General features: G+C 43.5%; 3 protein-coding genes across 8 annotated transcripts in view; 2 read left to right on the plus strand and 1 right to left on the minus strand.

Annotated features, from left to right (window-relative positions):
- The first annotated feature begins 4,102 nt into the window (after window positions 1–4,102).
- Window positions 4,103–97,162, plus strand: AVPR2 (arginine vasopressin receptor 2). 4 transcript variants are annotated; one of them, XR_011364768.1, is made up of 4 exons: window positions 4,103–4,317; window positions 85,272–86,154; window positions 92,963–93,811; window positions 95,739–97,162. XR_011364768.1 is itself a non-coding variant. In XM_069985821.1 (3 exons), exons 2-3 carry the CDS (start codon window positions 85,272–85,274, stop codon window positions 93,166–93,168), a joined length of 1,089 nt encoding a protein of 362 aa, XP_069841922.1. In that variant the 5' UTR covers window positions 4,103–4,317; the 3' UTR covers window positions 93,169–93,863. The 4 variants fall into 4 exon arrangements, 2 of the variants coding, with proteins under 2 accessions (XP_069841922.1, XP_069841923.1); XR_011364769.1 differs by having other exon boundaries at window positions 92,963–93,750; XM_069985821.1 differs by lacking the exon at window positions 95,739–97,162 and having other exon boundaries at window positions 92,963–93,863.
- Window positions 97,163–114,154: 16,992 nt separating this feature from the next.
- On the minus strand, window positions 114,155–120,818 carry ZNF628 (zinc finger protein 628). 3 transcript variants are annotated; one of them, XM_069986591.1, is made up of 2 exons: window positions 120,599–120,818; window positions 114,155–117,821 (listed from the first exon to the last, which is right to left on the minus strand). In XM_069986591.1, the coding sequence occupies exon 2, from the start codon at window positions 117,804–117,806 to the stop codon at window positions 114,486–114,488; it is 3,321 nt and encodes a 1,106-aa protein (XP_069842692.1). In that variant the 5' UTR covers window positions 117,807–117,821; window positions 120,599–120,818; the 3' UTR covers window positions 114,155–114,485. The 3 variants fall into 3 exon arrangements, with proteins under 3 accessions (XP_069842692.1, XP_069842691.1, XP_069842690.1); XM_069986590.1 differs by having other exon boundaries at window positions 120,557–120,818; XM_069986589.1 differs by lacking the exon at window positions 120,599–120,818 and adding an exon at window positions 120,375–120,543.
- A 20,388-nt stretch (window positions 120,819–141,206) lies between these two features.
- LOC138802780 (caveolin-2-like) overlaps window positions 141,207–144,179 on the plus strand; it is an 8,122-nt gene continuing 5,149 nt past the window's right edge. The window contains exons 1-2 of the mRNA XM_069986419.1: window positions 141,207–141,574; window positions 143,165–143,352. Of these exons, the coding sequence (XP_069842520.1) occupies window positions 141,425–141,574; window positions 143,165–143,352 (338 nt within the window). The 5' untranslated portion in view covers window positions 141,207–141,424. The remainder of the gene's footprint in view (window positions 141,575–143,164; window positions 143,353–144,179) is intronic.

Consider the following 144,179-nt stretch of genomic DNA (forward strand, 5'->3'; position numbering starts at 1 on the left):
GGATTTTGGCTATGACTAGAAGTTGGACACTGGAATTTTTAGTCTTAGCTGAAAAAATCCTGTCTCAGAAAAAAAAATAAAAACATAGCAAAATAGATAAAAAATGTTAATGAAAACTCTTCCTCTGTTGAAAGGAGAGAAACAAATACAGGGCTGTGAATAAATCAACCACACTGACCCAAGAATACATTTATTAAGTTATCTATACTCCATAGTAACATAGTAAACAAGATTGAAATTGAAATAAAAAATTTTAAAAAAAGGAATAGCAAAACCGTTGGTTAAAAAATTCTATTTATGCCAAGATAGTGCCAACTTGTCCCACAAAAAACAATCTCCCATGAGGTTATGTCAAGGGGATAAAGAAAAATGGTATGGTCTTTGGAATACAACAATAAAAAATGTAAAAAAAAAACTTTCTTAAAAAGGCCAACATAAGCCAGTTACTTATGGGTTAAGCAGTCAGGGTCAGAAGGTTAATGCATTACCCCCCCCCCAATACTCTTTATAATTGATTGTGAACAGCTCCATCCACTCTTTGCTGACATTGGGATCTCTTTCACATCGCAGACCATCAAACACTCCAAGTGGCCTACGCTGCGAGTTAAAGGAAGACAAGGGTTATAGGGTCACAGATTGTGTCCTTAGGGACATCTTGGCTACTGAGACATGTTATTTAAAGTTTGCCAGGAGCAGGCCACAAGAACATGACGTTATCTGGCAGCGGCTTTGCTCCCAGATATTAGATACAGCCTATGATATGATGAACATTTTAGGCACATGTTTATTTTTCTATCTTAATTTTTTATTTTTTTTGTTAAATAGAATTACTTGGACGGATTGAGGCTAGTGGTTGGGGACATGTGACCATATGAGTGCAAAGTGCAGTGAAATGATAAATATTGACTTCTAAAATTCTAATCAGCTTGAATAGACGCCAATTGAAGATTTTTGTATCTCTATTTCTGCAAACACTCATTGGTCTCCATAGTAAAATATAAATAAGCATATGTTACAAGGATGGTTCTTATTACTCCTTCATAAATGATCATTTAGAGGGGTTTTATATTTCCATCATTCCAAATCTGGTTTACATTACAATACATGACAATACGTGGTTTTCAGTGCAGTCATTACGATGAGGATGACAGGGGCAGTTGTATGGAAGTGTCAATGATTCAGTCATCACAGTAGCAAGAATGGCTCCACTGGTGATGATGATGGTGATGATGGTGATCTCTCCCCTGGGACACACCCTATGATGTGATATGTCCAGTAGCAGAATGATCAGTAGCAGAGTGATGAAAAAGAACTCAATGGACAGTGGCAAACAATCTTCTTAAATAGATGGAGGTAGAGTCTCGTAAGATGGTGTAATAATACAATAGCAAGAATGATATGGAGAAAAGGATCAGAGTGCATGTGGGGTCTTAGGAATACCATAGGATCAAATCGACCAGTATGAGAATCATTCTTATATGGCTGCTCTGCAGACGTGTCCTGTGTAGCGCATGGACAGGGGTCCTCATTGTGTGACATGTATTGGGCAAACACTTCTCTGACTGATCAAGGATCAGCTAGTCATTGTAGGTCTAGGAAGAGTTGCAGTGAGCAGCCATATGTCGTATTGAGCTGCCAGGTAATGTGCTGCAGTATTTCATGGCTCTCGGCTCTGGCTAGGTGGCCATGCTTCTTAGTCCTGCAAAATGGACTGTATGTAGTCCCTTTTAGACTATGTTAGGTCTATTGAAATCAATAGATAAAGGTACATGGTAGGCTATGTCAGCATACTGTGTGGCCACTTTTCTGATGCATCACAACCGTATTGTCAAAATACCGTAGATGTCAATGGGCCCTTAAAGAGAACAACTCTGCTAATGCTGGAAGACGTCTGCTCTGAAGAATGGAGAGTTGTTACTGCAGGTCTGGCTGGTATACAGGATATAAGGGCACATTTACACAGTAAATCTGTGTGTACAAACCTATATAAAAGGTGAGTGGTCCTAAGACTCTGATGCACCACTGTGTGAGGAGAATAATCCTGTAATACAGCAAGCAGCGAAACATACCACATGTTGTTTTTCTATGACTCACATAATCCATTAAGAAAGAGCTATGTCTTCTCCGTCTGAGGTGACCAGAACTAAGCTAGAAAGATAATGGAGGGATATATAACTACAATAGATAATGACAAGAGACGATAGATAATATAATAGATAGAGAACAAGATAGATAGAGAGCGAACTATAGACAGACAGATAGATAGATAGATAGATAGATAGATAGATAGATAGATAGATAGATAGATAGAGACAGACAGAAAGATAGTTAGATAGATAGATAGATAGATAGATAGATAGATAGATAGATAGATAGATAGGAGATAGATAGATAGATAGATAGATAGATAGATAGATAGATAGATAGATAGGAGATAGATAGATAGATAGATAGATAGGAGATAGATAGATAGATAGATAGATAGATAGATAGATAGGAGATAGATAGATAGATAGATAGATAGATAGATAGATAGATAGATAGGAGATAGATAGATAGATAGGAGATAGATAGATAGATCGATAGATAGGAGATAGATAGATAGATAGATAGATAGATAGATAGATAGATAATAGGAGATGGATAATTGATAGATAGATAGATAGATAGATAGATAGATAGATAGATAGATAGATAGGAGATAGATAGATAGATAGATAGATAGATAGGAGATCGATAGATAGATAGATAGATAGATAGATAGATAGATAGATAGACAGACAGATAGATAGATAGATAGATAGGAGATAGAAAGATAGATAGGAGATAGATAGATAGGAGATAGATAGATAGATCGATAGATAGATAGATAGATAGATAGATAGATAGATAGATAGATAGATAGGAGATAGATAGATATGAGATAGATAGATAGATAGATAGATAGATAGATAGATAGATAGATAATAGGAGATGGATAATTGATAGATAGATAGATAGATAGATAGATAGATAGATAGATAGATAGATAGGAGATAGATAGATAGATAGATAGATAGATAGGAGATCGATAGATAGATAGATAGATAGATAGATAGATAGACAGATAGATAGATAGATAGGAGATAGAAAGATAGATAGGAGATAGATAGATATGAGATAGATATGAGATAGATAGATAGATCGATAGATAGATATGAGCAAATATGTCCGTAAATGTTTGTGTTCGCTGATCACGAACAATTTGTTCCATGATCGGAAAAGGTATAACAATTATTTTCAAACATATTCAACCATGTTTATCTTGCGATGTACACAACGGCGTAATTTACGCTTTGCACCTGATAATCTGTACACATGTGTGTAGACCAAATTATACGCTTTTACTGTATGTTTGTTATTTGTTCGTGAATGTTCAGCGAACATGAACATGAACCGATCACAATAACATTTTTTTATGTTCATGTTCGGGATCCGAACCGAACATCGGGATGTTTGCTCATCGCTAATAGTAGATAGCAGAAATATAATAGATGGATAGCAAAAATATAACAAATAGGTAGCAGAAATATAATACATAAATGGGGAACAATATATATAGAGAGAGAGCAACCAAGGATAGCTAGACAGACAGATATGATAGATAGATAGATAGATACATAGATAGATAGATGGATAAAATAATAATTTGCCAGATCTGACTGGTAACAAGCGCTTAATATAATAAGTTAAGCGCTTACTATCAGTTCTTATTAACTGGAATCCATTTAGTTATCCTATCTGGTAAACAACAATTACTAGTCACTAGTCATGCTCATAGGATAGTAGTCAGACCTCAGAAGTCCACTGTCAATGCTACTTGGCTCCTGTGCATTATCCACCTGTAAAACAAAGGGTTAATCTGGAAAGAAGGGGCCAATAGTCTGTTTGATTAAAATAAAAATTTTGACATTTTTGTTGCCAAAAATCAGTATAAGCTTGGGGAAAGCAAGTGCTAAGATTTAGTGATGCATGTGCCAGCCCCTGTGTGTGATCCACCCTGCCCTCCTCCTCCTCCTCCTCCTCCCTGCAGTTCCCAGTGCACAAGTAACAGCTCCAGCTCCTGTCAGGCACACAAGTACACCAGTCCTGCTGCCTGCAGCTCGCACACTCCAGCCTTCTCTTTACCAATTTCCCTGCAGCTGTGGATATAGGCATCTGCAGAGTTCCTCTTTAGGATTTCAAGGTCTCAGGACAGGTGTTGTCCTCTTCTTGGACTAATATAGTATCTGACAGATGCCAGGATAGAAGAGTTACCCTACCAGTACCCATCCCAAGGTAAGGGCACCTTACAGTCTCCTGAGAATCAGCACAGGGAATCCTCATGTGCCAGCTGTGGAATAAATTAAAGAGATGTTAAAAAGCTTCTGTGGTATCCTAGAGAGGGGGGGAGGGGCAAAATAATTTATATTTTTGTGCCTGAGTTCAGAGATTCTCAGTTGTATGATTATTATTGTTATTATTATTATTTATTTAATTATTATTGAAAACATTATTTTGATTTCTATTAATATATATATATATATATATATATATACAGTAATAATTCGGTTTTCGAACGCTTTGGAACTCAAACTGCTTGGTATTCAAATGAAAATTTACCCAGAAGTAGTGTTTGGAATTCGAACGTTGCTCGGTTTTCGAACATTTTTGCGAGCGTGGATGGTGGGTTGTACCTGGCGAGTTAAGCAGTGGGGAGGCTTCACATACAGTACAGTGCTGTATTAGACTGCTGGAGTGCATATACAGTGCAGTAGTAGTACAGGCAGTGCACCACCATCTCCCATACATTACAGTGCTTGGATAGGGGGGGACGCTATACAGTAAAGGATGGGTGAGGAGTTGGTGACTACTGTACTATAATTGCTGGTTCTGATGAACATTTCTTATGTTTAATGTCCTGTACAGTATAGTGCTGCTCTGTACTGTACTGTAGTGATTATACTGAGCACTTATCAGTGTAATAAATGAGTATTGTAGGTAATTATTGGTGGCTGCTGGAACCAATTAATCACATTTACATTATTTCCTATGGGAAGACACTGCTCGGTTTTCAAACTGCTTGGTTCTCAAACTGCCTTCCGGAACCAATTAAGTTCGAGAACCGAGGTACCACTGTATATATATTTATATATATATATATATATATATATATATATATATATATATATATATATAAATATATATATATATAAATTTTATTTATTATTATTTATATACAAAAAGCATCACTTTTCATGATACTGTACAAGACTCTGTTCACACTCAAAGTTTCTATTAGGATTACAGATAGCAAGGCTAGAACTGTCTGTAACATGTCAAATGTCTTGTACGTCCAAAACATCAGAACCCGCTGGTGCCAACAAATGGCTAAACCCTTTGATACTGTCTTGCTGAAAGGAGAATTGAGACAGGGCTGCCCCTCTGCCTACTCTTATTTGCCCTGGATATCAAACTTGGAGCTTTAATAAGAGCATCCCTAAATGTTGTAGGAATCATATATATAGCAATCAGAAGGACAAGGAGGCGCTTTACGCCAAAGATGTAAAGTTATTCTGGAAAGTCACAAGGAGGTCCGTAGTGTCAGGTGTAACCGTTATCCAGGACTTTGGAAATGACTCTATCCCTAGCATTCAATGGGGGAAATCAACTAAAAGCGAATACTAGGGAGGGAATAGAGGTGTTATTTGTGTATCCTCCTTATGTTCCTTATGTGACTGCGAGATTTTACTAAGGTAAATCTCACCCAGAAAAAACTGCAAAGCAGCAATGTCCAAGCTCCCTCCATCAGTCCTTGGCTGAGCAGTAAAACTTATGTCTTAATTGTTCAATCTACTCTACAGTACTTGGTTATGTTCACACGCACTATTTCCGTCAGTCTTTTGGTCAGTCTTTTTTCAACCAAAATCAGGAGTAGAACTGACCAGGCAAAATTCAAATGAAAAGAGTTACACAGCTTTTGCGTAAAGACAGACCAAAAAATTGACGGAAATACTATGTGTGAACAGAGCCCTTTTCCGACAGCTAGTTTGGAAGGATGGGTCGCCCAAAATGTGTTTCCAATAATGCCTGGCTGTTTTATTTAGCACTTTATTATCTATCCCAGAGACAGGTTTTCCATATATCAGGGGCAGCGATACTCACATTGAGGGTGCGTTCACACCTACAGGATCTGCAGCTGATTTTCTGCAGCAGATTTCAGTTAAATAACTGAACACAGCATCAAATCTGATGCTGTGTTCAGTTATTTAACTGAAATCTGCTGCAGAAAATCAGCTGCAGATCCTGTAGGTGTGAACGCACCATAAAATAATACATAAGGCACCAACATGCTAAGACATTTATAGAAAAAAAGACAAATTTGGTCAGTTCTCCTAGAGTAATTTATATAATAATAAAGAATTTAAAGCTTTCTTCCTCACGTATGAAGACTTCTGTCTAGATCATTGCTTCTTCTGTCAGTATTTACAAGGCACGCCGTCCAAGTGAAAACTGAGGAATGCTTCTTGACACTTGAGACTAATATAGTATGCGATGAAGTGTCCAGGGTAGACTCCACTAGAGGTCTTATATCTGTTGTATATGTCTACCTAACACAAAATAACTTTCTGGAGAACTTTGAAGAACCTAAAAACACCTAAAAACAGATGTAGGACCCATCTCTGGTGAGACATGGAGCATATGAACGGATCATTAAACTAAGGCTTCATCTAAGGCTAGGTTCACACTACGTTTTTGTAATTCATTTTTGCAAAAATTGGATGGAAAAATATATGCATTTGTCTGCATCTGTTTTTTTTAATGCACACAAAAACATAGTGGACCTCATTTTTGATCCGTTTTTTTTTATAATGGAAGTCAATGGAAAAACAGATCAAAACGGATGCACACAAATGCATACATTTCTCCATCAGTGTTTTCATCCGTTTTTTGCAAAAACGGATTGCAAAAACGTAGTGTGAACCCAGCCTAATACACAGGATTTATACCTACCTGGAGTTAATATTACAGGTCTTACTTTAAGGTTATGTTCATTCAACATTTGATATCCGACGCATTTTTGGGCGGTCGTCATTTTGAGGCTAAAATACGCCAGTATTCCAATAATTTCTAAAATATGACCGCATTTCAGCCTCAAAATGATGCCAATCCTAAAACAAATGCTGTGAGAACATGGCCTGAACATTTACGTCAGGTAAAATAGGCGTAGAGTAGTTACTGTCCCAAGATCTTATGCCCCGGTGAGTAATGATGGGGCCATGTTCACCAGTTGGTCAGTATTTTAGACCAAAAGCAGGAGTGGAACCAACAGAGGAAAACTATAATGGAAAGATCTGCGTCATTCCTGTGTTTTCGACTCATTGTTGGTTTTGGCTAAACATATTGACTAAAATACTGACCGTGTGAACATAGCCTAAAAGTGCTATACATAGTATAAGGCTATGTTCACACAACGTTGTTTTGTGTCCGTCTTTTGATAATTACAAATGGAAATAATGATCATGATTTTATTAACAAAAGACACCGACAAAACCACATAGTGTGAACATAGCCCAAACATGAATACAATCCACATATAGGCTTGGTCCACACAATGGGGGAGATTTATCAATCTGGTGTAAAGTAGAATTGTCTTAGTTGCCCCTAGAACCAACCAGATTCCACCTTTCATTTTTCTTAAGAATCTTTTAGGAATGAAAAGGTGGAATCTGATAGGGGCAAGTAAGACAATTTTACTTAAAATAGTGCGGCGCTAAGAAATTATTCACAAAATAACAAACATTACAAAGTTATACAACTCTGTAATGTATGTTATGTATGTGAATGGCCCCCTTCCCCATGTTCCCCGCCCCCCGTCCGTGGACCCGGAAGTGTAGTGCATTATACATACCTGATACGTGTCGACTTCCGTCCGCCGTCTTCTGACAGTGATGCCGTGTCATAACTGCTCAGCCATAGCTGCTCAGCCAATCGCGGCTGAGCATAGTTATGACGTGGCAGAGGGGGGGCCGGCATGAGGGACAGCAGGAGCGGGTCGGCCGGCCTCCCGAAGATTACATCACTGTTAGAAGACGGCGGACGGGGGTCGACACGTATCAGGTATGTATAATATATGTATAATGCACCACACTTCCGGGGCGGGGAACACAGGGAAGGGGGCCATTCATATACATAACATACATTACAAAGTTGTATAACTTTGTAATGTGTGTTATTTTGTGAATAATTTCTTAGCGCCGCACTACCTCTTTAACACCAATTTAATAAATCTCCCCCAGTATCTTTTTCCAGCCATATTTTTGGACGGCTGTCACTTTGGGGTAAGAACATGACCATATTTTCGCCTTAAAATGACGGCCGTCCAAAAATACAGCGGAAAAATGACATTGTGTAATCATAGCCATAATGTGCAGAAATGACTGTGTATGTACAAAAAAACAAGTTATGCATAAATACAAAACCATTAATACAATATTAATTCATCTCCAGAGGAGTAAAGGATAATTCAAGGATACTAAAACTGCATATTAAATTATGAATAATAATGAAAAAAGTACCACACAGAATGTATTATAAACCTGCACTTTCATCTTTTTTGGAATTGGAATATTTGACTATTCTCAGCAGCTCCCATAGACAATGAATCAAGCAGAAGTCATGATCGCATTCTGTTCTGATGAGAGACTTCGGACCCCGTGGACCCCCTGTGATCATATACTTATGTTCTATCCTGTGTACAGGGGATAACTCTAAATGGCTGGACAACCTCATAACTTATTATACTAGGATATGTAAATGATATACCCTTGAGTAATCTTGGAAAAAAAATTGTATACCAAGCTAGGAAATAAATTTCTTTCTATTGGCTAAACCCCACTGCACTCTATCTTACTGAGATAAAACAAAAAATCGATTACTTAATACGGATAAAAAAAACTTCAATAAAAGATATCTGATTAAGAAAATATCAAACCCAGAGGGACCCCATTAAAGGAGTTATCCAGAATAGACCTTCAATACTAGATTGCCCCCCCTGCCGATCAGCTCTTTGAAGGGGCCGCAGCTTTTACTTGTTTTACTGTACTTGCAATCATTTCAGTTTTAATAGTAACAATGTAAGTTACTGAAGCATTGCACCTTTTAACATGAATGGGGCATTGCTTCCATCAAGCACTTGCACCACCGCTACTATGGTATACCGACTCATTGCCGCTACTATGGTAAACCTTATGTAAGGTGACGGCTTCAATGAAATAGAGTCAGACCCCACGCCAATCTGATATTAATATATAGGCCATCAGGTTTATAAGGCTGGATTATTCCTAAAAAGAGAGGGGCGATTAGCATGCACCAAAACAGATCCAGCATAGCTGTTGTACAAACCTTATCCAAGACAGTGTGAACAGAACCTATAATACACTATATATAATATAACATTGCAAAAGATTACTATGTAAAAATAAATACATATTTTAATACATTTATATAAACTGAACCTATTTTTGGAAGTTAAGGGAAAGTGCAAATCCCTTCTAAATGCTGGTAACACCCTTCAAGTTTTTTTTCCCGTAAAGTTGTTTTAAGGCTCCAACCATAGTTTCTCAGATTACAGGATGGTAAATAGTTATACAGTGATAAACTATCTGCTATTCTGTTATAGTCAATAGAGAATCTGCTCAGGGGTCTCAGAAATGTAGACGACAACCCTATGAAGGCGGATGTGTTTACCACATAACATGCACTAATATTCCATCTTCCTCTGACAGATCTGCTCTGCCGGAGAGAGTTTTCCGTCCCATGCTGTTCCAGCTTGTATATGCAGATACTCCATGCTGATCCCAGGAGGGGACATATCTGCCTTTTTAACTGTATGACTCTGTCATATAATCTTCCTATGTATTTTGTTGCATTTTAGCTTTACAAATATTATGATGTAGTTTGAAACCTTTCAGAAAAATTTTTAGAGACGAAAAGAGAAATGTTCCAGTCTTATATTGTAGCCTATGTCAATGGTGTACATACTATGTCTATGTGCTATAACATAAAAGGCCATAATACAAAGTCCAAAACCATCCATAGTTATCAGATTAAAGTGGGTCAACCCTCTAATGTATGGGGGCCTCCCGACTCTACCCCAGGGGCAGATGTCAGGGGAGAAACACATCAGACATGTTGAATTTTAACATGCCCCATGCTACTGTGTTCAGGGAAAAAAGTGAACGCCAGGTGTGCCTGGCAAGGCTTACACTCCTCCCTTCAGAATACATGTCTGGCTTACACTCCCTCTTAAGAATACATGCATGCTCGGTTAGACTGAGTTTGCATGTGTATGGGGAACAGGGGAGACAGATGTTGGAAAAATACAACTCCCATCATGCCTTGATAGCTGTCAGTACATGAAGAAGTTGTAGTTCAACAACAGCTGAAAAGCGTCAGGTTGGGGAAGACTGCCTTAGAGCATGCGGATTCCATGTGTGAAATCAGAGGCACATGAAGGGACAATTCCTAATCCCCCATACATACATCCATACATATGTACACTCAGTTTTCCTGAGCATGCATGTATCCTTCTCTATAGTATGTTGCTTTAACCATACATCGGTTTCTAAAAAATATGTCTGTATTAGGGATGGTCCGAACCCGCCGAGGTTTGGCTGAACCCGAACGCTCGGCATCGGATTACCGCTGTCTGCCCGCTCCGTGCAGCGGGCGGATACAGCGGGAGGACCGCCTGGAAAACTGGGATAAAGTTGCCTATGGCTATGGCTGTATCCCAGTTTTCCAGGCGTTCCTCCCGCTGGATCCGCCCACTGCACGGAGCGGGCAGACAGCGGAAATCATTGCGGATGGTTCGGGTTCGTACGAACTCCGTACGAACTGGGTTCGGACCATCCCTAGTCTGTTTTATTGAATATGCTTGAGTGTTATTATTATGCTATTTACATGTATAAACAACTATAATACATCCATTATAAACATAGTGTTGTTGTTGTTGTTAATATTACTTCCAGTTCAGCATCATTTGGCTTATTCATACTCCAGTATCTCATGCAGTTTTTTTTTTCTGGACAAATAAGGGTATTTTCATGTGTTCATCTGTTGAAATGATTTTTGTACGTCTTCTTTTTGTATAAATCAAGCCTACAATGTATTAGCTCTAGAGCTGGAGTTTTATCAGAGCCCCTGCTGAGGGCTGTCTGGCCTGCACATGGCTCATAAACTGGCAGCTTTGGATGAGGAGGTTGTGGATTGAAGCAAGTATTTAGCATCAGTAAAAATGTAGTGAAGATTCTTTGAGATGGAATGAAATTGGTCTTCTAGGGGGAGGCCTTCTTTAGAGCCCTATTACACGGAAGGATAATGGGCCAAATCGGGCCGATTCGGCTGATTATCGATCCATGTAATAGAGACAACGATCATCGGTTGATCGTTGGTTTAGGCGTGGACCTAAAATCGTTGGGCACTGACCGCCCATCACTACCTGTAATAGCGATGCGCGGCCAATGGCTGACGATTACCCAAACATCTGATATCTTACCTCTTCCCACTCCACGTTTTCCCCCCTGTGCTCCGCAACGTCAGCTCCGCTCAGACGATGCTACCGCCAGGACCAGGAAGCTGCGGAGCACAGGAGGGAAGACCAGGAGGGGGGAGATGTTTCAGCTGTTTGAGCAAGGGCTGCATGGACATCTCTAACCATGTCCATGCAGCCCTTACTGCCCAATTATCAGGCCGTTAAATAGGTCCAGAAAACTGTGCTTGCTTACTAAAATAATTGGCTCATAGTTGGCCTGTGTAATAGGACCCTAATGCTGGTTTCACAAAAAGCTGTTTTTTTGGAAACCCACCACTGCAGTTTTTGTGCCAAAACCAGAAGTGGATCCAACAGGAAAGATAAGAACAATTCCTTCCTTTATATTTTCCATGCCATTTAAATCCACTTCTGGATTTGGCTCAAAAACTGTATACAGTAGTATATGTCTTGACTTTGTATCGATGTGACAGTCCCTTTTAGTATTATAAGTGGCTGTCTGTCAGAATAGAATAAGATGAGTTATTACATAGGGATTCCCTCCGTTGTCTAGAGCTGAGGGCAACATTATGCTTAAAGTTAGGGAGTAGCAACGGCCTAAGGGTTTGGGAGGTTTGTTTGGTGCCAGGGTGATGCTAACAAGTCATTCTGCCTTGGTCATAGTCTGGGAAACCAATCCAAATCTTTGCCCCAGATAAGTAAATGGTCATCCACATCGCATTCTATATGGATGTGATACATACACATACATAATAGCTTCTATGCCAGTGAGGGTAAAAACATGAACACCCTCTTCCTTAAACTTAGTGCCCAGATATGTGTTCAGTCATCTGAGACTTGTTTACAGAAACAAAAGAACCCCTTTAATGTTGGCGGGTTATTGCAGTCATGTCAATAGGCTGAGTGTATGGGATCCTTCAAGCTGTTCAAAAGAGTTTTCCCACCAATTTATTGCTAAATATTGTCAGACTACTAAAGCCCCCACCATTCTGAAAACGGGAGCATCTGGTTACTGTATAACTGAAGGTACCTTATGAATGATCTTATCTTCCATTGACTTAAAGTGAGTGTTCATGACCATGAGCTCTGGGCAATATTGTTCTAGGAACTGTGGTCTGTCCACCCAATCCTGCTATTTGGCATATTTAGATATCTTTCTTTGGAGATTCTCTTTATCTATTAAATTAGGGAATTGTCTTATATTTTCTTCCACCACCCAGCTTGGTGCGGGTTGGTAGGTGCTTGTACTAAGTGTCTTGGGTGCATCAGCAAGTCACCCGTAGCCTTGGCCAATGTATTTTGATACTGAAGCTTTGCCCCAGGTGAAGGAAAGCTTAGCTAGGACTCTGCTTAGCAGAGCTATTTCTGTATAGTAAGCCTGCAGGGCTAGGATCAAACAAATGCTCTGCTGTTGGTTAGTAGAACAGACGCCATTTATGACAGCCCATATTAAGTGATTGATGATATTGGCAGGGCTGTTATAAGGCAACAGGTGGAATAATAATATTTTATTATATAATTGCTCACAATTTCCTTATAGTTTAGTAAAACTGGGACAGGCCTAGAGCCTCAAGATAACAGACCTCATATTTCAAATAACCATGTGACAGCATGTGTGATTCCTAACATATTTGTCAGGTACTACATTTGACCATAAATGACTCTTTACCCAGAAAAAAGTCTTGGTCACTAGGTGCTTCACTTCCCTGTAAACTGCTGTCCACTTCCTGTTGTTATAGGGATTCCATCTCTGGCAGCAGAGAGACCAAGATAGAATACAGGAAGTGGGGGCATGGCTTAGCTAGAGCTATGTGCAGGAGCGAGGATCCCTGGGCTGTGTACCTGCCATCTGTAACCCTGTCTGTCTCCAGACAGTCAGTGCTGTGCCTGAAAAGTAAATAAACGCTTTCTTCTCATCTTGAAAATCAAGGTGTCACCACTTTAAAGGGTTAATCTAACAAAACCATGCATTTAAAAAAAAATCTTTTGAAAGTACAGGTACCTTTTAAGCGAATGTACCATCAGGTACATCACTTTTTTTCCCCTACATTACCCAGTTGTGCGGTACTTTTTCAAACGTCACCTGGTTGCCGTACTCTGCGTCGTTCTCTTTTCGTGCACTGGCCTGGCTTTATGCACTGTGGAAAGGCCCGGCGCCCTATTGTGACATATCCCCGCCCCTCTGGGACACGCCTTTATTAGACTCAATGGAGACACGTCACAGAGGGGAGGGGATAATGTCACAATAGGGCGCCGGGCCTGTCCCCAGTGCATAGAGCCAGGCCAGTGTATAAAACGAGAACAACGCAGAGTGTGGAAACCAGGCGGTGTTTTAAAAACACGGGATCCCCCGTGCCGGTGCTGACTAGGTAATTTTTTTAAAAAAAGTTATGTACCTAATGATACATTTACTTTAAATGTTAACCAAAAGGAACTCTTATTGTAATGCAGTCTGTCCCTCTTGTACTACCAATGCTTTATTGTAAGAAAGGAACATGGAATGTGATTTGAAAAGACAGAAATACGGTCAAAAATAACTGGGATAATAAAGATAAAGTATTTCCCAATGTCCCCTCTGTGTTGTCCTTTCTGGCTGACCTTTTGGCATGTCGTCATTTATGTAAACTCAATGAAATATTCTTTTGAAACCAATTTAGAAATAGTTGTAGTAAAATTCAGTTCCTTATTATCTTTCTATCAGCAGAGTTATAACCTAATGCTCCAGGGCCCCAATACAAACTGTACCCCATTATTTTAAATTCTGTTGTAATGGGGAAAAAGAGGCAGAGCTCAGGTGTGACTGCTACACCTCTATTCTCCATAGCTATGTCTCTGCCTACCTGAACTGGTGTCACTTTCAGTCGTCTCAATCTGATATATTATATGCCTGATCTCTATGGGCAGAAGGATCAAGTACAGTAAATAAGCAAAGACAGGATTGAAATAGCAGAGCCATGATCATGTAAGCTGAATGACTGCATGTTGTTCTGAAATTCAGGGATGCTACTGTAGCTACTGCAATTGCTGGCTCAACTTTCAGCTATCCAGTCTCTTACGCAGCCTTAAAGGGATCCTATTCATTCACAACAAGGTGAGAAACCAAAGTAAAAAAAAAAAGTATAAAGACGACTAGAACTTTTTTCCATAAATCCAGAAGAGGAAGCCACTTTGAATATAGGGATACCTGAGATACACTATGTCTGGTTGATGTACAATGTGGATGATTTATTGCGTCTCCCTGGTGGGCTTAACCTTTCATTTCAGACTCAATCATTAGGTGTCGTATTGAGCTGACTAATCCCATTTGCCAATACTATCATTGTGGCCAAACAAGACTGAATAATGATAGCATTGTGCATATGTAATGCTGGACAAACGGAAACTGAGAGGCACAAAGGTCATGTAATACGCCTATTGTGATGATCCATTATTGAAGTAGTCCTAGCGTATTATTCAGTGCTCAATGTGGAGAATAGTCCTTTATCAATGGTACTAATGCAAGTACTGAATGATCATCCTCCCAACCCTATCAGCTGTCTGTAAGGCTTTATTATATCTATAAATATAGAGATAACTTCTGTTTGTAAGCCTATGGATTCTTTTAGGAAATTACACATGGCATTAAGATTAAAAGAACCTACCTGTAGAAAATTAAAAGTAACTTTGTCATTTGGAATTCATAAGACTAAAGGTAAATACACCTTATTTTACACAATGGGACACGGACAGGCAAAGATTTTAGGGGGGGGGGGGGTTTGAAGACCCGCGTATTCATACACCGGTCCTAAATTAGGCCCTGTCCCCTTTTTCCCTACCAAATTCACTAAATGACACGCCTCCGGCCGGTCAGGCGCCCACACCTGCAACCGTAATACCAAATCTACACCTGCTTCCAGCAGATGTAGATGTGGATCATCAAGCAGGTGTAAATCATGATAAATGAGGTGCGGGAGGAGGCTACGCATCCTCTTCGCCTTGCTGCACCCCTTGGGCGATCGGGGCATATGGCAGGCATACATTAGAGAGAAGGGGCGAATCTGTGCCTTTTCCCTGGCGTACGCCCTGGGCAGGACTTTCATAAATGTGTTAAGTGCATTACAAGGCAAGAGTGTCTATTTCAGAACTGCTTGCAAACTTGATATGCCATAGGCTGTATCCATGTATTACAGTACTCTCTAGGGCCGCCGCCACCGCCTATCAGATAAGGACAGACCTGAGCATGCGCTAGTCACGCTCCTTTCTACATATAACTTGTTGTAGCGTTAACACAGGCTACGCTTTCCAGATTATATACATAAACATATTATCTACATTACAATGATACATACCAATGATTTATGAAAGGAATAATAATCCCTGACCTCCGGCCTCTGCTATTACTCACAGTTTACTCATGCGATAATATGTTTATTTTTGATGGAAGATTAGCTGGTATTACTGTAGTTATGTGAACACTTGGACCCTTCCTGGAATGGTTCACTCAAGCAATTCAAAGGTTAATTTAGAATTAATTGATGGTCAAAATAATTAAAATAGGAGAACGTTGTGTTGTAGTAATTTATCAATTTTATTACTAATGAACATTTGCATACATTAACAAACTTTTTCATCCTTCATATGTGGTGAGAACATGTTATGTGATACTTTACAGCGAAGGCTTAGAAAGCCTGGTCTCCCAATTTTGTAAAACACATGTATGTCCTCTAACACATAGCCTAATTCTGGTTCAGTCATGCCATTCAGGGGGGAAAGTGCAGTGTATTTAGGGTGAACTGGGGTCTTAAAGGGGTATTCCCGTCACCTAAACTCTTATTAGTTTGTTGATTTCTTGGCTGATGGGACAACCCTTTTAAGCCTCCTTAAAAGTGTGACTGTCATTTAAAAAAAAAAAAAAACTTATAGAGACAACATCACAAGGAATTTTCCAACAGCACGAGGTTAGGATCAATATCCATCAGGATGTTAGGATGCATGCCATAGGGTCAAGAATCCCAAAATTTGGCACTTAGTAGACTGAAATAGAGAAATGGAGATACAACAGCATCCATAGCTTTGTGGTCAAAACATTGCATACTGTATATGCTCTTAGTGATCAAGTGAACTGTTGAAGCTTTACCACTATGAATGCTGTTGTATCTCTATTTCTGAAGTCATAGAGTCAAAAGTACTCATCGAAGGGGGTCTGGGCACTCAGACACTAACCGTTCTCCAAAACGATGTGAAAAAAGTGCTCATCTAAGTACTGTGCCTCCCCTTCTCTGTCCTCACTGTAGAAGATGGAGCCCTGTGGTAGAGATATCCATAAGGTTTTTAACTTCCATTTTTAAAGAATCCATGAAGACTATGGAAGATCTATTGGAGGCTTGCTGCCCAAACTTTTTTGGGGGGGAGAGATAAGCCGCAGCCAGAGCTCTCTGGCTACCCTTTCCATAGAAAACAAAGAAATGCTCAGTCATGCCCAATATCCTTCTGTATGGGGAGGAGGGTAGGGGGTCAGGAGAGATAACTGGCGGCCGAACAAATTTTTGGTTGTATAGGGCAGTGTATGGCCATCTTAACTTCCAAGTCACCAATTGATCTTTGATATCTCTAGGGGTTCATGCACTTTACCAAGTACCGCACCCTCTTTAACTGCACTTCAAAGAATGTTACAAACCAATAACGCAGTTTACTCAATTTTCAATATAAAAATTTTTTTTTACATTTTTTGGCTACACATCAAGTTTTTCATGAGAAACCAGTTTTATGTTCATATGTAGCCAAACAGGCTGAGCTGCTCAACAAGCATAGTAAACAGATTATACATAAACAGTTATCTACAAATAACCATGAATATCTTGTTTCTACACTAGTTTTAAGATCTAGTTTTATGCAAAGCATTGGATTTTATATGGAATTTATACTGGCTGAGAGTCACTGAAAAACATTGGAGTAAAATGACCATCGCCTGCAGCAACTTGTAAAATCCCATTATATGTCATTATCTTAATCAGAGACGTTACCTAAACTTTGCACAATGTTCCACATTCTGTCGTCTGATCTGTAAAAAATCAATTTCCTCCGCCATATTATGCAAAATGATTTATAGAGCCAGAGGCATAATTTGTAGTTCCTGGGTTCCAATTTAGAATCCGTGACATCCCCTTACCCTACCGTATGCTGTTGATAATACTAGTGTGTTCTTATATGGTAAGGTATATGGCCCCCATTAAGGACTAAAGCGTGGATGTAGTTGTTACTACATATCTACCTCTACATCTATGATCCAGATGAGTGGATTTGAGCAAAGCAATACAGTAGGGAATAGATTAAGCCATGCATTGTCTAAGGCTGACCATAAACATTAGAGAAAATTCAGCCAGACCCAACTATCCCAGTGGGATCATCCAACCATGAATTCTTTATCAGCATCATTCCCTCAATGGCAGATGTCAGGGGAGAGAAGAATCATGCATGCTGGCCTTCAACTATCCAATCCAGTTTTGTTCTTTGGAAGTTCCCACCAGAGGTGCCTAGACTATTATGCCAAAAGCTATTGAAAATGTGTGGTCAGCACCAAATGTATGATCCACCACTAAATTCTATGACTACCCAGACTGTTAGAAAACTCTGAGTCTTTGCATTACTACAACTTATTTATTTCCACCAAATGACTTTATGAGCAAATGCAAGCCTTTACATCTGTATTTTCTACACTGTTGTGTTAGTCCAGAAATATGCAAATATGGTTGATGCAAATTGATATGGCTCCAGATCTTAGAATTAAGAGTTGTCGAATACTCCCAGAATACTTCTAAAATTCTTTAGAACAGATTTCTGCCCACACCCTCTCAGAATGTGGGCAGGAGCAATGACTAACTAGTTTTACTGGTGCTCAGTAGCAAGACATATACAGAGGTCTCAACTGCGGCTTCAATGATGCTCGTGAGAGGGGGCTTCCACCTCAACCTTAACCATTATCTAGACCATGGGTCAAACTCAGGCCCTCCAGCTGTTAAAAAACTACAATTCCCATCATGCTAAAGCTTTGGCTGTCCTAGCATGAAGGGAATTGTAGTTTTGTAACAGCTGGAGGGCCTGAATTTGACACCTATGAGACTCTAGATGGTGTCGCCACTGGACCAACCACAGATTAAATTGTGAGAAAACAATTAGAGCAATTGCAAGACCTTCCCTTCCAGAAAGATTATGGAGCAGTAACATGAACCAGCACACAAGGAGACATCAGTTTCATGTATTTCCCTCTCTGATCTTGTGATGGGCTTGACCTCTTTCTTCCAGCACTGGTGGCATATCTAAGTTGCTGCGTTTATCACGTAGAGATGAGGGAATTGCTCATCTAAACAATGCTAAGTGCTTCGTTTGAGTCAGCTGCCTATCAGGGCTGCTCCACTCCCTGCCACTCCACCCTGGTGCCAGGAAAAACTGGATCCAATCCTGGTAAACTGGGAGAAGTTTCCCAGGATTGGATCCAGATTTTTCCAACATCCTGGGAGGAGTGGCAGGGAGCAGAGCAGCGATGACGGCCAGCCGATTTGATAAACGGAGATCTGATGAAATACAGCAATTTGCTTCGTTTAGGTGAGCGATTCGTTCATCTCTATCAGCCGTGCTGTACATAGATGGACAGCCTCTTACAAAGTGGTGACACTGAGCCATTGAGGCTGGGCACACACTTCTAGGCTGCAACATACAGGAGGCTGCTGGCCTCAATCTCCTGTATCCTCCTCTTTCTCTGAGCCAGTACCCTGATCTTCCTGCCTCTGGACCCTGCCTTATGTTTTGACCCTGCCTCTGTAATTATATCCTGGTATTGACCCTGCACCTGACCTCTGACCTTGGTACTGTCACTATCCTTGTCTTTGACGTTGCCCCCTGGCTTTGAACCTAGCTTGCCTGTCTTTTTTTGCTTCTGATTTTGTCATTGTCTTGCCAGTCTGCTTCTCTCATGGTCTGCCTGACTACACTCCTTATCCTTTAGCTAATCCTTACACACTTACTGTAGATGGGGAAGCCACCATTGCCCAGTTGGGGCCCCTACTAAGGGCTTATACTCCAAGTAGGTAGGGACAGTGGTGCAGATGGACTTTAGGGCTAAAAAATGACCTATTGTTTAAATCTAATTTTTATGCAAAACATATTTTTAAATATTTTTGGTGTCTTTTGACATTTTCCATTTTACCATCTATATTATTTAAAAAATCCAGAAATCTTCAGGTTTTCACTAGCCACTAAACGCAATACTGTATAAGCTGACAATTCCTGTTCTGTGGATTACATTGACAGGTGTCACCAGTAGAGAGATAAAATGACAATGGATTCACAATAGATTATAATTTAGGCTCAATCTCAGCTCTTCACTACACAGGTCACAGAGCATGCCTTAAAAATTTTTCCAGAGAGGTGAATAGGGTTAGTTCCAGTCTATTGTGTCCATGTCCATGTAACATGCTCTACAGCACATTTCTAAATGCAGTTAAAAGCAGCTAAGCAAGATAGCTGCCCCTAATAATGTGAAAAAAAATTACAAAAAAGATAAAATAAAAAATAGGTATGGACACCTTAGGGGTGGTGCTTAGCTCTGTTCCAGAGCTACCTCAATGTAGGGGGTAGCTTGTTTTTATGGGCTTGGTGTTTATACCAGTATCATTACATCTTAAGATGGTTTATTGTGGTAGCACTGTAATAAGGAAAAACCTGCGGCCCCATTTTCCCATTATAAAGTCTGATTCTGTATATTCTGATAAATCGCACCTGCAGTGTGCTTCACGTATGAATACAAATGGCTGTAAAAGTGTGATGCCTTGTTTTATTTCTACCATTCATTATATTATTGGACAAAAACACAGAACCTTCTGATATAAAGAACGCAATGACGAGGTTTCTCAATAACACAAATGCAGTTCGGGAACAAGCCAAGGACGGCCATGACACCTACTTACATTATAATATAATTAATTTCAGAAGTGTTCATCTCATAATACAATGTAAACACATTATGTGAGCAGATTGTAGGAGACAGATCACTCTGACATGAAATTATTTAGGGTTTGGATGCACCTAACACATAGGGAAGATATATTCTACATATACAGTATATGTCAAGGTCAGTGTCAGGATCCTGATATAGTTGACACTGGGTTAACTATATCCAGATCATCTGGACTGTTGACATTATTTCAACTTTTCTGGATGATTTTCAACCCAGATATAGTGTGCTGAGGCTGAACATTAGCCAAACTCGCTCATATCATTGCGACAGTATTGGGCAGATTGCCAATAGATGAGTTGTGTAGTCCTAGAGTAACCCATTGATTCGTTTCAATCGAATCAGGATCATGTTGGTATGCCATTCTATTCAAATATTACATTGTCAGGTCCATGGATACTCTCAACAAAATTGTGATAAATAAGTATTAAGGTCCTGGTGATCCAGTGGTATAGTCTGTGTTAAGTCCCTCCTCATTTAGTGGCGAATGCTGTCTATGGTTTTGTTCCCACAACACACTTTTTATAAAAAGAGCGGCCAATGTTTTCAATTAAAACAATAGTGAATAGTTTTAATAGTGAAATGGGTTGCATTAAAGTCAATGCAAACAACGACGGTTGTTCACACAACGTATTGAACAACATCCGTTGTTTGATACGGCCATTGAAATAATAAGCATGTCAATTTTTTCCGGCATTGATTTCTTTGCAATTTCAATGCAAATTGATTTTAATGCAATTTTTACTGCATACAAAGGCCGTTGTTTTGAGTGCCAAATAACAGCCGTTGTTTATAGGTTGTGTGAACATAGCCTATAGATCTGAAGTTGTCATGTGCATTTATCATGGGATCCTTGGAGAAAAGGAGCCAAGCATTGGTTGGTCCCATCCCATGTATTACTGAATAGTCAGAACCCCTGCAGTTCTCCTCTCCTAGTCTACTCAATCAAAGGATGAAACAAGGACCTTCTTTCTTGAGTATGAACCCCCCCCCACACACACACACACACACAATAATGGGGGCCCATTTTAATCTACTGTGTGGGTCCTCCAATTGATAGTGTATAGGGCTGACAGTGATATGGCATTATTATTGTTATGGGCTGGTATATTTTTCCAGTAGAACCCATTATTGTCTCTTGTATAATAATCATATGCATAGTCCTGGCAATTGTCTATCCTTGGTAATTCAGCTAGAAAAAAAGCCATGACTTTATTGACCCAGTCAGAAAATAATCGTTCCAAGGTAATCTAGTAGTTGTATGTCCTTTAGCTAGTGATCTAATGGCAGACTATGCAGACCCTAGTGTGGTCAATGGTTTGTTGTTCAGGCAATCGCCTTCCCTATTCTTTATATAGTCCCTACTAGTCAGTAGGTTTTGTAGAATGGAGATCTTCAAGTGGTCTTACAGTAGTGTTGAATGAGCATGCTCAGTGGAGCATAGTGCTTGATTGAGCATCGGGGTGCTCGATGCTTGTGGTGCTCGGGTAAAGATGGGTTATCCAGTTTTATTTTAGGTCATCTGGTGTAAGAAAGTTATATAGAGTCATAATTTACTTCTATTTAAAAATCGAAAGTCTTCCCATACTCAACAGCTGCTGTATGTGCTGCAGAGAATGTTGTTTTCCTTTCCAGTCTGACACAGTGCTCTCTGCTGCCACCTCTGTCCGAGACAGGAACTGCCCAGAGCAGAAGAGGTTTTCTATGGGGATTTGCTGCTGCTCTGGACAGTTCCAGTCTCGGCCAAAGATGTCAGCAGAGAGCAGTGTCAGACTGAAAAAAAAAAAAACATTTCCTGCAGGACATACAGCAGCCGATAAATATAGGAAGACTGGAGATTTTAAAATAGAACTAAATTACAAATCTATATAACTTTCTGACACCAGTTGATTTGAAAGAAAAAGACTTTCGCTGGACAACCCCTATAATGACCTTCAACAACTGACAGCCTAAGTGAACCAGGCACTGTCCGCTCTGCAAAGCAGGGGGCACCTGGTTAAATGCTTTAGTCTCCCATTGACTTCAATGGGGTTCATAACTCGGGTTGAGCACTAAAAAAATGCTTGACGAATGTGGAGTACTCAAGCCTTTTAGTGCTTGCTCATCACTACCTTCAAATAATAAAGACCAACCAGTATACACCATAATGAAATTCACATTTGCTATAGCCAAGAGACAATGGGGTTTTGATGTCTCAGATTTCTTCTGGATCATTTCTAGAAAAATGAAAAGCTATGAAATGGAATGCATTTTTGTTATATTTTTGCCTTGGAGCATAGAAAGATCAACATTTATGACCAGGTCATTGCGGAGGCAAAAGCAGCTCTGTTTGGCCATTCATAGATGACATGTCTACCACAGCTGTTTAAGGTATTTTAGTTAACAAAAAAAAAAAAAAAAAAAAAAAGAGTAATGATGGTTCCATCCTCTGTAGACATGGAGAGTTCTCACAGTTGCTTTCCCATTGAGCCGGTTATAGTAGCGGTTGTGTTTTTCATCACCTGCTGTGCCCAGGAATAGGGTCCTGACTTCTACACAGTATGGTTTTGCTTCTGCCTATTTAAATCCTCTCTATCAGAGTCTTGAGTAGGGTGTTTGAGACGAGTTCCCTTATTTGACATTTAGGCATTCTATCAGTTATTCATAACACTTGATATACTAGCAATCAGTAATACCCAATATAGAGGAAGCGTGAATTGCATACTATTGATTTCCTATACTATCTGATCAGTTAACCTCTGCCACATGGCCCCTGACCAGGGAAGACTGTAGACCATTCCCTTCACACTGCTACATCTACATTCCTAATAGTTAATCGCATACAGCGTCTCATTACTATGCATGTACAGGAGCTTCGGAGAGGCTTGTGAATACTTAAATGCGGCTTAAAAACTTATTTGCTTAAATTAAGTTCCTAGCTCTGTAACATCGCAAGTAAATCTTTCCTCCAATAAATCCCTTCTCCAACATCAGTGTCTGTCTCAGAAGCTTTCCGTATATCCAACTCTTGACATTGCTCATTCCAATGCTAAGCACATGAGATCAGAGGGCATAATGTAAAACATGGCTGAGAATTACTTCTGATATGTGTGTAGTAATACTTACATATTTCATTACTGTAACTGGATCATGGGATCACCAGCCTGACCTACGGAAAATTACAGTGTTTAATGTGTCAGCGGAAGGGGTCTATCCTGGGTCAGCTGACTTGTGAAATACAGGATGACATCATCACCTTTCAAATCCCTTCTGGCTGCTCCCAGACTCCTCCCCTCCTTACCCAGCCATGTATACTGCTGCTGCTATGGGATCAGGATTTACAATAGATATACACTTCCCCTGACGCTGTGTTGACACATTACATTTTAGCAGCTTTTTTTTTTTCTACGTCTTTATTATGTTTTTCCCAAAATGGGGTTAATTGTTACTATTTTACTGTAATTACGCAAACCTCAGTAAAAATGCACACTTTTTATTGCGATTTGGAAAGCGCAATAAAAACACAATATGACTTATTTACCGAAATTGCCTGGTTTGTAACAACCCTACCCCTCATGGGTTTTAGTTTCCCAAACTGACAGATTTAATAATGTGTCCTATTGCCCTTCGTAAATCTGTCGGATTTTGCACATGACAAAACTAAAAGTGACCTTTCCGCCACACTAGAAGTGCCCCTAGAAGTGGAAAACCCGTCACAGACAATTTGTTTAATAACTATGTCAGTTATGGCGGGTTATAAAGGGCACGCTCAAAACACGCCCACTTTTCGGTAGTAAAATACAAAGAGACAGTTTTTAGAGATTGTAGTGGCGCACAATGTTAGTAAATGTGATGAAACAAGAAACCGATGGGTAGAAACGCCAATTTGATGATGGAAAGCCAGAGGTTTTCTTGGGAAAACGAGGATCATTAGAAAACTATTTTACTGGAGAAATATGAATCATTATGGCTAAAACCCCATGCCACATCAGCTAATGGTCATATCTAGAGATTAGCTCAACTCGAGCATGCTTGAGTCCATCTGATTCCGGAAGTCTCGTCCGAGACCTCCAGGTTTGGATGGACTTGAGCGCTTGTGTTGTGTTGTGTTTTTGTTGCACTCATCTCTAGTCATATCCACTTTCTAGACATAAACTCAACCCATCTGACATCAATTGTGCTAATTCCACGGATCATCAACAAAGCTATTGCTAGATTCTTTTAGTCATAAAAAACACAAGCGAACAAGACATTTTGGCACTGTATCCCCTTTAATATTCTGGCACTGTGTTCCCATTTTTGGCACTACCATTGCCTTCCCGAGGTCAGCATATATAATGCTCTAACACTAGAGCATTAGAGCAAGAATTATGAATAGCTTATATAAGAGAAGACCCCTGTGGCAGATTTTACTTGATGCTTGAGCTAGAACACAATTTTTCGAGGCCTCTGTCATCCTGTGGACATGGTAAATCATGTATAATCCATTATCTGTAGACTGTTGATAGTCTACACTACATGTTGACATTTTATTTTGCTTATATAATTAAATTATATTACTTAATTAAACAGTTTATTGACCTTTCTAGCATCTGAGAACATTGCCCTGCTCTGACATCTTAGGGAGCATCTGTTGTGCTTCAAAGTGTAATTCCATTGAGAATTGCTCTTTAAGGCTTTAGGCTATGTTCACACTACGTAAAACTACGGCCGTTGTTGCCGCTCGCTTTTCTGTGTGCTATGGTAAGCTCTGATGCGGGCGCGCTCATCCGGCCAGAGACCGGCCGGGTCACGGAACGGCCGGTCTCATACGTAGTGTGAACATAGCCTTAAACTGTACTCTATTGGTACAGTAGGTGCAGATCACACAACAATAGTCACACACACTTCAGCTTGTTTACTATGGCTAATCCGAGTCTAAGAACACAGGGATTAAAAAGTTACAATCTCAAATATTGCATCCAAAATAATTTTTCTTTATTTTTCCCTGTATAGAAGTCTATGGAGAAAAAAAGCTATGTCATAAAAATTCAAGCTAGGCAGTAGACAGAAGGCGTTTACTTCTGCAAAAACTGTCAATTTTAAAATTCAGCAGCTGTCATTGCCCACAAATATGGTCACTTCACTGGGGGGGGGTGCTTTGAGATGGGCATGGAGAAGGACAGGCAAGGTGGCTTTAGGGCATGTTAGGGGAGGGGGGGGGGTGCACCACCCTCTGGTGGCCTGAGCAAAGAGCTGGTCACCAAGAGCCCTCTCTCTGGTGAACATGACCAGCCCATTTTTGTGTGTTCAGCTTTTTTTGAAAACACACTGATCAGATCACCATCCTGTTCCCTGGAGAGTGAGAGTCTCCTATGGAGTTAGCCTGCCGAGGAGCGCTGCAGCTGCAGCATGAAGACCGGTCCCGGCCCATCCTGAGCACTGTGGTGATGCATTTTGTATATCATCTGTGAATAGATTTTTTGTACTTTTTGCAGTCTTTTGCAACAACAAGTTATTAAGGAGTGAAACATGTGTCTGACTGGATTTATTATTAGGCTATGTTCACACACAGTATATTTTCGTAAAACCACGGCCGGTATACAACAGCCATGATTTATATAAAATTACGTGCCATTGCTGCCTATGGGATCCTGGCAAGAGCGTATACACATAGTATACACTCCGGCCGGGATCCCTAGCGGCACCGCAAACAACTGACAAGTCATTTTTCTGCGGCTGCTTTTCATTGAATAGCGGCCGTAGAAAACCATGTCAGTGCACACTGTGGAGCGAGCGGCTCTGGCTCCATAGTGTGCTGTGGGGAGTTCTGCCCCCGCATCAGAACTCTGCAGCCCGAAAGATCATCCAGATGATCTTTTCAGAGACCGCCCGCTCCGTGACGTGGCCGGGTCACAGAACAGCCGGTGTAATACATAGTGTGCACATAGCCTAATACTGGAAGTTTGCTGAGACTGGTGACTGGCGGTTTGTGAACACTATTCACACAGTGCGGTTACTGGCACGGTTTTATTATAGATTTGTGTCTCCCCACCCATGTCTAGTCACCGCTCGGTGGAATGATTGACAGGGAGAGGCGCAAATAACAGGCCTCTCTGCCTGTCACTCATCCCTGCCAAGCACATTGACAGGGAGAGAACAGTGACTAGACACGGGCAAGGAGCCACCTAGATGACTACCTGCCACCCTTCTCCCTGCTGTGCGTCGGAGGATTGAACTTAATTTTCTCTGGTATAAAGTTGCTCCTGCAGCCACGGCCGCTATGTGCCGCAGGCTGCACAGGAGCTGTATACACTGCTGCAGGGAACCAAATCTGCTCAAGATCAGAATGGTGCTCATGAAAACATCATATTCCTCTCTGAAAATCTGGAATCTCAACTTCTGAAATCTTTCACATCTGTCCCTCCAATTGATTCCAGTCTTGACATCTTGAATTGTGGAGGTTAAACTTTTTAGATAATGCAAATCTTGCCTAGCTTACGGCTTAGGTTAAACCTGACAAGCAGAACGGATTTGTGATTTATGGTTTATTACAGCAATTCCCACCAAATGTTTTTCTCAGGCTGAAGAATCTAAGAAGGGAAAAAAAATAGACGGAGCAACTGTTTGCAACATAACTACAACACAAAGGATGGTTTTGTTATTAACATAATCGGAAGTAAATTTTTGGTGTCCATAGAAATGCTGTGTACCGGTTAGTAAGTTTTGGATGGGGAATGAATGGAAAAGAACTGATGATTATTGCACTGGTGGATGCAAGCACTGTACAGGGAATCCACATATGTCCCGCAGGTTTTGTCAGCTTTACATTTGTTTTAACTGTATGTATTCCTCATTCCATCATTTTGTAAAGGTCATATGTCGGTTAGGACCATTTGGAAAATGTACAGATCATGGCTTGATATAACAGAGAAAACAAATTGGTAATGTGTAGGAAGTTCCATGTTCAGAACCGTGACCATGTTGCACCTTCTGGACACTTGAAATAAATTATGGCTCTTGTAAAGTTTATGGCATTGGTAAGAAAACCAATGGTGCCCAAATTTATTGAATATCGATCCTTAAAGGAGTTGTGGGTTGATGACGGAAGAAATATTTAGAGGGGTTTATCTTGGAAACAGACAATTTCACCTTAGGAGACAATACATGCCAAACTTGTGAACTACCAACCAAAATATGATGCTACTGATATGGCAAGGGCAGATTAACAGATTTCTGGCCTTTTTAAATTGATGGCTGATCTTCAAGATAGGTCATCACTATTAGATAGTCTGCTTCTGTTACCCAGTCTGCTGTTTGGAAGGTCCAAGGTCCACAAAATTAGATTGGCAGGTGTCCAACTTTCGACACCTCCATCAATCTCCTATTTGGATAGGCTACTGCAATTGTCAACTGCAGTTGCTTCCAATCATTTAGTGCTTTAATGGTCAGGCTATTCCAGAAGAAGGATTGGAAGACACATACATACATTGTCTTGGCTGTGCCTCCCCCTTACATTATCTCAATGATGACGTAAAATCATTGTACTGATTTCCAGCTCAGTAGCCTAAAGACAAATAAGCTCTTCATGGAACAGTATCTGCTATTTCATTGCGCAATGAGATCTTGCAAGATAGGCACAATAATGTACAATGGCATGGTTGACCTCACTGTGGATACTACCAGGAGGATACATGACAGAACGTCAATTTACTATGAAGAAATAAAAAGGACAGCTGGAGGACGCGCTTAGGAAGCCTGAAATTCCATCACCCAAGATCTCATGGATTGGCGGAGTCTTAGGGTACTATTACATGGAATGATAATAAGCCAAATCGGCCCGATTCGGCCGATTATCGCTCCGTGTAATAAATGCAACGATCAGCCGATGACAAAGATCATCGGCTGATCGTTGATATAGGTTAGAACCTATAGTTTTTAAGCACCGAAAGCGCACCACTACGTGTAATATCGGTGCACGGCCGGCGACTGACGATAGACACTACCTATCCACACTTCAGGGTTGCTCCTGCAGTCCGCTTCACCCTGGGTGCCGCGCACTGTAGCTTTAGAGCGGCCTGTCGGCTGACAGGCTGCTCAGCCAATCACAGGCCGCAGCGGTCCCGGCCTGTGATTGGCTGGGTGGCCTGTCAGCTGACAGGCCACTCTTTAGCTAGAGCACGCAGGACCCGGGGAGAAGCGGACCGCAGGAGCAGCCCTGGAGCGTGGACAGGTAAAGTATATAGTTTAAGCAAGGGCTGCAAGGACATCGTTATCGATGTCCTTGCAGCCCTTGTTAAACGATTATTGGGCTGTGTAATAGGCCCAGTAAACGAGGGCCGATCTAGCAGATCAGCGCTCGTTTACAGGTATTATTGGGCCCCCCTCGGCCCGTGTAATACCACCCTTAGGGGTCTAGAACATTGTCTGAAGAAGAGGGACATTAAAGTGACTCCCTAGGACTCCATAAATGTAATGCTATCCCCCTTTATTGTTTTTTCCCTGTACAGTGCCCCCATGCCACTGAGATGTGCCACAACACCAACCTTGCTACCCTTTCATTTTCATGATTCATTGGGGTCCCAGAAGTCAGACTCCAAAGATCATAAAGTAATGGCTAATCCAGGCAATATGCCATTATTTTATGAGATAGGACAACTACTTTAAGTAGAAACTGTGTAGAGGAAGAGCAATTTAGTTAAAGGTTCAAGATTGTATCTGGAGAGCTCCTTGGTTCCTACAAAGCAATGACAGCAACATTTTCACATATCTTATGGAGATAGGTGAACTAAATTATGCAGATGGAGATAAGTAAACTAAAAGCTTTTGAAATACCATAATTAATGTATATAGGATGCCGCAGTACACACCAAACAAAGAAAGCCCCAAGGCAATATAAATAAATTGGTTAAAAATAACCATCATCTCAGAGCATGATATAAACTATACAACAAGTTACAAAGACAATCTAAAAATATTTTATTTGCATGATTTCCCTGTTATAGCTGCAGTGCAATAAATTCAACACATTGTGCTTCACATGGTAGAACTGAAGAGAAAATCAAGTAGGCGGCTTGCATTGCCCATGTTAACGCTGGCATCAAGACATGGCTTCAGATAAACGTTACCCTTAAGGCCCTATTACACCAAACAATTATCGGCTGTACTTGGGTGATCACCAGCCAATAGTCGTTTTGTGTAATAACACGTTAGACCATGATCATAGTCTTTCAACATTTTGAAACGGCCCAATCATGAGAGCGACGATCTGCTGCTTATCATTTCATGCAATAGGAGCAGTGGCAGCTACCTGGATAATTTAAGCCTTTTTTCACAGCTCCCAGCACAGGTAAGGGGAATGCCATGTGGGCTTTATCTTATAATTCACATAAAGCTTCTAATGTGTATATCTCAGCGCTTAGAGCGACAGATTGAAATGAGAGTTACAAATTCTGATTTAGGATAAGAAGCCCAATTGCACACTACCTTATTGTAGTCAGCAAAAAGCTGCTAAAAAATTCTCTTTAACAGATGTCCTTCCAAAGTGGAAATAGGGATCACTGCATGAATATCTCCTCCACTCTAATATCTTCACTAACATATGAAAGGAATCATATCAACTGGCACCAAAAAGTTTGAAACCCGATTAGACATCTTTTTGCGGCTTCTTGTTGACATAAAAGTTGCTGAGTTTATATAAAGACCATATGCAGCTTCCACGGCCAAGTGCAGTAAACAATTACATGATTATTTTTCACTTACTTAACAAGTAAAGTGCATTGGGAACAGAAGGTCGATTTAGCTTGATTTGAAATAAGAAATATATACTGTACAAGTTTCTAAGAAATCTGGAATAGATGGAACCCTAACACGTACGATGTCTCAGTGGACTTGTATATGTATCAGTAGTTCTCACTTCAGACCACCCCCGATGACACATTACAGTTAAAGAATGGACTGAAATAAAAATTTATTTATGAATTCATTCTACTATATTTCGGATAGATCATAGGTATAGCACATAGAAATGGTTGAACAACAGATGGGCTGAAGAAGACATTGTAAGTAACAGCTGAAAAGTGATAGAGTAAACATAGAAGTGGCACACAACCATTGTCCCCAGTTTCTGTTACTAATAGGTTAGTACATCCCATCTAATTTAAAGGGTGAAAAACATTGCCTACAGTAGTTTACCCTTCCCAAATAGTAAGAAGTTACTAAAATCCTTAAATGATCCATTATTTTTTAACATGCATTAAATCAGTAAATAGTACGTGCAAATATAACAAACATTGGAATATATCCCCCCCCCCCCCCCCAACTCCAAAAAATAGTACTCTTTCTTGAGAGACTAGATTAGCACACTGAAGGATAGGGATATGTGCTGCCCATAGAAGCCTAAGGATAGGAGGAAAGAGTAGGAGTTAGCTGCAGAGAGAGAGACAAAGGCAAATAGAGTATGTCAGAGAGGCTGCTGTAAGCTGTAGCATTATAGTTCAACATAGTTCGACTAGATTGACAGCTTAGACTGCTAAGTACTTCTCTATAGTGTCCTTTATGCTTTGGCTGCTTCTGAAGGTATACTATAGAAATATAGGGGAACATTATTTGCAGCCATCATTACTGATAGATAAAATGATTCATTTTTACGTAGTGGAAACATAGCCTAAAAATGTATTGTTTTTGTACACAGGTTCGTTTTGAATCTGATTACCGACATCATCATAGTACTTTGTGTCACTTAAGTCTCCAATTATCTTCTTCATGATTTTGATTTTGTAGATACTATTCATTAAATCCTACTTTGATGATACTAATGTTGTCTTTAGGGTTGTGAAAATCACTCAAATAACTTAAAGGGGTTTAGGTCCTACGTCTCCAGTGCTCCCCTTCCTCCCTCTGCCTATCTGTGCTAATAATTTTTGAAGATAAGAGGGAGACAAGAGCATGTTGCAGAGGCTGCAGGCATTGCGTGCAGGAGAAACCAGCTGCCCGATGCTGCCATGACATCGGTAACAACTATTGATCATTGCCCACAACTTGCTCCTGCCCCCTCTCTTGCTCCAAATGCTTTACAACTAGTAATTGATTGGTGACCAGTGAATCAAGTAGAGAGAAGTAGTGACCACAAACTGGAAAACTTTGAGCCTGATTCTTTTTTTTTCAGCCTTTTGATGGATGAAGCGACCATCTGTTTTGGACTGAACAAGTTATGTAAAACAGATTGTTTAAGAGATGGGTTGTGTAATCCATGGAAGATATGTTTCACTCACCAGAAACGGTCCCTCTTATAGGAAAGAGATGTACATTTCCATCCATCCATCGATGCCTGAAGATATTATTCAGTTTATCATGTATGGATTCAGCTTCTACCCATTCATCATGAGGGAAATGGTCTCCTCGGTCACATTTATTAAGAATATCACTTAATCATACAACAGATAAGTCTGTAATAACTGAAGTAGATAGGAACTCAACTATTTAGTCCTGATCTCAATCCCATGCTGCTGATGGATTTATAAAATATCCTGGGAATTTTGTCAAGTAACTGAAGTCATTATAAATTCCCATTGCCAATCGCTCATCCCTAAGTGAATCTACAGACTCTGGGAAGACTCTATCTTCATGTTTGCTTAGATAGTAAAAAAAAATATAGAAAGGTCATTGAATTATTGATCCATAACATTTCCGACAAATGTAAATCATAGTAGAAATCTATTCTGGGGGGAACATGCAATGCAAAACATAAGGACTCGGTGTGTAACGCTACATATATTAACATGCTAACTATGTAATGTACTAAAAGAGAAGTATACTATGACCACTGACCAAGGTGCAATGGGAACTTCCATTTTTAATACTAGACTTAACCAAGAGTACGCATCAGGCCGTGGTTTATTTTAAGGCCTGTCCATGTCATGCACAGGCTGTACGTTCAGCATATATATCGGAAAGTCTGCAAAAAGTTAGGCTACCTAACCCATAGAGTAACTTTTTCAAGCAGGAACACCAGTGGAGATGTGAGAATTTTACCCAAATCATCTGGGAAAGATTACCAAAAACGTATAAGACACTAGAAGGTATTGGACTCTAATGACAAGTATAAACCGTTCAGAGCAAATGTCATTGAGCGTATATGTGGCAATGAAAACTGTTTTAATTGGATACAATACAGTCAATATGGCTCATTACTTTGTTTTGCCAAAGTGAGGATCGGATCAATCACTGTGCAATGCGCTGACTTAATGAGCAAAATAATCAACACAGATTTCTGTTTCCCTCTGATGCAAATAGTAGGAGATGTACTGGAACACTGCGTATTTATGAGGCAATAATAGGAAAATGTGTGAATGTCATTTAGCTGAAATGGAGACAATTTTCATGTATTAACCCTAAACTTCTGCCTGGATTTATACATTTGGTTATAACATCATAGATGCACTAGATATATACAGTTGTGCTCAAAAGTTTACAGACCCCAGAAGAATTTTTGCTTTTTTTATTCAGAGATTATGGATAATACCACAAAAACATTTTTTTCCACTTATGGTTAGTGGTTGGGTGAAGCCATTTATCACATTTTAAAACCAAATGACAACCAAAAGCATCCAAATGACCCTTTTACAGTTTACATACCCCAATTCTTAATACTGTGTATTGCCTACTCTAACATCAAGTCTTGAAGTCTTTTGTGGTAGTTGTGGATAAGGCTCTTTATTTGCTCAGATGTTTAAGCTGCCCATTCTTCTTGGCAAAAAGCCTCCAGTTCCTGTGAATTCCTGTGCTGTCATGCATGAAATGTGTGCTTGAGATTTCCCCAAAGTGGTGCAATGATATTGAAGTCAGGAGACTTAGATGGCTACTCCAGAACCTTCACTTTGTTCTAATATTCAAGAAATTGATAATGCCAGTCAGCAGTGTTAAAACTGTGATTAACAAATGGAAATTCAGGGGCTCTGTAAAAACCAAACCACAGTCATGTAGAACAATAAAAATTTCAGCCACAACTGCCAGGAAAATTGTTCGGGATGCAAAGAAAACCCACATATAACATCAGCTGAAATATAGTACTATATGAAAACTAGCTGTGTGGCTGTTTCAAGATGCACAATAACGAGGCACTTAAAATGGGCTGCATGGTCGAGTCGCCAGAAAAAAGCTTTTACTGCGCAAATGCCACAAAGTATCTCACCTATAAAAACAGCACACAGACAAGCCTCAAAACTTTTGAAATAAGGTCATTTAGAGACATGAGACCAAAATCGAACTTTTTGGCCACAACCATAACGTTACATTTGGAGGAGTGTCAACAAGGTCTATGATGTAAGGAACACCCTTCCTACTGTAAAGCATGGGGGTAGATCGCTGACGTTTTGGGGATGTGTGAGCTACAAAGGCACAGGAAACTGTGTAAATTTGCCCTCATTAGCCCGGAGGCTGCGCATGGGGCATACTTGGATTTTCCAAGATGACAACAATCCAAAACACAAGGCCATGTTGACCTGTCATTGGCTACAACAGAACAAAGTGAAGGTTCTGGATCGGCCATCTAAGTTTCCTGACTTCAATATCATTGAGCCAATCTGGGGAGATCTCAAGAATGTGGTTCCTGCAGGAATTTACAGGAACTGGAGGCTTTTTGCCAAGAAGAATGGGCAGCTTTACCATCTGAGAAAATAAAGAGCCTCATCCGCAACTACCACAAGAGACTTCAAGCTGTCATTGATGTTAGAGGAGGCACTATACGGTATTAAGAACTGAGGTAAATAAACATTTGATCAGGGTCATTCGGGTATTTTTGGTTGTCATTATGATTTAAAAAGAGAAAACACCGTAGTTTAACAATAAATAGCTTCAACCAATCGCTAACCATGAGTGGAAAAAAAGTTTTTGTGTTATCATTCATATTCTCTCAAAAAGGAAAAGAAAGCAAACCATCTTCTGGGCTCTGTAAACTTTTGACTTTTGAGCACAACTGTATGGTTATTTTTATTTTTGATAAAGCAGCAGGAAGGTGCTGTAAGTGTCTATGTCTAGTTGCCAATTATATTTCTATCCTGTAGGAGCTATGGTCAGTTCTAATTTACACCTGCCAAGAGACAAAAACAGTCCACAACTTTTTTTTTTTTTTTATCTAAGGGCTTGGTATTTGTGCCCTCTGTCAAAATGTCAAAATAGGATGGTGACTAGAGATGAGCGTGACTCAAACATGCTCGAATCAGATTGTTTGGCATTTCAATAATGGTGGCTGACAAAGTTGGATGCAACAATAAGGGGTCCTAGAAAACATGGATACAGCCATAGACGTTTCCATAACATATCTGTACAAAGACAAGGTTGTGCCCTATTCAATTTAATGGAGTCATTTTGAAATAATTTTCCAACTGTTTTATCGTAGACTCAAAAGTACAGCTGACCATGCTGTTTTCTGGGAGAAAACTCATATATAATTGGAAAATTACAAAAACATTGTAAGCTGTGAACAGATAAGTCAGCATCCCATCTTGACATTTTGCCAACATATCCTTGCCACAGAGGGCACAATTGACATGAACCTAGCCTAAGACACTGCGAATGCCAGTTCTCCACACTTTCCAACAATGATGCAGCACCAAAATGTATGACCTTTGGTTGAGTGTTTTGTAGACCTACAAAGGTATAATTGTACTCAAAAAGATGATGGATATACCATAATGAAAAATGTTTATGAGGAACTAATGATAGTTGTAAAGAGTGAAAGTAAGCTGAGTTGGTACAAGGTATGATGCATCAAAAGGAGATAGAATCGGGTAGGCATAAGTTGAGTTGGTAGAACTCACCTGACACTACCACATGAACCTATTGTGAGCTAAGTGCTGAATAATAGTAACTTTGGAGACCCAGATTAACAGAACTGAACCAAAAATGATGTTGGATGGACCATCATGAGAAGAAATTTGGGAGGAAGTAAAGGTATTTGGGGTTTTAGAGTTTTTTTTTATCAGTAAACAGCCCATTTGGATTCTATAAGACTTCAAACCTGGAAGGTTTCCGCAAGTCAACAAGTTTGAAGGGATTATGCATCGAAAGTCAAAAGAAGGTAGACCTAAGCTGAGTTGGTAGAACGTCTCAACCACCACTTACAAACAAGAGTATTTTTGTGGCCAGAAATTGACAGCTGCACCTAAAATGATGCTATACGAACCATTGTCAGAAAACGTCTGGGTGGAAGTAAAAAATCCCTTTGGACAGCAGTAGACTTGGACAGTCATCACAATTCAGTGAGTTATACAAAAATTCTATGACATTTGGTGCCTAATGTAGGATGTTGGTACCATATAACCAAATATGTTACATACTGACGTTGACTGTTTCCGGTTTCTCTCCACATAGTAAGCTACGATCATATGTTTGTAATGGAAACATATGATGGCAGAACACAAGGGTGGGTTAGAAGTGCTGCTTTCTCAGCTGTGGTTAGAATATACTGTGATATAGATCTTAGCTTCTTTTTACAGCTGTTACTGGGAGGATCCTTTCTTTTCTGGTCTCATCGGGATTCCACAATATAAATTAGTGACATTAAGACAAACATTGCCTATGTCTGACATAGACTTATAACCTGCAATCCCATTAGTCAGCAATAGATTATGTCCTATAAAATCAATACATCTGGGGATCAATGAAATGGATTGAGAAGTAAATGTCATGGTATTTACAGGGCAACGTAAAGATAATATTGCTTGTAAATATATAATTGGAATCGTAGCTTTTAGGAGTTCGATTGTTCCTATAATTTACAGACAAGACTATGTGTAAAACCAAAAACTGTTTATTTGCCATGCGAAATCCTCAGCAGACTACAGGCTGAATCATAAAAGTGCTAGTGTCTGCCTGCCATGGCTGTCATTCTGAAATATAGAGGTAATGCTATCCAGTTTACATGGCCATGCGGTTAGTTTACGTGGACATGGCCATGCAGTTACGCAAACAGGGACTGTTAAAAGGTTTCGTAACATTTCTATGCTGTGTTTTTGGGATAGTCATTGTTATGATAGGGGCAGATACTTTTAACTATCTTATTAAATCCTCAACATCTGAGAATTTTTATTGGCCACATAATAGAATTAAGAATTTGGTCAGCAGAACCACTGTGCCACCTAACCAGTTTGGCTTTGTGCCACTTCCGAAAGCAGTGTCTAAGTGGTTCCATGGTTTTCATGCTTTAACCTTTTTACAGGGATCTGGACTTTACTACAGGGGCATCCAAGTCACTTCCTCTAGGAGTGGTCCTAATGTAGGTGGCAGCAGGCCTTATGGGCCAAGAGACATCGATGCTATGGTCAGGCAACAGGTCAGGGTTTACAAGTTTACAGCAGGATTACAGTATACCATAGGATTGAGCAGGCAGAGACAAGGTCAGGGAACAAGCTGGGTTAGAACAGAGTACTAGATAAACATACACTAAAATATCTTTAGTGAAACACTAGAAACTAGGAACCTTTACTAGCAGGATGGGGTTGGTGACGCTATCTGATAGTGACTGACAGTGATTGGCGGAAGAATTTTGCTCTCTATGGGCAGAGCAAATAGCAGAGGGAGCATGGAAAAGTAACCTGGCAGCCATGTCTGCAGTATAAGTAGTATGCTAGTTGGCGCAGGCCACACGTTTTATACAGTCATTGTTATTTGGACCACACGTGTGTGAAAAGTAGCTTGAAGGAAAGAAAAGCACCACCACCTACTAGAGGTAGTTTCCCTTCTAATAAACACTTAAAGGGTCCTAAAACATGACTGGGGATTATATACCAAGCCAGTGTTTCTTCCAGGATAAGTTACCCATCTTTAGACAGCTGTTGTGAGGTTCTTGCCACCTCAGTACAGGCTAGCTAGTGAGAGGCTTTAAAAGTGAGAATGAGGAGGTAGTGTATCTCCATGAGCAGACCACAAAATGTACATATAGGGGGACATTTATGAAGACCTAAATACGAGTAGGCCCCGTCCCCAAATACCCTGCCAGATTGACTAAGAGGCACACACCTCTAAGGAAACCAGACTGACCTCCTGAGCAGGTGTAGATTTTTGCCATGATTGCAGAACCCCCCGTCCATTTGGTGAGGAGGAGTTACAGCAGGCATACCCCACGGAAAAGATCTGCGTGGAGGAGGTTTCATAAATCTCCCCCACAGAGTTTTACAAGCTTTGCAATGCTCTATGGGTAAAATGAATCAAAGTTAGCTTTCTTTTGAGAACAAAAGAACATACTGGTAGCAGCTTTCCTTCAAAAATAATGTTTAAGGCCCTTTAAGACTCTGTATGCCAGTTTGGTGGTCGCTTCCAGGACACCAGTGACACACTAATCCCTCAGTCCCACAATAAAAAGCCTCTCACCTGGCCACCCATCACCCTGCTCTGTCCTGATGAGAGGCAAGAGCCCAGGGGCAGTAAGGAAAGTTTTCAGTAAATAGGATATTCCTCTCTTTGTGGAGAATATCTGCATTGCATACTGTTTACCTATACAATGGCTTGTAGGACTCCATATGCCAGTTTGGCCCATTAAGGAGACACACTACCCCCTCGACCATGCCTCAGCATTCTGAATGGGTATCCTATGCTGGCTAGTATGTGCTGAGCTTTTGTCTGTCCCTAGGAGATCCCTGTGTTATGTTATCAATATCCATTTATGTTGTACTTGAATCTTCTTTCTTGATCTGATGTTGAATTAGCACGTCACACATTTGGTATGTTCAGCAATGGCGCAGTCACTGCAGTGTTTATCTACTTTTGCCCAGTTCTGCCATCTTTGTACTTTTATTCATAGTCTATTAAGAATTCCTCCCAATTACTATTATTATGTCGTCTTCTCCTCCTCCCGGTTTCTCAAGAATCCTTTAAAATTATTTTTTTCCTGCAATTTTTTCTCTCTCTTTCTCTTAAGTAAGGACATAAACCCATGAACCCATTAGTATTATCTTTATCCCGGTGTGATGGGATATAGCTTTTAGCTCTACTGTTGTTCATTAACAGTAAAATTGGAGATGGGAAACAGCAAGATATGGCTTGTTTAATTCTTTGTCTGACATGTTTTCTACAATTTGTTTTTTCATCTCCTTATACTTGGATAGGTCACTTTGTCTCCTAACGCAAGGACCAGAAAACTAAATTTAAAATTGTATTTTAACCAGTTGGAGGTCAATAGTGAGTGTACTCTATCCAAAATAACCAAGCTGTGTGCTTCCTACTTATGCATAGCAAAGGTCAATAATCTTACAGTCAGGTTTTAAAAGATTTAAGGCCCCCATAATATTAGAATTTGCCAATTTTCTTGTGGGTGACCAAGCTTTTGAGTCCCATCATGCTTATAAATGTGCTGAACGTAGTCAATTTTAGGTTGAAATGAATGGATCTGTACATCAATAACTCAATCTTCTAGGATTCTGAGTACATACTAGCAATATAGATGTGACAGAAGCCTTAGGCTACATTCACACATTGCTGTTTTTTTTTTGCAGACCATATAAGCAGTCCGCAATTCAACCTTGCATGTGTCCGTAATTTTGTGGACCCTAGGGTCCAGGGCAGTGCAAGATGTAAAGGGGGTTGTCCAGTTACCTGACCTTCTACTTACGTAAGTATGAGATCGTGGTATGTCCGACCTCTGGGCCCCCTTGGGGATCTCTAGAACAGGGTCCAAAGCTTGAAGCTGTCTATTGGGGAACGACCTGCTGCCCCATTTATTCTCTATGGAGCCACTGGTGTTGCGAGGCACTGCCAAGCCTACATCCGCAGAAGGCCAGGTCTCCAACCACAGTTAGCCCTCCTGATGACCCCCCTGGGGTGTCCCACCCGTCCACAGCAACTGCCACAATGTCTTCACAAGTTTCCTGCTATGGTGAACGCTGGTCACTCCCCCGTGGTCTACACAGCAAAAATGAAAATTGATTGATGGGGGAACAGATCAGTAATTTGCAGACCTTATGGACACTACCTCCGTAACGTCCACAATTTACGGACACTTCCATTGATTTCTACTGGTTAATTGGTGCCAAAATTATGGCCTGTACTAGGACATGCCAGAATTATCTTGTCAGAACTTGTCGGAGTTTATTTGTTCATGACTGCGGATCCACAATTACGGACAAATTGTGTGGACATGTGAATGAGGTCTTAGTCGACATGTTTGCTGCTTTCATTGCTTGCTGACTAGAGCAATAGAAGTTTCTACTATTTTTCTTCTATTCTCAACGTAATCTTGTCCTCTAGCATTGTACATTATCAAACAAGGAATCTCTTATCGCATCCTGTAAGTACGATTAGGTATTATACAGTGTCATATGTCTTCCAGGAGTTTCCTGCCCACAACATTGAGAACAGATTAACCTTCCCAACTTCAAAGTATCCTTGAAAATTGTTTTCAAATGTTGGCAAATATGAAAGGTGAGAATGAAAAGATGAGTTTTATAGACCTTCGGCGGAGAGCTTGGCAGGCTGACAGCCCCTGGACTGAACAAAATACAAGCTGTCACTACAGGGGGTCGCACATTCACATTTAATGACATTTCCCCAAATTCAAGTTTGGATTCCACCTGGAGTAGCACAGACTCTGCGTCCTACCACTTCAAAGGAAGCTGGCAGCCAGCAGGTGTAATCTCTGATCCTGAGACACAAAGGCATAAAATCACTAAGGGGACAGCTGGCAGAGGGAGGGAGGGTGGCCAGGCTGCATAGCTAGCTATCAGATAAGGAGATTGTGCAACCGTACGAGATGGGTTATCAGAGCAAGCCTTGGCACTAGAATTAAAGAGACACATGTCTCCTCCCTCACATCGAATACCGCTTGGTTAACTCTTGGCTAACCTCCTTAATGCTTCAATAGGACGTTTCAAGTTTGTTGCTTTAAAAAACAAAAAAGTATGAAATACCCTCCTTAGTGGCTCACAAAGTGAAAACCCAATGTATTATACATTCAATAACAAAAACAAGAATGCACCAAGAAAGAGTTGTTGGGATCAAATTAAACTTTGTATGCAATTATTATATACATACAACTTAACTGTTAAGGCCCTATTACATGGGCCAATTCAAAGGAGCAAGCGAGCACCGACCTTTTCTCCCCCCCACTTGCTGCCAGCGCTATTACACGTGCCATCAGCGAGCGGGTATGTGCGGGGGCTATGGCAGCAGATTGTTGCTAGGCTAATCATTTGCGTTGAAAGGCAACAATTAGCCGACCGTGCACAAAGCAATTACTGTCCGTATCAGCTGATATCGGCTGAATATGGCCGATAATCACTTTGTGTAATAGGGCCTTTAGTGTCCCTCATATCACTACTCGAGTTGACTCAATGTTTTATGCGATGGCTTCCCAAATCATCACACTAGCAGGGGGCAGTGTGTTGCTCCACAGCAAAGGCAGGATTGAGGCGCTCACCAAGAGGCCTTCAAACTCAAATCGAACCATTGTCAGATCTAAAACAAAACCTGGATTCCTCACTACGGACAATATGATTCCAGTCCGTAACAGCCCAAGTTACCCATTCTTGACACCACTGCAAACCAAGGTAATGGTGACTGACTGTCAATGACAGAACTCAGACATAATGGTGACAACAATTGTCCTTCTGCTAAGCAACAGAAAATGATCCAAATAAAGACTGGGGTATGTAATGGCAATTTGTGTAAATGACCATCCAGCTTCTCTCAGTCCATTGATGTGCCCCCTCTCTCAAAGTCTGTCAACTAGGCAAAATGTCTTTGAGTGCATCATAGAGGCATGTCCAGCAGTCACCAATTTCTCACCAAGAGGCACACTACCCAAAGAAGCCTCTGAGAGAATTTTTTTTATAGGTCAGAAAGGGGAAGCACTTTTATGCCCTCTTGGGGCAAGACACGGTGGCCATTTATCAAGACTGGTGTACCAGTACACCAGTCTTACATAAAGCCTCGGCCCTTTTCCCCGGCCAGATTTATGAAGAGGCGCACGCTCTGAAGCAGGTGTAAATTTTTGCCTTGTTTACGCCACCCCCCTGCCCGCCGATCAGGCGCACGCCAGGGAAAATGGACAAATCTGCCCCTTTTTTGTGGCGTACACCTGGGGCACACACTGATAAGTCCCTCTCACAGTGTCTACTCAGTCCACACACCATAATGATTTAGATATCTGCCTGAGACAAAAATGCATGACAAGTTTTGCAGCAATCCGACATTTCTAGCTGTATTATTTTTGTCAGTGAGTATATATTTAGAATGAGCAAAGTGAACATAGGCAAGCTTGCCTGAGGACAGCTATCAAGAGTTAAGTAGCTACCACAAATTTTCTACAAGGAAACCAAGGTCATAGGGTAATTCTACAGAAATATTGAAATCTGAATGGGTTAAGAGTTATTTTAAGGAGCTGGGAACCATTTAAACACAATGGGGGAAATTTGGTTAGGGCTCGGCTAACATTAGGCTAAGCTCAGCGTTCATGTGTATGGAGGGCTTTAAGAGTGATCTGGACTGTATCTTCCATAAGGATATAGGCGAATCATTTAAAGGCTTATAGAGAGGGGAAGGAAATGCCTGTGGGATTTGTAAGATTCTTAATTTGCGCGGCAGATCTAAGACAATGAGAGGTAATGATCAGTCAGGCAGCTCGTGTTTGTTTCCAGACATTAAATTACCGCTACCCGAGACGTGGCGATGATGGCAGATTGTGAAGTGTATTCATCATTAGTCATTCATTTATGAGAACGACGCAAGGAATTGACATTTGTCTATTATAAGTTATAATGAAAGACACAAAACAAACATCTAATTATTGGATTTGGCTTGAACTAACAGCAAGTTGTGTGTCAGATTTCACAGGTCAAATTTAGATCCTATCCACCTCAGGGTAATCGTATAGGCCTGTGAAGGCCCTCAGGGGCCATAGTTGTTTAGATAGAGGAGCGGTGGCTCTCACCTGGTCTCAAGTCACTGCATGATCTTGCTAATTTAATACATACAGTACCTTCAGAACTTCAAAGCAGTGGGGTTAAAGAGACTCTGTCAGCAGGTTTATGTTGTCCTATCTAAGGCTAACATAAACTAGGGACAGAGAAGCTGAACAGAATGATGTATGTTCTGTGCAGCTGATTCAGAGATATCCTCCTGAATAACATGGACAATAAGTAATCCTCCCCATTATGTGCATGAGCCCAGTAGTCCTCAATATTCATGAGAAGCAGCAAACTCCGCCCACCAGCTGCTGATTGGCAGTTATCTATCCATACTTTGTATAGGCAGTCACTTGTCAAAATGGCAGACAGGACAACCATTCTTTTCCCAGCCATCTGCTAGCAGGGGACAGTCAGAAGGTCCCACTTACATATGAGTTAACTAGTGCAGAACTCCTGTAGAATAGAGCTCTTAGGAGTAGTAGTACATGGTTAACAAACCCTGATGTCAAAATCTAGAGATTACCCGAGATGATGGGATGGACGCTGATGTTCTGGTATTACTTGACCATTTAACATTACAGGCATACTTGTCAGGATTATCCCTCTTACTGATACCTCTCACATCTATCCACACTGTCAGCGTCCACAGAAGAAAATGAAGAAAGCCTGTCTGCTTTACATGTTATATGTTTGTTGAAACTTGTTGGGTAAAGGAGATCTTTATAGATTTGGATTATGCACTTGAAGACCATTGGTTAAAGGGGTAGCTGCCTCCTTTGTCTCTATGACCCTAGTTATGTATCTTACTAGGAATAGTAGTCCTCTTGTTTTGCGTACTCAGAATTTACTGTATAATAATAAGATCACCTTGCATGTATTATAGAGCATTATTGGATTTATTATAGGGCAGTTTGGATAGGGCTGAAGGTTGGCATACACATGGGTTAAAGGGTAAAGGGGTTATCTAGTGCTACACAAAAATGGCTACTTCCTTCCAGAGACAGACCCTCTCTTGTCTCCAGTTTGGGTGGGGTTTTGTAACTCATTACCATTGAAGTGAATGGAGCTTAATTGCAAACCACACCTAAACTGGAGACAAGAGTCATGCTGTCTCTGGAAGAAAGTGGCCATGTTTTTGTGGTGCTGGATAACCCCTTTAATACGTCAACTCCCCCCCCCCCCAATAATATACAAAGTCACTTCACTGTGTAGTAAAGTGTCACTGAGTGCTGCAACCCATGAGAGGACAAGGTAGCTGAGGGATTCTGTGGGCCTAGAAAACTGATCTTTTTTCATAACTAGTGCCACTCTTGTCCACAGTTTAGGTCTGATATTGCTTCCCACTGAATTGGTTTGAGTTAACTCCCTTAAAGGAATTTTCCAAGTTCTGAAAATCCAAATTTCTGTTATCCATGGGGAACCCAAGGGGCAGCAGCAGAGTTGTGCCAAACTCTTCAGTAGTACTACATCTGAAAAACCCTACTGCATCTATATCTCTATCTATATATCTAAGACATATGTCTAACCACTTCAACCTTCAACCAATGTATCCCACCCCCATGCCCTAAATGTCACCACATCCTAGCTTCTCACACTTTATTGTATTAACCAATGCAGAGACTTCTATCGCCCTCTTCTTCCAATCCACCCTCCTATTTAATAGCATTCCTTGGCATCTCTTGACAAGTTTGTCTGGTTCTCTCCATCATGTAAAAGATCACATCTATGGGTACGCCTGAGGCCGATATACATCGCTACAGAGGGAAGCATGTCCACCAAGTGCGCAGGTGTAGAGCACTTCAGTGTCTGTACGGGTGTCCCCAGACCATAAGGGATTGAGTACAGTTCCTAACTTGCTTTGTCGGATGTTGCTGCTATCTGTTGGACATCTCCAGTACTTCAAAGTGGAAATTTACAGCTAAGGCTTTTGCTGTATAATTCCACATAATCTGATAACAGATTAATTTTCCATTTTGTGCATTCCCACAGAGAATCATGTTCGTTGTTGCCTGGAATAACCCTATCTCAGATATTAGGACAATAAAACCGGTTCCTTTTTATTGCCAATATTAAAGAATAAATCTGCTACATGTTTAGTTTGCTTCTGTACTTAGTGTATCCAGTATCTGGAGGCTTAGCGGGTCAGTACTGTATTTCTGGTGACCCCGGGCATCTCAGTGGGTACTGTACATTTTCACCTAAATGGGATCAGTTCCTGGGGGAGCAAAACCTACCTTTACACACCATAATCTTTGTTGTTATCATTGCACACTTGATATACCATTATCTATTAGGTTATTTATGAATCATCCCGTAAGAAAAAGATATAAGAAAGGAGTTCCACGATTAAGAGCTTGGAAAGCTCGAAATTACTTTTTAATATTAGTATTTTTATTTTTAAGTTTTCTAAGTAAACCTAGCTTTAGCATTCATCATGCTCTGCAATAAAACTGGATGCCTGAAGACAGTATATTGGTTTATGGTGGGGAGCTGATTTTTATTTTTTTTTATTTTTTTTTGCTTTCATCTAAAAAAAAAGACCCCAATGACAAATTTTGACTTTTTGACCTTCAAATCAGGCTGTTTTTTCTGGGCCCATTATTGTGTCAGAAAGTGAGTCTATTTTGGTGTCTTTGGTTGAAAGACGTACATTTCGCTATACATGCTTCATCAGGGAACTTCATCAGGGGAGTTCCCTGATAAAGCGTGTATATCGAAACGTACGTAGGGACGGCTCTTGTGGTGGTTGGCAATATGGGTAAGTGCAATAAGGTCTGATGCTGTGATAGTAACTGATCATAGATTCCCAGAGACTAGATGATAGTCATAGGGGGCACTGTGAGACTTTAGCTGGTGGATATCCCCGTGTACAATATTGAATTAGAGGTCATGACAGAGGAGGTTAAATAACCGAAGTATCTATGATGAATTATACTTGCGGACACCATTTTTTACTATTGTTTTTAAAATTTGTGGTAATTTTTTTACTTTATTCAGATGAAATGATATTTGTATTGGTACCTTAACCTATTGGATGGTGTAGAAATAAAGAAAAAGTGCATTGAAAAATGCACCAAATGTAATATATATCATGCAACAATATGATACATTGGACAGATTTTATATCCGTATAAGGAAAAAAGTGCAAGCTTAAAAAATGGAGTGATAAATTTTTCCTCCATAGTGTTAGGATGATGTGACTTTTACATATATTCTTTATCAGCAATTCACAACCCTAAGATTAATGTGGATTGTAGTTGGGAAAAAACTGAAGATAAACATCTGACAGATGACGCTCTCTGTAGTTGTGTTCGGCAGATGTTAAAGTGAAGGACAGTGCATTGTGGTGAAATCTGTTTCTTCCCTCCGGGGTTAGAGGAATTAGTGGGTTTGAGAAACCATTAGGGACATTTACTCATTTACAGAATGCCGTCCAATGTTCTATTGTGGTGGAACATTCCACTGACATATTTTTCTCTTTGTCTTCTTCACAGAAATGTGGGAAGATCAGGCCCCATGGTATATACTTAGTATTGTGCAATGAATGTGTGAGCAGAAGCTACTGTGGTTTATTCACATTCACTTACATGTGTGGAAAGTGATGTGAACGTGGTCGTTTGTTGATGAGTGGTGGTATGGGTGGTATTACATGGGCCGATGGGGGCCCGATAATACCTGTAAACGGGCAGCGATCTGCTAGATTGTCACTCGTTTACTGGGCCTATTACATGCCCCGATAATCGTTTAACAAGGGCTGAAAGGACATTGTTACCGATCTCCTTGCAGCCCTCGTTTAAACTACATACATTACCTATCCACGCTCCAGGGCTGCTTCTGCGGTCCGCTTCTCCACAGGTCCCGCGTGCTCTAGCTTCAGAGTGGCCTGTCAGCTGACAGGCCGCTCAGCCAATCACAGGCCGGGACCGCCGTGGCCTGTGATTGGCCAGGCAGCCTGTAAGCTGACAGGCTGCTCTGAAGCTAGAGCGAGCGGGACCCAGGGAGAAGACCGCAGGAGCAGCCCTGGAACGTGGATAGGTAATGTATATTGTCAGTCGCCGGCCGCGCACCGCTATATATCGGCGCCCGATGAAAATAGGTCAGAACCTATATCAACGATCAGCCAATTTGGCCGATTATCGTTCCGTGTAATAGTACCCTATGTTTGAGCTTTTAAAGTCAATGGAGCCCATGCCTGTTCATGCTCAGAGCATTGGCATCCCATCTTGACAAGTTGCCAACCTATATGTGACACAGTCAGGCCATGTTCCCACTGTGTAAGTTTCGTAATAATCACAGCCGTTGTAACAACGGCCGTGATTAGTATGGAACTTACGTAGTGATACTTTCTGAGGAATCCCGGACGGAGTGTATACACATAGTATACACTCCAGACGGGATACCTAGCGGCGCCAAAAAGAAACTGACATGTCAGTTTTCTGCGGCCAATATTCATTGAATAGCGGCCGCAGAAAACCCTGTCAGTTCACACAATGGAGCATGCGGAATTCGGATGCAGGCGCGCACAGATGTGCCCACATCCAAATACAACAGCAGTAAAGATCATCCGGCCGGTACTGCAGGATGGCCGGGATGATCTTCTCTGACACCGGCCATTCTGTGGCTGGTGTCTTACAAAGTGGGAACATAGGGCCCTATTCCACAGTAACGATAATCGGCCGGATAGGGCCCATTTGGCCCGATTTGGCCTATTATCGTTCGGTGAAATAGAGAGAACGATCAGCCGATGATCGTGTCATCGGCTGATCGTTCATTTAGACCTAAAATCATTGTTCCCCCACCGCGCATCGCTACCGTTGAATAGCGGTGCGCGGCGGGCGACCGACGATTTGACCAGCAGCATCATACATTACCTGTCCAGGCTTCTTCTCCGCGCTGTCTTCCTCCAGGGAATATTATATTATTTATTTTATCCTCTCTCCCCTGCACTTGTGAAAAAAGAGGTCTTCCAGGACTTCTCCTTTAATTGTTAGAAAACCCCTTTACATTAATAACTTTTCACCCTATACATATTCAGGGACTGAGTGGTGGGGAGCAATTCCTACCCTTGCTTCCTGTGATCTTGCAATGACCATGAAAGCAAACAGTTGTAAAATATCCTGCATCAACTTTCCATTTTTCCATAGTCCTGGAGGACGTTATTACTTCGCACGTTGCTGAGCAGCACAGTGTCTCACTGCAAGACTGAAGTCTTATGTTCACATCATGGGAACTCAACATGAGGAATATGTCACTGCCAGGCTATGTTCACACTGTGTTAAAGGATTATTACCGATTTTTAATTGAAGTTTATGGAAAGCATTAGAGTCAATGGAATGACGGCCACCCAAGTCATAAAACAGTCTTATTTAAAGCCCCACCCCCTTTGTACTTAATAAGAGGGGTGCTTCTCTTAGTACAGCTAGCCAGCCCTGTGCCCGGTACAGGCATTGCGCATAAATCTACTCCTGCTCAGAACAGATATAGATTTTTGCCTGGTTTATGCCTGTTTCCTGGCATAAACCTTATTAAATCTGGCACAAACCTCCAACCCACCTTGCTGTGCCCCCCTGCCCATCCATGAAATCAGCGGGGAATATGACTGGCGAACACCAGGGACAAGGGGAGAATCTGCCCCTTTTCCGTGGTGTAAGCCAGGCCCACATATTAGTAAATGTCCGCCATAGTGTATTGAATATTGGACATTTTTGTATGGACATTAAATCAATGTTCATGACGATTAATCGTCATCGTTTTGCAAACACTGGACGTTATTTTTAATTGTTTACACTCTTTTTTTTTTTTTTACCGTCCTTTTTACCATCTTTACTACTAAATTCAATGGAGATTAAAAAAAAAGAACCACTAGAATAATGTACCAACATCAATGTAATGATGGGCGCCAAAAATGTGAAATGATGGACAAAAAAAAAGATGGACAGGAAAACATTTAATGTAAACATAGCCCTATACTGGAAATGTTCTTTATGCTGTTCCCTATAATATTCTTTGAAGATTCTATAAAAGTGGAGCTCCTCTTTATGTAGCTTATAAAGCATTTGGAAAAATTCATATGTACTATAACAGCACAATGTGGCTATCTTGGAATGGCCAAAAAGATACATGGTAGATATGAATGTTTCATTTGCCAAATACTGTTTTTAAGAAAATATTTAGCTTCCCATCATCAAATCAAACAGAAACATTTATTTTAAAGCTTAATCCCTCTGCAGTAAAGCGAGACTGCAGTGAATCCTATCACCCAGGGTTGTATCTATAAGCCAGGTTGTAGTCACACTTCAGCCCACATACCTGGCAGGGCCCAACAGCCCTGCTGTTATAGTACTGTAAGTGGCAATTCAGGCCTTGACACAGGGCTGCAGGGTTATGTTTCTGTTTGAAATCCTACTCCTCCATGTGTAATACTCAGTTGATCCCATTTGTCAGTTGTCACTGGGCCTCAGGGGCATAACTGGGAAGATTTTCATTTTTGAGAGATTTCTTTGAACACCATTTAGCACCCGCACTGCAGTGAAAATGGAGCTGGAAGCAGTAGATTCTGTTCCCTGTGTAGTGGTGGCACTAATGTACTGCAGCCTGGGTTTTTTTTTATTTCATTAGGATATTGGGTTGCAGTATCCTTGTGCTGCCACTACACAGGAAATGCCCCCTCTGTTCTGACTGCAGTGGGGCCGCCAAACATCTGATCGACAGGGTAGCTAGGTGTTGGCACCCTGCTGATCAATAATTGATAGCCTATCCTGTGGATAAACTGTGTTCTCCTGGATAACCCCTTTAAGGTCTAATTGATTTTGATGGGGGAAGAATAACAGGTCAAGAGTTTTCATGTCAAGTCTTGGGGCAAATGTAAAATTTCCCATTAAAATCAAGATTATTTCTTGCAAATTTCAACAGAGAATCTGCATCAAAATCCACATGGAATCCAGGTCAAAATACTAAATGTGAAGGTGCCCTTATAGCCCTTATTTTCAAAGAGCAATAAAAAAGCTTTACGTGAATCAGAAGACACTAAAGTTTATTAAAAAGCAAAAGTGTAGAATAACAGCAGAATTATTTTTGTTGCTTCTTGCCCATTTTACCAAGTATCTATCAAAGTGTAGGATTCCACAGGCCAAGATATGTGTGCTCAAAATGTCTCCAACATTTTACTGTAGCTTGTGGTAGAGTAAATACAGGGGCATAACTACCCCAGTAGCAGCCATAGCAGCTGCTATGGGGCTCGCCACATCAGGGGGCCCCATGGCCTGCTCCTGCAATACACTGGGCCCCCAAGCTGTCATCATTTGAGCAGGCCTCCCAGGTTCTGCACATGTCCCTTTAAGTAATAGCACTTCTGACGAGCCCTTGCATTTATTCAGTTGTGACTATACATGGCTGCTTAGTGGTCAGTTGGGGGGGGGGGATTAAAAGTTTGCTATGGGGCCCAGCCATTTCTAGCTACGCCACTGAGTGAATGTAAATGTTACCATATTGCAATGCAAGCTGGTGTCCCTGTGAGCAATGAAATGACTGCTGCAGCCTCGCTGTGCTGGGAGTGTGAACACTTGTCAACCAGCCCTGGCACAGCACGGTGCTAGTAAGACAGGAAGGGGCAAGCTGCTGTACTGTAATGCTCCATGGCTGTCAGTAGCTGTCGTGGTTAAAAAAAAAAAAAAAAAAAAGGTTAACCATGTGTGTGCCATTTTGCATCCGAATGTATTTAAATTTGATTTGAAAACTGAATTTTTTCAAAGAAAAAGATTTCAGGAGGTTTATTATTTCATCATACAGATACTCTTGTCTTATTTGTTGTGGTGTGGGACCATGGAATCCAAATCCATATTTAATATTGATGAAACCCAGCAAGTGTTAAATATCAATATGACAGACTACCGCTATGATAACACTGCTTTTTGTTCAGCTTCTATGTGATACAGACTGAGCATCCAGTATGATGTGTAAATGTTACCGCTATTTTAGCTTATACAGAAGATAAATTAATGTTTACATAGCGATTTACTGGGAAATGGTTTAATAAAGTGAAACATCTAATAGCGCTCCAGCACTTTTCTGTTGTGTGACAGCATACTCCTCACAGATATATAGCCTGAGATGGACAAGCTCTCCAAAGGAACTACAGTATCGGCACGCAAGGGTTCATTTTGGTCATTGCTATGGGATCACTGTAGAATACTCTCAAACACATTGTATGATCACAGGAGTATAAAATACTGATATGCATTTTGCTTCCAGCACATAGCTGTTTCAAATTTAGTTTGTTCAAAACTCTGAATAAAGAAATCAGTGGTATGGAGACTTATTTTTCAGGCTAGTATGAGAGTTCTTTCTGGTGGAGAGCACATTTGCATGCTTTCTTTCCCATATAGCATGGCCTCAGAGATATATCTCTCCAATGAGAGTCACCACCCCACCTGAGCTGCATCTAAGCCATGATGGCAAATCTAGCCAAATTCACTGACAAAGAAATATGCGGCTGTGTGTCGATCAGGACATCTGGTGCTGGGGAAGGGATGCGGACAGGGAGACTGGGGGTTTATGCTGGTAAAGGGATGGGGAGAGGGGGACTGGGAGTATATGCTGGTGAAGGGATGGGGGCAAGGGGACTGGGAGTATATGCTGGTGAAGGGATGGGGACAGAGGGACTGGGGGTGTATGCTGATGAAGGCATGGGGACAAGGGGACTGGGGGTGTATGCTGGTAAAGGGATGGGGACAAGGGGACTGGGGGTGTATGCTGGTAAAGGGATGGGGACAAGGGGACTGGGGGTGTATGCTGGTAAAGGGATGGGGACAGGGGGACTGGGGGTGTATGCTGGTGAAGGGATGGGGACAAGGGGACTGGGGGTGTATGCTGGTGAAGGGATGGGGACAGGGGGACTGGGAGTATATGCTGGTGAAGGGATGGGGACAGGGGGACTGGGGGTGTATGCTGATGAAAGGATGGGGACAGGGGGACTGGGGGTGTATGCTGGTGAAGGAATGGAGACAGGGGGACTGGGGGTGTATGCTGGTAAAGGGATGGGGACAGGAGGACTGGGGGTGTATGCTGATGAAAGGAAGGGGAAAGGGGGACTGGGGGTGTATGCTGGTGAAGGAATGGAGACAGGGGGACTGGGGGTGTATGCTGGTGAAGGAATGGAGACAGGGGGACTGGGGGTGTATGCTGGTAAAGGGATGGGGCTGGGGGAATGGGGGTGTATGCTGGTGAAGGGATGGGGACAAGGGGACTGGGGGTGTATGCTGGTGAAGGGATGGGGACAAGGGGACTGGGGGTGTATGCTGGTGAAGGGATGGGGACAGGGGGACTGGGGGTGTATGCTAATAAAGGGATGGGGACAAAGGGACTGGGGGTGTATGCTGGTGAAGGCATGGGGACAAGAGGACTGGGAGTGTATGCTGGTGAAGGGATGGGGACAAGGGGACTGGGGGTGTATGCTGGTGAAGGGATGGGGACTAGGGGGACTGGGGGTGTATGCTGGTGAAGGGATGGGGACAAGGGGACTGGGGGTGTATGCTGGTGAAGGGATGTAGACAGGAGGGCTGGGGGTGTATGCTGGTGAAGAAATGGAGACAGGGGGACTGGGGGTGTATGCTGGTAAAGGGATGGGGCAGGGGGACTGGGGGTGTATGCTGGTGAAGGGATGGGGACAAGGGGACTGTGGGTGTATGCTGGTGAAGGGATGGGGACAGGGGGACTGGGGGTGTATGCTAATAAAGGGATGGGGACAAGGGGACTGGGGTGTATGCTGGTGAAGGGATGGGGACAAAGGGACTGGGGGTGTATGCTGGTAAAGTGATGGGGACAGGGTGTATGCTGGTGAAGGGATGGGGACAGTGGGACTGGGGGTGTATGCTGGTGAAGGGATGGGGACAAGGGGACTGGGGGTGTATGCTGGTAAAGGGATAGGGACAGGGGGACTGGGGGTGTATGCTGGTGAAGGGATGGGGACAAGGGGACTGGGGGTGTATGCTGGTGAAGAGATGGGGACAAGAGGACTGGGAGTGTATGCTGGTGAAGGGATGGAGACAGGGTGTATGCTGGTGAAGGGGTGGGGACAGGGGGACTGGGGGTGTATGCTGGTGAAGGAATGGGGACAAGGGGACTGGGGGTGTATGCTGGTGAAGGGATGGGGACAAGGGGACTGGGGGTGTATGCTGGTGAAGGGATGGGGACAGGGGGACTGGGGGTGTATGCTGGTGAAGGGATGGGGACAGGAGGACTGGGGGTGTATGTTGGTGAAGAAATGGAGACAGGGGGACTGGGGGTGTATGCTGGTAAAGGGATGGGGACAGGGTGTATGCTGGTGAAGGGATGGGGACAGGGGGACTGGGGGTGTATGCTGGTGAAGGGATGGGGACAAGGGGACTGGGGGTGTATGCTGGTAAAGGGATGGGGACAGGGGGACTGGGGGTGTATGCTGGTGAAGGGATGGGGACAAGGGGACTGGGGGTGTATGCTGGTGAAGAGATGGGGACAAGAGGACTGGGAGTGTATGCTGGTGAAGGGATGGAGACAGGGTGTATGCTGGTGAAGGGGTGGGGACAGGGGGACTGGGGGTGTATGCTGGTGAAGGGATGGGGACAAGGGGACTGGGGGTGTATGCTGGTAAAGGGATGGGGACAGGGGGACTGGGGGTGTATGCTGGTGAAGGGATGGGGACAAGGGGACTGGGGGTGTATGCTGGTGAAGGGATGGAGACAGGGTGTATGCTAGTGAAGGGATGGGGACAGGGGAACTGGGGGTGTATGCTGGTGAAGGGATGAGGACAAGGGGACTGGGGGTGTATGCTGGTGAAGGGATGGGGACAATAGGACTGGGGGTGTATGCTGGTAAAGGGATGGGACAGGGGGACTGAGGGTGTATGCTGGTAAAGGGATGGGGACAGGGGGACTGGGGGTGTATGCTGGTGAAGGGATGGGGACAAGGGGACTGGGGGTGTATGCTGGTGAAGGGATGGGGACAGGGGGACAGGGGGACTGGGGGTGTATGCTGGTGAAGGGATGGGGACAAGGGGACTGGGGGTGTATGCTGGTGAAGGGATGGAGACAGGGTGTATGCTAGTGAAGGGATGGGGACAGGTGAACTGGGGGTGTATGCTGGTAAAGGGATGGGACAGGGGGACTGGGGGTGTATGCTGGTAAAGGGATGGGGACAAGGGGACTGGGGGTGTATGCTGGTGAAGGGATGGGGACAAAGGGACTGGGGGTGTATGCTGGTGAAGGGATGGAGACAGAGTGTGTATGCTGGTGAAGGAATGGGTAATGGGGTGTATGCTAGTGAAGGGATGGAGACAGAGGAACAGGGTGTGTATGCTGGTGGACGGATGGCGACTGGGGTGTGTGCTGGTGAAGGGGTGGAAGCAGGGGGACTGGGGTTTTATGCTGGGAATTGATGGGGGATGAGGCCTGGGGGGTGTGCTGGTGAAGGGATGGGGGCAGGGACTGGGGGTGTATGCTGGGGAAGGGATGGGGACTGGGTGTTTGTGCTGGTGAAGGATGGGGCCAGGGAGACTGGGGTTGTATGCTGGTGAAGGGATGGGGATTGGGGTGTATATTTTTATTTATACTATAAATATCGCAAAATTATTTTTGGGGGGTCAAAAAGACACATGCTCAGTTTTCTGCCGAATTTTGACACACCAAGCTGAAAAGGTTTCCCATCACTGATCTAAGGCATCTTTCTGGCTAACAGAGGAATACATAAGTGGTTCATCGGCTGATTGAATCTTTTGTGAGGCCATATAAATGAGCATAAATGAGCTTAAGGCAGCCCATAACAATGCAGTGAAATGGATCCCGCTATCAGCCATCTCACTGATCGGCGTTCGTTTCCTGCCTCATATTGGTTTGGTATAGTCAAAATGCAGGCACTTTGTGAAATATTACACAATGCTAATGAAAGTAGTTGATAAGCAGCACTCTGTACTAATGAGGGGCAAGAACCATGACCAGTTGTCTGCAGTTGAGTGACTCTTCCATTTGGTGGAGACTCTGGTTTGGTTAAGATAATTTTCTTCTTTGTGGGGAAGAACGAATTTGCAGAGTTCCGAATATAAAAGGCAGCACCCATTTCTCAGCTACTTTATCATGTATAACAAACTGGACCTCAAGAATGGTGACATCTTTACTGTTTGTTTGTTTTTTTTGTTTTTTTGTAACTACAGTGTTACCTCAACTTACAATGGCCTCAGGTTACAATATTTTCAACAAACAATGGTCTTTTCTGGACCTCTGTAACTTGAGACCAGACTCAACAAACAATGCTACAGAAAGTCAGGATCTGGAGCACATAACTAGATGATTTATTAACTAGATGATTGACTAATAAAAGTGGCCATTTTACTGGTAAATCCCCAGTATTAGTAAAGTGCATTCAGTTATTGGCTGTCTACTATCACCTCTCTACAGTATAGTGTGATACTACATGTCCTGTACTGCTGTGTGTCTAGTATCTCCTCTCTACAGTATAGTGTGATACTACATGTCCTGTACTGCTGTGTGTGTCTAGTATCTCCTCTCTACAGTATAGTGTGATACTACATGTCCTGTACTGCTGTGTCTAGTATCTCCTCTCTATAGTACAGTGTGATACTACATGTCCTGTACTGCTGTGTGTGTCTAGTATGTCCTCTCTACAGTATAGTGTGATACTACATGTCCTGTACTGCTGTGTCTAGTATCTCCTCTCTATAGTACAGTGTGATACTACATGTCCTGTACTGCTGTGTGTGTCTAGTATGTCCTCTCTACAGTATAGTGTGATACTACATGTCCTGTACTGCTGTGTGTGTGTCTAGTATCTCCTCTCTACAGTACAGTGTGATACTACATGTCCTGTACTGCTGTGTGTGTCTAGTATGTCCTCTCTACAGTATAGTGTGATACTACATGTCCTGTACTGCTGTGTGTGTCTAGTATGTCCTCTCTACAGTATAGTGTGATACTACATGTCCTGTACTGCTGTGTGTGTGTCTAGTATCTCCTCTCTACAGTACAGTGTGATACTACATGTCCTGTACTGCTGTGTGTGTCTAGTATGTCCTCTCTACAGTATAGTGTGATACTACATGTCCTGTACTGCTGTGTGTGTGTCTAGTATCTCCTCTCTACAGTATAGCAGGGCCGTCTTATCCATTGGGCAGGGTAGGCGGCTGCCCGGGGGCCCTTGCGTCTTAGGGGGCCCCTGCCCTCTGTGACCTGTATTTTTAGCTTTATAAGACGCACTTATAAAACTAAATGCGTCCTATAAAGCGAAGACGGCTCCCAAGCAGGGCTGAGCACCGCAAGGAAGCCGTCCCGCCCGCCCCCTCTATTGCCGCTCACTATACATATGCATAGTGAGCGGCTCTGAGCCACCTCCTCCGCCCGCCCAGCCCGCCCCTTCTATCGCTTCTCAGCTGACAGCCGATCAGAAGCCCAGGAAAGTGCAATGAGCAGCACTTTCCTGGGCTTCTGATCGACTCAGCTAAGCGGCGATAGAAGGGGCGGGCAGTCCAGGAACTCACCCGTCCGGCGGCCCCAGCAGCTGATGTCTCCCGGCAGCGTGCACTCCCGACATCCTCCGACACAGGCAGCGGGGTACAGAGACGCTGCCTGTGTCCTGGATGTGTCATGCAGCCGGACACTTCCGGCACAGGCAGTCTCTCTGTACCCCGCTGCCTGTGCCGGAGGATGTCGGGAGTGCACGCTGCCGGGAGAGGAGCTGCTGGGGCCGGCGGACAGGTGAGTAACTGGTTTGTTGTTTTGGGGGGCACTGGCTACTATGGGGGGCACTGGCTACTATGGGGGCACTGGCTACTATGGGGGCACTGGCTACTATGGGGGGCACTGGCTACTATGGGGGCACTGGCTACTATGGGGGGCACTGGCTACTATGGGGGGGACTGGCTACTATGGGGGCACTGGCTACTATGGTGGGCACTGGCTACTATGGGGGGCACTGGCTACTATGGGGGGCACTGGCTACTATGGGGGGGACTGGCTACTATGGGGGCACTGGCTACTATGAGGGGTACTGGCTACTATGGGGGGCACTGGCTACTATGGGGGGCACTGGCTACTATGGGGGCACTGGCTACTATGGGGGGCACTGGCTACTATTGGGGGCACTGGCTACTATGAGGGGCACTGACTACTATGGGGGGCACTGACTACTATGGGGGCACTGGCTACAAGGGGGCACTGGCTACTATGGGGGGCACTGGCTACTATGTGGGCACTGGCTACTATGGGGCACTGGCTACTATGAGGAGGACTGGCTACTATGGGGGCTCTGGCTACTATGGGGGGTACTGGCTACTATGGGGGGCACTGGCTACTATGGGGGCACTGGTTAATATGGGGGGGACTGGCTACTATGAGGGGCACTGACTACTATGGGGGGCACTGACTACTATGGGGGCACTGGCTACAAGGGGGGCACTGGCTACTATGGGGGGCACTGGCTACTATGTGGGCACTGGCTACTATGGGGCACTGGCTACTATGAGGGGGACTGGCTACTATGGGGGCTCTGGCTACTATGGGGGGTACTGGCTACTATGGGGGGCACTGGCTACTATGGGGGCACTGGTTAATATGGGGGGGACTGGCTACTATGAGGGGCACTGACTACTATGGGGGGCACTGACTACTATGGGGGCACTGGCTACAAGGGGGCACTGGCTACTATGGGGGGCACTGGCTACTATGTGGGCACTGGCTACTATGGGGCACTGGCTACTATGGGGGGACTGGCTACTATGGGGGCACTGGCTACTATGGGGGGTACTGGCTACTATGGGGGGCACTGGCTACTATGGGGGGCACTGGCTACTATGGGGGCACTGGTTAATATGGGGGGGACTGGCTACTATGGGGGTACTGGCTACTATGGGGGGCACTGGTACTATGGGGGGCACTGGCTACTATGGGGGACACTGGCTACTATGGGGGGCACTGGCTACTGTGGGGGGCACTGGCTACTATGGGGGGCACTGGCTACTATGAGGGGCACTGACTACTATGGGGGGCACTGACTACTATGGGGGCACTATATGGGGGATTGGCTACTATGGGGGGCACTATATGGGGAGATTGGCTACTATGGGGGGATTGGCTACTATGGGGGGCACTATATGGGGGGCACTATATGCAAAGATGTGGGGGATTTGATGGTGGCGGTTGGGGGGGGCCAATTCGCACCTCTGCCCAGGGGCCCATAATGCTGTTAAGACGGCCCTGCAGTATAGTGTGATACTACATGTCCTGTACTGCTGTGTGTGTCTAGTATCTCCTCTCTACAGTATAGTGTGATACTACATGTCCTGTACTGCTGTGTGTCTAGTATCTCCTCTCTACAGTATAGTGTGATACTATGTGTCCTGTACTGCTGTGTATCTAGTATCTTCTCTCTACAGTATAGTGTGATACTGCATGTCCTGTACTTCTGTGTGTGTCTAGTATGTCCTCTCTACAGTATAGTGTGATACTACATGTCCCCTACTGCTGTGTATCTAGTATCTCCTCTCTACAGTATAGTGTTATAATACATGTCCTGTACTGCTGTGTGTCTGGTATCTCCTCTCTATAGTACAGTGTTATACTACATGTCCTGTACTGCTGTGTGTGTCTAGTATCTCCTCTCTACAGTACAGTGTAATATAACATGTCCTGTACTGCTCTCTCCCTGTGCCAGGATGAGTTGTTCTTTGGACACCAGGTGAGGACGGCTTCATTTTATTTTTCTGGGACCCTGTGTGATCTGTACAGGACCCTAAAAATGCTCCAGCCATCTACATAGAAAGTAATTTACAGCTTCCAGTAGCTTCTTATTGTTGCATGTAAGGACTTGCCTTATCATATTAGTTTCCTGCTTATTTTCTTTAAATCATTATTTTGTCCCATTGTGGGATGATATTTTAGAGGCTTCAGATCCAAATACCAGTTTCCAATGAGTTTTGGTCCCAAGATACAATATTTTCAACATACAATGGTCGTCCCGAGACCAATTAATATTATAACTTGAGGGACGACCGTATTAACTTGTATAGAGATTACAATGTCTCTTTCAAGGAGAGAATAGCACAACTGAACAAACCATCATGGTAACTGCATGGTTAGTGTTGTAGCATTAGAGGACTGGGATCCTTGGTTCAAATCCAACCAACCACAGTATCTGCCTTTGCCAAAGCATACTGCCTGGTATGACAGTCTCCATACACTGCAGCAGAATATGTTGGTGCCATATTAGTTAACAATATCTTCCACATATGAACATACCCTTATTTTTCATGGAGTGTTTATGAGGTTTTCTTTTCAGGCCCTAAACGCTGTAGGCAACAGTGTGATCTACTGATCCATTGAGGGAAAGGGTTAATGTACCATAATAGCATTAATTTTAGTACATAAATGTAGTCCTTCAGAAAACACAATTCCCTATATGTGGGTTTCTATGGGTTTTTTTTTATAAATTGTAGAAAATGACATGTAATTTAGAGCCATGCTGTACGCTGCTTCCGAGAACGATATTGAGCTATAGATAGATGATTCTTGATGTATAGTACGCGCTACTTCTTCCATGACAACGGTTTCGTAGCGCCTGTGAAATGACCCCTTTCATATCGCTGGGGTAAATATCAAATAATGCACAACACGGTCTGCGGCAAGAGCAATTAAAGCAGTCACCCAAGCAGCCACGCAGCTGCCACTACTGTGCACACACTCTGCCAGTCTAATGGTTTCATAGTCCCCCGTCTGAGTGCTTCATGTTAAGTGCCATATCCTGTGTGTAACTTCTTGCAGAGATTTGGAAAGGAGCCATTTCCTCTGGCTGCTGCAGACTGCAGGGTGTCACCGCAGATGAGAGCTAGTGTTAATATATCCAGACAAATAAATTACACACTATAGGGTGATGTTATATAAAGAGCAGATTTATGCTGAGAGTGACATGAAGAAGGACGTTTTTCCTAGAAAACAGGGTACACTGCAATCCTGAGCACAGAACGCTCTTGGTTACTTAGCGGAGAACTAAAATCTGCTACAAAGAAAAAAGAGATTCTCAAGTTCTTCAGCCCGGTGTACAATAGCTGCTTACTGTTACTATAGTTTGCGTCACAGCAAGTGCAGGTTATTACCACCGGGTGGTATCGTGGGTGGCAAGAGAAGTGATATATTTCAGACCTATGCCTTGCTAAATGCCAGGCTGCCAATCCTCAAAATTGTGACTGCTAATCCTGAGAATAAAACATAAAAGGGACAGAACTTCACCCGAAATGTTACAGCGGCAGTGCCACTGACATGACCCCATATATTAGTGCCTGTCTGTATTAGTGGTATCTACAGTACACACTACAAGTCTCATAGAAGAGTGTCAGACAAAATGCTCCAATAAGAGTGCCAGCCAAATTATATGTACAGGAGTACCAGCCAAAGTGTACATACAGAAGTGCCAGCCCAAGTGTACATACAGGAGTACCAGCCAAAGTGTACATACAGAAGTGCCAGCCCAAGTGTACATACAGGAGTGCCAGTCAAGGTGTACATACAGGAGTGCCAGCCAAAGTGCATATGCAGGAGTGCCAGCCAAAGTGTACATACAGGAGTGCCAGCCAAGGGGGACATGCAGGAGTGCCAGCCAAGGGGGACATACAGGAGTGCCAGCCAAAGTGCACATACAGGAGTGCCAGCCAAGGGGTACATGCAGGAGTGCCAGCCAAGGGGTACATGCAGGAGTGCCAGACAAAGTGTACATAGAGGAGTGCCAGCCAAGGGGTACATGCAGGAGTGCCAGCCAAGGGGTACATGCAGGAGTGCCAGCCAAGGGGTACATGCAGAAGTGCCAGCCAAGGGGTACATGCAGGAGTGCCAGCCAAGGGGTACATGCAGGAGTGCCAGCCAAGGGGTACATGCAGGAGTGCATGCCAGAGTGCACATGCAGGAGTGCCAGCCAAGGGGTACATGCAGGAGTGCATACCAATGTGCACATGCAGGAGTGCATACCAATGTGCACATGCAGGAGTGCCAGCCAAAGTGTATGTACTGGAGTGACAGCCAAAAGGACCTCTTACACTGAGAGATTGTAATGCCAAAAAAAACTTTAAATTTGATCATTTAAATTTAAACAATAATCTTTCCGTGTATATATACAGGCAACAATCAAACGACTAACAGAAATTCATTTGTGTGTTAATCGTTCGCAGATCTTTCGGTGTATGTACACATCGTTTGTTATTTCGATTGTTTATATACTCCTATCCTCCCACTGTATACAGAAGATCTTATTAACAATCATAATAACGATTGCAATTGCATAACATTTCGTGTATTATGGTAAACAATTTTAAGTCATTTGGGATCATTTATTGTTAATCGGAGAAAACAAAAAATCGCTTTGTCTAATAGGACCCTAAGTGTGGGTACAGGAGTGGCAGCCAAGGTGCTCTTGAAAAAAAAGCAAACGTCCAAATAAGAGGATTGCAGTGGTTCCTAACAATTAGGCTATGTTCACACATCTTTATTTGGCGTTATTTTATAATGACAGATGGTATTTCGCCTAATATGACATTGTGTGAACATTGCCTTAAATTGTTTCTGTTGCCCTAGCAACCAATCACAGCAAGGCTTTCATTTTTCAAATGTAGAATTTGAAATGAAAGCTGAGCTCTGATTGGTTGCTATGGGCAGCAGAGACACTCTTTCATTTAGACAGCTTCATAAATCTCCCCTCATGTATACAAGACTTTAGGCACAGAGGTTAACTGCGCCATGTGCCCTTACATGTGTAACACTTAGCGTACTTGACATATGTGCGGTTTTGTTCTCTGACAGTCCCACTAACATATGTCTACAATCCAACAGTATTCAGTGGAGACAGAATCTCTGTGTGCAATGTAATGGTGGTTAAAGGTTACGTCAGTAATGGATGCCAGTGTAAATTCTGGCCAGGGAAGTCCATTCTTTGACCCATGGTGGAAGCCCAGCTCTTTGAGCAGACAGAATCCCTGTGCGAAGACTATTTGTGCTATTTATTGTGGGAAATGTTATTCTTACATAGACATGATATACAAAACATGAACATAGAGACAGATGATACTTTGACAGATGATACTTATGCATGCAACATATTACATTGAACACATAAAAAGCCACAAACTGACTCTCATTTCTTGTTTGGCCCTGTTATTGTATCATCACGTGGACCACCGGTCATTGCTTTGGTGGGTCAGTCTAACCTCAATGCCTTAGCTTTATTGGATAATACCAAGTGTGGAGAGCAGGGTGACCCTACACGAGGCAATCCAAACCTAAAAAGTCCCTCCATGACACCAACCAAGAGAGGGGAACCAGCTAAAGTATCACACCACCATACTCTTCTACAATAGGTGGGTTGGTCACAAGAGGGTAACTTGGCTTTTATTACATCAACCTACCTCTGTTCTCCAGTAGTTTCTCATTTCCAAAAGATCAATATAAACTGAAATTATCTAAAAAAGAACCTGCCATTTTATTCTTTGTTTCTGCTGAAACCCATTTACATGTATATATTATTTATTTTCAGATATCCGGTTGGATGTCATAAGACAGGTTCGGAGGGAATTATGAGCTGAGGTCATTATCAATCACCCAAATGAGTAAGCCCATGGTGGTCTACCTTGTATCTTGTTGAGCATGTTCCCAATTTGGTTTCAATATATTCTAACCTCAAAGCATCATCAGAAGCGAGATTATACTAAAACACAATTGAGCATTCTCAACAAGATGTTATATAGGGCATCGTGGACATTGTCATTCGGGGGATCAATGATGGTCTCGGCTCACGATTCCCTCTGATCCTGTTTCCCGGCATCCAACTGGAGCTTCATGTCTTATGAAACAATACTATGAAATAAAGAATAACAGAAATAAAGAATAGAAGGAACAGCACCTAGAAATGATGAGAAAAGAATGAGGTCAGCGGTGGTGACAGAGATGGGTGGAGAGAGAGCTAAGTATTGGTGTGGAGGTATTGCTACATAAAGCAGAGTTACATCAGGAGAGAGCAGGATTGGCAGCTTATATGATAACACCTGGGGGAAAAATGCTAAATTGACTCTAAGATAACAAAGGTGTAGCGCTGGAAGGAGAAGGAAAAAAAGAAAGAAGGGTAAGCATGTACATCGATCTTATGGCTTTTCTATAGTTGGACCAGATTGGATCTATATCCCCTGGTGCTGTTGGACTTTTTCAATTTAAGGTTATGTTATCAGACATACTGATCACACCAGGTCTCAATCCTGAGACCTGCTGTGATCCCAAGATACAGCCAAGGGAAGTGTGCATCTTTTCCTGGCTGCCATATCCAACTCCATTGCTTCTTTACAGTCTATAAAGCCAAAAACATGGATGTTCGGGCTGCCAGTGAGTGAAGCGTACTGTCGCTCTGTCTTCTAGCTGTATCTCAAAATTATGGGTCTGAGCAGTGAGACCAAGTTCAATCAGTACCTTTTGACATGTCTGATGACACGTCAAAAGTTATTCCAAATGACAGTAACACTGTAAGTTCAGTAGATGGACATATTCTCATTCTACGAGAAGACTTACCATTTGGCTATACATCTTATATGTCGTTTTTCTTGCCCCTATTATTTTTGCTATTATTATTTTAGTAAGTAAAGTGCAGTGCTTGGGGCCAATTACTTCTTAGTGGCATAGACATCCAAGGATGACCCATGGACTACATGTATGCCAACTCAGTTACCCGTGTTGTTACAAACTTATTCTGAACTGTGGAAGTTTATATTATGTAGTTTCTAATACAAGTGCAGTGAACTGACGACAGATGACATGACATAACAAATAAGGGCCTGTTCACATCAAGATTTAAATGCACCTCTATCGTATAAATGAAATGGATGCATAGAAAGTATATACATATGCAATATGCAATTTTTGAGCACACATCTACATTTGTAAATATATATTATATACATAGACATTTATAGATGAAAAAATATACATTTTGCTTGATAAGTTTTTTCTTTATGAATTAAAGAGGTTGTCTGGGAAAAATGAACTTTTCCCCTATTCATAGGATAGATAAAAAGTAGGAGATATAGGGGGTCCAACCTCCATACCGCCCAACCCCCCCCCCCCCCCCCCCCCCCATCCCGAGGATCTCCCTATTTACATATTATACATTAGAGTCAAAGGGATATGGACGAAAATGTAGTAAAGCCTAATGAGGTTGTCCAGAAAAAGTTAACTTTTTCCCTTTCCACAGCCAAGACCCTGACATCTTGAGGGAGTCAAGGATGAAGACCTGGGTGGACCTTACCAGTCTGCTTACCCTGTTATCTCTCCTTGAGATTGTCCTCAAACCCTTAAGCACTTTTCTTTGTGTTCTTATCTTGATGATTTCCAAGATATGTCCTTCATTGTCCTAACAATGACTCATCCATCTAAATGTGTTGACCGGTGGTCACTCTACCATGTACTTTCTCACAAAGTTACTCTGTAAGCAATTATATTGCTTCTTCTCTCTACATGCTTCATATAGCAATGACCCTAGAATATATGTGTGCCTTTTTGAGGTAGAAGGAATGAGATACTACACAATACAGTGAGGGAACAATCTCTAGAGATATTGTTCCTTCACTGTATGCACCATATAAACATGATACTGGACATCCCCCAATGATCATAACCTCTCTTTTACATATAGATATATGAATGTGATGAATGGTTTGTTACCCTAGAAAACATTTATTAAAGGTCTAGTGGTTTCTTATGGTCCTTAACTCACTGAACATTTCTTAGGAATGACCTGTGACCTATAATCATCTTCTATGACACTAAACCTTAAGAATCTTCCCTATAAAGTAACACACAGATGGGTTTTACGAGCCCTGAATACCAGCAAACTTTTGTTTTATACGTCTTTCCAGTGGTTTGAAGTAAGGCTTGTCAAACTGGCCATTGGGGAACGTATAAAAGTGAGACCAAGCTGGTGTGAATTTGGAGTCTCAGTAGGAACATCTTAATATTTCCCTGCAATGTGGCCACCAGAAATTATTCAGGGTTTCCAAACCTCAAACATTAGTAATCCCTGTGTTGTACATGTAAATTTTTCCCGAGTCTTCTCACGTCTATAAATGTTTACCAAGAATTCCCTTATACACATAAACATTTAAAGAATTTGCCGAAGTCTATAAAAATTTACAAAGTACTTATAAGGGTTTACAGAGTAGTCGTGCGTGTCTATTAATTACCCTGAAAGGCACAACATCCTTCCTGAGAAATTCTCACAGCCTCTATGTTCTTCAAGGGTTTCCTCCAAGTACTCTTGGTCAATCAACTAATGAGGCCTTACTGTCCAATGACATTTTCTGTTGTGGGGAAAGAAGGATGGTCAATGTGTGAAGTTTAAATTTCTTGATCCTTTGTTCTCCCAAGGGATAACCAGCTACTAGAGATGGGTAAACCTTGAGCACGTTCGGGTTTGTCAGGCTATATCCATATTTTCCAGGATTCCCTAGGGTTGCATCCAAGTTTTTCAGACACCTGTAATCAAATTCATTCGATGATGCATTGGATGGACCCGAATGTGCTTGAGGTTCGCTCATCTCTACTAGCTACAGAGAAACTGGTAGGGGTTTACTCAGCTCTTCCAATCTATAGCCAATTAGGGGCCTATTCCATGGAGCGATAATCGGCCGAATCGCCCCGATTTGGCTAATTATCGCTCGGTGGAATAGAGAAAACCATCAGTCGTGTAATTTAGGCCCAAACCTAAAGTCATCGGTCACCCACCGCACTTGGCTTCGTGGAATAGCTGTGCGCGGCGACCGACGATTTGAGAAGCACCATATATTGCCTAGCAGGGCTTCTCCTCCGCTCTGTCTTCCTCCCTGGGTCCGTGGCGCAGCATCAGCTTCGGTGCGGCCTGACTGAGCTGTCAGACCACTCAGCCAATCACTGGCTGGAACCGCCGCGGGCAGTGATTAGCTGAGCAGTCTGACAGCTCAGTCAGGCCGCTCCGGAGTTGATGCTGCGCCGCGGGACCCGGGGAGGAAGATGGAGCAGAGGAGAAGCCCTGCTAGGTAATGTATGCTGCAAGGGTTGCAAGGACATCGGTAACGATGTCCCTGCAGCCCTCGCTAAATGATCATCGGGCTGTGGAATAGGCCGCGTAAACGATCTAGCAGATCGGCGCTCGTTTACATCGTTGATCGGCCCGTGGAATAGGGCCCTTAGGGTATCCCATTATACAGACAATGCTGTCCAATCTTAAATCAGCATGTTATAGAGCAAAAAGATTGATATACATATTTGTTAGAAAATATTCAGTATAACTAATCTTTTGTAATGCCATGCCCTTGCCTAATCTGCCCGCATCAACCTTTTTTTTAATCATTCAAACCCCCCCCCACACACACACACACACACACACACACACCAGACAGCAAAATGGGCACAATCAGGCTTCCAGTCGGACAAATGGGACATAGTAGGAGAAGCCTGCAACATTGGAAATTTCTTTTTCTTTTAGGAGGGGGCATCGGAGCTCTACTTTAAGAATAAACTGGTTTAAATAAATAAATCACTGGTTATACTGAATCAACTCCCCAAAATATGTATATCGAAAGTAGAGGAACGGCCAGCTTTCTTTTACAAGTGAAAAAGAATGTAATACCACACACAGCCTGTGGACAGGTCTGGCACTGTTTCTAGAAGAAATCAGCCTTGTTTTTCTAATGCTACATAACCCACCTAAGCTAGTCTTAGCAATATAGGACTCACAACCAAATCTTTTAAGTTTGGAATGATTGCGTCTTCACGTTACCTGCTATAGACACCCTCACCTCAGATACCTAAGCTGGTTCTACAATATTTCTTCTTCTGCCATAGACCAACACATAAAATGTGAGACAGAGTTCAATATGTTGGATCCCTGCACAAAAGTAAAACATATAAAACATCTTGTTATTTGTTATAAATTGCATTATAATTCCAGACTGCAATAGTCTGCTGTCACCTAGTGGGCAAAATATGAGAAATAATATGAAAAGCTCAGCTGTTCTTTGTATCATCATAGATGTCAGATTCTTATTTCATGCAGTTACAAAGCTCTGTGGATATAATATGGCAGTGGTGGGTTATTGTACTGTGTCATTTATACCCTGTACACCATATCAGGTGCATACAACATCCCCGAAAGAACTCTTATAGAGATAGTGCACTATTGCTGTCGTAGCCTTGTCAGGACTATTGCTTTTAACCAGTGGCTGCAGAGATTCAGCCCACAGCTATCTGATCAATCACTGATACTGGTTACAATCCAGTATGATCCAGGTGGTTGCCGCTGCCAGATACACTCCCTGCGGCTTGTCACTGATAGAGAGAGTGTATTATATTAGACATGATTCCGCTCATAACTGTATTAGTTTTCAATATTCCTCAATATAATTTTCATCTTAATACAATCAACTGTACAGGGAATTGCTAATAAAGTAACTATAGGGGGCAGAGATTATGGTCGCATCCAGGTAAAGTTATTAAGGTGACATCATGTGGTTACAGCTTCAGGGCTGATACCCACAGCACTGCACATGGACAAGCTTTCTTACCTTGTGCATACCCTAAAGGTAAAGGTTTGGCTTTGGCACCTGTCTCACTGAGCCACAAGCAGGAGAGATGAACCAACTCTAAAGCCACCATTCACTTCAATAGGAGCTTTGGTGCTAAACTACCATCAAAAGAACTGAAGTCACATCTTTTTAGTGTGTTTCCCTTGCTACCATTAGAGTCAGTGGAAGCACAGTTTTATGTAATTAAAAAAAAAAGTTTGTGCTGCTGTGGAAAACTGACACATATTCTGCATCCAAAACAGCTTATTTAAAGGGAATCTGTCAGATGCAATTTAAGTTCCAAACGGCTGATGGTTAGAGAGCTGTTAGGTCAGGGAGACACTTGGTGTCCTTCATATATCCATCTGTGCCTCCATAACCATGCCTTTGTTCTTTGGTACAAAGAGGCTTTCCCGAGCCCCTGAAAGGATACAAGCTGTAAGGTCTCTTTGCTTTCCCTCCCATTCCTATGCCTGCTTGGGACAGCTTCTAGCTGTCAATAGGGATGGGAATGGGAGCGAGGAGGCAGAAGTTTTTGTACAATCCTTAATTCAGCCCCTTTTATTCTCAGTATCAGAAAGCATATCAGGAGTCAAACCTCCACAATCATAAGGTAATGGCTAATCCTTGCGATCACTTTAAATATTTCCATACCCGTGTAAGCCATTGCATCCCCAGACTACCATAGCTAATATTTTGGAGCCAGTTCCATACTTTCATTATGCAACACAAAATACAGATGTAAGAGTCATTATTCAGCAGTCCTATGGAAAACCACAGCATATTGTGTGAAATGATAAAATCAGCTCTGCTGTTTATAGTCCTGTGCATTTCCATGTGGCGGAGGGGGTTTGGCATTCCTGGCAGCAGGGCCTGGATAGGACTACTACTTGTGCACCCCTTATAGCTACTGCACTCTGTGTATAGACCCAGTAGCTGCTTGTTGCATCAGTGTGTGGATTGTGGATAGAGATGAGCGAACCAGGTTCGGGTTCAAGTCCATCCGAACCCGAATGATCGCAATTTGATTAGCTGGGGGTTGCTGAACTTGGATAAAGCTCTAAGGTTGTCAGGAAAACATGGATACAGCCAATGACTATATGTTTTCCACATAGCCTTAGGGCTTTATCCAACTTCAGCAGCCACCGCTAATCAAATGCCGAAAGTTCGGGATCGGATAGACTCGAGCATGCTCAAGGTTCGCCCATCTCTAATTGTGGAGTCACACAGCCCCCTCTATAGGCTTCTCTGGTCATTGCAAAGTGTTTGGAATGTCTTTACAACATGCATGACCCCCCAGGCAGAGAAGAAGTTTAGGATATCAAGCAATCCACGTGTCTGCTAATACAAAGAAGAAGGAACTCATTTGGCTTCTAAAATATATGACTTTGGAACTGGATCAAGCAACAGTATCTGGTGACCCTGAGAGGCCGTATATTGTATTCCCCTGAAGAACACATGGAATTACTCATAAAAACATGTAGATGCTGTGACTGTGCATGTAAGAGTAAGGGTTGTATGCAATAAATTGCTAAACTACCATCTTACCTTACCCCCCTTTTGGTTCTTCCCTTACTATATTAACTCCATGTCTGTCCATACAATATACTCTGTACTGTGTATACTTTATACATTTAGCCCATTGCATGGTTACTATAGGAAATCTATTGTCCATGAGGTATTCCCATCTGACAAAGTAATCCCCTTTCCACTTACCATTGGGGGCCCAAGCTAACAAATTGGGACCCCAGCCTACTGTTACAATGAAGTGGCAGGTAACCACACCTGTCCATGGGTTGTGTCTGGAGCTCCATTGACTTACTTCTTGTGGACAGTTCTTGGCTTTGGGAATCTTCCAACAGAGTAGGGTTAGCAAAAAGTGTCTGCTTTCTTTCCCCCAGTAACAGTAATTGTTCTACTTTTTCTTGTATTGGCGGCCATTACGGTGACTATAGAGGTTGTCATCCACCTACTTTTCCAAGGATTCTTAATATTATATAAATCTGCCATGAAGTGACTTTTTGAAACCAATGGATACTGCACTGCTTGGAATTACTAGGGGGTACAGAAAGTGGTGATCTATCCCTTGTTTGAAATGCAACATCATCGATGTGGTGGGATAAGATTTTTATGTGATTCATCATTTAAAGGGGTTGGCCACTTTATATTAAAATCAGACTCCCCCCTCCTCCAGGCTTTGCTGCCCTGCTCTGTGCTGAATCTGTCTATAAGATGGCCGACATGGAGGAGCATGTGACCATGCCCCACCCCCAGTGTCTTTCATAGGCATATACAGGCTCAGTGGTGGACACTGGAAACGGGGCATAGTCACATGCTCCTCCATGTCAACCATCTTATGGACAGATTCACCAGAGAGCAGGGCAGCACAGCCTGGAGGAGGGGAGTCTGATTTTAGCTATTTTATTATAAAGTAGCCAACCCCTTTAATATAGGGAAATATTGTGGAGAAGAAAAAAATTTGGGTCATAGTGATAGAATGTTTGAGCCTATCCGAAATTCATTATATAGCAGATGCCGCCGTACTGCTCATTTAGCTTGGTTTCTTCTAGTTACGTTAGGTACACGTACTGTAATAATTATTATATCCAGAAATAGCAATTCACTCCAGAAATTCAGCAAACATTTAATGGCTCCGATTATAACGTCCATTACTCCTGACACTGATGTGTAGAGAGTCTTATAAATAGACCCATGTAATAGGCACCTGCCGAATAGTGATCAAGCACCCAGAGGAGATGCCTGATTCCTGGGTAATTATATAGCGGCAGATGCAACCTCTCCCTCATAGGTTACAAAATATTTTGTGATGAAATGTACCCAAACAGGAACATGACAATGGGAATATTAAAATGTGTTAAACATTGAGTTGTTCCCATTGCATGGACCCATATTAAGTAAGTGCCAAGGAGAATCGTAGTAATGGAGATATTTAGTTATGATGAAGGGCGAGCCACGTGTGAGCAAACACTTAAGTATCTGTATCTAATTGGTTTGTTGTTTTTAACATTGATCTAATAGATAATTATAATAATAAAGGGATATAAAACATCCGCTGACATCAATGTTTTGCGATGTTATCAGGACTGGAGATATGTAAGATCTGGGAGGCAGAGATTATTTTGGAACTCCCTTTCATTCTATCTAAAAGAGAAGAAAGTCCATGTAAGCTGTGATGTCAAGTGCCCTCAAATAAGTTAAAAGCTGATCAGGTTATACAGAGGACTTGTGCACCATAGAGGCAGTCCCTGCTATAGTGTCCATATGTGCAGTTCCAAGCCAGGTTTATACTATATATCTTTCCATGGTGTACATAGTTTCCTTCCTAGTTAAAGAACAAGAGAGATAAGAACTGGCCTGAGGGACGCTGTACGCTGTATCTTTAATCAATACTTGGGGGACCCAGAAGACACCCACGTGGAAATGGACAGAACGCACCGGGTGGCCGGACCCCGTACTCAAGACCGCAACCGTCCCCGGGACGTCCTGTGCCGGGTTCATTACTTTCGGCAGAAGAAGGCTCTGTTGCAGCGCGCATGGGAGTTGGGCCCCCTGGACTACCACGGCGCTGAGGTCACTCTGCTGCCAGACCTATCCCGCCGTACCCTGGCAATGAGGCGCCTCCTGCGCCCTCTCTTGGAAATGATTCGAGATGAAGGGGCCTCGTACCGGTGGGGATACCCCTTCCACCTTATCGTGCGGCGTGGAGGCACCTCTTGCATTGTACGCACCCCGGGAGACCTACCGGAAGTTTTCAAGCTCCTAGACATCCCTGCCCTGCCGATACCGGACTGGACTGCTCCCATTCTCCCCCTGCCCGCGGCCAGATCAACACCCGACCGCCGGTCGCCCTCTACCGAACATCGACGATCCCGCTCCCCTCGTCGTGAGGACCCCCGTCCGTCACCTCTTCCACAACGCCTGCCGATGGTTAGGGGAAGACCGTCGGAGGACTGTGCAGGGCGCCGCTGAGAGTCCTGTTCCCGCATACTCGGCAAATCAGGCTCGACAGCGGGAGGTCCGTGACTTCCTTCTCATCGGGACTCCGGGACACGTGAGCCGCCTCCTATGGGGGCCAGATTGGATCGCATAGTGCTTATTGTGTTGCTATGTCTTGGTAACCCTTACTCTGGGACTGCTATAGGGCCTGTTGCCCCGTGAGATATGGGGGCCTCCACACCTCGCCTATTTGCTCACCTCCTCTCATGTTGGTCCCCCACCCTGGCTCTCCTACCCTACCCTCCCCCCTCCCTCCCTCCCTCCCTCCCTCCCTGGCCTTCCCTCCCTGGCCTTCCCTCCCTGGCCTTCCCTCCCTACCTCCCTGGCCTTCCCTCCCTCCCTGGCCTTCCCTCCCTGGCCTTTCCTCGCCTTCCCTCCCTGGCCTTCCCTGGCCTTCCCTCACCTCCTCCCCCCCTCCCCTCCCCCTGTCTCCTCTCACTACTGAAGGACTTGCCTCCCCCCCCCCCCCCTTCGCTTTCCTACCCCATCCCCCCCCTCACCTGCGAGACGCTTCCCCTTCCCTTTCCCTCAAGGCTTCCCCCCTACGTGGTAATACGCAGGTTCTGGGCAATACTTTGACATACCTACCAGGTGATGCTCCTACATTGTACCTGCGGCTGCACTGTGGTTCCTTCACTATGTCTTCTATACATGTGTGTGACTCTTCAGGATTCTGCTAGTGCTTCCTAGCGCTCGCTGTAACTTGAATTATTGGTACGTCCCTGGGGGCAGCTACCCTTTTGACTCTGGGGGTCCTCTTTGCCTACAGGCGGTCTGCATTATTGTCCCCTTCTTCCCTACCCGCCTTCCCTCCCCCCCCCCTTTTTTTCTCCTTTCTCTTTTTTCCCCTTCCCCCCTCCCCCCTCCCCACCCCCTCCCACCCCCTTCCCCCCCCTGCCCCTCCCTTCCCCCCCCCCTCCCACCCCCTTCCCCCCCTACCCCTCCCTTCCCCCCCCCTCCCACCCCCTTCCCCCCCTACCCCTCCCTTCCCCCCCCCCTCCCACCCCCTCCCACCCCCTTCCCCCCCTACCCCTCCCTTCCCCTCCCCCCCCCCTACCCCTCCCTTCCCCTCCCCCCCCCCTACCCCTCCCTTCCCCTCCCCCCCCCCTTCCCCCCCCTACCCCTCCCTTCCCCCCCTCCCCCTCCCCCTTCCATCTCTTTTCTCCTCTACCCTCCTCACCTCCCTCCCATCCACGCACCTGTGCAGACACTAGGCAAAACTCCGGACGGGCTGTCGGACGTCACTATCACGCCATATTCCAGTCTGTACAATGGCTCTAACATTCTACTCTATGCAACTGTGTTGGTATTCCTGAGATCTTGCCTATGTTTGTTTTGTTTTGTTTGTTTTCTCATGTTTTATTGTAACCTGTGTCTCTGTACGCCATTGCGTGGTACTGTTTAAATTGGGTTTTTCTTTGTGGTTCTTCCTACTTAACTATGGTTTGCTTATGTTGTACCGGTTGGGCCTTTGTGATAGGTCCCCCCCCTCTCTACCCCCCTTTTGTCCTCCCTGTTCTATCCTGGCACTCTTCCCCCCTTTTTTACCCCTTGTTGGGAGTCTCTACCTCTTTCTTGGGGTCCTCCCCCGCTGGCATTACCTCTCCCTCCCTCCCTCCTGTCTCCTACCCCCCCTTTTCTTTAGGGGGTCCCCTCCCCCCCCTGGTGCACTACACCCTACCCAACTTTCCTTGGTTTATTACCTGAGGGAATATGACCCCGTAGGTCCTGTCCCCTGTTCCTCCGTGCATAATGTGCCCGGATAGCTGAATTTACTGGTCCCTGTGTGTTCAAGCCGAGACCCTTGGTCTTCTATTCCACACTCCCCCGTGTGGCCTACCCCTCACAGGCTCTAGGCAGGCTGCATTAGTGGTCTCTGCCCATCCTAGTGTTTGGGTCTTTGTTACCCGACTCCCCCTCCTCCCTCTGCCTGTCCCCTAGTGTCGGTGTCCCGGTCCCTCCCCTGGTGTGTGTGTGGGTGTGTGTGCGTGTGTGTCTGTCCCCCTCCCTGAGAGATGTCGTCCGTCCTCTGTGTTTCCCTCAATGCACAGGGGCTGAACGTTCCTGAGAAGCGTTCTTCCTTGTTGCGGCTCCTGTGGGCCAAGCGTGTCGCTGTGGCCTTCCTACAGGAGACTCATTTTCGGGCCGACAGTCCGCAAAAACTCTCAGATCGTAACTTCCCTGATGCATACTACAGTTGTTCTCCCGACTCCAAAACCAAAGGTGTTGCCATCCTGATATCCCGGTCAACCTCGTGGGAGTATATGGATCACAGGGCGGACAAGGAAGGGCGCTACCTCTTCGTGAAGGGCACAATGGCGGGTGCGTTGTGTACCTTCGGTACAGTGTACCTCCCGAACAGTGGCCAGTCAACCTTTGTGGACAAATGTCTTCTGGAGGTGGAGGACTTTCTGGAGGGCCTGTTGGTCTTTGGGGGGGACCTCAATATGGCGCTGGACCCTGCTCTGGATTCTTCATCTGGACGCTCCTCTCTCCCCTTTTCTTCTCTTCGCCGTGCCAAGCAGTCTCTTTACTCCTTCCAGCTAATGGATGCCTGGCGTATCCTACATCCTCAGGACAAAGATTTCACTTTCTTTTCTCACCCTCATAACTCTTACTCTCGTATCGACTATCTCTTTGTTTCACACTCTCATCTGGACCGGGTGGTCGCGGCCTCTATAGACCCGATCTCCTTTTCAGATCACGCTCTCATCTCTCTCTCCCTCTCCTTTCCCTTACCGCAACCTAGATCGTGGCGCTGGCGCCTTAATGAGACTTTACTGAGGGACCCGGGGGTTCTCGCCGAAGTGCGATCTGAACTAACTACTTACTTCTCTACCAACGTCACCCCTGACACGTCCCCAACAGTGACCTGGGAAGCTCACAAATGCTACATCAGGGGCACCTTCATTAAGCTCGCATCCCGGCTTAAGAAGGAACGCTCGGCAAAAATAAAATCGCTGGTTTCCCAGATCGCTGTTCTGGATAATAGTCATAAACGGACTTTGGCCCCGACTGTCGCCGCGGAGCTGGCCACACTCCGCAGCAAACTCCGGGAGCTTACCTTCTCCTACGCCAGGGCCTCGCTGGCCCGTTGCCGCCGACACTACTTTGAATTCGGCAATAAGCCGGGCAAGACCCTGGCTCGGGCACTCCGAGTCCAAAGGTCTCGCTCCTTTATACCTTTTATATCCTCTCCGGCGGGCTCTAAACTTTCTCTAACCTCACACATAGCAGACGCTTTCCGTTCATACTATAGTGAACTGTATAACCTTTCACCCTCGATGTCCTCGTCGGATGCCTTACGCTCGGCGATCTCCGATTATCTTTCTAGCTCGGGTCTCCCTTCCCTTCCGGAGGAAAGCGTCTCCCTATTGGAGGCTCCCATCACACCCACGGAGTGGAATTGGGCTATCAAATCCTCCCCATCGGGGAAGGCCCCCGGCCCTGATGGGCTTACGCTTCCGTACTACAGAACCTTCGCCCCACTGCTCCGCGATCACTTTCTAGCGGCCTACAATTCCCTTACTGCCGACTCTCATCTCCCCCCCGACTCCCTGCGCGCCCACATTACAGTCATCCCTAAGGAGGGGAAGGATCCCTCCCTCTGTCAAAATTATCACCCTATTTCCCTCCTGAACCTTGACCTAAAACTCTTCTCCAAGATCCTCGCCGCCCGTCTCACTCCACTCCTACAACCCATCATTCATCTAGACCAAGCGGGCTTTATGCCCACTCGGGAGGCCAGGGATAATACCACTAGGGCCATCAATATCATACATTATGCTCACTCTGATCCCTCACCCACAATGCTCCTCTCCACCGACGCAGAGAAGGCCTTTGACAGGGTCGGCTGGCCATTCCTGACCGCCACCCTCCAGCACCTGGGGCTTGGCCCCCGCATGCTGGCCTGGATCGGGTCTCTCTATTCATGCCCCTCGGCTCAGGTCTCTGTCAACGGCCTTCTCTCGTCTTCTTTCCCGATACACAACGGTACCCGTCAGGGGTGCCCACTCTCCCCCCTAATTTTCATATTGACTCTTGAGCCCTTCCTACGCCATATCAGACAGAACGTAAATATCTCGGGAGTTCGCGTGGGGTCGGTCACCCATAAGGTGGCGGCCTACGCGGACGATCTGCTCTTTTTTCTCACCCGCCCTACGGTTTCTCTCCCCAACCTTCTCTCTGAGCTTACCAGATTCCAAACCCTATCCAACTATAAAATTAACCTTCAGAAATCCGAGGCGATGAACCTCTCTCTTTCACCCTCGTTGGCCTCCTCTCTTGCAGACTCCTTTCCTTTTCGCTGGTCGAGTTCCTCTCTATCCTATCTAGGGGTCCAGCTTACCCCCTCTGTCTCTGACCTGTTCAGGGTTAATTTCCCCCCTATGCTGAAAAAGATCGAAGCGGACCTATCTGGGTGGCACCGGGGCACCTTTACATGGTTTGGCCGTTGTTCCATCTTCAAGATGAACATCCTTCCAAGACTTTTGTATCTCTTCCAAGCCTTGCCAGTGACGGTGCCCCTGAGCTTCTTCAGACACCTTTCCTCCTTACTGACCAAGTTCATCTGGGCCCATAAACAACCTAGGGTAGCGAAGTCGGTCCTGTACCGGCCGAAGACGCGTGGCGGGTTGGGCCTTCCCAATATCCTTCTTTACTATGTAGCCAGTCACCTGGTTAGGGTGATAGATTGGCACCGACACTGTTCCTCAAAACAGTGGGTTGGCCTTGAGATGTCGCTCGTCCCCCTCTCCCTGTTGGCGGCTCCCTGGCTTCCTAACTCCAGTAGACTGGTCGGGTCTCACCCAACGGTCGCCCCAACTCTTAAACTTTGCCAGAAATATTTCTCCTCGGCCTCTCTAGCTCCTCACCCATCCCCTTTGTTCCCGGTCATAGGCTCTCCCTCATTTTCGGCGGGAGCCTCTGACCCGGTTTTTCGGGAATGGTTCCAAGCTGGCTCCTTCCGTGCACGCAGGTTTCTTCGGGGTCCCACTTGGGTGTCCCTCTCTGAGCTCCGCGACCTCTCTGACCCTTCTCCCTTAGGGTTTTGGAGGGCCCTTCAGTTGCACCATTTCCTCCTTTCTCTACCTGCTCCATCCTCTTTCTCTCGCACGCTTACTCAGTTAGAGACGTTATGCCTTGGCACGGGCCCTCTCAGACATTCTCTCTCTCTTCTATACGCCATGCTGGGCTCCCCCCCGGAACAGCCGCCTCCTCCATTCCTCTCTGCCTGGGAGCAGGACTTGAACGTATCATTTACGGGCCCACAATTGGACCGAATTTATACTTGTACTCATACCTCCTCCATCTCCTCCCGGGTACAGGAGGCGGGTTATAAGATTCTCTCTAGATGGTACCGGGTTCCGGTCCGCCTTCACAGAATCTTTCCCGAAGTGTCCCCCCTGTGCTGGAGAAATTGCGGCGAGGAAGGGACCCTCCTCCATACGTTTTGGAGCTGTCCCAAATTGGTCCCCTTTTGGAGAGAAGTGTGGCGTATTGCCTCGACCTTCACAGACTCTCCTTTGCCTTTCTCCCCGTCACTGTTTCTCCTGCACCTATCGGACATCCCGTTGAGAGGCTATCGCCGCTCCCTTGTCCGCCATTTGGTCAATGCTGCCAGGGCTTGTATCCCGGCCTCCTGGAGGCAACAAGCTCCACCCACCATCGCTATGTGGCTACGGAGGGTGGAAGACTTAAAATATATGGAGGACCTTACTGCCCAATTGCATGAGCGGAACTTCAGGTTCTTTCAGACCTGGTACTACTGGGAACAGTTCACGGACTCCGACGAATATAAGACCCTCATCTCTCAGTGAGGTGCCTCGCCTCCCCCCTACCCCCCTGCCTGGTTGCTTCTTCTGTTGGTGTGTATGCTGGTCGTCACTCCCCTCTCCCTTCGTGTGCCCCTCGGTGTTGTAGCTCCCCTCCCTTGCCCATACCCCCCCCCCCCCTCTCTCCAGTTGTTACTGTTTCTCATTCCTCTCTACTTCTGAGCGCCAGCTCTTTTCCCTTTCAACAAGATGTGACACCCCTCATTTTCACAGATGGCCTCCCCGGTGTGGGAGATACTTGCTAAATCCTCAGTTGGTAATGTTGGGCCATGTTGGCTCTTTGTCCATGTTATATTTGTAGTTTGTGCACCCAAAGGTGCTTTGTTCTTCCTTGAATTTGTACAGCTAATGGCATACATGTATCTTTTTGTAAAACTTTTGAAAATGAATAAAATTTAGAATTAAAAAAAAAAAAAAAAGAACTGGCCTGAGGATCTTGAGGTCTTCTTCTGCATGTAATGAAAGAAATAATGAAAGCCTCGTACCCTCCTTATGTCTCCTAGAAACACGTATGGGGAAATTGACATTTGCTATGAGATGAGTGTGGTAAATTGAAAGTTTTTGTGATGCCTTGTCCATGTAATAGTTGGCAGTTGACTTCCAATAGGCTGGTAACTTCTGGTCAAGAGTTGCAATTCATCATCAAAAAAGGTTGTTTACCAAACTCTCCCTTTTATCTTCTTATCTCATACTTGACATTGTGCTCTATAGTCTATCCTTGGTTTCCTTTTGTTGGCATACTGTACATACATATTGGGATAAGCCAAAGGTAGGAAACTAGTAGGTGGCGACTGTGACCTAAATAGAAGCCCAAGGACTTCAACAGTTCAACAATAAAGACATTATAGTCCAGTCTTAAACGTGAAGGTCATCACAACAGCATGGATCCCAAAGAAGTAAGAACCCCAGAGGTCTAAATCCATGGAAACTGTTATCACCTTGCCGCTATCCCTTACCTTATACCTTCCTCTACTGTATCCATAAACCAAGCATATATTCTATAACCCAGTGCTTTTCAAACTGTGAGGTGGGCATAACCAGTGAGATGCCTGCTTGTTATTGGTAAGGCTCAGCTGGGGAGGCAGTATTCACAAAAGTGACTATAAGCGGTTTGGTCCTAATAGTTCTGGTTGTAACAATCTCTGGTTAAGGGTGCGTTCACACGTACAGGATCTGCAGCAGATCTGCAGCAGATTTGATGGCGCAGATTCAATGCAAAGTAACTCTGGGCCATCAAATCTGCTGCGGATCTGCTGCAGATTCAAATCGGCGCCATCAAATCTGCAGCAGATCTGCTGCGGATCCTGTACGTGTAAACACAACCTTAGGCTATGTTCACACTACGTAAAAGTACGGCCGTTGTTGCCACCATACTTCATGCGGTGTGGAACATTACCTACATTTCTATGGGATCCCGGCCGGAGCGTTTACACATCGTATACGCTCCGGCCTGGGATCCCGTGCGGCCCCGCAATAACTGACATGTCAGTTTTCTGCGCCCGCAATTCAATGAATTGCGGCCGTAGGAAACCCTGTCAGTTCACACAATGAAGCGAGCGGCTCCGGTCGCTTGCTTCATTGTGTGCTGTGGGAGGTTCTGATGCAGGTGCGCGCTGATGCGCCCGCATCACAACACTGCGGACGGAAAGATCATTCGTCTGGTACTTAAGTATCGGCCGGGATGATCCAGGCAGAGACCGGCCGTTCCGCAAACCGGTCTCATACAAAGTCTGAACATAAAAAAATCACCGGCGTATGGGGACCACTTAGGACTAACTAATACTTAACTTTTAATAATTCATTAAAAATTGTAGCAAAAAGGTCCACACTAACAACAAAAAGACATACACTAATGTGCTCTATATACAGTGAGGTAACCTACAGGGCAAATGTAGACATAGGGGAGATATCCCACGTTCCCAAAGGGATGCTAATACTTAGGGACTAATGGCCCGGTGTCAAAACACCTAGGATACAATTAAAGAGTCAGGGAGAAAAGGAGAGGAGAGTAGTGGTGCGCCCTGCTCTCTGCCCTAATAACCTCTTGCCCTGCCTTTTGGGGAACCCACCTCCTTAACAGGGTGGCCCCAACCACGGTGACAGTCCCTTCCTTATTGCACGTGCCCAGTAGGAAACAAGAAGCACAGAAGACAGAAAAGAGTGAAAAAACGGTGTATACTCAAAACCACCTTAAAAACAACCAGCAAGAAATATCATATTATATACACAGTACCTATTATATATAAGCTGTGCTTGTTCCTACACAGCGCCTATATCAAAAGCTGTGTTCGTTCCGACGCGTTTCAGCCATCCCAATTGTGGATGGATTCATCAGGGAACACATATAGCACTCCAAAAGGATGTGCTTAAACCAATTCCTGCTGTGAGGGATATCCTTTCATCATAACAAATACATGGACCTCTTAGGAATGGTACAACACAATATAGTGGTAAATGATTCGTACTCAATATGGTGACAGCAATTAAGGAGATAACAAAGGAGAACAAAAGAATAACCCCAAATAAATAAACGGATGAATATAGCAAATAGTTGTACTTAGCTATACAGATGGACTGAAGTTGTGCTGCCTGCGAAGGTCCATGTTCACCCCACGATGAGAGGGTGACACTGAATCAGAGGCAGGCCAGGCTTATATACCAGTGATAGTGGTATTACTTCCGGGTAAAGGCTAGTGTGTTGGTGCGGTCATGTGACCTAGATGTGGTCACATGACTAGGTTGATGCGGTCAGGTGACCCATATATACCAGTGATAGTGGTATTACTTCCGGGTAAAGGCTAGTGTGTTGGTGCGGTCATGTGACCTAGATGTGGTCACATGACTAGGTTGATGCGGTCACGTGACCCAGATGCGGTCACGTGACTCCGCTACAGTCCTGACTAAATGTTAAATAGCCTCTGCTTGTATAGAGGGCGCACAAGCGCCACTTACCAGCCTACAGAAGCTTCCATAGGACGCCGAAAGTGTCAGAGATGCCACTGATGATGTGTATGAGGATATTTACCAATGCAAATACCTCATAGTATATATAAGGGCAAAGGCAAGTTATGTTAATAGCCCACAACTTACAGAAAAAAAAAAAAAAAAAAAAAAAAAAATAATATATATAAAAAAAAAAAATATATATAGTAACTAAAGTATAACTAGTAATTCATGATGAATGAAATATAAAGAGAAAACAGTCATAGCCCAACATACACCATTCACCCACATATAGAATAATGTGATGGGTAGCGAGAACATATGGTATAAATACAATTATATGGGGTTACATTCCTGGGCTGATAAAGCCACTAAAGATACATAATATGATGTCAATAACCAAAAAACAGTCACCAAGAGCACACAATAAGGGCATTTTTAACCAATGAATGATGAAAACACAAGTGCTTCATTGAGGCCCCTTGGACTCACAGTCCCAAGTCTGTAAATCCACTGGGCCTCCTTTTGGAGAAGGCGTTTATCCAGATCACCCCCCCTGGGTGAGGGTCGTAGTACCTCAATCACCTGGAACTTGACCGTCCATGGGTCAACTCGGTGGACCAATCGCATGTGTTTAGCAAGAGGTTTATCTCGACTGTGGGAGATGTCTCCCATATGTTCTAGTATACGTCTGCGTAGTTCCCGCTTCGTTTTGCCGACATACTGAAGGGGGCAAGGGCAGCTTGCCAAGTATATGACCCCAGAGGTCTTGCAATTAGCGAACTCTCGATTCGTGTAATGCTTCCCATCTGCCCCATGGAAAGAACGAACCTGCAGAATATACTTACAGGCCTTACAGGCCCCACATTTATAGGTACCCTCCATTCGGGCCTGTCTCAGCCACATGTGCGTAGATGGAGGGGAATAGTGACTATGCACCAAACGATCGCCTAAATTTCTACCCCGTCTGTAGGTGACAGCCGGTCTGTCATCCACTAGTTGGGAGACCACAGGGTCAGATTTAAGGATTGGCCAAAAGCGATTGAGTATGTCCCTGATCTCGGTCGCTGATGAGTCATAGGTCCCTATGATTCTCGTTTTAGACAGTCCCTCTGTTGGTGTGTCCCTAGGTACCAGTAACGTCCGTCTATCTCGTTGCTTGGCCTCCTTGTAGGCCGTTTTGAGTACATGGTTAGGGTAACCACGATCGCGGAAACGCTTATACAGCGTATCTGCTTCTTGTTCAAACGCAATTGGGGAGGAACAGTTACGCCGAGCCCTGAGGTATTGCCCCTTCGGGATACCTCGGCGAAGTGGTTGTGGGTGATAGCTGTCCCACCGTAACAGGCAATTACCGGCCGTGGGTTTTCGATAGATGGCCGTATTAAGCCTACCATCAGCCCCTCTCTTAAGGGTAACATCCAGGAAACACAATTCTTGTTCCTGGATTTCATAAGTAAACCTCATCCCAATGTCATTGGTATTGAGGCACTGCATGAAATCCACGAACTCGCTGCGCGTGCCTGACCAGATTACTGCCACGTCGTCAATATACCTAGCCCATAATTGTATATGCTGCTGGTATTCCAATAAGTGATCACCAAAGACCATAGCTTCCTCCCACCAGCCCAGGAACAAATTTGCGTAAGTAGGCGCCACAGGGGCGCCCATTGCAGTGCCCCTGAGCTGGTGGAAGATATGGGAAGCAAAAAGGAAATAGTTCTTGGTTAGAACAAATTCCAAGAGTTGTAAAATAAATAAGTTATGTGGTCTATCATGGGTACTCCTGCTACTTAGGAAATGACCCACCGCTTTCAGTCCTAGATCATGATGAATGGAGCTGTAAAGGGCCTCTACATCTATGGAGCAGAGCAGATGGTGTTGTTCTAGGATAACATCCTGAGTGCGCAGCAACAAGTCAGTGGTATCACGCAGGTAAGATGGTAAAGAGAGAACAAACGGCCTGAGAATTTTATCCAGGTATATCCCTACATTCTGGGTTAGATTGTCAACACCTGAGACAATGGGGCGGCACTTTAAGGGTGTCAGTCCCTTGTGGACCTTAGGAAGTCCATAGAAGGTTGCCACCTGTGGGGAGATCGGGTACATAAAATTAAACTCATTCTGATCGATGAGTTTATTGTTTTTAGCTTGGTCCAAGATATTCTTGAGCTCCTTTTGAAATACTGGGGTAGGATCAGACCGTAACAATGTGTAGTTAGACCTATCCTTGAGGACCTGTTGGCACATAGTGACATAATCATTGTGGTCCATGATCACCAAATTGCACCCTTACTGGTACCTAGGGACACACCAACAGAGGGACTGTCTAAAACGAGAATCATAGGGACCTATGACTCATCAGCGACCGAGATCAGGGACATACTCAATCGCTTTTGGCCAATCCTTAAATCTGACCCTGTGGTCTCCCAACTAGTGGATGACAGACCGGCTGTCACCTACAGACGGGGTAGAAATTTAGGCGATCGTTTGGTGCATAGTCACTATTCCCCTCCATCTACGCACATGTGGCTGAGACAGGCCCGAATGGAGGGTACCTATAAATGTGGGGCCTGTAAGGCCTGTAAGTATATTCTGCAGGTTCGTTCTTTCCATGGGGCAGATGGGAAGCATTACACGAATCGAGAGTTCGCTAATTGCAAGACCTCTGGGGTCATATACTTGGCAAGCTGCCCTTGCCCCCTTCAGTATGTCGGCAAAACGAAGCGGGAACTACGCAGACGTATACTAGAACATATGGGAGACATCTCCCACAGTCGAGATAAACCTCTTGCTAAACACATGCGATTGGTCCACCGAGTTGACCCATGGACGGTCAAGTTCCAGGTGATTGAGGTACTACGACCCTCACCCAGGGGGGGTGATCTGGATAAACGCCTTCTCCAAAAGGAGGCCCAGTGGATTTACAGACTTGGGACTGTGAGTCCAAGGGGCCTCAATGAAGCACTTGTGTTTTCATCATTCATTGGTTAAAAATGCCCTTATTGTGTGCTCTTGGTGACTGTTTTTTGGTTATTGACATCATATTATGTATCTTTAGTGGCTTTATCAGCCCAGGAATGTAACCCCATATAATTGTATTTATACCATATGTTCTCGCTACCCATCACATTATTCTATATGTGGGTGAATGGTGTATGTTGGGCTATGACTGTTTTCTCTTTATATTTCATTCATCATGAATTACTAGTTATACTTTAGTTACTATATATTTTTTTTTTATATATATATTATTATTTTTTTATTTTTTTTTTTTTTTTTTTTTTTTTTTTTTTTTTTTTTCTGTAAGTTGTGGGCTATTAACATAACTTGCCTTTGCCCTTATATATACTATGAGGTATTTGCATTGGTAAATATCCTCATACACATCATCAGTGGCATCTCTGACACTTTCGGCGTCCTATGGAAGCTTCTGTAGGCTGGTAAGTGGCGCTTGTGCGCCCTCTATACAAGCAGAGGCTATTTAACATTTAGTCAGGACTGTAGCGGAGTCACGTGACCGCATCTGGGTCACGTGACCGCATCAACCTAGTCATGTGACCACATCTAGGTCACATGACCGCACCAACACACTAGCCTTTACCCGGAAGTAATACCACTATCACTGGTATATATGGGTCACCTGACCGCATCAACCTAGTCATGTGACCACATCTAGGTCACATGACCGCACCAACACACTAGCCTTTACCCGGAAGTAATACCACTATCACTGGTATATAAGCCTGGCCTGCCTCTGATTCAGTGTCACCCTCTCATCGTGGGGTTAACATGGACCTTCGCAGGCAGCACAACTTCAGTCCATCTGTATAGCTAAGTACAACTATTTGCTATATTCATCCGTTTATTTATTTGGGGTTATTCTTTTGTTCTCCTTTGTTATCTCCTTAATTGCTGTCACCATATTGAGTACGAATCATTTACCACTATATTGTGTTGTACCATTCCTAAGAGGTCCATGTATTTGTTATGATGAAAGGATATCCCTCACAGCAGGAATTGGTTTAAGCACATCCTTTTGGAGTGCTATATGTGTTCCCTGATGAATCCATCCACAATTGGGATGGCTGAAACGCGTCGGAACGAACACAGCTTTTGATATAGGCGCTGTGTAGGAACAAGCACAGCTTATATATAATAGGTACTGTGTATATAATATGATATTTCTTGCTGGTTGTTTTTAAGGTGGTTTTGAGTATACACCGTTTTTTCACTCTTTTCTGTCTTCTGTGCTTCTTGTTTCCTACTGGGCACGTGCAATAAGGAAGGGACTGTCACCGTGGTTGGGGCCACCCTGTTAAGGAGGTGGGTTCCCCAAAAGGCAGGGCAAGAGGTTATTAGGGCAGAGAGCAGGGCGCACCACTACTCTCCTCTCCTTTTCTCCCTGACTCTTTAATTGTATCCTAGGTGTTTTGACACCGGGCCATTAGTCCCTAAGTATTAGCATCCCTTTGGGAACGTGGGATATCTCCCCTATGTCTACATTTGCCCTGTAGGTTACCTCACTGTATATAGAGCACATTAGTGTATGTCTTTTTGTTGTTAGTGTGGACCTTTTTGCTACAATTTTTAATGAATTATTAAAAGTTAAGTATTAGTTAGTCCTAAGTGGTCCCCATACGCCGGTGATTTTTCTAGTTTGTCTTGACCACTGGACCTTACGCTACTATGGTGTAACGGCACCTGTATTTCCGTTATTTGGATTTTAAAGTCTGAACATAGCCTTAAGAACATCATTGATTTATATTGTACTTATTTTAATGTTTCATAGAGTTTATGAGCCAAATGAAGGGTAGAATAAGCAATAAATTTTATTTTTGCATGGACTTCAAACACAGATGGTGAGGCCCCAGCATCCGCTTGGTCATGCTGGTGAGGCCCAGGCATTACTTTGCTCTGTTAGGTGAGGCTCCAGAAAAAAAGGTTTTCCCCTCAATCCCCATAGGGAACAGAGGCTGTGCCAAACATAAGATGCATTGAAGGGTGTATAATTTATAATTCGTGGTGTATGTACTGGCAGCATTATCTGTGTAAGTTTTTGTGTAGTGTGTGCATAAGTCACAAAAAAATCACACAGGGAATGATAAATGTGCACAAATCCACGCAAGTGCCCTGAATAAGACTGCTCGGAGCTGGTGTAGATTTGCACAAACATGTGTCCAAAAAGTAAGAAGTTTGACATGATGAAAGAAACTTGGCTATGAGACTGGCCATAAATAAAATATTTCATGTGGCTGCGCACACTTTTAACTTGGATGACGGACCAGAGTAATGTAAAAATATTTTTTCACACAAAAACTTATGACTACACTGTTGATAACCCCCCCCCCCCCATGTCTTTATAGGTAATAAAACATTCTCAAGCATATACATGTGTGAATTTTTCTTATTGATGTGCCTTACATTGACTATAGTTGTTTGTATTGTTTCCCTGTAGATGTCTGTGACTCACAGCCCTGTTGCAAGTTTAAGTACCAACGTCACTGGCGAAGATGTGGACAAAAAAAACCCTTATGTGGCACAATGGAACATTGCTCTTCTCACCATTGTTTTCGGATTTGCCGCCTTTGGAAACTGCCTGGTCCTGTTCACTCTTTTGCGAAGACGGAAACACAACGCTCTTATGCACACCTTCATGATTCACCTATGCTTGGCGGACTTAGTGGTGGCCTTTTTCCAAGTTTTACCTCAACTTATCTGGGATATCACTGACCGCTTTCAAGGTCCAGATTTCCTTTGTAGGTCTGTCAGGTACCTCCAAGTTGTAGGAATGTTTGCCTCTTCTTATATGATCGTGGCCATGACTTTTGACAGACATCAAGCGATTTGTCGACCAATGATGACTTTTAAAAAAGGCTCTGCCCGGTGGAACATACCAGTCTGTTTGGCATGGTTGGCCTCTGCCATCCTCAGTCTTCCACAGATTTTTATATTCTCCAGAACCGAGGTTCATCCTGGTGTGCATGATTGTTGGGCACATTTTGTAGAGCCGTGGGGTCTAAAAGCCTATGTGACTTGGACAACACTAGCGGTCCTTATCCTGCCTGCACTTTTTATTACCACGTGCCAAGTGCTGATCTTCAGAGAGATCCACAATAGCTTATATTTAGGAACGGAAAGATCCCCTGGGTCAAGAAGAAAAGAAAAACTAGTGGTTGGAATGAATGGAACGGCATCAGTCTCAGACACTGGGGTGACCAAAGCCATGTCCAAGACTGTGCGGATGACTCTTGCTATTGTGCTGATCTATGTGGTATGCTGGACACCATTTTTTATTGCGCAGTTGTGGAATGTCTGGAATAAGGAATCAGGAACAAGCCGTAAGTCATTTTTTAAACTATTTTGGCTGTACGTTCTGCTGTCATAAAGCTGTATAGTCACATGAAACAAGCACACTAATTTTGTGTAGGTATCCCTGTATGCCAAAAGACCTTTGACCCACTGAGTCATGGACTCTGCAAAACCTTTTAAAGAAGACTGGTCACTACATAATTGGTTGGAAACCAGGAGGCTCACCTAAGTGCCATTGGCTTCTGGTTTCCAACGATGCATCGTAGCACCCCGTTTCCGAGATAGAGCCCCCACACTTAAAAGATTATACAGTATAGAGGGCACTGTGACCATCGGACAAGTATTGCTAAAAGCCAGGAGGCAGCGGCAGTCAGATAAGCCTCCTGGTTTCCAGCCATACATATAGTGACAAGTCCTCTTTAAGGTGTCATGAGGTATCTGGCACCAAGTTGTACTGTTGGGCCTCCATGGATCAGATTTGTTTTTCCAGGTTTGGGGTTGGGATGAGAATGCTGACTACATGTTGTGACTGGAGATAACCTTGTGTTCTTATAAAAGCTCTTCACAGTGGATAGTCTACTAGTAAACAGTCAAAGTGGTTGCAATAAGCAAACAAGTGAGGCCATAGGCAAACATTTTCTAGACACCAAAGAAGAAAATAACTCATAAAAAAGGTAATTACTACTAAGAAGGAGCAAATTACTATGGAGATGAGAAAGGAGATGATGTGGAGTGTTTTGAGGAGAAGTAGTTACTCAGCTTTTGATACCAGAACCAGGGTATACGTGACATTGAGTTTGCATGTTCTTCTCATATTTGTGTGGACTTTTTACGAGCAAGCTTGGGCTATTGGGCTTCCTATAAACTTTTTATGATTTCTATAAAATTGTCGGCTTGCAAGCTTTTCTTCAGGCTTTTGTGCAGCAGAAAATAGCATTAATGACGGATCCATGATGATGGATAGGTAAAATAAGGTCACATTACCCATTAGAGACATTTATGGCATATTAGATGTGCCACTACAAATGTTGACTTGGTGGAAGTGAGTGTGTATGATGGGGGGGGGCAGGAGTGAGTTGTCCTGTCCCCAGTTCCTGCAATGGATTATCCTGTGAGGCTCCATTCTTCACTTTTCCTTAATCTCTATAGGACCACAGAAGCCACCAAGTGTCTTCCATAGACATTAATGAAGAGTGACCATGCACATTTGACATCTCAGTCTGGAACTGGAAACTAGGGATGGTCCGAACAGAGTTCGGTTCGGGTTCATACGAACCCGAACTCTCGGTAATGATTCCCGCTGTCTGCCCGCTCCGTGCAGCGGGCGGATCCAGCGGGAGGACCACCTGGAAAACTGGGATACAGCCATAGCCATAGGCAGACAGCGGGAATCTGATGCCGAGCGTTCGGGTTCATACGAACCCGAACCTCGGAGGGTTCGGACCATCCCTACTGGCAACCAAGCACCTTCTTTCTTAGAATTGCTGTGTATACAACATGTCAGAAATGTCTCTGGTTGGATAGCTCCATGAGAAACAGAATTCCTATGGAACAGTGGGAGAGACAGATCTCTCTATGTATAGTTATATTATTGGGAATGAAAGTCAACTGATGCAGGTGTATTTATGTGTCTATAGGGTCAAACAAGATTAGTCTTGCCCTGGGTATTTATTTGCAACTATAATATTACATCAAGTGGTTAATATTGTGCAATATACAGTCTTGAAGTAAACTTCAAGCCAGACAAGAAGGTTGTTGAACTTTGAACTTGGGGCCAAATAGAGGCTTGTCCTTTTTAAGGTGACAACCACTTTTATCTAAAAATCTTCCTTCAGCAATGAAAGTGTGCCCTTTTAAATCAGAGCTGTTCCCAACCATGCCGTGGCTCACAGAGAGATTAAAATTCCACACCCATGAATGTTTTCACTACAGCCTGAACCTTAAAACCCCAATAAACATGTACGTCCTTCTCCAAACACTCTGCAGGTGTTCCTATTGGATTTGGCTTCAGATGTGCTCAAACAATAGCCTAGAGTAACAAGTCTTCTCTCCGCTAACTCCTACAAACTCTGAGATAAAATCATGGAATCACCAGAGTTGGAGGATATTCCTCGAGCCTTTTTCTCTATAGCAAATACACAAATTAAAGATATGATACCAAATGATGTTTAATAGCTGAACATTCTGGTTTCATGACACCCTGATCCCTGGAAGAAATGGAAAGGAAATTATTTTAATTAATGCCATATTTCTTTCCAGATCCAGTAGAGGAGAATCTTACAGAATCACTCAATGCTGGGGAAAAGATTATGGAATCATCTTGAAATTTCAATTTTTTTAAACAAATACCAGCACAAGCACATTCACATGGTATACATTGATCTACTCCTTCTTAGTAAAATTTACAAAACTAACATGTTGATCAAGTTCTAAGTCCACTTGCCACCTTGCGTCCACCTTTTCATGCTGTGTGGCAGCTATTACCACTCCACCCCTCAAGCATGGCCCCAATGGTGTGTTTTCACAAAGAGATTTATCTGACAGATTTTTGAAGCCAAAGCCAGGAACAGATTATAAATAGAGAACAGGACATAAAGGAAAGATTGAGATTTCTCCTCTTCCCAAATCCACTCCTGGCTTTGGCTTCAAAAAGATAAATTTCAGATAAATTTGTCAGGTTAAACACACCACTAGTAAATAGTTGGGAAAAGATCACTATGTGCTAGTCCCAACCAGCAGACTGTATGTAATCTCCTGCTAGTTAAAGGGAATCTGTCAGCTGGAATTCACGCTCTGAACTGCTGACACAGTAAGATAGCTGTTAGGTCATGGAGACACGATACCTTGATATATCTGTCTGTGCTTCCAGAATATAGGGAAAAAAAAATCTCCAGCGCAAATGGCTTTCCCAAGCTCAGAAAGTGCAGCAAGCTGGAACACTTCCTCACTACCCCTCACATCCCTGTCAGCTTGAAGCTAAGCCCTGATCAGTTCCCCGCTGCTCTTGCTCCCTCTTCCAAGATAAGACATTGGGGCAGGACCTTACTGCTTAACCAGCTTCAGCGATGTCCTCACTCAGGCTCAATGGGCAAGTCCTGTATTTCATCTTCTAAGCAGGAGCAAGAGGTGAACAGTGGGGGAATCAGAAACAGGAGCAACAGGGAACCAAGGTAGGTAAGTGTAATCTTTTTTTTTTTTTTACTCTGTCCCCAATTGGGCTGATTTGGTTCTCTGGAGCAAGGTATAAAGCTCCTGAGCAGCTTGTGGCATATATTGGCCACGACTACAGCAGAAGCTTTATACCAGAGAATATGAAGCTTTAATCCGGCAGACAGAGACGGGCAGGTAGTCATCTGGGCGGCTCCCCACTTGTGTGTAGTCACCACTCTCTGCCTGTCATCGCGCTCGGTGGGGATGATTGACAGGGAGAGAGGCCTGTAACGGACCTCTCTGCCTGTCACTCAACCCCCCTGGGAGCAGTGACTAGACATGGGTGGGGAGCCGGCGAGATGACTACCTGCCCGTCTCTGCCTGCTGCGTGCCGGCGGATTAAACTTCATTTTCTCCTGTATAAAGCTGCTGCCAAAGCCGTGGCCCGTACATGCTGCAAGCTGCACCTGAGCTTTATACCGTGCACCAGGGAACCAAATCAGCCCAATTGGGTTGATTGATTCCCTTTAATGGTGCGTTTACACAGAGAGATTTATCTGACAGATTTTGGAAGCCAAAGCCAGGAACAGACTATAAACAGGGAACAGGTCATAAAGGAAAGATTGAGCTTTCTCCTCTTTCCAAATCCATTCCTGGCTTTGGCTTCCAAAATCTGTCAAATAAATCTCTCTGTGTAAACGCACCCTAAGTCGCTGACAATTCAACACTCAAGCTCTCACTGATTGAAAATTCATGGTGAAATTTAAGCAAAAGTGCTCCAGCCTACAAAGCCGATCTGTCATCCCTGCAGGAGAAAGTTGGAACCGACTTGATTCTCATGGTTCCATGGTTATTTTTTTCTCTACTTGATCTGAAAAAGTAGTTTTCCTTTCATGTGTTTGATGGATGTTTTATCAAGCCGGAATATCAGCTAGCCATCACTGTTTTGTGGCATATCTGCAATCTGTGGATTTATTACAAGCGGACTTCATAGTGACGTTATAAACTCACTGGGTCCCTGGGCATGTCAGGAACACTTGCTCTGGGATGTTTGCTGAGGGGCTGATTCCATCTATTATTGTGTGGGGTTGTGAGAAGATTTTTCCTGGCAGGGCATTGCCAGAGGATGCTGTCAAATTTATGAGATGTGACAGAGAGAAAGCAGGAATGTGATAACATGTTCTGGGACAGGGCATCCTTCCAGCAGGGAGAGCCGCCGGGGGCTTTGCACCCACTTTGATAAGCATATTTGGTAGAATCTACAGTAAACTATCATTGTGCTTCACATGGAAAAAAATTCCAGCAAACTTTCAAGAGACTGTATCACAGTGGGAGAACTGAATGTATTAAAGACACGCGCCTCTCTCTTATTTGGGAGCTTCTGCTGTTTCTTACTGTTCTTAATTTTGAGACTTGGATCTTATCTTTAACCCCCTGATGTATGTGTATGCCCAACTTTGGCTTGCATGGCAAAATGGCGAGATATAGGACTAACAGGACAACAGAGAACCCCCCCCCCCCCCGTAATCGCGGAGGAGCGATCCCCGCATCTTTACCTGGCCAGGGTCTGCGCCGTAATAGTGCTGATCCTGGCTCGGCATTCTATTGCTTTTGGCTGCAGCAGTAGTATATCTATACTTCTAGTATGTGGGTAAAAAAAAAAGTTTTATTAATAAAAAATGCCCTCCCCTAATAAAAGTTTGAATCACCCCCCTTTCCCCATTTTGTAAATAAAAATAAATAAATAAATCTGAATTGCGGCTGCAGAAAACTAACATGTCAGTTTTTTGCGGCACTGCATGGGATCCCAGCCGGAGCGTATACTAAGGGGGAGATTTATCAAACATGGTGCAAACCAATCAGATTCCAGCTTTCATTCCTCACAGACTATTTGGAAAATGAAAGGTGGACTCTGATTGGTTGCTAGGGGCAACTGAGCCAGTTTCACTTTACACCAGGTTTGATAAATCTCCCCCCAAGTGTATACGCTCTGGCCGGGATCCCATAGAAGACTAGGCAGTGTTCCACTCCGTACGAAGTACGTCCGTTGTTGCCGATGGCAACAACCGCCTTACTTATACATAGTGTGAACATAGCCGATGACTGTAGATTTGCTGCAAGGTGTCTGGTTTAGTTTATGTATAATCTAAACACTGTATACTGTATCTCTTCTGTCTAGAGCAATTGTGACAACATGCAGGTAACATCCTATTCTCACCTTTTCACAGCCTCCATCACTTTCAATGGCAAGAATAGTGCAGCACGTAGAACAATGCGTGATTTTTCAATTCCTGACTAATAAGACTACTTTATAAGTCATTATTCACACTTTTGTCTAAATGCAATGCCTTGTGCTCTATTGCATACACTATGATCACCTATTTTATTGCATGCAGCCTCTGTACTGCTACTACAGCTTTACTAACAGTTTTATCCAAGAAAGAAGAATGCTGAACTTACGTAGCAAGAAAATGTAATCTTTATTGAGTATACATATTTAAAACAATTCATAAAAAGAGAGAAAACCTATCATTAAAAAGAACGGTGGCTATGCTGGAGGTGGTTCTTATATTTGTTAACTCATACTATTTGCTGCAATCCCTGACCCACAACACATGTTGTTCAACAGATGAATAAAGTGCAATACACAATAAATAATGCTAAAAAATGCTATATTTATCTTGACAATAACAAAGTGCTAGTGCATAAAATTCATTAGATTAGCATACATCATAACATTAGTCCTATAATCCACCTATTTGTTGTTGTTACTACCCCACGAATTCTGGGGATCCAGCAAGTAAACTCCCTTAACGGTCCGTTATTGTGTAAATCCTCCGGGACGCAACCACCCTGAAGCGCGTTTCGTTGCCTTCGTCCGGGGGTGATGACGTCCCATCCGATTAGGGTATAACTAGTTTCATCCCACCAATCGCTCCTTCCTGGTATTTAAAAATCACCTGTAGCCTGTTTGGCGCATGTTCCGTCCTCCATCCCTCCTCCGTGCATGTGGCGCAAACCAGAAGCGACGTCACGGCGCCGATCACATGACCCGACGTTATTTATTGTGTATTGCACTGTTGAACAAAATGTGTTGTGGGTCAGGGATTGCAGCAAATAGTATGAGTTAACAAATATAAGAACCACCTCCGGTGCGGAGGTGCGGCTGAAACTACGGCCGGGGAAAAATAGACATGCGCTCATAGGCACATAGGCTCATACGTAGTGTGCATTGTGCGGCCGGAAATCGTAGACTTCCAAGTATACGCATCAACCTCAATACTACGGGCGTATATTTGCGGTTCGCACTACGGTCAGAAATATATACGTAGTGTGAACATAGCCTAATACTGTAAACAAGTATAACTATGTTAGTAGAGATGAGGATACCCCTTTAAATAGAAGGTTTATATAATGTTGATTCTTTATGCAGCCTTTCTACATGAGAATAACATACATAGTTACATTATACAGTTACATAATTATATACTTACATTATATAGTTGTATAGTTACATTATAGTTTTAGTTACATTATATAGTTACATAATTATATAGCTACATGATATAGTTTTATAGTTACATTATACAGTTACATAATTATATAGTTACATTATACTGTTAAGGTTTATAGTCACATAATTAGATAGTTACATTATAAGTTATTCTGCTCTTTTTTATTCTTCAGACTCTGCCATTCAGATCCTGATGATACTAGCAAGTCTGAACAGCTGTACGAACCCATGGATCTACACCATCTTCAGTAGCAGCGTCTCTAAGGATATACAAGCCATCTTGTGTTGCGGCTGCAAGAAGAGACAGCGAAAGAACTCTCTGCCTGAAGACTCCTGTTTTACTGGGTCCACCTCCTTTCCCAAGGAGTCACTATATTAAATATAGCTTGGTAATCAAGGGGTTACCAAATAAGAACAGTCATTGGCTGATAGGACAGACAGGACTTTATGCCAAGAAAAGAGGATGATGATGGTGGTAGTAGTCCCACGCCTACTGAATGTATTATCAGAACTTCATGTTCCTGTGAAAGAATCCTAATGCACTGCACCTTACACATCTGCATCTTCACTAAACTGGTGTTCTTGAAGACAATTGAGGTTCTTCAGGTTCTTGATCTTCAAGTTCTACTTTCTCTTAGTCATGTGTACAAAAAAAATGTATATATATTTTAAAGAACTATTGGAAACATGATAATGGACCCAGTATCTCACTCTACTGTCCAAGGAGAGAACATTTCTTAAGGAAAAATAAGTCAGTAGGAACTTTTAGGGACCTGGAAAGTCAAGAGAGTGGGAGTGTCCTACAAGAATCACTATGAACTTCTTCCGTTACTACGATGTAAAGAAAAACGGACTTGGGTAGACATTTCTTTGCTAAGAAGAAATGCCAGTCTCATTGATTTCTGTATATTTGGAGCTGGGTTACGGCTCTCTGTGATACTGTGAAAATGAAGTGGATTTGGTGAGAGGGAGTGTCGTAATTCTTTTTTTATGACTTATTGTCTACACAATGTCTAACTATGGTAAATATGTGCAGTATACAGTCAGTGCTCAACATGTACAGAATAAATTATTGAAAAGAAAGTCTTTGATCGCTGCTTGTTGCCAGAGAGGCCTGTATCATAAGCCGAAAGTCTCTGGTTTCTAGGAAGTTAAAGAGTCACTGTCGTATTTTTTTTTTTTGCAGAAATCAATAGTCCAGGCGATTTTAAGAAACTTTGTAATTGGGTTTATTAGCCAAATCTGCCATTATCTGCATGTAAAAAGCCTTTTCCCAGGTCCCCCCCTCCTTCCTCTTTTTCATCCACTCTGAAAAATCTGAAAATTGTGACTTGTTGCAGGAGACGTACCCTGTCTGCTCTAGGGAGAGGGGAGGGGGGAGGAGGAAGGAGGGAGTTAGCCGGCAGCAGAAAGCAGATAACAGAGGATTACAGGCAGGAGCTGGGTGACAACTGTAATCTGAGCTCAGACAGGTCACTGGTGATGGTCAGAACAGATAACGGGTGAGGGATTTGTAGATTAACTCTTTGTTGTCCTGTTTTGGTCTTTTCTTTAGCTCTCTCCATAGGAGAACAATGAAGACAGGGGGGAGAGCTTCAAACTGCTTTTTCATGATAAAAATGCATTTTTCGGATAATAAACCCAATTACAAAGTTTCTTAAAATCGCCTGGACTATTGATTTCTGCAAAAAAAAAATTCACGACAGTGACACTTTAAAGGGGTTGTCTTCTTTTGTAAGTCCCTTTTTATTTAAAAAAAAAAAAAAAAAAAAAGTCCATCTAAACACATGGGGGGAGATTTATCGAACATGGGGGGAGATTTATCAAACATGGTGTAAAGTAAAACTGGCTCAGTTGCCCCTAGCAACCAATCAGAATCCACCTTTCATTCCTCACAGATGCTTTGGAAAATTAAAGGTGAAGTCTGATTGGTTGCTAGGGGCAACTGGGCCAGTTTCACTTTACACCATGGGGGATATTTATCAAACATGGTGTAACGTGAAACTGGCTCAGTTGCCCCTAGCAACCAATCAGATTCCACCTTTCATTTTCCTGTCTGTGAGGAATAAAAGGTGGAATCTGATTGGTTGCTAGGGGCAACTGAGCCAGTTTCACTTTACACCATGTTTGATTAATCTCCCCCTATGGTGTCCTGCACCTGGGACATTCCCAGCAGCAAATGTCTAATATCCCTGCAGCACCTCCACAGGGTAAACAAGGCATTACACAGTAGCTGTTCAAAGCAATGGGCTGCTCATATGCTTTGCCTGATTCACCCAGTTAGAGGCAGTCTAGCTACCCTCTACTTAAAGGGGTACTCTGGGAAGAAAAATGTTTTTAAATCAACTGGTGTCAGAACAATATACAGCTCTGTAAATGGCTTCTACTTTATGACTTTTACAAAATGCCAAGCCCTCCAGCACTTATCAGCTGCTGTATGACCTGTTGGAAGTGGAGTTTTTTTTCCAGTCTGACACAGCGCTCTCTGCTGCCACCTCTGTCCATGAGGGGAAATACCCAGAGCAGTAGCAAATCCCTATAGAAAACCTCTCCTGCTCTGGACAATTCTTGTCACAGAAAAAGGTGGCAGCAGAGAGCACCATGTAGGACTGGAAAGAATACACCACTTCCTGCAGAGCAGCAGCAGCTACTGATAAGACAAGTTCCTAAATAAAATTTATAAATCTGTATAACTTTCTAGCAGCAGTTAATTTAAAAACTTTTCTCCGGAGTACCCCTTTAACATTAAAAGGGTAATCTGGGAGCATGAAAGGTATTAACTTTCTTAGTCGCCTTGAAGTATAACTTCAATATGGGGGGTTCATCACACATGGGCAAAACTATACCAACATTCAGTGATCGATAACCAAACGATGTTGTTGCATCGACAACGGGATTGATATATCCATATGTACATTCTCAGACTTTAAAATCTCTTTTGTTTTCCAGATTCTGGATGTTCAGTATATCTGGTGGCTTGGGTTTGTTGACTACTTTGGACCATATGTATCCATGTACTATCTCCAGAAATATGCTTGCCTGAGCCGGACCCATAGATTTCTTACCACATGGAAAGCAACAAACGTTCAGTCTTCACAATGATACAAAAATAACTTTTGATATTGACCAACAGCATGGAAGCCTATTCTAAAGCAAAGTTGTCGCTGGAAATTCATGTTTGTTTACCAAGTACATTAGACCTGCTTATGTACATTGGCTCCTTTAAGTGTGATTTCATGACATATTCACCTTCTCTGACCCTCTGAATCTCCAGGCAACACTAGCCAGTTACCATGCATCTGTCACAGGAGGACAACAATACCCAAAGCTTTCCAGTCTGTGGAGCTATATTATCAGCAGAAACAATACCCAATATGTGTATTCTTTGATGTTATACTAGGACATAAGCATACTCATCCTTCATCTAGATCAGCCCTGATCAAACCTTTGGGCGCTATCTATGAGAATAACGTAGCTCCTACATACATAATGAACATGTAAGCAGAAACTATTCTAAAGCAATAGGACAAGAGCTTAAAGAAGTTATATAAAGGGCTGTCTCTTTAAAAACGTTACTGCCAATTAAAAAAAAAAACTTTTGACATGTCAAAAGTTTTGACTGTACGACGCATGAAGAAGCGCCACAATATATTAAAAAATATGATACTTGCTAGGTGCAAGCCTCACCGGACTGGTCCAGTGTAAATTCAAAAAATGAACACAGGAGACAGCATTTCCACTATAAAATTGTTTCTTTAATTCACACCAAAATGCAATGTTTCGGCTATTAGGGAGCGTCTCTCAAGTTTTGACTGGTCAGGGTCTGGGTGCTTGACCCCCACCAATCGATGGATAGAGCTGAGAGAAGCACACAGCTGAGTGCTTCACTTCCTGACTTGCTGTGCTACCTGACTTATTTACTAGACCCTATAGGATAGGGCACACACTTCCCACACTTTTAGCTAGTGACATAAAATATAGGAAACCATCTTACCGCTCTAACTTCACTTCTCGCTTAGGCTCCCACTCCAATCCGTGTCAATTAAGATGCAAAAGAAGTAACTTGAGTCCAGCGTTAGATGCAGTTACGTGTTTGCTACTTTATTGTTCTTCACCAACAATGTGCACATGTGTAACAATAAAGCTACAAACACGCAACTTCGTCTAACAGTTGCTTCTTTGTAACTATCTAGTGATCAGTAGGGGTCTGAATACCCTGACCCTAATTAAAACTGTGTGATCAGTAGAAAGTTGTTTTTTTTAAGTGACAGTATCACTTTAAGTTTAGGAGAGTTTTTTCCTGGAAAGGGACAATATTGGGATGGGTAATAACCTTCCAGTGTCATGATGGATAGTTATAGATTTTACTATAGTACTCTTACGACATAATATATGCTGCTATCACACAGTTTTCTACATTAGGGGTTTCTACATTAAGCTGTTTTAAAGCGATACTGCATTAACCAACCCACTCCTCTAAACCACTGGTACCGTCCCTTTGATGAAAGTAAGTCCTTCCGCCCATGTATTTTAAAATGTGCCCAGTGTCTTGGTTAGGATAAAACATTATCTTTAGTCAATGTGGCGTGGCCTAGAGTGTCTGTGCCCTAGGCCTGCGATGCCTCTGCTTGTTTCTTTCCCGCACTCCTCATCATTAGGAATGCCCCAGGGCAGAACTGACTGATGACTTGTTTCCTAATATATCGACCCTTCGTAAGCTATCATTGTTGTGAGAAAACCAATGTTATTCACTTCACCTATCAGTGGTCTAGCATGGCTGATGTCTGTACATACACATTTTAACATACAGTATTTATTTTCTTTTATTGCTGATCATGACGAAGTTCAGTGAGGGATGAAGAAATCACTTTACGTTTGAAGGTCAATAATAGACATGATATAATTTAATATTTTCTACCAAGTATGTTACCACCAGAGTAGCAGCAGTGCAGTTGCTATGGGGCCCATGTCCGCAGATAAGTCAGCCTCTGAGGTGAGTGCCAGTCAGTAACCACTATAGACAATGGCAGGGAGAGAGAAATTAGGGGAGATTTATAAGAAAAAGTGGGGTAGTTGCCCATAGCAAAAAATCTGATTTCAAAAAGGGTCCTCAAAAACTGTTTACTTTGAACGATTATCCCACTGTTCTGCTGTGCCAGATTTGATGACTCTCGTCCATTGTGTTCCTTAGATAGAGACACAAAACAAGAGAAAGAAACCAGGATAATAACATGATACTAGCTACTTGCTGCTGGTGGTCGTGATGGAGTGGGGCACCATATCAGGTGAAGCTATGGGGCCCATGATTACTCCCCTGCATACCACTCATGTTTTGTGTAGTGGAAAAGTTATTTAGCCTACGTAGACACTACCATAAATCTGCCATATTGTTCACATTTCCACCCAATAATTCAATCCACAGATTCCTAACTAGAATCAAATCTAAATGTTACCTACAAGGTAGAGCAGGTCTCGGTAATGTCAGAGCTTATGGGGTTTAGTTCTGTAGATTTAGGGAACCAATAAATTTAAGCTGCAATCTGCAGCCAAAAATAAATCATTTACTCTGGATCTGTGAACTCCAACCTGCCGCTCTCCAGCTGGTGCATCACTACAACTCTCAGCATGCCCTGAAAGCTGCAGGGAAGTATCTCTACATAATGATCTACACAAGAAATGTTATTACTGTCATAACATGTGGTTTACATTTAGATCTACTTACTGATGAGCTCCTTCATGTCACAAGTAACTACAGGATTGATACCAGATCACACCTTCCACAGATGTCTAGTGGAGGTGGGCAAAAAAACGTGAAGAAGTTCTAAAGGCCACTACTATGATTATGCCTCAACTTATAGCTAAAAGGGGGTCTGTCCACAAAAAAAGTCCACTCCTTGTCTGCAGGGTAGGGGATGGGTGATTGGAGAAGGTCCAATCACTGTGATGTCCACCGATCATGAGAACAGGGGTTCTGTGCCTCTTTGTGGTTGAAAGATTGGGACAGAAAAAGATAGCCAAGAGCTGTACTCCGCTCTCAAGCCCATGGTGTTGAATGGAGCACCAGTTCACACGTCCGACTGCCATTTCTTTTTGACCGTTCTAGTGATTGGTGTGTCTCAGTTGTCAGATCCCTACCAGACACTTGTCTCTATCCTACACATCAATCAATTGAGGTCTGATCACTAAGACACCCCCTGATAACACGAACGGGAGTCCCACATTCCATGAGTGATTGAGTGACATCTCACATGCTTGACTAGCGCTTAATTCTGCCAAGCATGCGTACTACGGCTCCATTTACCTGGAAGAGGAAGGCCCCCCATTCTCATGATCAGTAGGTTTCCTAGCTGTCAGACCCCATCAATCGGATTCTTATTACTTATTCTATGGTTAATGCGTTATTATATTGGGATAACCCCTCTAATGAGTTACAGGCAGAATTAAAGGTTCTATGTGCTGCCTGGGCCAAGATAAGCAGCTTTTACACTGGCCATAGCAAAGGGAAGACTGTAGACTGCTAACTACTTAGGCCATTTAGCTAAGTTAAAATATATTAAAAGTGTAGTTTACAACATTTACAATGACATGTAATGTCATATACAATGACATTTGTTGTTATTACATAAACCACCTTATAACAACCTGCACCTGCAATGTATGCAATCCTATGTAATAAAGCACTTTATACAGCTGTGTGTTCCATGTTTTATTGTTTGACTCCTTCATTTGTTTGTTAAACATGACCCCGTTCACACTACGGAATCAGAACTGAGATTCAGTGCGGAAACCTGCCGCGCAAACTTGGCATTGAATCTTGCCAATCTCTTTCAACAGGAGGGCTCGTGCGCCTCTGCTCTCCACGCCTCTCTGCTAACAGAATTGACATGTCAATTCTTTAAGCGGAGAGGCGTGGAGAATGGAAGCGCGAGAGTCGTCCCATTCAAACACATTGAAGGCAGGATTCGTCGTCGAGTCCACGCGGGGGGTTTCCGCATGGTATCTCGGCACTGATTCCGTAGTGTGAACGGGCCCTTATATGCTAGGGCTACACTAAGATTATGGCTGTGACAGAAGTGGTGCAACCAACGATTGCTATGTGCAGATCAAGCTGTGTTGCGGTCAGTGGCACCAACGCCCCGCTCTTGTGCTCAAGACCGCTGGACAGGGCCGCTGCCCCGCTCGCTGCTGCCATCTGAACTGTAACTATGAGCACTCGTAATGAGCGCTCATAGTTACATGCAGCAGCATTGACAGGGCGGAAGACATTGGCTCCCTTCCTGTCAGTCACTCTTGTGGCCGCAGGAAGGGTTTTTCCTGCGGTCACAAGTGGCAGCTTTGTCCTTGTGGTGCTGGCGCTCCAGTGACATCACTGGAGCAGCGGCGCCAGGACAAGGGGAGTGCGGCCTCTTGTGATCGCAGGGAAAACCCTTCCTGCGGCCACAAGAGTGAAGAGAAGAGGAGACGCCCGGACCCAGGTGAGTATAAGTGTTTGTTTTATTGTGTTATATACTATATGGGAGGGGGAGCACACAGGGGTCTGTTTAACTGGGGGAGCGCACATCGGGGTCTATATAAATGGGGGGAGCACACAGGGGGGGCTATATAACAGGGGGAGCACACAGGGGGGCTATAGACTACTTGGGCTTCACAGAGGGGTCTATATACTACTGGGGGCAGCACACAGGGGGTCAATATACTACTAGGGGCAGCAGAATGGGGTCTATATACAACTTGGAGAGCACACAGGAGGTCTATATTCAAGTGGGGGAGCACACAGGGGTCTGTATACTACTGGGGCAGCACACAAAGGGTCTATATCAGTGCTTCTCAAACTGTGAGGTGGGCCTCACCAGTGAGGCGCCCCCTAGTTGTTGGTGAAGCCCAGCTGAGGAGCCAGTTTTCACAAAAGTTACTATAATCTGCACAGTCCATTTTAGCAACGTTATTCATTTATTTAGTACTTGTTTTATTAGTATATAGAGCTTGGGAGACGGGTGAAAGCTAGTCCTAGCATTATTTTCAGCTTTTAAATGGACTTTAACCACAGATAGTGAGACCCAGGCACCCTCTTGGTCACTCTGGTGAGGCCCAGGCATTGCCTTGGTCTGTTGGGTGAGGCTCCAGTAGAAAAAGTTTGAGAAGCACTGGTCTATATAATACTGGTGAGGCACACAGGGGGTCTATATACTACTGGGGGAACCACACAGGGGGTTTATATACTACTGGAGGAGCACACAGGGGTCTATATCCAAGTGGGGGAGCACACAGGAGGTCTATATCCAAGTGGGGGGAGCACACAGGGGGGCTAAATACCCCTGAGGGAGCACACAGGGGGCCTATATACTAGTGGGAGAGCCCACAGGGGGTATATACAACTGGGGGCAGCACAAAGGGGGTCTATATACAACTGGGGCAGCACACAGGAGGTCTATATACTTCTGGGGGAGCACACAGGGGGCTATATATAACTGGGGGAACACACAGGGGTCTATATACTACTGGGGAAAGCAAACAAGGGGTATATACTACTGGGGGCAGGACACAAGGGGTATATACTATTGGGGGCAGCACACAAGGAGTATATATTACTGGCGGTAGCACACAAGGGGTATATACTACTGGGGGCAACACACAGCGGTCTATTGTTTTGGAACGCGTGTCGAGGGGGGGGCCCCAGACATAACTTCGCTTGGGGCCCCAGAAATGCAAAGACCGCCCCTGGTTGCGGTTAAAGGGGAATGAAAAATCTAACCTGCTGATATCTCCCTAGAGGGCACATGGCGCTGAGGATGAAGGTATGTCTCTTAGGCTGGGTTCACACTATGTTTTTGCAATCCGTTTTTTGCAAGAAAAAAACGGATGGAAAAAACAGATCCGTTTTTTTAACGGACACAAAAATGAGGTTGACTATTTTTTTTAATAATGGTATTCAATGAAAAAACGGATCAAAACGGATGCACACACGCATCCGTTTTTTGCAAAACAAAAACAAAAACGGATGAATAAAACAGATTGCAAAAACGTAGTGTGAACCCAGCGTTACTTTCATCCTCAGGGCCATTTTGTGCTGTTAGTTGTGCCTGGAAAGTCATAAGGAGCACTGAGGGTGTGGCTACCGCTCCTCCGTTTTGGACCATACCTGCTGATAGTTCCCCTTTAAGCAAAGTAAATGGAGTTTTGCTGTGACCCACATGCATCTGTAACCATGAACCAAGGCTTTTTTTTTTTTTTTTTTAACCCATTGCAGCAGACAGGGTTCTCATGGAAGTATTCTACATTGATGCTATGTTATGTCTATCAAATTGTGTTCGGCAATATAGAAAGGTTGTACTTCTAAATAGCACATCACCCCTAAAACAGAAATATCCAGCTATTTTAAACTGCAGCTCCAAGATAACTCAGCAGCCCCAAGAGTGCAGTGAACTCCTGTTCTGACTGATCGAGATACCTAAAATATGCGGCACACTACGACGAGTCCGTCCGTTATAAAGTCTGGGGCTACGTCTGCTCCTGACCTGCACTATTTTCAGTTCACGTCTCTATTATTCAGCATAATAACGGCTGAAGTCCACATCCTGAGAAGTTATTTATATAGGTATATTGCCATTATTGTGGAGCTGAGGACATAGTTCCCTTTCCAAGAATCTGATGGAATGACTTATTTCTTCAAGGTCATGGAGAGAATTTCTAGTATGTTTATTAGCTAGAGGTGAACGTCCTGAAGAAGGAAAACCCAGGGACATTGAATTTGCACAGGAACAATGAGTTCTAATGAACAATTATATGCATGAGCCCATGCATTGCAGTATATAGCGTTTTGAGGTTTGTTTGTTTTTTTGCTGTTGTTTCTTTAGAGACAAGAAAATCCTCCGTCCTCAACTTTATTAGAGGTAGTAAAAGTAACAAATTAACAATGGTTCGTCTGACAGTTGTCTCTCCCGTCCTCCCCATACACATGAATGATCAGCACAGCCACGGTCCTGTGTTCTCTAGAATTACATTATGTGGAAATCTCAGTTACATAACATGGAGCAAAGAGTGAATGCATTAGGCCTCCTGCTTGGTCAGTGTCTGAACACTCAGATCTGGACCGATAAAACGTTTCATATGTGTCTATGACATATCCATTTCTTTTTTATGGTGGCACAAATTGATTTCTACTAACCAGTAAGCATGCTGCACCGAGGAAACGACCCTTGAGGTAATAGTTAAGCCCTAAATCTATATATGTAGCCAGGCTTAACATGAGTTGTAGCCAGGGTTAACTTGATCTCAATAGGGCGTTTAACTCAACTTTCTAATTCACTTAGCATAGCTCCCTGACACAATTGTTGTGTCAGGGATCAAGTTAACCCTGGCTACATCTGTATACAGTATATTTCTATGAGGAGATGGCCACACATCCATATGCTTAACACATCCTCTACATCTCGGCACAATCAGCACTAACGAAGAGCTAGTTTACAAATTAATATAGGGATATAAGCCCCCACACCACTTCACGGTTCCTGATTCGTGTAACTACTTATTCTAAGTAGCCTAGCACTAGGCGGCAACAACAGTGATCATAGAGGGAGCAAGCCAGTGGTTCAGAAACACAGCTGCGGCCAGACCTAGAACCCTGGCTCTGGGCCCCATCACCCCACAGACACTGTGCTGCAGCAACAATGCCCTCCTGTACCCCACCAGTGTAAACAGATGGATAAGCTCACGTTATGCTCCCAGCCAGCTAGGTATAGCTTCCCTCAGTTTGCTGGCAGGGTGGATAAGGTAAGCTTACCCATCTGTTCACACTTTTGTGGTGCAGTGCATTGGCCACTGTTTCTGCAATGCGGCATCTATGGGGTGGTCTGGCCGCAGCGGTGTTGGACCACTGGGTTGCTCCTTCCATAGGCACTATTACTGTGGCAATGGTGGTTGCCACCCAGCACTGCACTTTTTTAGGTAAGACATCCACACAAACCAGGAACTGCAAAGTGGTATGTGGACTTATACATTTTGATCAAAATGTGAACTAACTTCTGATGTTAGTATTGACTGTGCTGAGAAGCAGAGGGTCAGTGGTGTGGATGTGCGGCCATGTTTGTTTTTCATAGAGTTATATAGAGTCTCAATTCTCTTCTCATTCTGGGTCTTATACAGCAGCCTTCTCTTTCCTAGTAAACGCATCAGAAATGGTAAGAACCACAACCAGGAATGGCGGAAAATCCAGAGATAGAGTGATGCTCCCAGTTGGCTGAAGGGGAAGGAAATTATGGCAAACACCTCAGTAGCGATGTTCCAGTGTTCCTGGCAGCTGGGCTGGAGTATATACTGTATCTACAGAGATTATGTTATTGGCAGGCTTTCATGTCCAGTATTGGAACAATCTCTGCCTTTATACTCCATCACCTGCTGCCAGAAATCCAACAGCTTTCTACTTACAAGTTACTACCTATAACTTATATAGCAAGCGTTGGGGGAATCAAAGGATTCCCTACATCATTTCCCATAAAAAGTTTATCCCTGTATTTTACAGAAGACCTTAGTGTACTCATAAATACGGCATAAGATGTAGCCAAGCATTAATGCTCATGCAGCCTCCAGGATGACAGGTATGATGGAGGAAAGTTGGATCTCCACCACTGAGCCATGAAAGTGAAATAAGGACAAGTAGGGAACTTAAAGGAACTGCACATGCTAAAACAGTGCAAGCTTAATCCAACCATGTCCTGACTATCATCCAATTTATGTTGGTAAAATTTTAAAAACCAGAATGTTCTAAAGAAAGGAAAGATTCTACAAACTGAGAAGTCTTCAGGTGGAAATTACAGCTGGGTTAAACTATGTTCACACAATGTAATGAATTCGGGAACAAACTGCTGTAGTTTCCAGAACTCATTCAATTTTTGATTTTAACAGAACACACGTTGTAGCGAACAACGGTCATTTTTCCACTGAGCCGCAAACATAATAGACATGTCAATTGTTTTTGCAAACAACGGCTGTAGATAATTGACAATTGATAATATCCGCGGATTTCCGCAGTATGTCCGCGCACCTTTCCGCCGGCTCCATAGACACCATTAAATGAGCCGGCCTATTACGCTATCCGCCGAAAGAAGTGACTTGTAACTTCTTTTGGCGGATAGCAGAATACGCCGGCCCATAGAATGGTGTCTATGGAGCCGGCGGAAAGGTACGCGGACAGCCAACGGAATTCCACGGATATTATCTGCGAGAATTCCGTAGTGTGAACCCAACCTTACACAGAACGATAGTCGTTAGTTACGATCATTAACTCCATCTGATCCCAGCAAAAAAATGAACAATGTGGAATTACACTAAAGGATTAGAGAACGCTTTAAGATGAGGGTCAGATCAAAAAAATCTGGGCTTTGAGTTACTTTTTATGTTTGAACAGCACCTTCTCTTTTTACTTAGTAGTTTTCTCTTTTTACAAATAGTTTTTTGGCAAATTCGCCAATCACAAAGTTTCCCCCTGAAGGAATTTCTAAGAATCATCTGAAACCTGTCAGTGAGTGTTTTGTTTTTCTGCAGCACCACCGCAGGAAAAGCTGATCAATACACTGCATCCAATAAAAAAATAAAAAATTGCGGCCGTAATGGACAGTACAGCTTCTCCACTCTAACCACTCTCCACACTGTCCAAAATACCACAGTTGGTATTCCAGGAAGAGCAGCTCCTCGGCACATTTATTCTGAGGCTAATGTTGAGTGGACTTGCCAAACTGTTCAGGTCCGAACCTAAATGCTTGGCCTTTGGCCTTATTCACGTTCAGTAATTTTTTCTAGTCCTGAAACAACCCGCTAGAAATTACAGATTGGACATCCTTGTGACCTATGAGTCATCCGTATTTTTTTTTACGGGAATACGGATGGCAAACATGTTGCAATCTGTAAACAATTGATTTCAATGAGAGGATCCGTAAAAAAATCTGGGTCCGCACAAGGACATGTCCTTTTTTTTTCGGCATTGATTTTTATCCGTGTCATCTACTGTGAATAGCCCAATAGACATCAATGTACACTAACTTGGATACAGAAATACGGATCCGTTAATTACGGGACGTGTGAAAAAGGCCTTTGACTCCTGGCAGCTGGAGAAGTTTGGCAAGTCCACAAAAATATATGAACACAAGTAACATTCTGGTGTCTTTTGGTGGTTAACCAAAATAAATAATTATTGGGAACAGAAGCAGAAAGCTTTCCTGCACACAGATGTTCTATGGATACTAAATATCTCAACACTTGGTTAAATTCTTCTGGAGAGGAGAAACACATTGGAAAAAGTCTGAAGAGATTTACTGGGACGTCATGCACCGATGGTTCTCAGATATAAACAGTAATGAAGAAATATGTATATAGATATTGTTATCACTAAATCTCAGACAAGATGGAAAACAAATCTGCTGAGATGTAATGAACTGATCTGAAAGTGGGAAGTTGGCGAGGCAGCACATTTACTGCTTACACATACTAGAATACTTCATGCCGGATGAACACAGCACCAATGATATCCACAATCTACTCTTACATATGGTTTCAATCATATCTTAAATGGAATTGGGTTTTCTCTTGAAATATTACTATATACTCCCATAGGTCAGGAAGGAAACAATAACACCCCTGGTGCATGGTGAGGAAAGAGATGGGCATTAGAAGGAAACAACTCTAAACGTACCTACATGGAAAAGTTCATATAAAGACTCTGGGGGAGATTTAGCAAACATGGTGTAAAGTGAAACTGGCTCAGTTGCCCCTAGCAACCAATCAGATTCCACCTTTCATTTTCCAAACAGTTTGAAGAATGAAAAGTGGAATCTGATTGGTTGCTAGGGGCAACTGAGCCAGTTTTACTTTACACCATGTTTGATAAATCTTCCCCTCTGTGTACTATATGGACGTAATAGAGGGGGTGGGACCAATAGTCAGAATAGAGAACGGATCTGTATTAGCGACCTCTGTTGTGGTGGACTGAAACTGTTCCAGTATTACATGAACGCTAATTCATCTAAAATTACACTCTAAGGTAAGTATCAGCCACAATACTAGTTGGCACAACCTAAGAGCTGCCACAACCGACAGTAAGCAAGACCACACATGGCTCAATTATCATGCAGCAAGGGATATATATATATATATATATATATATATATATATATATATACACAGTGGTACCTTGGTTTAAGAGTAACTTGGTTTAAGAGTGTTTTGGTTTAAGAGCTCACAGTTTTTCAAGATTGTGACTTGGTTTAAGAGCATTGCTTTGGTTTAAGAGCGCCCTGTACTGGGTGGGAGGGGGAGTGGAGGAGGTGCATGGTCTGCATATAGTGGTCTACAGCCCTGTACTCTGACCCAGGAAGTCTCCCTCACTTTCCAAATCATAGCAGATCCCCTTCAGACTGGGGCTTGCATCAGGGGACAGGACTGTGGAGGTAATCTCTCCATAGCTGTACCCCCTCTCTCCCCGGACAGAGAGCGCTGCATGTATGTGCCCACATCTGCCCTGCTCATTCCTTCATACTCCCTGCAGTCTCTGTCAGCCCTTGTGTTTCCCATCCTCTCCATTACTGTACAGGAACTTATAATGTCACATAATCTGCTGTTTCTGAATGTTTGTTTCATTTGTCTTACATGTAATTCAGAATTATAAATCATTATTTTTGGGGTGTGGAACCAATTGTCTGCATTTCTATGATTTCTTATGGGAAAATTTGCTTTGGTTTAAGAGTGGATTTGGATTACAAGCGCAGTCCCGGAACGAATTCTGCTCGTAATCCAAGGCACCACTATATATATATATATATATATATATATATACACCCTTGCTTTTTACATGAAAATAATAAAGTTTATACAGTGGAACCTTGGTTTTAGGGTACAAACACACACACCGTATACGCAGCAGATCTGCAGCAGATTTGATGCTGTGTTCAGTTATTTATATTTAATCTACTGCGTATTTGCTGCGTATCGCAGCAGTAAATACACTGCGTTTACGGTGTGTGTTTGTACCCTAAGAGTAACTTGGTTTAAGAGCGTTTTGGTTTAACACAGTGATGGCTAACCTTGGCTCTCCAGCTGTTGCAAAACTACAATTCCCATCATACCTGAACAACCAAAGATACTCCGTGCATCAGGTATTAGCATAGGTGTCCTTTATATGGGATAGCCTCAAAACATGACCTGTTAGTGAGGCCTGAGGACTGGAATTGAGAAGCACTGACGTAGAACACCTGTGGAGAGATCTCAAAATGGCAGACACCCTTCAAATCTCAGGGACCTGGAGCTTCCAGCAGAGCATTGTAAGAAACTCATTGATGGTTACCGGAATCGGTTGTTCGCAGCTATTTTGTCTAAAGGTTGTGCTACCAAGTATTAGGCTGAGGGTGCCAATATTTTTGTCCGGCCCATTTTTTGAGTTTTGTGTAAACTGATCAATTATTTTACTTTCTTTTTTTCATTCGCTTTTGTGTTTTTTTCATTGCAAGAAAAATAAAGATATTATTACCAAAGCATTTGTGATTGCAATCATTTTCTGGAAGAAATTAAGTATTATCTGACAGAATTGCAGGGGTGCCAATACTTTTGGCCAGCACTGTATGTGCATAATCATGTTTTTTCTACGTGAGATGATAAGTTTCAATGTAGGTAATTTTTTAGGTGATTGATGATTGGAAAGCTAAAAACAAAAAAAACACCAACAGCAAGGATCAGCTCCTTATTTAGCAACAAATACTGACAGAAATACTGTGTGTAAACACAGCCTAAAGGTCCTTACCACCTGCAGATCCTCAGCCTTTAGCGTCCGCAAAGGAGCGCTGATCAGCGAGACTTTTACACAGACAGATTTATCTGACAGATTTTGGAGGCCAAAGCCAGGAATGGATTTGAGAAGAGAAGAAATCTCAGTCTTTTCTTTATGACCTGTTCTCAGTTTATAGTCTGTTCCTGGTTTTGGCTTAAAAAATCTGTCAGATAAATCTCTCTGTGTAAACGCACCCTGACACTCCTTTTGGTGCGTTTACACAGAGATTTATCTGACAGATCTTTGAAGCCAAAACCAGGAGCAGACTATAAACAGGGATCAGGTCATAAAGGAAAGACTGGGATCTATCCTATTTTTAAATCCATTCCTGGCTTTGGCTTCCAAAATCTGTCAGATAAATCTTTCTATGTAAACGCACCCTAAGGGTGCGTTTATCTGACAGATTTTTGAAGCCAAAACCAGGAACAGACTATAAACTGAGAACAGGTCATAAAGAAAAGACTGAGATTTCTTCTCTTCTCAAATCCATTCCTGGCTTTGGCCTCCAAAATCTGTCAGATAAATCTGTCTGTGTAAACGCACCCTAACGCAGCACAATTAAGCATGTGCACGGATCCCTAAACCAATCATGCTGCCATTTTAATACATTGCTTTCAGTTGCACATCTACTGTATATACAGGAAGATGTGCAGCCATTAAACAGCGATTTAAAGGTCTGCTTAGAAGATGCGGTCAGCCAAAGAGCAGGAGTTTTCCTACTGATTGCTTTTACACATGCTAATTATCAGCAGAAGACACTTTAAGAACACAGAACCCCTGTTCTTTGTGTATTCAATATAGGTGCCCCCCCCCCCAAAGCACCTATAAGCCTCATTCTCTTGGTTAAAGGAAAAGTCTGGCAATTTTTTTTTATCAAAGTATTGTATTGCCCCCCAAAAGTTATAAAAATCACCAATATACACTTATTATAGGAAATGCTTATAAAGTGCTTTTTTCCCTGCAATTACTACTGCATCAAGGCTTCACTTCCTGGATAAACTGGTGATGTCACGACCCGACTCCCAGAGCTGTGCGGGCTGTGGCTGCTGGAGAGGATGATGGCAGGGGGACACTGAGGGACACAGGGCACTGGAGGGACACAGAGCATCCCTCTGCCATCATCCTCTCCAGCAGCCACAGCCCGCACAGCTTTGGGAGTCGGGTCGTGACATCACCATTTTATCCAGGAAGTGAAGCCTTGATGCAGTAGTAAGTGCAGGGAAAAAAGCACTTTATAAGCATTTCCTGTAATAAGTGTATATTGGTCATTTGTATAACTTTTGGGGGGCAATACAATACTGTAATAAAAATTTTCACTGGACTTCTCCTTTAACCTCAGTTCGGCATAGTTTTTCACACATTTGCACATTGAGCATTATACAAAAACCAGCTTGTTTTTCTAAGCCCAGCCTTCTGTTGGACAGGCTGAAAAACGGTGTATTCTGTTATTATTTTTGTCTTTGAACCATCTGTATTATAGTATTAAAAAACAGGGTACTTCTTACTCAGCGCTGCTCAAGGAAGACATCCAAGAGTTGCCAGATAGAATAAAGATGCAATTTATTCATAAAAAGCACAGAAATTGACGCGTTTCGGAAACAAGCAGGTGTATGCAATGCACCTTATTTTGAGAAAGGGGACCTGCTTGTTCCCAAAACGCGTCAATTTCTGTGCTTTTTATGAATAAATTGCATCTTTATTCTATCTGGCAACTCTTGGATGTCTTCCTTGGGCAGCGCTGAGTAAGAAGTACCCTGTTTTTTATTTTATTTTTTTCACAATTTGTCTTCCACGGGCCCCGTAGCTGGGAGCATCCAGTTTGTGGTACAATCCGCTTTAGCAGCCCTCCTGCATCCTAGCCACTGGAAACCTCCTGCCACTCCACAGACCACCGTCGTACTGGTACCCCCACGGACAGTGAGGGGTTATACGCATAAAGCCCAAGGGGCAAAAAGGTGAGCAGCCTATTATTCTTCAATAATCGTCCCTTGTTTGATAGTATTACACGGGGCGCCGGGCCCTCTTTTTTCTTCTCTTTTTACTTGTGTATTATAGTATAACCTGTACATCAAAATGACCCATTTACTATTACTTTTAGATGACGCATTTTTTTCTTGTTGAGTTTCTGGAACCCAAAAAATAACACTTAAAAACCATTTAATTGCAATATGTTGCCATGTACATAACAGAACAGAACCCCACACAGTAACCATAACGTGACAATTACTATTCTTTTAATAAATATAAGCAAGTGAAAAACAAAAACTGGTTCGGTATGTTTAATAAAGGATTACATTTTCCATTGTCATTGAATACTTTTGTAAGGTTCTCTGCCAGGAATGACATCACAAAGATTTCCCCTTTCCTGAGGAAGCTCCCCCAATGCTCACTAGAGCCCAACCTCTGTGACCCCCACAATTACTGCCAAGGAAGACTGCTGGCTCCTCCACAGTGATCCATGCTACATGGCATTCACAGAAGACAGTGGATCACCATATAAAACTTGTGTCAACAACCTCTCTTTCCACTGTGGCCTATAAAGGGAACCCCTTCATTGCGGTCCATATGTCCTAATTTAAGAAAATTTTACATACAGATATACCCTGCACAATAGAAGTTAATTAATGTGATTATGTTATCATCCACATTTGTTCACTAATCGTTCAGTGTAATTGCCCATTGTTTTGCTGGGATCAGAAGGAATAAACGATCATAGTAACGATCACAATAACGAACGATCGTATCTAAGGACCATCATTCTGTGTAATATGGTGAACGATTTCAGGTTAACTATAAACAATCTCGTTTGCTAGCGTTAGTTGTTAATCGTTAAAAATCACTCCGTGTAATAGGACCCTTAGCAGTGCCAAATGTTCATGTGTGTGGAAAGATCAGGAGAAGCAACTGTTGGCTTAACTATCTACTAAACAGGAAAGTTTAGGAGGCCATACACATTAGAAAGTAGGTTGATTGTTGCTTGGTTGGATGGCCGAAAGATCGTCTGATGGATATTTTAGTCTATATTGCAGTTTTTATTACAATTGTTCAAACTGACCATACATGATCAGCGTCACTGGGTAAAGAAAAAATTATCTTTCTGGGAACATAGGCCCAGATAAATTAAAGGGTGTAAAATATACACTGGTGAAAACTGCCCACAGCAACCAATCACAACTTCTCCTTCATTTTACCAGAGCTGAAAGCGGAACTGCGATTGGTTGCCGCAGGCAGTTTACACCAGTCTATATTTTACACCCTTTGATAAATCTCCCCCATAGAGTATTTTTTTCCTGGAAAATGTTTCAGCCAACTGAAAGCAAAAAATTTCAAATAAATATGGCTAATCACTTTTAAACTGTCCATTTTTTAAATAACTTTATTCTAATATCTATTAGCACTTACTGTATTTAGTTTTACATTTCTATGCATGGGTCCCTTCTGCACACTGCCACCCAGTGTGTAGAAGGGACCCATGCATAGAAAGATGCCATGGCTAGGGATGAGCGAACCGGCTGAGGTTCAGGTTCGTATGAACCTGACCTATCAGCTTCTGATTCCCGCTCCATGGAGAGGGTGGATTCAGCCTGAGGACCGCCTAGAAAACCGGGATACAGCTTATAGCTATATCCCAGTTTTCCAGGCAGTCCTCAAGGTTGTATCCACCCTCTTCACGGAGCGGGCAGACAGCGGGAATCCGAAGCAGATAGTTCAGGTTCATACGAAGCCATCCCTAGCCATGGCACCTATGTGAGGCCAGCTTATTAACACACATTACAAAGTTAAATAACTTTGTGATGTGTGTTAATTAAGCAGAAAAAGAAAAACGCTTGGGGGGGGCGGGGAGGGGGCGTGGACTCATAGTCCGCGCAATTTATTTATTTATTTATTTTTTTAAAGATACGCCGAAAACCTACTCCAGTCCTCAGCTAACGTAGGTTTTCGGCTGTGTGCACCGGCTCGCACGGGATTTATGTAGAAGCAGTCCGCCTCTACATAAATCTCTGTAGCGCCGGAGATGCGGGGGCATTTTTAAGTCCGGTGCAGAAAACGCCGGACTTAATTAATGTCCCCATAAGTGTTGGGAAAGTACCTGGCTGCAACAATAAGAATTAGAACAATAAGTATTAACTGAACTGCCCCTGTTTTCAGGTTGTGTGTGGCGTTACAATACAGCTCTATTACCTTCAATAGAACTGAGCTGTACAACCACACCCTTAAGAGTCATGCTGTTTCTGGAAGAAAGTAGCCTTTTTTGGGGGGGTTTTCTTTTAAGCCTGGAAAACCCCTTAATGACCCACTTAAGCAGAGTTTCTAAGATTAGAGTTAAAAATAAAATTGCTCCAGAATTCTTGTTCATGGGCCTGTTCTTCATGTCACAGCTTAGCTCCTTTCACAACAATGGGAAAAACAGCAATACCACACATAGACCAAAAGGAACATGGAAGCCATTCCAAAATTCACACTTGTATCTCCAATCCCAGACAACCGTGACATGCTTTATTAAAGCAGAATTAACTTCCTAGAGTACCCAACATTAAGGACATATTCTAGAGATGAGCTAGCCAGCTGAGGTTCAGGTTCATACAACTTCAAACAATCGTCTTTTGAATCCCATTGTCTTCCTGGTCCATGGCGAAGGTGGAGACAAGCAGAGTCTGCCTGGAAAACAGGGATACAGACCATGACCTAGGCTGTATCCCAGTTTTCCAGGCAAGACTTAGGCTGTCTCCACTTTCGCCACGAACCAGGAAGACAGCGGGATTTAAAAGCCAGTGACTGACTGCTAAAACAACCCAGTTCAGATTAACAGATTTGCATGTTAATATCCTAATAGTATATATAGTCAATAGAACCATCACTCCCAACAGAACAACCTTACAAGTTCAAATGAGAATAGAAAAAAAATTTTATTTTCTGCAGAGCCAAGTATTGCTAGTTTTTAACCTTACTGCTGCAGTTGCATTTTTTTTTCTTCATCTAAAGAAGTTGAAGGAAGGTGCATGCTCGTGCTACAATGTAAGAAAGTATTACAGAACGGAGGAAAATATAGGCTGCTAATCATCCTCCTAGAAAGTGCTATACTTCTGTTATAAAACAAAGTTGCAAACTGGTTTAGACATAATATTGCTAAACATGACAGTATTAATATACATACTATAAACAATATATTAAACCCTAGGAGACTGAAAAATTAAAGCAATATCCTTCACACCCTGTAAAACGCTGCCATGCATAATTGGAAAGGGTAGAGTTGGGAATAGAGATGCACAAACTTGTCGAAACTTCAGGCTGTATCCATGTTTTCCAAGCAGTCAGGCTGCATCACCTTCTCCAGGCAGCGGATTCAAATGCCGATCATTCAGGTCCATGCTAACCCGAATTTTCGGCAAGTTCGCTCACTTCTATGTATGAGCAAGTCATTGTAGAGCTGTTCGGGCTGGTCAATGTTTTTCATGCATGAGAAGCACTGATGTAGCGTCAAAGACTGACTTCTACTACATGGGCAGCTTTGACAAATACTACAAAAGGACCTTGCAGACCCCCATACAAAAAAAAACAAAAAACTCTACAGCATCTTAAAAGTTCTGCGATATTCCTTTGTTGTTCCTCCTGGACATGTAGAAACAAACTGACAACTAATTGCTACCATTTAATTTGTAGGTAGGGGGTCTAGTCAGTCTAAAACCATGTGATCAGTGTACAATAGTGCAGAAACAGGCATGCGGGATGGTAATAGTTATAATTGTTTTATTGTATTTCCAGGAAGAATAACAAAGGAACGGCACAGCACAGTTCTACAGAACAGGTGCTCCAGCATAGCTTTATCACTAGCTACTATTAACAGACATGTCCTTTCAGCTTTTTTTTTTTTATTGCAGCATGCATTAAAAAGTATGGACAAGCTGAACTTTTGGTGCACTCTGTACTATTTGAATGAAAGGTAGAACATGCTGTAATCCCTGAACAGAATTCTTCTGAACTAACTGGATAGTTTGAATGTTCTGGGCCCCGGAATTTACTGTCTGTATGTTCTGGAGACCCTGAACATTTTGTACAGCCTGGAGCCCCTGACTGCTTGGTACAGTTCTCAGCTGCACACTCTGTGGGATCTGTACAGCGCTGTGGCTCTGAAGGCCTGGTAGAACCTGAAGCTGATTCTGCCCAAGTTGCAATTGGTTCTGCCCAGCCTGCAATCCTTGAATGTTTTCTACCTCATGTACATTTTGATCTGTTTGAAAATTATCAACCACTTGCAGAGTCTGTTCACCTTGAGCACTCTGGATAATAAATACTTTCTGACACTCTGAAGCAGAGTTTGCAGGTTCCTGCATATTGGACATGGCTTGAATCTGAACATTAGAAACATCTTGTATGCCCTGAATATTTTCCACTCCTTGCACACACAATCGAGTTTGCTCGCCGTCAGCATTCTGCAAGACCAGGACATTCTGCAAACCATCTTCAGTCTGAAGGGTTTCAAAATGGACATCCTGAACTTCTTCCATGGACTGCAAGCTTTCCACGTTCTCACTGGTGCTTAGAAGTTCCTCACCAGGAGAATTCTGCACAACTATCAAGTTCCGACTCTCCTGCAAGCTGGAAATACTTTGAGATTCTTGAAGTGCTTGTATATGAAGATCTGATAGGTGTGTTGTAGTTGGACTGGATTGGAGCTGCACATTGGGTAGCTCCTGGTGGATGTGAACATTAGACAGATTTTGGGAGCTAGAGAGGGTCTGAATATTTGGCATTTCCTCTGAAGGTGGCATGGTCATGGTCTTAACGTGAATGTCTGAAACTTCCTGAGAGCTAGGTAAACTTTGAAGAGTTACATCTTGAGTGTTGGATACCTGCTGGATTTGTAGGTTTGGGGCTTTCTGTGAAGGTGGCATTGGATTTATTTGCACAGTGGGTAACTGCAGAGGGCTCTGATCGGCCACATTCTGCAATACAATTATGTTCTGACCCATGGGTAAGGTTTGTGCTCTCGGAAAGCTTTGGAGGGTATGGAACTGTAGAGGCTGCACGCTAGACAGCGTTTGGCTAGTGTTCGGCATGATGAGAATATTCTTGTTTTGTGGTGTAATATTAGTAACTGCATTAGATGTTTTCTGCTTTGTTCGCTTTCGTGAGACTTTACCCTGACTTTTCTGGCATGTATTGTTTGGTATCGTAACTAGATTCAAATTAGTACTCTGTACCAAAGGTAACTTCTGCTGCGAATTTAGTATCGGATGAGAGGGTACTAATATAAGTTTAGGAGTGTTCTGTTGTGGTACTTGTACCAAAAAAAAGGTTTGTGGGTTTATTGAAGGGGTTTGGTTGCAAACCTCTAAATTTAATGTTGCAGGCAAATCAGATATGATTTGCACTTTTTGTGTGGCTGGTATGACCTGGCCATTCTGAGTGCCAAGTGGTGTTTGTGTGATGAACTCGCAATCCCCCCCAGTGTTTACTGCATGAGTACGCATGTGCCTCTGAAGATAAGAGGACATGACAAAACCTTTGCCACAAACCGTGCACCTGTAAGGTCTGTCGGTGGAGTGTGTGCGTTGATGTAGTTGCAAATTTGAAGAGTGGGTAAAGGTTTTGTCGCACTTTTCACATTTATACGGCTTCTCTCCCGTGTGAGTCCTTTCATGTTGCCGTAAATTAGATGTCTGAGTAAAGGTTTTACCGCACATGACACAGGCAAATGGACGCTCACCAGTGTGCAGCTGCCGGTGACGGCGTAAACAAGATGTGTTTTTGAAGGACTTGCCGCACTCTGTACAGCTATATGGCCTTTCGCCTGTGTGGAGCCTTAAGTGGTACTGATAATGTGAGGACCATTTGAAGGTGAGGCCACACTCTGCACACTTGAATGCCCTGACACCAGTGTGTACCCGCTGGTGAATGGACAACAACGAAGAGCGTTTAAAAGCTTTACCACACTCTGAACATTTGTAAGGGCGCTCTCCTGTGTGATCTCGCATGTGGTAACGCAGTCCTGAAGAACCTTTAAAGGCTTTATTACAGTCTGTGCATTTGTATGGGCGGTCCACAGTCTCCGAAGGGGTCGTCGTCGTGAAAGGCTGAATGATTTCAATGGTTTGTGGGCATGTGACCTCAGCTTCGGTTTGTATCAGCTGTTGTTCCTCAGTGTGTGTTCTCTGGTGCATCAAGAGGTTGGACAGCTGCACAAATGTCTTCTCACAAATGGAGCACTTATAAGGCCGTTCATTGGAGTGGGTATACTGGTGCCGAGATAACCCTGAGGCATTTTTAAATGTCTTATCACAAGACGTGCAAGAAAAGATCTGCTCGTCGGTATGGCTCTGTTGATGCTCAAGTAGCATATCCTCGTTCTTGAATGTCAAGTCACAGGTGCCACATTTATAGAGCATCTCCACGGTCTCCACGTCCCCTGCCGTAGTCAAGAAAACTTCAGCATCGGCTTGCACAAAAGTCTGTTCAATAGCGTGCGACTGCAAATGCTTTTGCAGGAAAGCTTCTGAAATGAACACCTTGCCACACAAGTCACATTTGTGTGTATGCCCACTGGTATGTGTGCGTTGGTGTAGAAGAAGGTTAGAGGAATGGGTGAATGATTTACCGCATTCATTGCACTTATAGGGACGCTCCCCGGTGTGGATCCTTTCATGTTGCTTTAAGTTTGTAGACTGAGTAAATGCCTTGCCACACACAGTACACACATAAGGCCTCTCTCCCGTGTGAATATTTCTGTGTCGTCTCAAACTAGAAGAGTTCTTAAATGCCTTGTCGCAGATGTTACACTTATATGGCCTCTCACCGGTATGTTGTCTCATATGGTACTGATAATGAGAGGACCACTTGAAAGCCATTCCACAGACATTGCACTTAAAAGACCGAAATCCAGTGTGAACACTCTGATGGATCTGCAATAAAGATGAACGCTTGAAGGCTTTGCCGCAGTCTCCGCACTTATATGGCCGTTCCCCAGTGTGACTTCTCTGATGATAAAGAAGAGCTGAGGAGCCTTTGAAAGCCTTGGGACATTCTGAGCATTTGTATGGTCTCTCTCCAGTGTGAGTTCTTTGGTGATGAATTAGCCTGGAGGACCACTTAAAGACTTTGCCACACTCATGGCACTCATACTGATGGCTACTGGTGTCTGCAGGCTGTGTAAGAGGCTGCTGCTGTACTGAAGATGTCTGAACTTCCATCTCCTGGGCTCCAACCATTTTGAAAAAAAAATTCTAAGAAAGTATGGAGAAAGGGAAACAAGTGAGTCAACAAGTCATTGCAATGTTCAATATAATTTATATTACAGAATAGGTTCAGAATAGATAATTATCAAAACCGCTAAATGGACTGTATGCATAGTTGCTTTCTATGTGGAGAAATTAAGCTGCAAGCCCACTCTGGATCAAACTGCGGTAAATAAGTCTGAGAAAAACAAATGGAATCAGCTGGATCTGCTGAGAACTTATTGCCAAACCAGAACACACATTTAGGATACGTTCACACACTGCGGATACCTTCCCATTTACTTTAATGGGATGGCATACTTGCAGCGGGATTGTCATCCCAATAAAGTAAATGGGAAGGTATCTGCAGCGGATTTCTCTGCGACCTCGCAGCGTGAAATCCGCTGCGGGTACGGTACGTGTGAACGTACTCTAAAATAGCGGGGCGGAAAGAACAGTATGAGCATAGCCTAACGGTAGCGTCACACGTACCGGATCCGCAGGGGATTTCACCCTGTGAGTTTGCTCCAGGCTCCCCATCAGCCAATCAGTGCTGTTGTGCACTGATTGGCTAATGGGGAGCAAGGGGAGCCGGGAGCCTCATACAGCCGCGGCGCCGAGCAGGTGATGCATGCTCCGGGCTGGAGGCTGCGGGGGGTTAAAGGGGCTGGGTCACATACTAGCAGCGGAATGAAAATTCCACTGCAGGTATGTGACCCATAGACCTTCTCGCAGCGTGAAATCCACCACGGATCCGGTACGTGTGAAGCTACCCTTAGGAAGGTTTTAATTTAAAAATTAAAAAAAAGTGTACAGGCTAAAACCAATGAACAACCTTGATTATTTTTTTTTTTTTACATCAGTCACTGCTTAGCTGCAGCAAAACATGAACAAAGGAAGTGACATTATGACAGCAGACCCAGCAAGGGACACTGGAGCAATGGATTCTGGGGTGTAACTTCATCCAGGCGACAGGATGCACTGTACAAATCCTGCAGATATGCTCTATTCAGACACACCAGGTACACGTTAATAAACATTTTTTTCTATTTTATGTTCAGACCAGCCGGTTTACCATTTTTTTTTAATTCTGGAAAACCACATTAGTCAAAGGGTTGCCGAAGACAGACCTACACTTTAAGGCAGATATTTGATGGTTATAATATGGTCCATCCATCCTTAATATCTGGTGAGCTGTTATCTGCAGCACGCCCAACCCCTCTCGCCACTGACATCTTTCGGTGGAAAGTCAGGAGGCCACGATACACCTTATACTATCATCGAAACCTGCTGACAGCAGAGGGTTCTGACAACTTATAACATAAGATGTATGGGCACCTTTAGTCTCTGTATTATGGCAGCATTACCCAGAACTAAAGTGGTTTTATTGAGCCTAATTTATATCACTATAGTCGTGTACATTGATCTAAAGCTGGTCGTACAGTTCAGATAGTTGTCAGCTGAATGCTTGTTTATCTGACAGCTATTTTCCCTGACCACTCCATACATTTGCACATTCAGCTGAGCCAACATTGTAAGGGGCTGAGTGGGAGTACATGGCTGACACACGATTTTTAGGGCAGATAAGCCGCCATTCCTCCCCTCCTGTGTGCAACTGAGGCGGCTTGGTGAGGGGTGGGGCAGAAAGAGGTCATGGACATATGGAGTATATGAAGCCACCATGTAAGTCTATAAGGGATCAGAAAACAGCCAAATACACTTATACTAAGACGTTTTAAAAGGTGAGGTCCGGCGAAAATATTATTAAAGTATTGTATTGTATTGCGCCCCCCCCCCCAAAAAAAAAGCTATACAAATTACCAATATACACTTATTAGGGGAAATGCTAATAAAGTGCTTTTTTACCTGTACCAACCTTCACTTCCTGGATAACACGTCACCTCTTTGAGCGGAGAGTGGCGGCAGCAGAGGAGTGCGCGCTCTCCCATAGATGGGCTATGGGACACTAAGACAGGTGGGATTCCGCCTGTTTTACTTAGTGTGAACATACCCTAATAAAACGAGGTAGTCTCCGATGGATGTGTCCTGCACAGAAATGTTCAGCCCAATAAGGAGACTATAGTAACAGCTCTGTATCCTCCATATGTTATATAAGCAGGCTGTATCCAAGGGGGTCAGGAACATTAAAGAAAATAAAGTGAGCCCTATAGAGGGAAACAAACTTCCCATACATGCAGCTAGTGCCATACCTCTCCCATCAGTTCTGAGGAATATAGTATACACAACCAGGACCCTGCCAACTCCCCCTCCTATAATACACACAAGATAAGTGTGTGATGGTGGGGACAGCTGGACCCCCTGCAATCTCCACAATGGGGACCGGCGCTGCTGACCCCTGAACACCCATTACTGACCCATCACAGAGGGACTGATGTGGCACACGTGACCACCCCTCCATTTTGATGTATCCTTAGGGAGGGGGCATGCCTCGGCAGTCAGAATCCCCCTGATCCTGTGCTGTGCATTCTGGATTGTTGTGGAAGTTGTTATGAAGAGACATCCCCTGTAATGGAGTATATGGGAAGGGCTGCTCTAATTTACCCGTGGTACTACAAATATCAGCATGCCCTTTCAGTTTCGAAATGACTTTCGCACATTCAGTTGTGAGTTGTAGTCCTGCCAATAACTGCTGCAGCACAAGTTACAGACTCCCTCCTCACAGGCTATCAGCCTCAGTCATGACATGGTGGTCGCCGGGTTACCCGCTCCTCGTAGTCACCCACCAGCGGTCCCGAGCTCCCGGTCACATCCCGTCAGTTACTTGCCAGCTGTGTAGGAACTCTTCCCCACTCCTCTTCTCTCCCGTTCTTAGGCCTTCATGTCTTCGTGATGACGCTCATTCTGTGCGCGGCGGCTTAGTCGTGACGTCATATGGACGCGCCACCCGGAAGCGACGAAGCAGCAACTGGAATGTGAAGAGAGGAATTGGGGGATGGGGTAGTGTCTACCAGCCGGGTGACTGTATGATAATCATGCCTGACGGAAATATAACAGCCAATCAGATGGCCGCTCTTATTTTTACTTACTAGGAGACTAAATGAAAGGCGAGATCTGATTGGTTGCTATGGCAACCAGTTTCTTCTTTATTATCGCTAAAGTGGTAACGCGACCCCCACAGCTTCTCTTGTGGCCTTCCTGCTGACATCACTATTTTTTCATATAATTTAGTAGGAAACGAAGAAAAATGTGGAGTGAACCAAAAATAATTGCAGTTTTGTGGGTCATTCTTGTTTTTTGACTGTATGCGATGGAAATAAGGTCTTTTATTCTATAGGTCACAACTAATACAGTATATATATATATATATATATATATATATATATATATATATATATATATATATACACTCACCGGCCACTTTATTAGGTACACCATGCTAGTAACGGGTTGGACCCCCTTTTGCCTTCAGAACTGCCTCAATTCTTTGTGGCATAGATACAACAAGGTGCTGGAAGCATTCCTCAGAGATTTTGGTCCATATTGACATGATGGCATCACACAGTTGCCGCAGATTTGTCGGCTGCACATCCATGATGCGAATCTCCCGTTCCACCACATCCCAAAGATGCTCTATTGGATTGAGATCTGGTGACTGTGGAGGCCATTTGAGTCCAGTGAACTCATTGTCATGTTCAAGAAACCAGTCTGAGATGATTCTAGCTTTATGACATGGCGCATTATCCTGCTGAAAGTAGCCATCAGATGTTGGGTACATTGTGGTCATAAAGGGATGGACATGGTCAGCAACAATACTCAGGTAGGCTGTGGCGTTGCAAAGATGCTCAATTGGTACCAAGGAGCCCAAAGAGTGCCAAGAAAATATTCCCCACACCATGACACCACCACCACCAGCCTGAACCGTTGATACAAGGCAGGATGGATCCATGCTTTCATGTTGTTGACGCCAAATTCTGACTCTACCATCCGAATGTCGCAGCAGAAATCGAGACTCATCAGACCAGGCAATGTTTTTCCAATCTTCTACTGTCCAATTTCGATGAGCTTGTGCAAATTGTAGCCTCAGTTTCCTGTTCTTAGCTGAAAGGAGTGGCACCGGTGTGGTCTTCTGCTGCTGTAGCCCATCTGCCTCAAAGTTGGACGTACTGTGCGTTCAGAGATGCTCTTCTGCCTACCTTGGTTGTAACGGTTGGCTATTTGAGTCACTGTTGCCTTTCTATCAGCTCGAACCAGTCTGCCCATTCTCCTCTGACCTCTGGAATCAACAAGGCATTTCCGCCCACAGAACTGCCGCTCACTGGATGTTTTTTCTTTTTCGGACCATTCTCTGTAAACCCTAGAGATGGTTGTGCGTGAAAATCCCAGTAGGTCAGCAGTTTCTGAAATACTCAGACCAGCCCTTCTGGCACCAACAACCATACCACGTTCAAAGGCACTCAAATCACCTTTCTTCCCCATACTGATGCTCGGTTTGAACTGCAGGAGATTGTCTTGACCATGTCTACATGCCTAAATGCACTGAGTTGCCACCATGTGATTGGCTGATTAGAAATTAAGTGGTAACGTGCAGTTGGACAGGTGTACCTAATAAAGTGGCCGGTGAGTGTGTGTATATATATATATATATATATATATATATATATATATATAGTGGTGCCTTGGAATAAGAGCATAATTCGTTCCGGGACCGTGCTTATAATCCAAATCCACTCAAACCAAAGCAAATTTTCCCATAAGAAATCATAGAAATGCAGACAATTGGTTCCACACCCCAAAAATAATGATTTATTATTCTGAATAACATGTAAAACAAATGAAACAAACATTCAGAAACAGCTGAATATGTGATATAAGTTACTATACAGTATAGCAATCAGCATGTGGAGTATAATGTATAGTAAGTGCATAAACCTGAAAAAAAACAGCAGTTTGTAGATACAGGATGGAACTGCAGATCCCCATAATGCAGTAGCGTAGTACAACAGGCTAGAATAGAGAAGCAGGGCCGCTGTCAGAGGTCTGTGTGGTCACATGACAGCAATGGAGAAGGGGCATTTGGTCAGCACGGACCAATCAGGAAGTGAGAATCACAGCTGTGCAGGAGGACAGTGACAGAAACCTTTCTATACAGCATTGTGTTTAACTGAGTGTGAGTGCAGGCACATTATAGCAGCTGCAAGGTGTATAGCTGAGTGTAAGTACAGGCTCTTTATAGCAGGAATGGAGAGCATGGGAAACACAAGGGCTGACAGAGATTTCAGAAAGGAATAAATAGGGTATAGGGGGAGCACAGTATAGCAGCACTCTCTGTCCGGGAGAGCGGGGTTATAGCTATGAAGAGATTACCTACACAGTCCTGTCCCCTGATGCAAGCCCCAGCCTGAAGCGGATTTGCTAGGATTTTAAAGGTGAGGGAGACTTCCTGGGTCAAAGTACAGTGCTATAGACCACGCTATGCAGACCATGCCCCTCCCCAACTCCCCGTCCCACCCAGTACAGGGAGCTCTTATACCAAAGAAATGCTCTTAAACCAAGTAACTATTTTGAAATACTGTGAGCTCTTCTTTCAAAACGCTCTCAATCCAAGATACTCTCTCTCTCTCTCTCTCTCTCTCTCTATATATATATATATATATACACACACTCACCGGCCACTTTATTAGGTACACCTGTCCAACTGCACGTTACCACTTAATTTCTAATCAGCCAATCACATGGTGGCAACTCAGTGCATTTAGGCATGTAGACATGGTCAAGACGTTCTCCTGCAGTTCAAACCGAGCATCAGTATGGGGAAGAAAGGTGATTTGAGTGCCTTTGAACGTGGCATGGTTGTTGGTGCCAGAAGGGCTGGTCTGAGTATTTCAGAAACTGCTGATGTACTGTGAGTTTCACGCACAACCATATCTAGGGTTTACAGAGAATGGTCCGAAAAAGAAAAAACATCCAGTGAGCGGCAGTTCTGTGGGCGGAAATGCCTTGTTGATGCCAGAGGTCAGAGGAGAATGGGCAGACTGGTTCGAGCTGATAGAAAGGCAACAGTGACTCAAATAGCCAACCATTACAACCAAGGTAGGCAGAAGAGCATCTCTGAACGCACAGTACGTCGAACTTTGAGGCAGATGGGCTACAGCAGCAGAAGACCACACCGGGTGCCACTCCTTTCAGCTAAGAACAGGAAACTGAGGCTACAATTTGCACAAGCTCATCGAAGTTGGACAGTAGAAGATTGGGAAAACGTTGCCTGGTCTGATGAGTCTCGATTTCTGCTGCAACATTCGGATGGTAGGGTCAGAATTTGGCGTCAACAACATGAAAGCATGGATCCATCCTGCCTTGTATCAACGGTTCAGGCTGGTGGTGGTGGTGTCATGGTGTGGGGAATATTTTCTTGGCACTCTTTGGGCCCCTTGGTACCAATTGAGCATCTTTGCAACGCCACAGCCTACCTGAGTATTGTTGCTGACCATGTCCATCCCTTTATGACCACAATGTACCCAACATCTGATGGCTACTTTCAGCAGGATAATGCGCCATGTCATAAAGCTAGAATCATCTCAGACTGGTTTCTTGAACATGACAATGAGTTCACTGTACTCAAATGGCCTCCACAGTCACCAGATCTCAATCCAATAGAGCATCTTTGGGATGTGGTGGAACGGGAGATTGGCATCATGGATGTGCAGCCGACAAATCTGCGGCAACTGTGTGATGCCATCATGTCAATATGGACCAAAATCTCTGAGGAATGCTTCCAGCACCTTGTTGAATCTATGCCACGAAGAATTGAGGCAGTTCTGAAGGCAAAAGGGGGTCCAACCCGTTACTAGCATGGTGTACCTAATAAAGTGGCCGGTGAGTGTATATATATATATATATAAAATAGAAAATCACTGTGGCACTCAGAATGAAGTGAAAAAATCTGTGGTTTATTTGCCCACACCCGCAACGTTTCGAACTCACAATGAGTCCTTTCTCAAGCAGTGCAGTGTCAGTGGTAGATATACAGATTCCCCTCCCTGTGGGCCTGCAACAACACTACAACAGGCTATCAGGGCATGATTGGAGTTGTAGATTTGCAGCATCTAGAGAGCCACATGTTGGGGGAGTCAGGTCTAATGAATGACAAGCAATGGAATCCACCTCTCATGGTCTCCCATAGTATTGAACCATATACCATGAATAACAAAAAAATAAAGCAGAAACTGAGAATAAACATGAACGCCCACAAAGAAGTTGCCATCAATATATTGAAGCTAAGGCACACATTAAAAATCAGTGTATACAGCTAGAACATGGGGCGGTCTATAATGAAACACACACCATGTGCATATAAAAGCCTCTGAAAACTAATCGGTTCCGGACCATAAAGATAATATATATGATCAAACAATAGTGCAAGGTGCAAGGACTCTATTTCCTCTCCATCTTTCTTTATGTACTCTTCTGACAGCCCTTTATGATCATGTACTTTATGATTCTATTTGATTTGGTATTACTGACTTTGTAATGATGGTTTTGTGGATTGTTTGATCATATAAATTATATTTATAGTCCGGAAATGAATTTTTTTCACCCCGTGCACAGTGATTTTTTTATTATGTGTTATAAGATTTACTAGAATTTTTTTTCTATATTTTAAATATGCAGCTCATAGAGTTTTTCTCTAGCTTTTTATATAGTAAAAAATCATATACTGCACATTCTACTTACTTTTACTGGTTGCTGGTTGTATGGGATAGTGAAATAGCTGCCTTTTTCCAGAAATAGCCCCACTCTTGTCCTCAGTTTGTGTGTGGTAATGCAGCTCAGTTCAATTAAAGTGAATTGAACGCACAAGGGTTCAGGTAGAAAATACACAGGATATCAAGAGTAAGATCTGTAGACAAAGAGAACCATTATATTCCTCAGGAAAGGGTTAAAACTTTGTCATCTCTTACACAAAGGTTTTGGCATGTCATACAGGCAGGTCAAAAGTATTGATCGGTCTGGGTCTCACTGCTAAGACCTCTACGTATCTCCAGATATACCTGGCTCAGCACCCAATCATTCCAGGAGACAGGCTCCATAGACATATTATAGAGTGTGATTCCTGCATTAAAAAATAAAAACTTCTGCAGAAGCAAATAGCATTACTTACCTATTTATCCCATTAATTTGTTTATCAATTTGTTTTGGGGAGGTTTGTTCTGTATTGTGTTTCCGTACTTCCTGTTGAGCAGTTGTATTTAGTACTAAAGGTTCCAGAATGCAATGCTTTCGCTCAGCTGTTCATTACAGTCCCCCACCCTGCCCATTTCCCGCGATAAACTCAAATACACAGTGGGCCAAAATTAGACAAAGTCGCGGGCCAACCTTGAAATTTATTCAAGAGGGCTTGCAGCGCTCCTGGCACTGTCAGATTAGCGTGCAGTGTTCCTGGCACTGTCAGTGGTGTGCGTTTCCCAGCACTGTGCACTATGGTGAATGATAAGAAAAATTGCTATGACATGGTTAAACTCCAACCCCAATATTACCCATTATTTTCCCCAAGCAGTAGCTATTCCCATAACTGTGCCCTATGCAGCAGCCAACCCCTCCAATAGCGTCCCACATAGTAACCAGCCCTTCCCATATTGTCCCACATAGTAGATAGCCCTACTATTGGTGCCCCACATAGTAGCCATATATTAGCCAGCCCTTCCAGTAGTGTCCTATATAGTAGCCAACCCCTAATAGTCTCTTATATAAAAGCCATCCCTCCCCAATAGTGTCTTTTATAGAGGCCAGCTCTCCTGAATAGTCTTATATAGAAGCCAGTCCTCTCCAGTAGCCTGTTATATAGTAGCTGGCACTCCCCCATAGTCTTATATAGAAGTCAGCCCTCCCAATAGCCTGTTATTAAGTAGCCAGCCCTCCCCCATAGCCTGTTATATAGTAGCCGGCACTCCCCCATAGTCTTATATAGAAGCCAGCCCTCCCCCATATTCTTATATAGAAGTCAGCCCTCCCAATAGCCTGTTATAAAGTAGCCATCCCTCCCCCATAGCCTATTATGTAGTAGCCAGCCCTCTCCCATAGTCTCTTATGTACTAGCCAGCCCTCCCCCATAGTCTCTTATGTAGTAGTCAGCCCTCCCCCATAGCCTCTTATGGAGTAGCCAGCCCTCCCCAAGTCTCTTATATAGTATAGGGCTGCTTTTAACTATTTTCATGTCTGTAGTGGGTCTACATCTTGCCATTGCGGTGAGCTGTTGCATTTTTCTGTGTTTTTGTGTTTACAATTTCAGCCATAGCAACGCGCTCTTGCCTAGTATGAATGGTGTTCTAGGAGAGCTGACCAAATTTGTCTTTCTTTCTGTGTTCTAGATGGGGGAGTGGCTGCCTCTACTTGGTCGTGCACTCCACTCATCCCACCCAGGTGGTGCAATTATTTTTGCAGGTATAAGATGGATCTTGCATGCCCAGAGCATAGGCATATTGTACGCCATGGAGAGGCCATAGTACAGTGTAGGGTCCGCGCCGAGCATGAGGCTTGGCCCCCTATCCCTGGTGTCTAGTGGGGGGATCTCCCCCCCCCACGATGCGATCGCGGAGGAGACATCCTTTCTTCTGAGCCGGCCAGGGCTCAGCATCAGAATTACGCTGATCCCAGCTCGGCAATTAATGTATCTGGTCTGCTGCAGACCAGATAAATACAGCACTAATATTATGGATTAGTGCTGTATTATGTATACTACACTGATCTATATGATAGATAAGTGTATTTGTATCAGAAGTCCCCCCAGGGGGACTTCTAATGTGTGTAAAAAAAAAATGTATTAATAAAAAATCCCCTCACCTAGTAAAAGTTTAAATCACCCCTTTTTCCCATATACGCAAACAAGGTACTGATAGAAATTATAGATCATGGCGCAAAAATGACACCTCACACAGCCCCATAAACCAAACAATAAAGCATTATAAGGATGGGAATAGAGCAATTTTAAACACATTTAGTTTTTTTAAAGGTTTTAATTTTTAAAAGCCATCAAATAAAATAAAAGTTATACAAGTTACATATCGTTGTAATCGTACTGACTTGAGGAACATAGATAACATTTCAGTTTTACGATAGAGCGTAAACACGAAACCCCTCAAAGTTAAAAGAATTGCACCTTTTTTTCAATTTCACAGCACAAATAATTTTTTTCTGCTTTGGTAGCATATTTTATGGAAAAAAAAGTCTGAAATTGAAAAATATAATTGGTGTCACAAAAAAAGGGGCTTATGTGGACCTGTAGGTGAAAATATGCAAGCACTATGGCCTTTTAAACACGAGGAGGAAAAAACAAAAGCGCAAAAATGAAAATTGTCTCAGTCCTTAAAGGATTAAATAAGAGTGACAAATTTATATTTTCCCACTGTAGTGTATTTTCTTGAAAAAAAAATTGAAATAATGTGTTCAAAAAACTTGCTGAATCTGGACCTCTTGCTTTTCTCAAGACACGCATACATATCAACACAGGGTTATTGATTCAACCCATGCGTGCATCTCTCGGAATGTTTAAGCTGTCTCCAGCTTAAATGAACAGGGCAGGTGCATACCCCTGATGGGGTATGGGAGTGACCTTCCCACTCTCGATTTGCCCCCCAAAAAAAACTCACCTTAAAGGATACCTGTCACTCCCCGTGCCGGGGTGACAGGCTCCCGACCCCCCGTTAGAGCGCCCTATACTTACCTAATCGCGCCAGGTCCCGCTTCCTGATGCGGTCGGGTCACGGAGATTTCAGCTCCCGAAGCCCGGCGCGCGCGGTCACAGGAGAGTCCGATGCCCAGAGAGAATGATGGAGCATCGGACTCCCCATTCATTCTCTATGAGCGTCGGACTCTGCTGTTTGCGCGCGCCGGGCTTCGGGACCTGAAATCTCCGTGACCCGACCGCATCAGGAAGCGGGACCAGGCGTGATTAGGTGAGTATAGGGGGATCTAGCAGGGGCTCAGGAGCCTGTCACCCCGGCACGGGGGGTGACAGGTCCTCTTTAAGACCATGTTCACACAGTATATGCTCCAGCCAGGATTATATCCAGCCGTAAGAAAAACTGACATGTCATATTTCTGCGGCCGTTATTCTTTGAATAGCGGACGCACAGAACCTGTCAGTTCACACAATGGAGGGGCTCCGGCCGCAAGTTCCATTGTGTGCAGCAGTGAACTGGAAAGCAGGTGCACACGGGTGCACCCGCATCTGAATTCACCAGAAATAGAGATCATCCAGCCAGTACTGCAGTACTGGCCGGGATGATCTTCAGTTATACGCCATGTGAACATGACCTAATGGTGCATTCACATGTCGCTCCAGGGCTGCTACCTGAAACCATCAGCGGATCTTTATGCCCATCAGTACTATGTAGACTCACAAGAGAAATCACAAGAGCAATTAAAATGTCACACAACAGGTACCCTATCCAGAACCATTGTGCAAGCTCTAAGAACCATTGTGATGTCTTAAAACCCCCAAGAACAGTATTTGTCCCGTTACCATGCGTGTCCTGAAAAATGAGACAAAAATGGTAAAATACCTTGGTACAAGTACCAGAGTTGAAACCCCATGGCTATGTTTAACAAGAAGGGAAATCTCCTCTTCGTGAACTATAGTCATGGGGATGTGTGTCAGGATAATCCTGTTCTTGGGGCATGGGTTGCACATTGGACTCATAATATGGGCTATGTTAGACATGTTTTAGCATGGGCACTACATTTAAAAACGGGGGGGGGGGGGGGATTTATCAAAGGGGTGTAAAGTAGAACTGTCTCAGTTGCCCCTGGACAATTCTACATTATACCTGTTTGATAAATCTCCCACTGGGTTTTTAAAATATATCTTAATTTACTAGGGGTATTTGCTACAGGAGTATACTTATAAATTAAGGTGTAAGATTACCTGATATGTTAAAAAAAATAAGGTTGCTTAAAGTGGAGGAATACTTTATTTTGGACTTTACTTTGAGGCAGACAGGAACTTGCCCTGGAGGTCACAGTTCTCCCAATCTGTGGGGTGGTGGCACTTCCAATGTTGGCACATGGAAGTGATGCCCTGGTTTGGACCCAAACACTGACCCACTTTCTGTTGACGTATGTTGCATGTAGAGATGGTCCGAACCCACCGAGGTTCGGGTTCGGCTGAACCCGAACGCTCGGCATCGGATTCCCGCTGTCTGCCCGCTTTGTGCAGCGGGCGGATACAGCGGGAGGACCGCCTGGAAAACTGGGATACAGCCTATGGCTATGGCTGTATCCCAGTTTTCCAGGCGTTCCTCCCGCTGGATCCGCCCACTGCACGGAGCGGGCAGACATCGGTAATCATTGCGGAGGGTTCGGGTTCATACGAACCCCGTCTGAACCAGGTTCGGACCATCCCTAGTTGCATGTGACAGATTTGTCCTTTCTGTCCCGAGGATGGAAGAACTGCCACACCGCTGATCGCAGTGGGAGGTTCTTCTGAGCAGGCACACTACTGGGTCTTGCTGACTGCTGCTGCAGCCTTGTGGAACTTCTTGCGTGCTATGGCCTTGTTGTCTTCTTCCTGCAAATGTTTTCCTGATCCTTTTCACTCCTGACCCTGTATCCTTGCATGGAAGTGGACACTGGGTCAGTGGCACAAACACAACTTCCTCCTTCTCTGATGAAGCTAACAATGGTACATGTGGATCCTAGGTGGGGTCTGTGACATTATCATCTTCTTCCTCGTAATGAGGGACAGACATGTCCTCTCCCAACTTGTCATCACCAGCCATGTAGTACGATCCCATACTGCGGCTACAAGCTGCCCCTGCCTCGCTCCCCTTACTGCTCACGGTTATGTGAAATACCGCTGGCTCACACTATGCACACACACAGACTGACCCCTAGTAAAAGAATCACCTTATATAGAGGGGGAGGTGCTGACATCACAGAGGGGCCTGCAGCTGATTGGACAGGCACAAGGGATTATAGTTAATCCCATTCTCCTACCCAGTGAAAGCTAACATGTGCGGCCGCCATGTTTAGTGAATTTCCTTAACAAAACCATGTGAATTCACTTGGCTCATCTCTAGTTGTATTCATATTACGCATATTATGCTATCAGAGAGAATTTGTAGCCCAATAATAGAAGTGCAAAGTATTCCACAGGATGAGAGCAGCACAAAAGAAGTTATGGAAATGAAAGGTTGTTGTAAGAGAGTATAATAGACCTAGGTTATTGGCCAAATGTCTTACATTACCCTCCTATGGCCCCTGATAGGAATTTGCCTTCAATTTATTGTATTTCATAACTGATGTGCCTTGACAGAAATGGGGAACATCCATGGTTTTCTCCTTGCCATCTGTTTTGGAAGGTTTATAAAGCAAGCAATGAACACATTGGGTCATGTGGAGCCCCCAAGTGTTTCTCGGCTTGGTTAAAGGGATCTCACACATCAAAGCATACTTCTTTTGAAATGGAAATCAGAGGTGCAGTCTGTGGGCTAATATGGAGGAGACAGTATAAACAGCTACAAATACAGGTCAAACAGGAGGACACCGCTGAACACACATTACATACTGGAACATCTGGGCGGCCAAGCTGCTAGTCAGGTTTTGTTTTCATGAAATAAAAATTATCAGATTTTTAAAGGTTTCCATGTTGTTTGCAACCCAGGAAATAGACTTAGAAATAGTGTTAGAGCAACCTCCACCTCTGATAAATCAAATATGCTGCAAATTTTTTTTTACCTTTTTTTCTTTAACCAATGAGCCACCATAGAACTGGGCAGACCTTGTCTCAAAATGAATTTCAGATGCTCCTCTAGTTAAGGGGTTTCTTTCATCCAGCAGATGCCTGTGCCAACATCTGGGTAAGTTTAAGAGACTTTTAACTACCTATGGTTTTCCTGGAAACTGGCAAAGTGTCATCCCGGGAGGTGAATGTTCTGTTCTGCTTAGATGATAAAGATGACAGTAGGGCAGAAATGATTTACACTGAAAGATACATCTTAAGTTATCCAGAAAGAAATAAGACTGTGTTGTGGGAAGCTCAGCACACCCAACACTGCAACACTATTTACTTCCACTTTTCTGCCAACATGCTTTTTCCAATCACAACTAAAGTAGAAATAGATGATAACGGAGATTAAAGTGAACCTGTCATTATAACTTTCAAAATCTAAATGAACAGTAGATGTGAAATAAAGCAAGTTTGCAATATACATTTAGTATTTTTTGTTGTTGTTATCAAGCTGTAAAACAAAGCTGTACTTACCAAAAATTCAGGTCCAGTCTGCTGATGCCAGATTTTCTCACTTGTGCTGGTTGAAAAAAACAGACTAAACACAGGAATTCCGTCCAGTACGCAGAGTCACGGCTCAATGTGTCTATCAATCACATGACTGCCTTCCCTCTGGGAGTGCCCAGATGGCCTGGGATTCACAGGACATCCTTATTTCTGATTGTTTCCTGTATTTGAGGGGGAAAACAGAAAGTGCTGTATTTTCCATGATAACTAAAAAAAAATGAATGTAAATTGCAAACTTGCTTCATATCACATGTACTGTTGTTTAGATTTTGAAAGTTTTAACAACAGTGACACTTTAAACCAAATGGTTTTTTTGTGCTAGAGTTTTTGGCACATGGTGAAACTGCAATGAAACTATATGTGCGAATAGGACCTTAAATTCGTTTTATTTCCTTCCTGTTTTGGATTTGGCCCCTTCATTGTATAGCAGATAGACTCCTATACTGTAAATCAGGAAGTCTTAAAATATCCTAGACAGAACCCCTAGACAAAAATCCTGGTACTTCAAAAGTAAAGTAGTAATAAAGTCATGTATTACTTTGCCACTAGATGTCAGTATTATGTATATTTATGTATGCATGTTGCACTGCTGTAGTTATATAAGGGTTATTGTATCTTGTGATTCTGTATACCAATGAGAGACTCTTTCCTTCTACCTATCTCTATCCTCCTTTCTTCTCACACTCTCTTCTCCATCACTCACAGGACATGTTACATACACCCTGTAGGAAGTAGTCGCATGGGGAGAGGAAGTGTAGTTTAGTTCTTCTTTGTTTCTCAGTGGAGCAAGAAACACTGATCAGGCATCCCTGCTAAGCTTAGCCAGGAGCCTGGCTCTGCCAGGTTCCCTGTCCGGGACAGACCTCGCTGCGCAGGTGACAGCGGAAAATTTCGGACACTTAGCTTAACACAGGTAACTAGGACTCGGGCTTGTGTCACCCTGATAGGACATGGACCCTGACACTGCAGGGCAAAAGGTGGTATAGCGACAAAGGTCAAAACACAGGCACGAGTATTCTTCTTTCAAGTATTGTTTTCAAGTATTTTTCTTCTTCTAAAGTTCCGGCAGAGCACAGTACTACATTGGGTTGGGATTCTCAAGACTTCTCTCCACTGCTCTGAACTCTCTACTCTTCTCAGCACACAAAGAAGTAAGCACAGCTATTTCACTCTGTACCTCAGTATCTCTCAGTACAGATCTGGTGAACACAAGTCTGTATCTCAGCAGTCACTTGTACCACAGACGACTTGCTAGTAAAGAAAGTGTTATTTATTCTACTGGGACTCAGTAGTCAATGCACCAGCACCTACACACAGGCTACAGCGTCCTTGGGTCATTTCCCTTTTCCGTGGGTGACAGTACAGACAGTCCGGGTGGGTCATATCTCCACTCTGAACCACCGTTATAAGCGCCCCTGGGACTCATCACAACCCAGCAAGTCACCGACCATTGGGGATCAATATAGCCAACCACAAAAAAATAAAAGCAAGTATACCATCTTATCTGTGTGCTGAGTTAGCACTGGCGTCACGACAACCGCCTAATCGGCCGAGCTATATTCCACCGACCATCTAACATAGAAGTGGCGTCACACATTACCACCTAGCAAGTGGCCAGTCGCAGCTGCAGGGCAGCCACCACACATAACTAGGGGCGCACCTGCTAAAATGTGTGCACTGCCAACATTTACCATATAAACTAGCATCAGATAGGTGTCAACCTATCCTAACCTCCATTTGTACAGCAACCTCTGCTCCTATGAGGACATAACATCACATGTTCCTTCCTCCTGTACTGCTGACTGCATATAAAAAAGCACAACAGCACAACATCCAAGTACAGCCTTGGCGCAGATTATTAGGTTTCTTGAGTTACTTGGATATTGGGTAAAATTTGCCGGATGTTGTACTGTTGACTGACCGCTGAGCTCCGTCCACCTTCCCAAAAGAGCAGTGTTCCGGACCTTATGCCTTATGTCCTTACACTACTGTGCACTTTCATTTTTTTCAAATATGCAGATGAGTAGCAAGAGTCCAATGACGCCACTGATCACCACAAATGCCCAGCATTTCCTCACCCTACAGCACAAACACTGTCAATCAAGTGGAGGAGAAGACAAGTGGTGATGGAAATGCTGGGTTATTGTGGTCCTCAGCCCAATTGTGGTCCTCAATCAATAACCTAGGCCTTAAAAAACAAGAGCAACTACAAACCACCCAGGGGTAATCATGCTATAGAGACCTTTATCTGTCTGGTGGAAAAGGACAATAAGACCCTCACTAGGGAAGCCACAAATGGTATTTTACGCAGCCATACTAAAATCTCACAAGCGGAGAAACAGGTCATACATGGTTAACAACAACACAAGGACCTCGTGATTAATCCTGCAGACAAGGGGGAGCATTGGTGGTGATCGACAAAAAAGACTATATTACCGAAATAAAGAGACAACTAGCTGATACCACCACCTGTGCACTCCTCCATGCAGATCCCACTCCTCAACTGGCCCACAAAATAGCTTGAATACTGGAGAAATATGTGACCGCTGGTGTCAGTGATGAAAAGACAAGAACATATTTGCTTAATCCAAACCCCATTATGCCGGTCATTTATGTATTACCCAAGATACATAAGGGTCTTGAAGGGAAGACCAATTGTGGCATCTACAGACTCTAGTTTTCTAGTGCCATTATCTATTGTACTTGTAGTCCTTGTTAGGACTACACATTCATTTTTAATGGACACCATGCAGTTTCATGATCATCTACCCAGTAGTTTCTCTATTCCTACAGACTGCATACTAGTCACTTGGGATGTTTGCAGCTTGTACTCTTCGATTCAGCACAAAAAGGGCTTCATAGCAGTAGATAACTTTTTACAACACCATTTATTTACTGAGATTGAGAAGTCTTTTGCCTTGAAATACTCGAAACTTTGTTAACCAATAACTTCTTTCTGTTTGGTGACAAGATTTATCTCTATATCCAGGGTACCGCGATGGGGTCCAATGTGGCCCCTCCATATGCAAACATATGTATGGCTTTTTTTTATTCATTTATACACATCTACTTTTTTCAGAATTTGCCCTTTCTTAGTATAGATATATAGATGACATCTTTTGCATATGGAGAGGCCCATTGAACTCTTTACTTACTTTTCACTCTTACCTGAACTCAGTATATCCCAAACTACAATTTACAATACACCATGATATAGGTGAGAGAAAGTTTTCGGACACGATTATCCTAAAAAATGTCACGGGTGAACTATCTGCTGACTTGTACACCAAGTCGACAGATAGAAATAGTCTGTTACAATATAATAGCAATCATCCTCCAATGTAAAGAAATTACTCACCCTGTCACAATTCAGTCAGGTTAAGAGAACTGTTTCTGACCCTGAGAAATTGATTACCAGACTTAATGAAATAACACAGAGGTTTGTTGAGAGGGGTTATCCACAATCACTCCTTGATTCGTCTAAGATGCCCAGTAGTAGAGACACAAGACAAAATATCAACAAACGGATACCTTTTGTACACAAATTTAATCCATAAAGCCACAGAATTATGGGTATTATCCATAAGCACTGGCCCCTGCTACACCGCACAGAGAAAGAAGTGCCGCGAGCCGGGGTAGCTTTGTGGTGTTGTGGCTGCTGCGTGGGTGTGGGGTCACTTGGGCACTTGTCAAGGTGGCCAGGAATGGTCCTGGAACCCAGACCCTGGACAAACGGGCACTGCGCTTGAGGTTTGGATAACCCAAGTGTGAATAGGGGTATAGGTGCAGGTGCGAAAGAATAGACCAGAGTCCAATGACTTAACCAGGATAACTTGGTTTACTTGTCGAAACTTCCGTGATATACAGAATAAACACACTTGTGGTAACTTCAGGTGCAGGCAGGAGGTAGTAGTAAAAAGAGTTGTAAGAACAGAGTACAGTAGAGTAGAGGAAAGTCTTGAGGGCCCTGTCCAATGTAGAAGTGTACTCTGACAGGATAACATAGTGGAGAACAGAAGAAGAAGATACTTGTACTCAAGTGTAGATACTGTGGATCTGACCGCCCTATAGTGTCAGGTTACCATCCTGCTAGGGTAGTATGAGGTCCCAGGTCCCTGCACTGGGTCGAGCAGACTTTTCAAGACTTCCTATAATAGCCATCCATTACAGTAGGATATGTAGGCTTAACCGCTGCTTATGACATAAAACAGTTAACCCATGAGACCTTCAGCTGTGAATAGTACAGTACATACAAAAAGTACACCAGTGACACCTAGTAGGGAAAAATAGACAGTACAGACTCCTTTATCCCCTTTTGTGAGAACCTGAGTTACTTTGCCCAGGTGCATAAAGACTTAGTGGCACACCTGTGCTGGGACACTACAGAAGAATTCGATAACAAACGCTTACGCTCTACAAGAGGGAAAAGAACCTCATGGATCAGTTAGCAAAGGCCGATATTGGCCCACTTACCCATACCCCTATACAACGTTTTTTGGGCCCTCCTAAAGTTGGCACTTTTCCATGCCTACGTTGTGCACAGTGCTCAGCTGTCACAAAGGGTGATTTCTTCACTCACCCCCACTCTGGGAAAAGATACCCAATCAAGGGCTACTTCACTTGTGAAACTAACTTCGCAGTCTACCTGATTAAGTGTCCCTGCGGTTTCGGGTACGTGGGTGAGATTACCCGGCGTGTCTGAGACCACATTTCTAAACATAAGTCCACGATACGTTGTGGCAACCTGATCCTTCCACTTCCCCATCATTTTAGAGAGAAGGGACACAGCATTTCACAACTTAGATTACAAATCATTGAGCAGGTGTTACCCCCCCCCCCCCCATGAGGGGTGGCAACCGGATAGCCTCACTTTACTTACATATATACCATGTAGCCGGATTGTCACAATTTTCCTTGTTTTCATATATAGACAAGCAGCCCTCTCTGTGATGGAATTTTCTCATATTTTTGTAAATAATGTAAATTTTATTATATGAACACGTATACGATGTGTAATAAACACTTATTTTTTTACTTTATGTTTTCCTATATGATGGTCCTCCTCCAATGTTGCTGGTCATAAGTAGTGTTGAGCTGATCTCTAAAAATGTTCAAGTTTGGCAACTGGAAAGCTCGGTATTTGATTACCATTGGCTGCAGAAATGCCACCCTAGGGCTGCCAGAAAAACGTGGACATGACCATAGGTTGTATCCATGTTTTTCTTGCAGCAATAGGGCAGCATCCAATTTCTGCAGCCACCAGTAATCAAATGCTGAATATTCCAGTTGCCAAACTCGATTTTCTATACAGAGCTATGAAGGCTTGAAAAAGGTCAGATACCAAACAAAACGTCGCCAATTTATTATTTCATCCACTACTAGCTTGGATGGATCATGAACTGTATAATATCTAAATAAACTTTTCCTAATTGCATATGAAACACTAATAAGGTCTTACGGAAACCGTAATATATGCATTTATGAAGTTATCCAGCATTAGAAAAACATGGCCACTTTCTTCCAGAGACAGCATGACTCTTGTCTCCAGTTCAGGTGTAGTTTGTAATCAAGTGGTTGCAAAACAGGGGTGCAGCGTTGTGTGGTTCTGTGACACAATGGGGCCTAACGTGCAGCGTTGTGTGGCAGCGGGACACAACGGGGCCAGGAGTGCTACGTTGTGTGCCGCCATGACACAACAGGGCCTGGTGTGCTGCGTTTTGTACCACCAAGACACAACAGGGCCTGGCTTGCAGCGTTGTGTGGTGCCGTGACATAACGAGGCCAGGGGTGCAACGTTGTGTGCCACTATAACACAATGGGACCTGGCGTGCAGCGTTGTGTGGTGCAGTGGGCCAGAAGTGCTGTATTGTGTGGCGCTGTGAGACAACGGGGCCTGGCGTTCATATTTGTGTGGCGCCATGACACAACGGGGCCTGGTGTGCAGTGTTAGGTGCCCCTAAGACACAAAACGGCCAAGGGTGCAGCATTGTGTGGTGCCTTGACACAAAGGGGGCCTGGCGTGAAGCATGTGTGGCACAGTGACACAACGGGGCCAGTGGTACAGTACTCTGTGGTGCCGTGACACAATGGGGCCAAGGTTACAGCGTTGTGTGGCGACTTGACACAACAGGGCTTTGTGTACAGCGTTGTGTGGTGCAGTGACACACAATGTTGCACCTCTGGCCCCGTTGTGTCACGGCACAAGGTGCAACGTTGTGTGTCACTGCAACACAATGGGGCCATTAGTGCAGCGCTGTGTGGTACCATGATACCAGGAGTATCAGGTCTGGTTACCTGGATGCATACACCTTAGAGGTCATGCGTTATAATGGGAGTCTATGGAACTTCTGGTAGAAAGAATTGCCAGAACTACCATAGACTTCGAGTACAATTCTGTAGACTGATCGTATTAGCAGTTACAGCAGAAATGAAGGGGCAGAGCGTGCACTACTGAGCGCATCTGCCCCTTCATTCTAGTGATCAGCAGGGGTCCCAGCACCCAGACCCCGACCGATGCAAACTTTTGACATGTCACTATGGCATGTCAGAAGTTTTTTTAAATGATAGATACACTTTAACCCCTTAGCGACCCATGACGTATCTGATACGTCATGGTGCCGCGGGGGGTGTTCAGAGCGGGGTCCCGTTGCCGCCCCGTCTAATTAAGCCTCTAAGTGCAGCTGTCAAACCTGACAGCTGCACTTAGAGGCTTTGATCCGTGCATCCCTGGTGTCTAGTGGGACGGATCTCCCCCCCGCAATGCGATCGCAGGGGGGAGATCCGTTCTTCTGCCGTGTAAGAGAATCTAAATAAACATTATTGTTCTCATGATGAATAAAGTTCATTTTATACTATACATCATTACACCAGTAAATAATAACACTCACATATTTGGTGTGACAACTCTAGCAGTAGGTACAATAAATGTCATAAATGATTTAACACCCAAAAAAAAACAATGTGAGAGAGCTCCTGAAACATTGAACTGTTTCTTTTACATAATCCAAGAGAAACTAGTGTGATAAATAATTTCCTCCACTAGAGGGCAGCAACTGTCCTTAAATCAGAGATTCTCACTCTACAACCAGAGTTCTACTAGTACTCAGTAATCTAGGTGGGTTGATCACTGTATTGTCTGTGACAGATAGGAACTGGGCTGATGAGAAATTTGTCTGTAAAACAGGTAAGTCATCCAGTTGCACCAAAAGAGCAGTGTGACAGTCAGCTTATCACTATACCAAAGAGCAGCTATCACATGTACTTTGTGTGTACAATTACTTACTGAGGTCTGTTTGGTAGCGGTTTTCTAGCCTTGATAGGACAAAGCTACCAGAAGGTCTACGTATCCTATCTCGCAGTGCAGGTAACTGGGACTTCCCCAGGAACTTAGCTTTACCCAGGTAACCAAGTCTGGGGCTTATATCACCCTAGGAGGACATGTCACTCAACAATGTAGGGCAGAAGGTGGTCAGACTGAAGTCTTTACACAGATACAAGTAAACTTCTCACTCTAGTGTTCTTCACAAGTGACAGCAGAGTACACTGCTACATTGAGTAAGGACTCCTTCAACAAACTCCTCTCCTCTATGCTACTCTACTTTCAACTCTTTAAGCACCGCTACAACTATCTCTACTCTACTCTACCTCCCCAAGTTTTCTGGGGAGGTTCTGGACTCGCTCCTGGCGGCCGTGACAAAACTACTCCAAAACAACAGAGCCTACCAGTTGGTGCAACACCAGCATCCAGCACCCGGGCCGCGGCACCTGAACGATCTAAGGATCATTTGGGCGGCCCCTACCACTGCTCCCCACTTACTGTCTGTGCATGTAATAGCACAGGCAGCGTGCGGGGAAAGAGTGGGAAGCAAGCGCTTGCTTCTCTCGGACATTGGGCCGTGTAATATGTCCTTTAGATTATAGGTGGGTATTGAACAGGGTTAAATCTTTCTAAGCTTAGTAAAATGAGAATTCCTGACCGTAACCATTTCCCTCAATGATCAATGAAAGAGAACATGGCAGGGATCGAGCAAGGTTACAGATCTTAATTATTACATGTGATCATGCAATTGTTATAAAACAACAGTGAGGAAAAAATCTACTAAACTTGCGTTAGTAAACCTAGTGTTATCGGAGACTGATCCCAGTTTTTCCTCTGCTGACACTTGAAAGTGTCATTCCTAATAATGCCCACCAGAGGGCGGTATTTTACATGAATTACAATTTATTTTGGTCATTAGCCACTTTCACATGCCAGGCTAAAGGTCCCCATACACTTGTCCGTCTAGTTTGTATGGGGCAATCCTAAACCACCACCGACAGATGATGTTGGTGATAATAGGGGTCGTCATGATAAAAAAACCGACCTCTTTGTCCAGAACACAAAGAACACAGGCCGTGCCAAACATTTCTGTGTATGGGGAGAACAGGCGACAGGAGGTATAACTGACGTCCAAACGATCATTCAGTTATTGAAGGCGTATGGGAACCTTAAGCTACACCAGCGTGACTGCGGGGGTCCTGATCACTTTTCCTACCAGGCAGGGGAAGGCAATCTTCTCATATGGAAAGATTGCAAATAATACTGGTCAATGCTATGCAATGATCTGTGTGTCAATGACCTTTGGTCAATTAGAGGTTAAAGAGCACTTTTGTCAAAATTAGCCGAGACCCGCTGTGATCAGAAGATATAGCCGGGGACGGCCAGCCACTAATTTCAACAATGTAGTCTTGTACACTTAAATTGTCGGAGAAAGTCACCACAGAGCTAAAGCTGCGGACTATATCAAGTCAAAAGTTATTTTTGATGACAAGTACTCATGACTGTGTTACTATAAGATAAAGATAAAACTACACTTATTGACAAAAATATACTGTGTAGCGCACAGAGGAGTTTTTGGAATGAAACTCTGTTAGCTGCTTCTAGCCTGGTTATATATCAGATACAGTTGGGCATTGTCTGTGGGTTTATAGGATTGATAAACATCGCCCCCTCATGGTTATCCCAGGAATACCCCAAGGACTATGGTATAAAGGCAGATAATCCGGCACAGCTGAGATGCTAGGGAGGTGCAGGCACCATATTTATATCATAGTGACAGCTGGGATTGGCATGTCACAGAAAAGTGTCAGAGGGAGGGAGACAGGGGCGAAATTGTATCCACACCATCTCTTCAGCAGGACGGAGACAGGGACACCGCATATATAGAGATACACTGTGATAAAAGATAAAATAAGAGATACGACACAACTAAACAATTATTGGCAAGTACAGTGGAGCCGAACAGCGAGGGTTCACATACTGCAGACACAGGAACATTTTCTGGACTTAAGTCTCCTGCATCTCTCCTGGACTCCTGCAGCCATGATTCCAGATCAGTATCTAATTGAATGTCCCATTGATCCAGACAGTGATCACAAACTCCAGGAGAACCCTGCAAACACCACGTTGTACACCCAAAGCCCTGAAAAGCTTGATGTGCGGGACCCTCGTGGGATCAACAAACACCTAAAGGTACATATAGAAGACCCGCCTAACTTTACTATGTCTCTATAGTTTAAAATGAAGTGTTAGAATATAGTGAGTACACAATTCAGACTTAGTTCATAATAAGGGGCATAGTTATATAGGGGGGCAGATGAACACTCGAGCCATAAAAATGTACTCAGCGAGCCTTTCCTTTATGGAGAATGGGTCATGTGGCTTCTCAGCTGCTCCACCTGTATCCTCACAATTGTTGGTCAGTGTAAAGGCAGAGACAGGGCAGGCAAAGTGTAGAGCATGGATTTTGGGGGGATAGCATATATTCTGCATGCTCTGATGGTTACTTCTTAGGCAGTTCACTCTTATCTGTGTTACATGCAAAGACTATTAGGTATGTGGTAGGTAATGTTTATTGCTGACCACCAGACCTGCTGGTAAAGGGCATCATCTACTCAAGTCTTCACGGGTTTTTGTATATGGAATCAATTCTTAAATAGAAACCACAAAAAAGGTTAAGGGTGTTTTTTTAAAAACACAAGTCACACCCAATACAATGCCCGCGTACTGGTAATCATGCAGTTTTACAAGCAAAATTACATGCCCTTTGTGTATGTGGCTTTTAGCACATGCAATTATTAAAGTGCTTTTCCAGCCTTAAAGGGGTTATCCAGCGCTACAAAAACATGGCCCCATTTTGCCCCGCTTGTCTCCAGGTTGGGTGGGGTTTAAAACTCCATTGAAGTAAATGGAGCTTAATTGCAAACCACACCTGAACTGGAGACAATAGGGGCAAAAGTGGCCATGTTTTTGTAGTGCTGGATAACCCCTTTAATAAGTTATAGTATATAATTGGAGATAGAATCAGTTGCTGATCTGACCAATTGGACGCAAAGTATTTGCTAGAAAAATGGGGTTGCTGAAATCTGTGGAGCACTGCAGCTTTGCATTATTCGCTGCATGCCACCACTGCCATACAGGCACTATGGAGGTACAGTATTGCAACTCAGCACCGTGTTATAAATGGTACTGAGTTGCAGTCCTCTGCATATCCCCTAGAGGGAAGTGGCCAGAGCAACATAGCAACTATGCCTAAGGCTGCATTCCCACGTTCGGTGTTCCTCACGGAACACGGACGTGGAATTCCAGTAACGGACTCCCCCCCCCGCCCGGGCAGCATCTGTAATTAGATGCTGGGAGCGGGGGAACTGTACTGATATGCGCTGCGCTGTAATGGCATATCTGTACAGTTCCCCCGCTCTCAGCATCTAATTACAGGGGAGAGTCCGTTACAGGCATTCCACGTCCGTGTACCATTAGGAACACGGAACGTGGGAATGCAGCCTTAGGTCAGGGATGGACAACCTTCAGGATGAGCTACAAAAAATTACAATTCAAGCCAAAGGCTGTCTAGGCATGATGGGAATTGTAGTTTTGCAACAGCTGGAGAGGTGAAGGTTCCCCGTCCCTGCCTTAGGTCCATGGTTCTTGTACATAGTAGAAGTTGATGTGATTGAACTCCCACAGTCATCAGCCATCATGTGCTAGGATTTGTACTAGTACACTACTAAGATACTCATCCTAGATGGGCCCTCTCCACTAACATTGTTATTGTTATTACAGGTAGATTTCCCAGACGTCCTAGCAGAACCGGCCTCATTTCACAGCTTTGACAAAGTGTGGACCTGGAGTGACATATTGTTTGAGTCCTCTAAGCTGTGGTGTTACCGAATCATCTCCCTGCTCTGTGCTGTTCCTGTGTCTCTGATCTCTGGAATACTGTTTGCTCTGTTGGGTTGTCTCCACATATGGTAATGAACCTAATCACAATACCAGTATTTGCTCCATTGCAGTATTTGCATTCATTAGAGATTTATCAAACATGGTGTAAAGTAAAACTGTCTCAGTCGCCCCTAGCAACCAATCAGATTCCACCTTTCATTCCTCCCAGACTCTTTGGAAAATGAAGGGTGGAATCTGATTGGTTGGTAATGGCGACTGAGTCAGTTTCACTTTACACCATGTGTAATAAATCTCCCCCATAGTTTCTAGAGATGAGTGCACTTACAGTAGGTTTGGCTTCATGCAAACCAGGTTGCTCGGTAGTTGAAACCCACAGCCTAGGGGAAGATGGAGCCCAGGCTGTTGGATTCAAATGCCAAGTGATCGGGTTTGCGTAAACCCACACTTACTTAAAAGTTCACTCATCTCTAGTAATTTACTTCTGTTACCAAGTGGTGCCTCAGGTGCCCTGTATGTTAGTTAATCAGGACTCAGTTTTCATGACTGGGAGTATTTGCCATAAAGTGGACCTGTCAGTAGGAAAACAGGTGTATGTAAACAAAAGGCTAGATAAGACTTGCCATCATGATTCTGTGGCTTCATATTCTGTATCTTGATAGTCCTTTCCAATGCCAAGATATACGCCTTTTTGTTAGGGTTAGGTCCATATAGGGCCATGTTGTTGCCTTTTTTCACCTGTTTACTGAAACACATCTTTACACACACAATTTATAGTTATATTATGGACATGGACATAAAATCCAGATTTTCAACTTTTATTTGAAATTAGATGAAGGGTTTAAGAGATTCAGCTCCTTAACATGTACCACCCTGTTTTAAAGGGACCAAAAGTAAT

This window comes from Dendropsophus ebraccatus, chromosome 10, assembly GCF_027789765.1.
Source record: "Dendropsophus ebraccatus isolate aDenEbr1 chromosome 10, aDenEbr1.pat, whole genome shotgun sequence".
NCBI lineage: Eukaryota > Metazoa > Chordata > Amphibia > Anura > Hylidae > Dendropsophus > Dendropsophus ebraccatus.

Bases quoted from the DNA above. Each gene is read 5' to 3' on its own strand.
- AVPR2 (XM_069985821.1), top strand. From the start codon at position 85,272: ATGTCTGTGACTCACAGCCCTGTTGCAAGTTTAAGTACCAACGTCACT. The intron at 86,155-92,962 runs GTAAGTCATTTT...TTTATTCTTCAG, and splicing joins TAAGGAATCAGGAACAAGCC to ACTCTGCCATTCAGATCCTG.
- ZNF628 (XM_069986589.1), bottom strand. From the start codon at position 120,398: ATGCTGATATTTGTAGTACCACGG. The intron at 117,822-120,374 runs GTAAATTAGAGC...ATACTTTCTTAG, and splicing joins TGATATTTGTAGTACCACGG to AATTTTTTTTTCAAAATGGT.